The following is a 121,435-nucleotide window of genomic DNA, read 5'->3' as shown; positions in this document are numbered from 1 at the left end:
AGAGTGAGTGGATATGATCCAGATGATTTTCATTTGAATCTTCCAATCATTCCGAGGTGACACAACTCGAGGGTGTACTCGTACGCACGCAGGTACTGTTCTTGAAACCATCCTTGTACTTGCCATGTAAGATTACATCGTTTGTATCTTCATACCTGACTCTCTCCGACCACATCGGAAATGTGAAGAGCAAAATACGACCAGCTGCTTAACGCCGAAAACTGCTCAGCTCTGCGTTCACGAATGAAATGGAGACCCCAGCTCAAACCCAGGTATTGTGGTCAGTGCAATGATCCACTGTGATCCATTCAACCGCACATTAGCGTCGGCAACTGTTCGATATTAAATCGGCTTGAGTTTAGGAAGAACCTAAATTATACGGAGTACGGAGTATAGCAGCGGAGAATGGAAACCTGGGTGTGACGGGTAAAGCGGTATGAACGTAGTTACAGGAGTACTGACACTAGTCATTTCATCGGATTAATCGGATATGTCGGTTATGAAGAGGAGATAGGGGTTTGAAGGGTGATACTATTACTCGTTAGTAGCATACTGGATACCTGATATTCAAAGTTTTCTGTTTTTCCAGTTCGTATGCTCAAACATCACCTCCACAAAAACAATGAATGAGGTTTTTACTCAGCAAGCCGGCAAATATTTGATGGAGATGGAGGTAGAGATACCTAGTCGTGTGGTAGTCCTGACCAAATGCTGAGGATAATAGAGTTTACGTCTGGGCCATCGAGTGCTAACAAGACGATAAAGGCAGGGCAGGACAGGACAGGTTGTCGTGATCTGCACTTGAAGTTCTACCAAACAGAATATAAATTTAGGATCTTCCTACAAGAATTATGTTTGGTGTTGCAGTTTAGTAATATCAAGAGGATCTTGGTAGGTATACCATTCATTGATTGTTCAAACAGATTGCGATGAATAGTACCTTTCATTTGTAATTTGGAGACTTTACAGAAACATTCAGAAGGCCAAGCAAACTTCTCAGATTATCTTTGTCGTGCTTGTCTATTAATGCCTGAGGAATTGCTTAAGCGTAAGACAGAAATTGGGTATATCTAATATCCAATTCCAGAAAGAATTCAAGGAGTTGGATATTCTTCTTTGGTATTCTCTTTTATACATTATACTTGGCTGGGAACTTCGTATTGGGTACCTAGTAGTCTACCTAGGTATATGTAGTACATGAAAAAAGTTACTTGATGAAAATATCAGATTAAGAACTTCAGTCTGATGGGGGCAGAAGTTGGATTATCCAGTCTTTGGTTCGACCATGGAGTAATTCGGATCATAGATGGTCTCTAGAGAGGTGGTTTCTTTTGCAGGGTCGATTTAAGAATCAAGGAATTACCTCACAGCTTGACATTCTCAATAAAACAGCCAATGTCTTCTACTTTATCTTTGAGTCCTAGTGGTAGTCAATTGAGGCGTGTGATGGAATATGAGTCTGTTCAAAGTTGTTAATGATTGTTAGTGTCTTTTTTGCAAAGGGAGAAAGGGGTCCTTTCTCCGTCCTGAAAGGAAACATATCTGTCTACCAGATGTAACGAATCATAAAATCAAGTGAATCATATTGTAAATATCTTGTACGTTATTCCTCAACTTCAAATACCACTTAAAAGTCTTTAAAGAGCACGTGTTCGCCTTGAGAAGTTGGAGGTTGTATTCCTGCGTCATCTCCAAACCAGTGAATCTGGGGAATGATGCGCATTTTTTTTAAGGAATGTTCACTTTGAGAGCTAGAAAGGTACTGTTCAAGTGGAATTCTGACAGCAAGAGTTGATAGCCAAGATCTCAGCACCAGAAGTGATTTACTACTTCTTTGCTAGGTACCTCTTGAGGATTCCAAGCAAAACTTAACCAGGTATATATATACTTCATATACTATATAACGACATGTGCTTAGGTGAGCTATTGTTGCGGTCCAAAAGTGGTATGAATGAATTGCACCTAAGGTGTGGTTTTCAAAATGTCCAAAAGTCATGGTAGAATTCACTGTTGTCTTCACCTTCGTGCTTATTCTTCCATATCATCTCCAGCATCGAAATGCACTTCAATTCTCGGACTCACTTCGGATAAGCGATTTGTTCGGAGCAGTCCGCCAAATCCCTTCATAGGGGTAAGGTCGGATAGATTCAATTCATCAACCCTCCTTCATGTGAACAATTCCATACTTTCAACTTAAACAATTGTCAACTCCATGAGCTGATTTGGGGTTCAACTTTTAATTCTTAACTCGATCAATTCACTTATATCATGCAAAGATACCCCTCATCCTGTCAAAAGTTCTTTCAATTGAGGGGAGAAAATACCTCATTGAGAAAAGTCTTTCGATGAAACTGGGAATATGAGGCTTGCAGGACAGAAGTCCATAATTCACCACCATGTACTCGACTTTCTTCTCATGCACAAACAGTAGATAACTTCAGGCGGAGAGTAAATCATTCCATTATTTCCTTTTTGGGTAGACTAACCCCTCTATCTGACCCCATTTACTTGATTGAAGTTCTATCATCTTTCGACTTGATGAGGGGGTGAGGTGAATTTCAACAAACCACGCTAGTCTTAGCTCCATTTGAGTTCTCGAAGGACCTTCCCAGAACCTACTTAAGTCTTCGACTTCCCCCTTGATTGACTCGGTCTTTCTTTCCTTCTACACCTTCTTAATATTCTTCAATTTTTACAATTTGTTTCTTCCTTCCCTCATACTTTTCTTTTTTTACTTCGAGGTATCACTCAGATACCCTTTACTTCTTTCCTTCGTTATTATTATTACTACTACTACCCACTATACTCTACCTTCGTACCTACCAATAGACTTTCTTTGACACGTTCAAGATGATTTCTTTAAAGGTTCGTCAGCAACGGGGCAAGACCAGTCTGTCTGATAACTTGAAATCATCATCATCAGCATCGGACATTCTACGTCCTTCCAGTTCGGGATCAGAAACATTAATGTCTTCTATCTCCGACACCAAAGAAGAGGTAAGATCCAGAAATAATCCTTCCACAAATTCCTTCGAGTATCACAAATCCAAGCACACTTCTCTTTACACTTCCTTCCCCTTTCATTTTTAACAACTTTCTTCTCGGGTGTTTATCTGGAAAGTCAATGTTGAATTATTCGTAACCAATCCACACACCATTCACTCATCACTTCTTCCCTTTTTGTGTATGGCTCTTTCTTTTTGAAATGAAACAACAAGTATTGGGCTGAAACGTTCTCTCTTGTCTTGTCATCACACTTTTTTCCTTTCCAAAGATTCAAGTTATACTAACTTTTGAGTTTTGAAGAATGTTGGTTTCTTTATGAACCAAGATTACTCTCCACAGAATGAAGATGGCACTTGGTCAGAATCCAATCTACCAGTTAATCTTTTTAATACACCCTCGCCTCCTTGTACTACACTCGAAACATCTTCGCCACCACCAACAAGAAGAAGTACTCGAGCCAATAAAAATGTACAGCCAAAGTTGGACCAGTTCTTTGCAAGAACTGAAAAGCCAGTGGTCCCCACCAAGCGCAAGGCTGTGATGAATAGTGTCGAAGACCTTCTCATTGATACCACCGAAGAGTCGTTGGAACCACCTCGCAAAAAAGTAATGACTACATCCCCTCGTCAGCCTGCGCGAGTAACCCCTCCAAAATCACGCAAAGCTGCTGCCAAGGTCAAGAAGCTACCTTCCTTGGCAAACGCAACTTTGAACAAGCCGGAAGCTTGGGGCGAGCCACCAGTATGGGCTGAGAAGAGACAACAACTTTGTTCATCACTTCCTTATCATAAGGGATATGAATCTGCTGCATATCGCACTAATGGTATGATTGCTGGGTTCCTCGCCAATCAAGGAGTTGGTCCCCGCGATGTCTTCACAGAAGATATCTACATCACTTCAGTGTAAGTTACTCGAATTCCAGTGACAATTGATTCTTGCTAATTTTCCATAACAGTGGTGGTGGCAAGTCAAAGGGCGAGGATGGTGAAACGAAGCGGGTCAAGGACCAAGACTTCAGCTCAATTGCCATCTCTTTCCAACGCACCATGGAAGCTAAGCTGCCAATTGCAATGATTGCTGGTAAGTATTACTATTGCCGTGTGCCAAATTCCAAGTTGAATTTCCCACTAATATATCAATAGGTCAGCGCAATACCATCTGCCCTGTCAAGCTCAATCACCATTTCAATGTCCTTGAATTTTTCCACATCACAGATATCTGGTGTGAACTTGAGAGTGGTCTTAAGATGTGAAAGTCCGAATGGAAAAGATTGATCTCACAAAGCGGTCTTGGTGGTCTCCAATCGACTCTGTTGCCCATCTTTCTCAAGGATATGATGGTGTGAAGACGGTTGTCCAAACTTGTGGTGCTTGCAATACTTCATGCAAGACCATCTACACTCAAGGCTGGACTTGTCGAAGCCCTCAGTGCGAATCGTTTTACGTTTTTGATCATCAAGTTGATGGCGATGACCTCCAATATTGTGCGGAGTTTCTTCAAGAGCGCACCCCTTACGCTGGAGCTGCACCTCCCCCATTACGTCCTGAGCCTGTCACTGATGCAGACTTGGTCGGTGAAGATATCTTTGGTGTCGAAGAACGATGCAAACAAGGCATTGTTTGCCCAAAGTGTCATGGATGTATCCGTCGTTTGGAATGGCGACAATGGACTTGTGAAACACCGAGCTGTGATTTCACTCACACTGTAACACAGGTTCCAGTTCCCATCACCAAAGCCATCGAAGGCAACAACATCATTGTTGATCAGAGTCCAATATTGTTTGCTCATGAATCCGTTCGTGTCAACCACAAGCCCATTGGTCACTATGATGTTTACGAGCTCCAACTTCCTGGCGAGACATCAGAAGCTGGATGGATCCAAATTTTCCGCTCTAATGGTCTTATCAACAGCCAACCAGGTGGACCAAATGATTTGTTCCAAGGAATGCAGAAGGATGACTACAAGCTCCGCAGAGGTCCTGCTAGACATCCTGGTCGTGAGCTACCGCAATCTTCCTTTGCATTGTCATATTTCTAACCTTTACCAGTTCCAATGGAGATTGTCACTGCGCACTTCGCATCAAACTTTGTAAGTTCTACTTTGTACTTACGTCTTTTGCTATAGCTAATTTATCAAATTAGGGGGCACCATACAAGTTCTTGGTTGCACATGACGCCAATTCGTTTGAAGATGCTCCAATACCTATCCTCCAGGCAATGCAAAGAATGACTTGGGCTGGGAAACAAGCATTTTCCGGAAAGCACGATGCCGAGTTTACTCCTTTCAACGAAGTCTTGGCCCTTGGTTACTTTGAGAACATGCACATTGGTGTATGTACATCCTTCCTCTCTTTCTTACATCGGTATACTGACTTACAATAGTATCACGATGATGGAGAAGATACTCTTGGTGAAACCGTTGCAACCTTATCTCTCGGAGCATCCTCAACCATGTGCTTCCGTCCAAAGAACAAAAGCACAATCGGCGGTGTTCTCAAGCCCGGTAAGGGCAATCTTGGTTCCAAAGCAGCCAAGAAAGACTATGTCAAGGTCACTCTGAACCATGGCGACATCATTGTTATGCACGGATCTGGAATTCATAAATACTATGAAGTAAGTACCCTCTTTGGATCACCACACAACTCTTTATACTAATCAATCTTAATAGCATGCCGTTACACCTCATGGTCTTTTGCGTTTTGCTCTCACTTGTCGCCATGTCAAGCCTGAGTTACTCAGTCCTGAGGATCGCATCATTTGTGCGGAAAAGAGTGCTCTTCCTGCCAATTTTGCCGACTACGCTTATGATGGTGACATTGGCGTAAGTGAAAACCCAAGTCGACCAACCAACGAGGGAGACGACGATGATCTCACAAAGTTGAAGAAATTCATCGTCGCCAAGAAGTTGTCCGGTGAACTTACCAAGGCCGACTGCCAGGAATTGCGAGATATCATTCTCGACCTTTAACCACACCAAAAACTTTGCTTTTCTTTTGTTTACAACTTATCTATCTACACGCATCATTGCGATATTTGCTCAATGAGTTATGGTTTCATGAAATGACGACATTATGATACCACAAAAGGATACTATTACTGGATGGGACACTTACATATTAACATATTTATTTGCAGAGCTTTTATGAACTCATTTTATTTGAGATCTTTTTTACGAGCTTTGGCTGCGCAACAATGGGAGAATCAACGGGGTATTCGGGTACATTATCAATATATTAGGAGGATGGGTATATAATTAGCTTTTAATCAAACGTGGAAAGAATGGTACTTCATAAAAAGAGAGATACATTTTGCATTTGTGATTCCTATTGTGATGTGAATGGTTACTTTGATGATGACTTTGTTGAAACGGAGAAGGGACTTGGGGTTGATGCTCGTGATTGAGGAGTTTTTGACAAGTTATTTGTTACTTGTTACATGTGATGTTGCATACACTCTTGTCCTTCTGTTTTAATCATGTCTTGGGCTGTAATGTCGCCGGTGAGTAGATTGATATAGATATGAGAGGAAGGGAGAGGAGATTCATATTCTTGAAGAACGACTTCTCTTTTAATGAGGGGTACCGTGGTAATGTGGTAATGTGGAAATGTGGAAATATGAGGAATGAGAGGGGAGAATGGAGGTAGATATTAATTGATGGGGGAGAAGGGCGAGAGGGGCGAGAAGGTTTTTTTTTTGGTTAGGCACTTGGTTAGAGTATGGATTGAGGAATTGGGGGGTTGAGGAATTGGAGGGTTGAGGAATTGGGGGGTTGAGTCTAGAGTGATTTGTTTGGGTGTTGTTGTGATGGTTGAAGGAGGAGGGGGAGGAGGAGGAGGAGGAGGACGAAATGAAAACGAAAACCCATACGATCGCGTATCGAGAGAGAGGCTAGCAGCAAGTCATCTTTTCATTAGTATGGATACCTAGGTCAAAATCAAGAATGTAGGAAAATATCTCAAATTCTGAATCTGGAATTTTGTGTGCAACTATGTAGGTAGGTAGGTAGGTAGGTAGGTGGGTAGGTAGGTATGTACTGTGATCAGAAAGGAAATGGATATTAATATGAATATTTCGCGTGTGTGTTTATGGATTGGGAGGAGGTATTATTCTACTCTTTATGATTGCGAAGGATACCCTCGAGGACTGATCGATGGATTATTATAACTACCTACTGGTTGTGAGAACTGTTTTTAATTAAATTTTTATGGACACAAGCTACGATCTCAATAATCAGGAAGTCGTGCTTGGCATACTGGTTAGATTTGTATCGGGACTGGAAAATGAAATGAATATGGAAAACTGGGATGGACTTTGGTATACTGGAGATGGAGATCTGGGGGATAGTAGAGGTAATAGCATTCTATACCAATACTATACCTAGTAAAACTTTAGCGTGTATTGATCTATTAATACAATAGTTAAGTTAGTATGTTTGACAAAGGTATATTATTCTTGTATTATTCTTATATATAAATATCACTAATAATATTAAATAGCTAAATAATATTGAATACTTTAAGTAGTATAGCTTTCAACACTACATGCGCTAATCTTTTAGAGAAATTCAATAATTATGACGAATTCGATCTGTATATTGAATACGGGAAATGCTATTATCTATACTACTGGGGGATGGGAAAAAGTTTGGGGAAAATAATCTCTTTACGGGATTCGATACTCGTTTAGCATTTATTGGAGATTCCATCCCATTCCTGATTTCACGCTGATTGGCTTATTAGTCGTGTATGCATTGCTCTAGTTATTTGGTTGATTGCTAGATTCATGATCGACTCCCTGATTGTGATCACGCAGGAGACGATCTTTCTCGATGCATGGAGTATCCATTCGTACCTAGCTCACTCTGATGTAGGTGACCATGAGATGATGATTGAAAGAGATCTGTCGTTTTGAGAAACGGAGGTAAGGTTAAGATATTGGATAAACCCTTTTCGGGATTCTCATCTAACCGAAAATTTTGCAACAATTGGTTTGTCTATTGATGACTATTCAAGACCAGTCCCTATTCATAACAATAACAGTCACGAGGACAATACCAAGGAAACTTTAAGTGAAAAATGTCACGAAAATAAGCTTCATCGAGCCTAAGACTACTAGCTCGAGACTAGGCATACCATAGTAATGTAGTTCCCCGCAAACCCCTAACATAAGCGAACACATTCAGCACACGTAACTCCACTTCCCCCGATATCATTTCTAACTAACCTAACAAGTAGACTAATTGCGTAATTTCACTCACTAGAGAAAGTACCCCACACCCAATGGGTATAAAAGGTCTGACTCCCCCGGATTCTGAATTCTTTTCTTTTTCTTTTTCTCTTCATATTACCTCGCAGAATATTTACTGCGAGGACAGGACATGGTTTTGATTTCAAAAATTGATTATTTGCGTGGTGGCAAGTCAATTCTTGTGGATCGATACCTCACATATCATTTGTGAGGAAGAGACATGGTTTTGATTCCAAAAATTGTTGATTTTTTTGGTGGTGCTGAGTCAATTTTTGTGCATCAATCCCTCATACACAATTTGTGAGGACAAGACATGGTCTTGGTTTCAGAAAGAGAGACTCTTCGAGAATCTCAACTATATTCAATTTTTTGTTCACAACTACCTCATACACAAAATTTGTGAGGGCAAGATATATCTTGATTATTAGAGGGATTTGGCTTTTTAAGAGATACTACATCTTCAAAGGTATCTCACATACAACCTGCGACGGACAAACGTGGAACATATGGTAAGTCTTTCTTGTCCTGGATGAATTTAGACTCTGAATCAGCTAACTTTTGAATTCTCAATCCGTACGAATATCTGAGTACTTATCGAGGCAATTAGAATGGTGGACGGTGCCAACATATTTCGAGTATCATCTTGCAAAAACTCATTGGTTGGAGTTTGGGGATTGGATAGTTGCCATAAGTATAGTTTCGAGCAAACCCTTGTAAACCTTTCGAGGAGAAAATGATTAGTTACATAGGTAGTGATAAAGAAGGAATTTTACCACAAAGTTCAAATTCCACAAGTGCCTGAAAGTGTTTAGAAAAGTTGAATGCCAATGGATAATGCTGGAGTATCACTCAATAAAACCTTAAGATTCAGTGTGAATAGAGGCAAAAGAAACTTAATATTGTGAATAATGAGGGGCTTCTATGAGGAATTTCTTACAAGTGATCATCATAATTCTATAGATCCTAAGAGCGAATGATAGTACCAAGGGGTTTAAGTTTTTGTATGCCCGTAGTAAATCATGTGTTTTTCCCTTTGAGAGATCGCTTTTTATTAGTATCATGTGATGATATCTTTTGAGGGCAGTTTTCGAGCAAACGGGCTCACATGACTCTCCATTGTATTTATATGTCTATTTCTACTGGTAGAAGCTTTGAGAGTGTGCACAGCGTACACCTCGATTGAAATCTAGTAGAGACCAAGAATTAATGGGTATTACTGCTACCAATTAAAAAAACGGATATCAACGTACACAGTTCACCAGCACCGCTGCCATCATCATCATCATCTCCTTCACAGAAATTTCGAAACCTTCCTTCAACAATGTCTTTGTAGCTATACTCTCCAAGAGAGCATTGTAAGCTAGTTTTGAATACAGGGAGCAATCTAAGATACAAGATAGTACATACGACCTTTGCAAAAACACACAACACCATCAAATCATCACGACAATGTTACCAGCAGAACAATAGCAATGATGACAGAGAAGCAAAAGAATTCTTCTTCGAGTGCCAGCATAAAGCGAACATCTCAATGAAAAATAGTTTCCCACATCACCTGGAGGCAGTGTAATACCAGGGACATGGTTTTAATGACAAAAATTGAGTATATGCGTGGTGGTGCATGTAGAGAAAAGGAAAAAGAAGAGAACGACGGCGGGAAGCCCGATCTTTATAACAAAACAGTATGGTTTGTGCTAGGTCAACAGAGGGCTCTAGTGTGGGAAAAAGTGAGCAAACAGTGCAAATACTGGAGTTCTCGTTATTTAAGGAAGGAACGAGGAGGGAGTTGGCGTAGAACATTGCGGATAAGCATTGCAACCTTGAAGTGGGACGATCGGATAGCAAAAAATGGGAGAGGAGTCATATCTGAATGGTAGAAATTGGGGAAGGAAATACGTAAGATTTGTTAATGAAGAAGGAAGTAGCAATGAATGACAGTTCAAATACCCACTGAAGCATCATTGACGATCGATGTGAGGAATGGCAACCTTCAAGGGATAAACATGAATGAATAGAGACATTCCCGAGGAGAAATATTGATATTTCACCTATGAAAAGTGCAGAAATCATCTAAACACACCCGGGACTTCTTCGTCTCCATGTCTTTTCACAAGCAACGATGAATCCAAAACCGATCTGATCCCTTTAATAATTCTATTAAGAAGCTTCACCAATACTTACCCACATCAACTAAAGTATTTTCAAACCAAAAAAGAAGCCCGAGAAGATAAACGCTCGACAATCTGGCTGACCATTTTGCGAATGACTAAAAACAATCTACCTAGGTACGTAAATATCTCAATCGGTCAATCAGAGCGACATTAAGCACCACACAACAATATCAAACCAAACCTCTTGATTGAAATTTCAAGAATAGTCTACTTCCCCAGCCATGATTTCAGCAACTCTCCGGAGCTTTTAGTCCTAGACTTTCCACGAGGAAGGTGTGCTTCAAATACCACCCAACTGGTTAAGAATTCCCTTGGAAGGGGAGAACTAATAGGAATAAACGACCCATGAATACTTCTTAATCCAGAAAGATGCACAAGAACTTGGTGACAACATGATATGAACAGTGAGCAGGAGGAAGAGGAAGGAACCTCCTCATCATGGAACCCGAAAAGCCGATTAGCCGAGCTTAGTGAAAGTCTACCCAGCAAGTAGGAAGTACCTTTACTGAATATACTGAACCATTGCTGATGAACTGAGTGAGATATATGTTGCTTTACTCACAGATACCTAGGTTGGCTCCACCCAGGGCAGCTTTGAATTTCTCATAGAAAGAAAATGCCTTCCTAAACTGAAACTTCAACTTCCGATAATCCGCTCCACGCAGCAAAATTCCTGCACAATGAGATAGAGCCCAAACAATCTCTTTCCTATAGAAGTTTCATTGTGAACAAGTTGTAGTTATCCTACCGGTATATACCTGCCTGCTTGAAACAAACACGTTTGCTTCATGGGAGAGATAACACATGTTCTAGATATTCACAAAGGTATTCCCTATCTCTAGACTGATTATCACGGGAAGATACGGGTTGAGTATAGGAAGGAGGATGGAAAGAATTCCTTGATAATCCTTCAGCATGGAGTCTTTTGAACAAGAGCAGCTAGACCCGGGGTATATAGAGAATTATGGCTTCTTTCTGTTGAGAAAATATCTCAAACATATGACTAGCACGAGGAGAGTTTGAGTTTTTTTTCCTTGATAGCTTTATGGAATAAAGAACTCTAAGACATAAGTCAAGAATAACCGGAGAGTCCGGCGTTTGGTTGCGGAGAGTTCGGGAGGAAGGGCTAGAATGCTTTGGATGTGAAGGGCAGGTTGCTTTCTCTCTGACCTAGTGTAAGGCTTTGAATCTGAGATACAAGGTAAGGTTAAATCCTCGGGTGACATGTAATAGAACAAAGAATTCATTGAGTGGGGTTTTCAGAAATGGAAATGTTGAGGTTATTCCTGAAGTTTCCGACATAAAAATGTCGCCCCATCGACTCATTCCACTACCTCCCACCCAACGATATGATATTCCACTCTGAATACTGGAAGGAAAAGCTTCTAGACCCTTCTATTAATTGCTTCTAGAACATTTCCTCTTCAATCCTTTGACTGGAGGCCCTAAATGAACAATGTTAAGGAGACAATACTAAGGGGTTCGCTTAAATATTCTTTGGTTTTCATATTTCTTTGATACTTTTCGCGAGAAATTTCATGGTTGAATAGCTTCATGAATTTTCTCACGATCTTAGAATATGGTAATGACTTTGAAAAGTCTTTTGATGAAGTGGAAAATTGTAGGGCGTCGCCTATAAGTTTTGATTTCTAGTTTGATGGATTTTTGAAGGGAGAAATGACTTGTGCAGCTGAGATTGGTCAACTGATGTTCATTTCCTTGTTGGTTACTTGGATTTCAAGAACAATGTTCAGGTCCGAGGACAATATCAAGGGCGAGTAGCTTCAATTTTGACGTACGATCTTCTTTCATTCTGTAGGAGAACCTGTCTTCCACTTGGAATCGGATCTTCCGAATCTCCTTGTTTGATGAGTGATTTGATGTGAAACTGTAGATAAGAATTTCCTTCGAAAAATCTTCTAGAAGCCAGAATCGATGCTTATTCCTTGGGCTATTCTCTCTCCTTTACAAACTCCCTTTTCATACCATCTTAATGGTCCAGAACTCAGTATTCTTTGTCTCTCCTTGAACAATTCCCCAATTCCTCCTCGAGAATTCCCTATAAATACCCCTCCTCCAACCCTCATTCCTAGACTTTTCTTCTTCACCAAATTACATTCACTTATATACAATCTTTTCACCAAAAACCAAAACCCACCCCAATAAATCAATCAAAATGCAAGGACCAGGACGCGGATGCACTCTCCAAAAGGCCGGACCCGGCCGTGGATGCAATGTTCAAAAGGGACCAGGACGTGGATGTAACGTCCAGAAGACCGCCGGACCAGGCCGTGGATGCAACATCCAACGTGGCCCAGGCCGTGGTTGCAACGTTCAGAAGGCATAAATCATCTCTCCTGAGATGATTTTGGAGGAGCGATAGAGCACGCTGGATATACGACTTTCATTGTTTTCCTTCCGAGACACGAATCGCTCGATACGCTTGCGAATAACAAACACGTTTAACGATGACGAATCGGAACGAAATAGATGCGAGATATTCGAGACAAACTTTCCATATCTCTATCATTTTGCACAAATTTTAGCAATCTCCTCAATGCTGCGCACACGAACGTTCACTTAGATGGGTTTTCTAGAAAAATAGACACTTTATAAAATAGAAAAAGATTTTATCGGTAGTATTGGGCTTCCCATGGTCTTCAATACACACCACCACATTCATTACGGTCATGATACACTTTGGCCCCAACTTCCACCCTTCGATTATCGGTATTCTATACCACTCCACCTTTTTTACACTTCGACACACATAATCGACAATCGACGATGTGATTGATCACTCACATCGTTTTTTCGTACACATTGCGGTTATAGGGGCGAGGATTCTTTTTCGGACAAGCTTGATGACTTCTTTCGTTCCGCAATGGAAGAGGGAATTTCGGGAAATTTTCTGCCGCTCGATATTTTTCGTGGGACGTTGCTGTTCTCTTGGGATGGTGATGCGCCCTTTTATACTGGAGGGAATCAAACTCTTATTTTGCTTTCCCTATATTATGACTTCTTTTTTAATGGTGATATGTGATGTGATGTTATATGATGATGTATGTTCGTGTGAATATGTAATGGTTGAGTATGAAATGTTGATAATTGCATCGGCTAAACCAAGGAGGTATCATGATTTTGACTTGGACTTGTATAACGCCAAATATTACTCCAACATTTCGGCTAATAACGGTCGTCACTACATTCCACGACAGTTAATCCCTCTGAACTTCTAGAGTTCTCGCAATAATTTCAGATATTCGAGTTTCTTGCAACATTCTACTATGTCACCTTACTTGGTCGGGAGAAATTTTTCTTGCTCAAAAGTTCATGAAAAGAGCACATCATCAACGTTGTAAATAGCAGACAAGATAAAATTCTATGTTTTGATGTCTTGATTGTATTCAGGACACTTCATATTCCGACTGGAAATATGTAGCAATGCAGCGAAGAATAATGGAATTGTCCAAGGAATAAATGTGGTATGAGATGGTCTGAAACTGGATAATGAGACATCAAGGGAACTCTCCCGAGAACTTTTTTGGTCGAGACTGATATGATATCATATAATTTCAATGCACGGATTGAAAAAGAATTTGCAAGAATAATACGTGAAGGATAGTTGAAGTGAGATTCTCGCAAAATGAGTGGAAGTCACCTTTGGTGAATGCTCAGATCACACCTGTGGTGTTAGGGTGTTGTGTAAAACATCCATTGATTCATTAATTTCTTCATATTTTTCATAATTAATCGTAGAACCCATGTGCCAGATTGGTTACCCATTCAGCCTGTCATTTTCCCCTCAGAAAGCCTCCGGTTGAAATCCCTTCTCTCCTACCATTCCAAGCCAATTTAAAATCTGGAGAATGGCAACCACTTTCCTCTCAAAGTAATAACGGCCCAGTTGTTTCCCTGCTCATCAGTCTCCTTCTCGACCTTGGTACTGAAAGAAATAGCACTCATAATTCCATCTCCAAACTTCTCGTTCATAACGGCCTTGTAAGCATATCCATAGTTCTGAACAATTTCATACAATCGGTAGATGAGAGGTTCAACTGGAGGCATAGGACCGGCACGTCCACGGTCTGGGAAACCTCCGAGCTCGGCCTCGAGTTTCGATTGTGGTACGTCGAGAATTTGAGAAAGCTTCTCAATGTCGGCGGCAGAGGCTTGCGATTGGCCGTAGAAGAGTGCAGCGACCGCGACTTCGGAGCGGCCGAGTTGGTTGGCGATGGATTCGAAGGTTAAAGCTTTGGTGGCTTTGGCTTCAAAGAGGGTTTTGGAAGAGGTGGGAAGACGGTCGACAAGTGTGCTCTGCGTTGAATGTGTTAGTGGCGAAGAACTCTTGCCAATTCTCTTCATATGGTAGTTGTTGTCCTCAGAAGCGGGGTATTTTTGAGTGAAAGGTATACTTACGTCGAGCGTTGCAATCTTGGTTTGATCAGCCATTTTGGTAGATTTTGGTGATAATTATATAAATTTTTGGTATTTGATTGAAACAATTGAACAGAAAAACAACCTGAGATCAGAGTGATGTTTATATCTTAAGCTTCTTAGCTGTCCTGACTATGGTATTTGTCAATTGCGGGGGAGACGATGAAGCTTGGCCTCGGATAAATTGTCATCACAATTCCGGGACAACTCCGAATCCCGCCCAGAACCAATAATCGGACTTGAGATATCGGTAGTTCAGGTATTGGACAATTGAACAATGGGGGTTCAAGAGGGATGAGGGTATCTGTGGGGATAAGGTTCGTTGCACTATAACATACATTACTGGGGATCCAGGCCAAAGAGACAAAAACAGCTGACTGGTAACATATGGCGATGTAACCCTATAGATGTTTGGATTTGGGTTTATTTTTCCATTGCATTTGAGGATTTGGAGTTTCTTCATCTCTTCATAGCATGTTGACGACTTGTCGTCCTTGGTTTGGCCATGATATCACCAACAACAAACATCCCGAGATTGCTCCCGACCTGTGTCTTGAGTGGAGAAGTGGAGATTTCCGTTTGTCATTCCGTTGGAATGGAAACCAAGATCTTCATCTCAAAGCGTCTCTTTGTTTGCTGACGATGCAATCTCCCTTTTCACCATCTACTCAGACATGCATCATCAAGTACAATTGTCGCGACTACAAGAGCAGACTGAAAATTACTACTACAAAACGATTGTGGGGTCGAAAGTTCGACTGAGAATAACATTTTTATGGCAAATTGGCAATATTGGAAGTGGCCAATTTGGATAGCAACAGCAATTGACGAATGAAGTGAAATGCGAGGGGTCCATGTCAAGATTCTGCAATGCCAAGCGCAAACAAAAGCCAAAGCCACCTGTATGTAGCTTTACTGTCACTATCCGTTAGTAGCGGCCGTGAACATACCATATCGACAGGATGGAAGCGGTATTTTCAAACTCGTCGATGATCATGGACGAGACCATCGGCATTGAATTCTGTTATCTTTCTGAAAAGATAGAATATATTGGTTGCATAGAGTGCGAAAAGTCCCTCCATGAAGCAAAGAGTCCAGGATGAAACCATGGGTATCATACATTGATTGTAACCTTCCTGTCTTCCATGAAGAACGTTGAGAGCTTCTATAAGCTCACACCAATTAAATCCTGCCTCATTTCTGTTGAGGTTCCATTGGGATAATGTTTGTGATATCAAATGAAAAGCAAGCCGATTTTTTCGATTAGCTGATGCCTTTCCCAGGGGAACTGTAACTCTGTTGCCATGCTACACGCATCATGCAAACACGCGTACTGCAATCTAGGTGTCGTTCGGGCCTTTGAGAGATTCTTTGGCACACCAGGTAAAGTATTCTAACATACATAACCAGGAATGGCCGAGATTAAGTTTAATACTTTATCTATGTTTTCTACTAAATCTAATTCCAACCATTTCGAATTAATCAATAATTTCAAGCAATTGGAATGCATCAATCTGTATTTATGGTACAGAATCCTTATGTGGCATATAAAAGGGTCTAACAAAAGCCTGGAAGACCCTTGATCTCTAAGACTGTGCGGATTTTCTTTTAAAACAAACCGATTCAAAAAGTCACACTCTTCTAATGATTATTTTCAGGCCAGCTTCCATCTACCATCAACAAGTTCATTTTGTTTATGCAAATCAACCTTTGCAGCCAAAGGCAATATAATTTTCAATTGATTTAGAACCCTTCTCACCTCTTTAATTTCAGTATCCTCTCATCAACTTTCTTAGTCGGAAGATAGAGAATAACAAAGCGAAGAGAAAAAACGATATAGGATGCCGGAAAATCCGAGATACGCATTGCGAGATGTACCGGGAAAGAGAAATGGTCTTGTTGCAACCCAGGACATTCCTAAGGGTACTCGAATCATTGAAGAGAAGCCAATTATGACGAGGCCTAAACAAGCACCCCCGGGATTTTCCCTCCGAGGTCAATTCAATGCCCTCAATAATGAACAACAGCAAGCATTCCTATCTCTGAAAAATGTACACCCTTACAAGAATGCGGATGAGCAATACTTCGGTATCTTCAAGACAAATGGTCTTCCCATTGGAAGTGACGATGAGGGCGGACTGTTCATTGAAGCTTGTCGGATCAACCACGCTTGCGATAACAACGCCTTTAGCAACTGGAACACGAATATCCGAAAGCACACTATCCACGCGCTGAGAGATATCCACGAAGGCGAAGAGATCACAATAAGCTATCTTGGATCCCGCTCATGGCCTCGCGAAATTCGACGTCAGATTCTCCAAGAGAAATTCAAATTTTTGTGCTCATGCAATCTTTGCGCTTTACGCGCCAGGGAATCCATGCAAATTGACAGAGAGTTGATGAATATCGCTCGGATTATGACTCTGATTCCAGACACCTTTATGAGAAATCCGTTGCAGGGCGTCCGTTACATGGATCAAGCAGTTCAGCTACTCACTGGCAAAGAAATGGGTGTCAGCTTGCTGGGTGGACTTTTTGTTGAAGCTTCTAAGATGAACATAGGTCACGGTGACTTGGCAAGAGCTCGTATATTGGCTGAGAAGGCAACGCCTTACTTGATAATATCATATGGCAGTGACAGTCTACAAGTGCTCGATAACCAGCAACGAGCGAACCATCCATCTATGAACATCTACTACGGCTTGTCATCTCTAGATTGGGCGACACCCGTCCATGATGTCCCGTCAAGTCTTGATCCCAATGGATTTGAAGACTGGCTTTGGAGAAGAGAGGGACTACAGAATTCACTAATTTATTTCGAAAGTCCAAACAGTTTTTTGAGCAACTCCATTTTCCCCTCATTTCCGGAACTTCCGCATAGACAACGGACGAGCCCAGAATTCTATGAAAATGCTGGAAAGTCCAATTACCGACCACGACGCCACTGGTGTTTCTTGGGCGAGATTCTGGAGTTTGACATATCAGTTCTCGCAATTCTGGTCAAAGACGTTGATGACAGAGAAGTCCAGCTCTTACTCGAAACCAATGCACGAGGTATATTTGCTAGACTTCGAAAAGCGCACACGGTTGCAATTCTCTATGCGCAACGTGACGGCAAAATTACAGAACCTTATATCAGCCTTGACAACGTCGCATTACTTCAGGTATGGTACTCAAGTGGTTTCCACTAGAAACCCATATATAGGTCTATATTCAACAATGTGATACAGATCTTCCCAATATCGTTATCTCACTTGATTGCATTAAGAGATCTGACTCAAGAATTTTCTACGAAAAGAGAGACTGATAATGCCAGAAAATGCCATGGATGTGGCAAGAAGTCATCGTCAATGGTTAAATGCAGCTGGTGTTCCTTTTTCTGGTATTGCAATAAGGTTAGTCTAACACAAAGGGTCCGCGATTATGTATACTAGTGCGCATACTAACTATCATGTGCACAACAAACAGAGATGTCAGAAGAACGGCTGGAACACTAAGGGCCACAAAAATGATTGCAAAATCCTCAAGAAGCCTGATTTGCGAGGGATGTTTTTGATGAAGTGGGACGAGTTCAATGGCGTTTTTCAATTTCCTTTGTCGACTGCTGTGAGAAATTAAGCAGGAGATATCCATGGAGCACTTGCCATAGATGAAGGTTCATGATAGAGTGAATAAAACCCGCCATTACATTCTACTTCTTTCTCATGTTGAAGTTTGAGGCACAAGTGCTAGTTCTTCATCTATCCTCCATGCATCACAAAGCTCCTTGGTTACATGCACGAAGGATCAAACCTTCTCCCTTGTTCATTCTTTTATGTGATTCCGCAGTTTTACAAGTCACATGCACCAATAATTCACATCATTTAGAAATCTCACATTCGTTCTGATCAAACAAATTCACTGCAAACAACTTCATTATGGTTGGTTATATTGGTTCATTCTCCTACTACCATTCTCATATTCACTTTCACAAAGTCTTGAAGCCAACCTGATTTTCAGATAAAGAGGTCACGCAGATCCGAAGGCGGACAGTCTGAATAAGTGTATCACGATGACTGGTCGAATGTATGCGAAGCAGCATGTGCCAGGGAAAGGTCTAGGTCTCATTGCGACCGTAGAAATCCCCAGGGGCACACGAATTCTTTCTGAGTCTGCATTGTTATTAGGAACTGAATTATCCGGAGAGGATCTTCGACCTTGCATCTTAAAACAATGGTCTGCTCTCACTCTTGAACAGCGACAGGATTGCTTTTCTTTCGGTCATATGCACCCATACACAAATGGAATCGAACGGCTATGTGCGATTTTCAACACAAATTCTCTGCCTTTGGAAGGAACTTGTATTTTAGAAACCGGCAATTCAGGCGGATCTCAAAATCAACACAAAAGAGCCGGGCTTTTCGCTAATGCATGTCGTATCAACCATGCTTGTGATAGAAACGCCGGAGCGCACTGGATGGAGAGTAGCCAACAAATCGCCGTCACAGCTCTGAAAGACATTCCCAAAGATGATGAAATTACGATAAACTATCTTGGTCTCTTTAAATCCCGCAGAGTTCGGCGTGCGAGTCTTCAGAGAAATTTCGGGTTTGATTGTTCATGTGGTCTCTGCTCCTTGCCAGGAAATGAGAGCAAGAAAAGTGATAGGCAATTGAGTGAAATTCCCAGACTGTCGTCATTCATTTTTGGTCGTATCGCAGCGAGCAGATGTGGAAGGCTATTACGGGAACTTCGTGAATTCGATCAGCTAGTCCGTCTTTATAATGAGCAGGAAACCGGTGTTGCCGATATGGGGCGACTATATGTGGCTATCGCCGAGAGGGTTCTCGAGCATAGCGACTTGGCCAGAGGAAAGGTTTTCGCGGAGATGGCAATATCTAACTTTAAAATAGTCTATGGCAGTGACTGTATGGAAATACAAAAATGGGGGTACCTAGTTGACAACCCTACTGAATACGAACTATTCGGGCATTCAAAGGCATGGAAAACAACAGTCGACGAAATCCCCACTGGTTATTCTCCCGAAATTTTTGTAGCGTGGCTATGGAAAAGAGAGCAAGCGCGTTTTGTGGAACAGGTAGTCGACTTTAGAAGCCGCGCCATTTTTCCACCAACCATCAACTTGCCCTTTACAAGCAACAGCGACTACTACGAGACCAACGAAGCTCATTTCTTCAGGGCACGAAATCATTGGTGTTTCTTTGGAGAGATTACTCACACGACTAAGTTTGGAAAATCAACGTTGGTAGTTAAAGATGTTGATGGTAAAGAGGTCAAGCTCGCATTCAAAACCGAAGAAAGGGGGAGAGAATTACCACCAAATAAAGTCAAAGTAGGACACACAGTTGCGATCATCAACGCAAACCCCCACGAGTTTTCGATTGAAGATGAAAATTATGGTGGAAAGATTGGTATTCTTCATGATGATGAACTTTGTTTGAAGGTAATGTGCTTATCATCTCTATATCTCTTTAGCTCTTTTAGCTGTCTACCGCTAACCATATGCAATAACAAATAGATCTTCACACTTTCTTTGAAAGAGCTATTCGCGTTGAACGATCAAGTCCAAGTGTATTCAACAGAAACGAATGGTCTAAGGATGTGTCATGGATGTCAGAAGAAATCAGCCTCGCTATTCAAGTGCCAGAAATGTTCAATGTTCTGGTATTGCAGTAGGGTAAGACTTGACTTAAACTTCCTTCTCCTTCTCTTTTCATGTTATAATGATGACTTCAATGCTAATAAAGTATCTATAACGAGTAGGCTTGTCAAATAATTGGATGGAGTCAAAATGAACACCAGAATGTGTGTATAATTTTCAGAAAAGATCCTGATTTGAAAAGAATGTTTCTTCTTGATTGGGAGAAATATGATCCTCATGTTCAGTTTCCTCTGCCTGCTTAGATAGGCCGGTAGTTAATATGTATTAAGGAGGATTCAAAACAGAATAGCATCACAATGAATGAGGAAATAGCATGGGTGAAGGTTTAGTAAATCATTCGACCAGGGAAGGTATTGTTGAGCATGAAATTCTGGGAATATCTTGGAAGAATATGCTTTTCTATTACTCCTGTCGGTTCCAACACAAGTTACTCATCCACCCCTACCCGTATCTCCCATTAATTGACAGTCTTTGAATCTCTGCAGTGCTCATCTCCTCATTACGCAATCTTCTAATCCGATTCAGATCCAACTAAGCCTTCACTAGGTTCAAATATCCACTCCATCAAGTTTCCACAACATCCAATAGCCCCAATATCCATCACCCTATTCCTCCACCCAGTACTTCCATATTCACTATCATGCCAAACTCAGCCCCTAACAAAGATTCCAGGACGATCCCACTTCGTCGTACCGACCGAACTAACAGGCGACACAGGTCGAGAACCAAAATCATCTCCATCTTGTCTTCGCATCGACGGTGGTACAGCGCTCAGACCCGGATTACTGACCGATTGACCGATTCGACGTCTTCCCGTATTTGCTCCGACTTTGCTAGCTTCAAGTGTGCCGGTTCCAAGCTTACCGGCGTCGATAGTGTTGCCTCCATTGGTTTGTGCACCCGGCCTAATAACCCCTAGCGAAGATCTTCGTTCCGGAATCGTCCAGCTCAATCTCGATTCCTTCACTCTATCTTGTTCTTCTTGAGGGTTCCGCGCAGTCGACACTTCGGCGAGGGTGTTATGAGTCTTTCTTTGTGCTTGCCGGTAGCTCGCATATCCATTCATGACGCGGGTTGATACGGCGCGGTGAGATGATGAGATGCCAATGGGTCGTGATGCGTGGAGACCGTTTCCATCACTCGCGCGAGGTGCGTATGCACCTCTGGTGGATCGGCGTTGATGCTTTTCGTTTGGAGCGACGGATGGTTTGGATGGTTTGGATGGTCCACAGCCCATTTTGGAGGATATGTGAGGGTGGTTTGGGAAGATTTTGTTGGAATGGGTCTAGGAGTCAAAGTCGTCGACTTTTTATCATGGTGTTTTCGAAGAGATACGGGTAAGTGAATTTTGAAGCTAATAATGTTGAGATTTTGAGTGTGATACTTGATATTCACTTGTGGCTGAATGACGAATTATACAATGGGTAGAATTGCCAATAAAATTCCACGTAACATGAGTAGGTAATTAGAATTCTAGATGGCAGCATAATCTCTACGTCAATGAATCGAGATTAATCCTTAACTCATAAAATCCACTACTCAGTTCCTCTGTCCAAAGCACCAGTTCCACAACCTCGACCAACGATTCATGCCAGCCCATGATATATTGCACTTCCCTAGTCTTCTCTCTGATTTATGCCTCGTATCTTTATCTTCCTCAAAATTTCTATCCGTCTCACACATCTCATCCATCACAGCCATAGCGTCGACTACCAACCATTTTCCTCCTTCCGCCTCCCCATCCCCCTTCAAATATGATTCCTCTTCTTCTTCTATCTTCCTGATCATCTGGGTATTCTTAATGCGTTTGATAACCTCTCGCGCTTCTTCAATCCTCTGTTCTTCTCTAAATTTGCGAGCTTCGAGAAGCATGGGGATCAAACTATTTGTAGGCCATGCGAGATGGGACATTTCTTCCCAGATTTTAGGGTCATTGGTGATTTGTATCTTTTCTATGTCATCACCCCACTCAGCCGTGGCTATAGAGAGAAATGTAGATTGGTCTTTAGGTGTTGCTGCGTTCATTGTATTTGATATCTTTTTGTTGCGATGCATGTACTTGTTTCGAAGCGTTGAAAGGGTTGCGAGGAAACTGGGATTTTGGATACCAAATGATGCGGTTTATGTATGAAACTCAAGAGATCAAAACACTGGAGCCTCTCCTGAAAAATGCATCATCGACCGTGCAACACTTTATCTGCAGTATTTATTCACCAACTACGCAGTAGTATTACGAAATTCTGATCCAAATTTCAATACTCCGACCATTGATGACTCAATCACATCAAGTTTTTCAATCATGACCGTATGAATTTGAATATCCATAAACGTCATCTTGCAACCTGAAATCCGAACCTAGTAAATCGAGTTTGTGTTTTGTGAGCTTCAACGCATTGTATGTTAGATTCTCAATCTGTCTCTACGCTCTTTTACTACCATCCATCGCCCTGCTGCTCCTTCCACCACTTCAATCTTCTCCTAACATTCTCCCATTGAATAGTCTACAAATCCATCTCACAATCAAATATAGTTCCCTCTCCATTCCTAGAGCTATCGAAATGAAGATCATCTGCAAAACGAACCTTTCTCTTTGTGATTCTAATCGTCGCCCTGGAATGGTTAGCAGAAACTTCATTATAACAGTTCAATAACATAACCTACTTCCTAAGATCATCAAGCGATTCCTGTGAGCCAAAATCCCTAACGATTATACTAGACACATTTATTATGCGCTTCATTTTGAATTTGGAAAAGTGATATTTACCCTCCAGGCTTATTCAGAGATTCTTGAGAATCCGTACGTCCATCTTTACTTCCGTGTTTGTTCTTGAACTGCATAATGAGAAGTGAGTGAGGATTGGTCGTGCTATTCTCTGCTGTGGTTTCTGGTTCTGGAGTTGAAAGATCGAGCATCGATTTGGATCTTGGAGGCGATGAGACTTGCAATGTGTTATTGCCAGTTCCACCCAGGAGGTGTGTAGCAGTTTGGAGCTGATTTGGTGCGATGGATTTGCTGCGGGCTCTGGTAGGTTGGTCTTCGGGAGGTGTCAAAGTCGACATTTTAGTGACGTTATTCTCAATCTCAGTAATTTCTTGGTGTCTTTGAGCTAGTTTGTATATTGTAAGAGGAAAGTATTTTTTTGTGGTGAGAAGTAGTACTTAAATGGTCTTTTGGCATGGAGTTAGATTATTCATAAGTTAAATTGTTGATTATTCGCATGATACCACTTACTCATATTCTCAAGACAAGTCTAGTCATACATTGAACCGAAAATTGTGATTAATAAATATTTATAAAATGTCCTAACGAGTGGCCTCAGCCCCGGGTAGATAATGACCCCCAAATATAGAGAGTACACTTGAGCAGCTGCTCAGATACATGTGCTATCAACATCTAACTCTGTACCCATCACCGACCCAACTAATCATAACGAGAGCCGGTTTTCAATTGCTCACCTTGATTTGGAAATCCTTTCGGTACAACTCTCAAGGAAGTAATTACTTCTCCATTTCCCTCGCTAATCAACTGATCAGTAGCCCAATGAAAACCCTGACCGCATCGATATCCACCTGTGATTCTAAACCATCGACATCCTCTAGGACATGTATTACCGATTTTTCGAAGTTGTGATTTTGCCCATGCATCTTGAACGAAAAATTCCTGAGATGCAATATCCATATTCTCAATTCCTAATTGAGCCACAGCCATTTCTTGATCGTGTTGGCTTTCTAATCCTGGAAATGGAGCAAAAGGTGCTTGCTGCTATTGACATCTATCAGTTAGCGATCCTCATAAACTTTCTGATTGACTATTTTGGGATTGGCATACCTGTTGTGGTGATGGCATAGGAGATGCTACACCATATCTATTCTGTCCACCTGTCGATTGAAGCCCCCCGAGACTAGGCATAGGATTTCCGGGTTGCACAAGCGAACGGAAACCCTTTCCTCGAGCAATTCTTTTATGAGCTTTTTGCATTGCTTGATCCTGCTGTGCCTTGCGCCATTCTGGATCTTGACGTGGATCAACATACTGGGCTGCCTGACCACGAGGGTTTTGAAGCTGAGCTCTAGCTTCAGCTTCGTGGGCGTATATTGTAGGTGGACCTTGTCTGTTAGTAGGCATGATGCTAGATGGTGAATTGCCTCCGAATGCTGGATTGGTTCCGAAAGATTGTCTACGTGGTACTTGAGATGGAGGTTGTTGGCCTGGATAAACACGTGGAGAATCTTGAACTTGTCGTTGCAAATGAACTGGTGTTGTTAGAGTTTGCTGAAATCGAGGATGGTTTTGTGGTCCAGGACAAGGCAGTGGTTGCACGTGTGATTGATTTCGGTTAATGAGCTCAGTGGGCCTTCTCGTTTGAGTTTGTGATTGAGTTCGTTCAAGAAATCCGGCTGATCTCTGTGATTCAGATACAGATTGAATTGATTGCGTAGATCTGAGGGACGGCTCGCGCTGTGATTGTAATAGTGGAAAATTCGGTGCCTCTTGGCCTTGACCAATTGGTACTGCAGTAGCTCGTGATTGGGAGTTTCTAGTTTCAGTGACACGGGATAGTGTTTGACCTTTTTCGCTTCCTAAATCAAATTGTAGTCGGTTAGGATTCGAAGAATGAGCAGAACTCGGACGACTAGATGCTGTCATACTTTGATTGGAAAAATGTTGATTTACAGGAAGAGAATTATGAGGAGCTTGGCTCATACCACGACTGGCGGAAAATTGTCGTTGGTTTGCAGTGAGTTGAACATCCATTCTACCAAGACCAGCAGGAGCTTGGCTCATACTAGAACGGGTAGAAGCTTGGTCTGCAGTAAGTGGCATATTCATCCTATCGAGTCCGGTAGGGGCTAAACCTCCTTGTGGAAATCTACTTGGACCACCGTCATCATGACCTCCCTTTGCATTCTTCTTCTTACCTCCCATATTGATCTCTGAACTTACTGAAGATAGAATCAAGGTGATGGATGGTGGCTCGAGGAATTCCTGTAGGTAGCTTGTGATGAATGTAAATTGAAATAATAAAGTGATGACTTTTATAATTAATTGAAGTAGATGTTTAGCCGTGGTGATTGTTTTAAATAGATGGCGAATCTAAGAATCTACATATATACAGGTAAGTTACTACGACAACTTTGAATAACTATTGAGCTACCACTTCATAGGCAACTTTTGCAATTCGAGTTAACAGTAACCAGATTGATATAGCTGTACGAATGATGATGTACTAAGATATCACACCTATGCTCAACCTGTGGTCAGCCGAGAGATACTGCTATAAAGATAAAAATTACGGCTTCCGAAAAATACATCCATTCTTTAAACTCGCTGTGATCACCTTATTTCCACTTAGAAACAGTGACATGAATAAATCTTATCATGTCGATTTCCGGGGCCGTACCCCGCTTCCATACATATGGACAGTAGTAATTAGAATGACATTAGAAATAGCTCCAATAATTATGTAATTAGGACTACAGCCTGAAATGATTAATTGACTAATTATTATCCTAATCAACGTTCGCAATCCACCTCGTCGGTTCGCTTCGACTTACAAGATGATGGTATAAATGAGATGCATGAGAATCTCCGAGGTACTGGCCATGGAGCACTTGTTCTCTGGGTATTATGTGCGAAAAACTTTTGGGTGTATCCCTTCATGATCATAAATCTTTTCATCGTCATCTACCCCTATTGCTCCTCAATCTATACCACCTAACAAGCCACAAAATCAACGCCAGCGTTGACATTAATCTTATGCCAGCACCAATCCAAACGCCCTTCTTCATTGCGTCATAATATCCTTCTAACATGACGCCTACTGCATGTTCCTTCGTCTTGTTCTTTCCTATCAAAGGCCCTCCATTTTCAAGCATTGCAACAGCAGTTGTTTCTCCATCCATTGCTGTTTGATTACCAGTCCCATCGTGCGCACTCCCTCGTAATCGTTCCGTATTTCGTTTCTTGATATTCCGTGTAAGCAGATTTATAATGATCCGTATATCTGGTGAAGTAAAAGTGGGATATTCCCATAACTCAACCGAATCGTGAGGTGGTAATTGATCGAGAAAATCAGCCACCATACCCAAGGTTAACCCCCAAAGTAAGAGTGGTCTGTCACTCTGTGCTTTCTCCCCCCCTTTGAACCAAGTATAAGCTCTTTCAAAGATGCTTTTCTTAGGTTGCGATTCTTCCGAGAAATATTCCTTCGTTGAACTGCAATACAATGATTCACTGGGTCGTAATCGAATGGCCGAGAACCTCATTTTACCAATTATTGGCTTCAATATCGTTTTCACTACTACCCCCCCTTGCTTGGCAAATCGATCGGATACATTGACATATTCGTATGTGCGCACTGAGGGCGAAAGAAGGACTCGGAGGGGAACCCAATGTGTTGATGCTATTTCAGCAGGCTGTAGTTGGAGTGGTGGGAATGCTGGACAGATCCAGATGAAGAGGAACGGACAAAGTACCATTATTCTGTTTCGGAGACAGTATCAGCAATTTCTCTTCAATATTTCCTGCCTTATCGTAGTGAATCGAGATCCATCTGCCAAAGGTAACTCACGGCACTGATCCCCAGCTTGTAGAAACCACCCTTTCAGGCAGGTTCCCAACGTACACACATCTCTCCCCCCTTAAATCCAACCCAATTTCCTCACTCGTTTCTCTCACTGCGACATCTTTATCACTTGCATCACCAGGATCCCTCTTTCCGCCCGGTAGCGCGACATGACTCGTCCATCGATCTCCTTCTCTTGCTGCGCGTTTGATGAATAACAATTCAGGATCACCATTCTTCACCCATGATTGTTCAAAGAAATTTGCAAGTCGCTGGTCCGTTGGTGGTTCTGGATATGGAAAGATTTGAGGAGTTGTAGGAGGAAGATCATTGCGAGAAGGACGAATACGTAATACTAGAGCTACTGATGCGCGCCTTGGACAATTTGGTGGATTAGGTATGTATGGATATGAGTTTTGTGAGATGTGGAGGAGAGTGTTGTGGAGAGATGTGGTAATGGAGGGGGGGGATTCGAAGGACATTTCCCTTTTCCCCGTGTCTCAGGGACAATAAACCGCAGAGCAGGAATTAATGGGATGATGTTGTGATTTGTTGTACGAATATTAATTGACACCGCGCAGAACAATTAAAAAAAATACCGGTGAAGCTGTTCGAAGCCGCGGTTTCGCTTATCTTATCTGAATTATAGGCTGTTCAGGCTGTGACGTGGTGATTAAATGCGCCCGAGTGGGTCACGATAGGCTAGGGATAGGGGAACGGGTGCTAAAAAGCTCGTGGCAGAAAACGGCAGGTAGACAAGTGGATGAGAAAGAAGCAAATTCTGATTTAAATCCAATTCGATTGTTTATATAATATCATTTCCAAGATAGATAATCACACCTTTCCCTTCGATTCGAACTCATCTCTTTCAAATGTCTTCCTTCCGAGGTTATATGCACCATAGTCGTGGGCATGAACGTAGGGCGAACAGCTATCCACTCGCCCCACACAGGTACATATATACCAACCAGCCCCCTTAAATTCGAAAATAAGACGGGTCTGCGTTGGTTCAGCAGGCGGTGTCGGATCCTACACATGCTTTATTTTGAACAAGAACGATTCTGTGGTTGGAATGCCCAGTTTAGTGGAGAATGAACGTCTATCTTCAACCAGAAAGTTAAAATTCAAGTTGACCAAACTTGTAAAGATTTTCGGGTGCTTTGGGTAGTACGACACGCCCTGACTGCATCTGCTGCGAACTGGCTCAGAGACGGAGGACGTCATGAGCCTCCTGGGTATATAGTGGGCATCATCCCAGCTTCATACTCAAAGTTGCGGATCCGATCGTACGGAAGTGTCTTCGTATTGATCCGTTGGGAATATGTTGCTTTTAGCGACACTTTGTTCTTTAATTTGGGGAACCCAGATGCAAAGATGCATTTGCAGAACATCATACATGCATGAACTACCGGTGGGAGCGATGTGTTCATTGCCATTTTAGAACAATATCCATCGTGTCGATAGTGGAGCCAGAAGAGATGGATCAGGTTCTAGAAACCTAGCACTTGGGTGGCAAATAGTGTACCTGTCGATCGATAGTGTACGAATAGCTGAAAGGTAACTCTAAGACAGATCTTAGTTTACATCCTCTTCCGGCAGCTAAACGGACCACCTCTTCAACTTTCTGCGGAATATCAATTCCAACTACCATTTTTGTATAGAACATTGTACCGGACATCATCCGAAGGTGAGCGAGTCTCAACCAATTGTACGATCGATGATGCTCTTCATTCAGCTAGGCTTCTCTTGAAAGACACCGTCGGTGACATTTTGGTACGACGGTTTCCTGGTATAAGTATTTCTAACAGCATGCTAACCATATAATCGGATAGCAGGGCGAGTTTCCGAGTCGAATAGATGTACCAAGCCAAGTCAATAAGTTAGAAGCCATCACTTCGTTAAGCCAGTGAATCTGTCCTTCAACTGATCTCTACTTTTGGGAGGCTTCTGTCGTTGAATTCCAATCATTTGTCGTCAAGAGACTTCGTAGTCGGGATATCGACCGCGAGGATTTCTTCTCGGAGCAGGTGGTGGAGCATCGACCGTAAACTTCACAGTACGTGTAGATAGCTGTTTCGATGACTCAATGAAGCCTGGTGGCCTTTCATAATGTGGGTAATAACCAAACTTTGACTGCAATGGCTGCTTTTTGACAAGCAATTTTATATCATCCTGCGGCCTGGCTGGAGATATTTGGTATTGAAGCCCTGCTCGGGGTTTCTTATTCGGAAGACAACCAAATGCGAACTTCGGTCCACCTTTAAGTTCTGGAAGTGGTCTGATAACTTTTGACTCTGGCTGTTTCTTTAATGATCGGGAATGTTGAACAAGAAGGTAGTATCCAGCAGATTTGTCTGTTGAGACAGGAATTGGAAGGTCCAACCTCATTTGTTCCTGCGGCTTTAGCTTTGGCAATGGCTCTTGAGTCGTGACGAATGTTGCATTGGAGTTTATGAGTCTCAGTTCGTCGTTAAGAGTAGATTCTAAAGATACAGGTTGGAGAAATGGAGGTAGTATCGACCGCCCAAAGTCCGGGTTAAATCCATGAGCACTCGCCATAATTGATTCAAGAAGATTTGATTCTAATCTCTCAGCATTGCAAATTCAAGAAGCAAATTTGGGGAAAGACAGGATATATAGAGAGTATTGGGTCTCAGTATTCGAGATGCAAGTCTAACACAATGTATAGTACGGATTCGAGACGTAGAAGGAGTGAGATTTTAGATATTGTAAGGCACAGTATCAAATGAAACGGTATGGAGTGTGAAGTGTTAGGCTTTTGTACCTACTAGGTAGTCAAATCTGACCTAAAACTAATAACTGTCATGTCCCGCCAGAAAAAACGAGTCTTGATACCAACGATAACCTTGACTAGATTTATACAATAGCATTATGCAATACATTGCACCGTGCAGAATCCAAAAATCGTTATCGCATACAAGCTTTGGACTGCCGATGTCATATACAAGCTTTGTGGTTTCACATCTTGAATCTGACATTCGGATGTTCGTTGGATCTTTGGAAACTTCGAAAGTTAAGATCTCTCGTGCAACACCCGGGATTGCAGCTTGGGAAATGCTTGTAGTCGTTGAATATTCTGACCAATAGGTCGGGATACCTGTTCAATGGTCTTTCAATCGTCGTTTCAGAATTTGAGATGACATTGTTATCTTTGAAAGATGAGACGACCCGAGACCCAAGGGTTGCTGGAGATATATAGGTACCTAGGTAAAGAGATATATTAAATATATGAAGACGGATTAAATTTACGAGTTGGTTAGGGAATCCAAAACACTCTGAAGTTGTAGGATTCCATGGGAGTGGCTTAATGTGGCTGTGATTGTTGGTACTAGCGAGGCCGCGGCCATTGCATTAAGGTTGCACCACTTTTTGTGACCGCGGTCAAATTGTTTCCAACAACAAACCAAATCATCGTAGTATAGGAACCTAAGTAGGTAACAATTCGGATGAATATGTTCTCTGTACATTATTCGATATGCCTTCTGCAATTACTGTATCCGCCATAGACACAGAATCAGCGATATGTTCAGTGGAGAGCTCGGTTCAAACTGTCTTCGCAATCCCTGAACTTCTAGAACTCATCCTCCTCCAGCTACCATTTCTCGATCTTGTTCGAGCGCAAATGATTAACCCAAACTTTATGATGTTATCGAATCCTCAAACTTACTACAACAAGCTCTGTTTTTTCGTGCATCTCCAGCTACATCATTTCCACGACCCAATCCTCTCCTTCAACCTTGTCATAACGCTCAGTTCCTAGACCTACGATCGACTCAAACACTATGCAGGTATTTACACAACCCACGAGGTCGGCGGATGGCAGATTGGAGCAAGTGGCCTGCTATAGATTATCGAGATGGATTTAAGTTGAATATACAACCTGCAAATGAGGCTGTCAGAAGGAAAGAGGCTAGTTGGAGGCGTATGTTGATTGTTCAACCACCCATTGAAGAACTAGAAATGAATGGCCCACCATCGCAAAAGATTAGAGATCGATTTGGTGTAACAATGGATGAGCTGGGAAGCCCATTAGGCAAACTGAGATGTGTGGATTTTGAAATCTTTACAAGTGGGAAGTCTCGTATGATTGTTGAGAAGCAAATGAAAACGTATGGCCCAGTGACAATTTGTGTTTCCTGAGCTATTCTTAGTCTTCAATACATGCAGAGATATCAATTTGATACTCCTTGTTTATTCTGTATAGGGAAATCAGGAGCATTCCTCTCAAATGGTTGAGCGTTGATAGCTTCAGTGGTATGTAACTTCCACATTCAACGGCAGTAGATGCTTGACACAAAATAAATAACTGTTCGTACATTTTCACTCTGCCTCAATCCTTCCAGCAAAGTTTCTTTCACATGGCTACACTGGTTTTGATACTCTTTGTACAATGTTGTCGTCATTATTCCCAGAACATCTATGTTTCCCCTTTATGTCGATCACTGAAATCGTCAGGTGAAGAATTTGAATGATCATTATCTCAGATTGCAAACTCTAAAATGCTCTCGTGAAAACAGGATACACACTAGTCATTATCTTACATTTTCCCGTCGAGATTTGAGATATCATCGTTGAGCATCAGGAACTCCATTCCATACAATGCTTCAGTCCCGATCATAGCCGGTCATCACATCACCAGCTAAAGGCGACAGATGTTGATCTTTCCTAGAACTATGATGACTAGGCTCATGAGAATGTCGAGATCTATCGCCATAGGGAGATCCTGTCCGACTTCCATGCCTACTGTGTTCTGGCGTCCTCTCTCTAGAATGCGGCACACTTCCAGAGCTTAACAGACGCCTCACCCCATCTCCACCTCTTAAAAATCCAACCATATCCGCAGGTCTTTTTCCTTCCTTATCTCTCGCCTTTGGATCTGCACCTGAATTTATCAATTGTCTTACCATGTCTTCCTTCACTTTGGCATGTACTCCATCAATAAAGTCAACTCCAGCGATCGCTCGATGTAATGGACCTCTTCCCTTTTTGTCCCTGACTCTTACATTTGCACCGCTATTAATCAAGACTCTAACAGCCTCAACACAATCGTGTCGACACGCCAATAATAATGCTGTAGATCCTTTCATATCCCTGGCTTCAATATCTGCACCCTTTGCTAACAAATATTTGATTGTATGCGGATGGCCCCATCTAGAGGCAGAGAGGAGTGGTGTATTACCCCAACCGTCTCTGGCCTCCAAATATGCTTCATATTCTACCAAAAGCTTCACCATTTCCAAATCTCCAATCCTCGCCGCGATATGAAGAACAGTCTCTCCGCCTTTTGGTGCCATCGAAGTGTCAGCTCCAGCCTCCAGTAATAAATCAGTTGTTTTCACATGATGTGTTTGTACTGCCGCTATCAGAGGCGTAATATGTTGCGACCACACATTCACGTCTGTCTTCTTTACTACATCCTTATGGCGGGAACTTTCTGATCGTGGACGACGTGGAGGATCAAGGAGAATATCAAGAATCTCCATTTTTCCTGCACCACTAGCCGCGACGAGTGCTGGCGCCATATCTATCTCGTGATCTTGGGAAAGAATATTTTTGACTGCGCTTGTATTACCCTCATATGCTGCCTTTGCCAATTCGGTTGATGGAGATGTGGCTTTCTTCGAAAGGTAAGCGGTGACTTCTTTTATCGCGATCGGCGCGAAGGTCTTGATGATAGTGTCCATCTTGGTTGGGATATGATTATAGCAATTGTTCTGGTGGATTGCTCGCGTTGATATGTAAGATGCCCTGCTACACAATGTGTGACGTCCAGAAAATGCAGAGCCACAAAGCTGCTAGTAGCTTTCAATTGATTGATTCGAGACAAAACATCAGGATTTTTGAACGTGTCGCCACATCAAATCATGAATATAACCGGGTGAATCTCGTGTGTTTCTTCCATCTATCCAGGCAGAAGGAGATTTCGAAAGTCGTTCAATTAAAACCAGCTGACTATTGAGGATATGTCTTGGAGATGTATCTGGATCATACGATGTCATCATCTCGATATGCAACATTCCAGCCCAACCCCGCGAAAATGACAGAATGCATGGGTCAAAATGTATACAGAGAATATGATTCGCCAGGTGATTGTCTTTAAGACAAGTTTTGTACAACATCAGTTCAGCTGTAGCCTTGGCTCATCGTATGATGAGAAATCACATGGTCGGGATTGTGGCTTTCGGTTTGATTTGTTTGATGTATCAGATTCATGTGATGATTTCGAGATATCTGGGCATTCAAGTAAATTACATTATAGAGTTATTTTCTTTCTTGGATGTGAGAACTTTCTCAATCATCATTTCAATCTATTTTGAATGATGGACCAAAATATCTTTATTACAATCGTGTTCAAGATATATCATCTCCGATTAACACTCCATTGAGCTATTTTTTAGCCCAAAGGTTGTTACCTCGACGAACGAGGAGCCTTATAGTATATCCAGTAAGGGTCTCGTTTATATAATCATAGCAAGTCGATAGAACGGCTTCCTTGTCAAAGGCATAGGTACCTAGTACTCGACACCGCTTATAGCATGATCAGAATTGTTAACAGCAATCACCTTTACCCCACGCTATAAAATTGATCCAAGCGAAGCATATATAAATGGCAAATCACTCTTCTTACCTATAAACTATCTTCATCATTCTTCTCCGTTGCTTCCAGATGGTGGCGCCAGTGCTTGGCAAGCTCGTCGTTATATTGAAGAATACCAGGACTTCATTTACACGTTTACACTCCACGAATTGTTCAGTAACTTGATGCTATTACAGAGAGTTTCAGATATCAATCACATGATCGCAGAGGGCAATGTGTCAGCTAGCGAGGTGCTAGCGCTTCCTTAATGATTGATTGATTGATTTAATTAATGTCCTTTTCTCAGTCCAAGACTATTTAGGATAGCTAGACTTTAAGAATCTAATAACTACTAATAGATATTTATAGTAGATATATTCAATTTGAGGGAGTAAAAACGAATACTGGGGTATTATACCCGATTTCTATTCGGAATATAAATAGAGATTAAATAATCTTTATTCTTTAAAACACTTCTTTTTTTACTCTTTTTCTATCCCTAATCCAATTAAAGCATTCCAATATCCAATTTCTCTTTTTAAAATCCTAAATCCAATTTATTATCTCTCCCTTTTTATAAAAGACAAGAATTATCTCTTTCCGAGTTGTTTTTAATATAGTAAAGGATTCTTTTGCTAATGAGGTAACAGAAAAAGACATCACTCTTCTCTATCTTTATCTTTTTTTAAATTATCTTTTATATATCTTCATAAACTTAATATCCTTCAGCTCTTATTAAATATGTATAGTCAAAACTATTGAAAATAATAAGGCAGGGCTGAATCCTAAGCCCTATTGCCTACACACAAATCAATTCGGAAAAGTCGAAATTTGAAAATTAAAAGAAAAACATTATACTATATCGATATCCAAAGCATAGTATTAATTTGAAGGCAATAGCATTTTCTGTATTGTGTTGTTATAATATTCGAGTGATTAAAAGTTAAAGGGTATAAAAAAGGGTTGTAATACAAATAGAGCAACGATAAGCTCTATATCGAAAAGATTTTTCTAAAAGAAGAGATTTACTATATATTATATTTCTATAGTTGAAATAATAATCGATAATAGATATTAAATCTAATCGGGGGTTTCGTATCTTTATATCCATATCTAAAGCTGATATTCAATTTTTCATAGATATTGCTATCATAAAATCATAATATAATCCTTTGCTATATCTCTGAACCTCTTTCCTTTCAATTCTTTTAATTCTATCTACGATTCAATTTTAGCTCTGCAGACTTTCAAGAGAGAGCTGGAGGTTCGTAGGATGCACCGCGTACAGGTATTGAGTCTTCGCATCCCAGCGCTTCCTTAATAAGTACCAGCTTCCAATAATTAATCATGACCAAGAACAATTACAACTGTAACAGGCTAAAGTAATTTACACTTATAAACCAGATACCAATAGTGAGTTTAGATGAGAGGAATTTAGCGTTGAATGAGATAGATCCAACGCCCAGATTAGCGAGTAAAGTTATATTGATGACTTCAAAAACTACCTCTTCGGTGGGTCCTCTGCTCTGGTGTCGATTATGATTGTCTCAAAATATGCAACCGTCAATAATGAATAGACAATATAAACTCACCGCGCTATTCATAAACACTAACACGCGTATGTGAGTAGAAATCGGGTGGTCAAAAGTCACCATGATAGCTAGCGGGCTCGCCTATCCAACCGAACGACTAAGAATCATTAAGTTCTCACTATATTCGTTACATACTAGGTACCTAGGTACTTTACATAATAATTCACATGAATTCTGATCCGCTTCTGATATGCTGCTACTTCTCATCAATCTCGTAATTTTCTTTTCTGCAATATCTCTGGTTTTGAGTCAAAGCTCTTTGCATCTTCCGTTCGGAGGACGATTGCCGGCTTGGAATCACTGCATTTTTAGACATACTTTTTCTTGGTGAAGGGATTCACTGTCCTACATGTACACTGGCTGGTATTATTCATCGAAAGATAAATTTTTCTATAGTTCCATAGTCTCAGTAAGATAGTCGTTGGAATGCAAGCCTTCGTATTTACTCTGAGATTTCCTCGTCTCTTTAAAGACTCGGATTACAGGCTATTATAAAAACCTGTGTAAGGATTCGCCCTAAATTTAATATATAATCTTTAGAAATAATCAATATATTTGTTCTCTAAGATTATGTATTTAAAAAAAAAGTAAAGTGTTTATAATTAATGTCGATTCTATTTAACTATTGAACGTGGTTTATTAGTATATAGATTATATTAATATAAAAATCACTTTAAAAGTATACTAAAACTGAGCTTTTCTAAATAATAATAAAAACCTAGCTTTCTAAAAATTAATTTTTTTATATAAATATTCTTATTATATTCTACGATAAATTACTCTTGTGTTACTAAAATTGACTTAAATTTACTCTCGTACTAATTAGATTCTATAATAACTAGATTCTATAGCTTTTAGATTAAAATCTATATTCTAAATTAGTATTCATAGTAGAGATATAGAATCTATATATAAAGATGAGAGCAATTTATCTTATATTCTAAAAAGATAGAAATTATCACGATTTTCGGTTTTAAAAAACTTTTTTTCGTAATAACTACTTTACAAATTCGAATTTCTAAAACTAGTTAGATTTTTCTAATTCATATGTATATTTAGATATTTATATTAAATAATAAGAAAATTTTACTAATAAATAAATAAATAAATAAAGTATATAATTATATATAAATAAATCTTATATATAATAAGATAACCTATATACTAATAAATCACATTATTTTCAGAAATAAGGGTTCAGGCCAGTGGAATACATATATATTGACTATGTAGATTGAATCGTCTAAAACTAGAATCTAACTACGAAGTGGAAACGATATTCATATTTTGCTAGTGTACGTGCTATATCTTTCCAACACAGTATAGACTTGATTTAGACTTTATATCGAAAGTTGTAGCGCGTGTGCTTAGCTACAGCGTATATATTATTTCCACTTCGTAGTTATATTTGACCTTAGTAATCTATATAGTCAATATTACATGCATTCCACTGGCCCTGCTCCTTTATTGTGAATACTTTAGACTTATATTGTAGATATTACTCCTCTTGATGTGCAGATCTTTATAGAAGTTTGCTGTAAGAGTCACTATGCTCATCGAAAAGCCATGATTAGACTAAGAATGCTCCGTATTCCCACAATTACCCTTTATTCAATAATCACAACCCGAGGGCAATTGAGACTAAACTCTCCTGTGCCTTGAACATCTTTGTACAAATCAAAGGCCTCAACAGAACTGGCTGCCATACCAACTCGTTTAAATGTTTCGTCGATTTTCCTTAGTATAAGTGCAAAATATCGTGAAGTATCCTCCGGAGAGGGATAGAATAAGAAGTATTCCATGCCTCGCGCATGTAAGCAAAATAAAATTTCATCGATATCTTCGTCAAAATAGACACCCGCCTCGCTCATGCACGACTTGGTAGCTACAACTTTTCCCTCCCTCATTTTCCATGACTTGAGCACTCCTCTTATCCCCTAAGGTCACCAGTGGGTGCACGGACTCACAGGACCACTGAAGAGGAAAAGCACAATTTCACACCAAAAAGAGCTGTTTTAATAATTCAATTAAAACTCAAAATTTCAATAAATTTATTTGAAAATTAGAGATATAGATCTAAAGCATACATATTTTATACAATCTCAAAATTGTATTGAAAAGCTCAACATTAATATTTTTATAAAAGAATATATAATCCCCCACCAAAATTTCTGGTGAGAAAACGCACTATTCGCTTTTTGAGCTCAAATCTCAATTTATTTGGATCACTTTTGAGTCAATCATTTTTTCATACTTGAAAGCTATATATCTCAATTTCAAGAGAATTTGATAATAAATGAATTTTAATCAAATTATTATAATCACTTATTTTGGTATGAAATTGTGCTTTCCTGTCACGTTGTCCCGTGAGTCCGTGCACCCACTGGTGGGTGTCAATTTCGGGCGCCCTCGCTTAACAGGGTCTTATTGACCAATCAAAACATCAGGATTCTGAGAATTCTCATAATTTCAATATGTTTTTTTGAATTAATTATCGAATATTTAGAAATTTAATAAATATAAATAGTATGTTCTTTATACTTATATAAAGCCTTATATATATCTTTATTTTATCAATAAATATTGAGTTTTTGATTTAATAATATTTTTTAATTATAAATTATGAAAAAATCGTTTATAATTATTTTCTATTTTAGAGGATGAAATATAATAATATTTATAAAATCTTCCCCAATTCTTTTTCAATAAAAAAGTTTTAGAAATATACTTGGTTTATTTATTATTACTTTTCTTATAAATTTAATCTTTAAGTATAATATAAAGACCTTTATTTATAATATTATTCTTGAAGTTATTAATGTTCTTGCTGAACGCACGGGCCACATCGGGCGCCCGAAACTGGCACCTTAGGGGATAAGCAAAGAGCCCTTGACAACATCGCCGAACTCATTTGATGTGGGACTGTACGTCATTCTTACGTCGTCGACTTCAAGCGGGATCCTGGGATATGTCCGAGAACCTAAACGGGTTGTGACAGGGTCAATATTTCCAATCTGATCGGGATGCCAGAACTTAATTCGTCCGTTTACTGAAGCCCAAGACCAGGATGGTGCTCGATACAAAGTTTGACGAGAAGATGGAGCTTCAGCGTACCAGAAGATTTGTGTTCTCAAATCAGAAGCCCACAAGCCTGCCAGATAGTTATCACCTGTCTTTGGTTTAATCCATTGTACACATCCAGAGACAGCTCTCAACTCATCACTATCATGTGTGGAGTTCGGCGAGAATAGAACTCGACAGATTTTTGCCAATAGTCCATGCATGCTTCGCTTTCAGATGCGGCTCGAGTTCTCGTAATCTTTTGACTAGTAAGATAATCTGAGAGACGACCGGGAGAATCTTTGTGATGGCCGGTAAGGGGATTTAATGGTCCATTCGAGTTGATCAGTATCGAGGCACAATACCACCCAACTTGGTCCTTGTAGAATATAATCGTTCTTGGTGATAGGACACGCTCTTGAAAGGTCCATCCACGAGTATTCAAGGGTTCATTGATGCGATCATTGCCTTGCTGATTGTTCTCAAATACAATACTAGCAGTACCAAGAGAACCGTCCTCTAGGTCATATTTAATGATACAATCTGACTGCATCTCTGGATTTGTCTTTGGGCATTGAAAGATTCCTTCATAAACAGACCCAGCTGCAGCGGCTGCAATGGTCAAGGTAGCACTCCCATACACCTCGTGCATTGTTATAAATTCACGTCTCAAGTCTTCCCCATCGTCGCCTTCTTGAATGATACACAGAGAGTCGATCCAAAGGAACTCGAACCCAAGATTTCGAGTAATCTGAACCGCGTCTTGCAAGGTTTTTAGGTAGAACAGGCATTGGGAATATTACGCTCATATTCGGTAGTTTTGTCATTTCCTTGGCGAGAAGAATGTTTTTTCGCCTTCCCCAACAGTAACTGAGGGCGATATAAGCGCCTTCGTAACCAGCCGGTGGAGTGAAAAGTGCTGGCTCAAGCCCATCATGAGCACCAACTCTGATGACGCGAGTTGGTAGGCGAGACATCATAGGGGAATTAATTGTGCAATTCGGATGGCAAAGAATGCACTTGTTTAACCATGATTCAATTAATCTTGAACATTCTTCCGAAGCAAAATCCGCAATGAAAGGCCTTCTCAAGAAAGACTTAGCTGCAAGATCCTCTATTCATTTTAGTTTTCTATAATTCTATTTACTGGAACAATATAACTGAACAGCGGTTGTTAAAAGTGCCAGTGTGTGAGAGAAAGGGTTGTCCACATCTCTGTCGCAGCCGTTCAGAATTCTTATAGACTCGATATCCCCTACATTGGGAGATGCAGAAAGATTCAACGGTAAAATTCGACGGATACCATGTAGACGCACAGGCATTGATGGAGGACCGAGATCAAAATTCTTCTCAAGTAGGATACAAAGAGGGCAACCAGACTTCGCAGCGGCAAGTATTTCACTTGGTGTTCCATGCGTGAAACCGTTACTATTTCGCAACGATGCAATATCCAGTGCTTGGCATTTGTAACAAAGCTTTGTATGTGGATGTTTTGAGGATAGAATTGTTGAATCATTTGACCTTAATGATAGAGATCTAAGAGACTCTGTCAGAGAATTGATTACGAGATTTGCCTTTTGCTTCAGATCCATATCTTCGAGGATGCGGTCAAGTTTGCAGGTCAGGCAATCAATAACACCTTCAACATACTGAAGAACCTGTCGTTAAATTTAAGCCGGATTTAATTTGAATTGCTGGTAACACCACTTTGAGGCTGTATTATCTGTGGTACGAAAAGCGTTTGACGGTGGGAGTTATTGGATATACATGCACGACCAATTGCGATGCGAATGCAATGTGCCGTACAAGCGCGAATGTAAATCCTTCATATTTTCCCAAAAGAAAAGGGGAAACTGAATGGAAGTGACCCAATTTCAGAGGGCGGTTCAAACCATGATTTAAAAAACTACAATCCTTACATCAAGCGATATATTTCCAGATTTTCTACACTGCAATATGACAAAGTTCAGACACAAAAACTCGTTGAGATATGCAGTATGTATACTGCCACTCAATCAGATTCAAGTAGATATCTATAATCATAGGAAAATAGTATTGGCCATGTAACCAACATAACTTCCTCAACAATGATCCGAGAAGAGCTAAGACTTCGCCATCAGTAGGTATCAACGCACTTTCGTCTGAGACTAATAAGAACATCTTTGGGGGATGAATCTCCCAGTCTGGAACTAAGAGAACTAAAAGTGAATTGAATCTTTAATTCTATGCGCAATGAACGTTGAATATGATACAGAATTAAAGGCAGACAATATTGATACAACATGAACCCCCTCGTCGCTTAAAAAAGGACGCTCTAGATTTGCCGTAGCGAATCTATGAGTAGTTTAATTTGGATGAATTTAGTTGCGCATAAGAGAAGTTCTGAATCTACAGCAAAAAAATAGGTTAGCTTGGAACGGCTAATTGCTGTAAACTTGGATGTGGTCAACTAGCAATATACCAGTGTTTAGTTCAAAATTGTCGATTTAGGCAATTAAAACTGCTCCATGACGTCGGCTATCTTTAGACATAGTCCAAGATCCGGAAGTGAATCTGGAAGATAGTATGGTTTCGTTTTTATCGTGCAATTGCCTGGGAGCCAGTGGGTTAGGCAGTGAATACCTTATCTGCAATGGCTTCATGTATACATAGTCCCTGCCCGAAGGACAATCGTAACTAACAGACAGCCGTATCTTCTCGAATGATCAATAGCATACTCCCTAAATAAGCTATCATGGGCAATAATAAGAGCAGAGTTTGAGGATACAAAGCCAAAGCACAAGCGATTGACCAAGAAAGGACCCTCCGCACACGCCCCAACTAGCCCCAATAATCCAAAAATAAACCAGATCATTCTAACTTCCACAGAGATTCCATCAAATAGGGAGGATCTCGAATGGATAAGCAACGCGGGAGCTAAATGCTCGTAGGTTCTCGAGAGCCACGAAGAGAGACCCTTGACGACCCCCAACGAAGCTTTTACACCTCCAACGCCCTCACAGCGGTACCATTCCCCTCCCAATCGAAACGCAAAAACAATATCTGCGACAGAATTTGTACGTTACCACACTCTAAGATAGATTCGGATATAAGATTACTGACTTTTTCTCTGGTACTTTAGCCAGTATTGACCGATGAGCGAAATGAGGGGGGAGGTGAATGATGATATGAAAACTTAGCGAGAATGTTTGGGGGATGGAGTATAATATAAATGCTATCTTGCCTTTTGAGGTCTTTCTCTGTGGTAGGGATTGGTAGATTACCGTCCATTGATTTTGGGATCGTAAAGATGACAACTACTCATGTGCATTGCGAGGCTAGTAATTAGAAATATCTAACAAACCTTTGCTTCGTAACATCACGAATAGGGCAAGATAACAATAGATTACACCTCGTCTATATAAGAGTTAAGAAGTGAATAAGATTGGGCTGCAATACTATTTGCTATTACTTCTAGATGTATGTAACAAGAGCAGGAAAGAACATGCTAGACGACGGTTTCACTTGCAAAATGGGTGTGTGAGTTTAAAGTGTTAAGTTCGAATGTGTCAGGTATTCCTGAAGATATAAATCTTCACATAACACTTACACGGCTGCCGCTCATCAAACTGAGGTCATCCATCCCATTACATCCCAAGCTCTCCATCTCAACCAATAAATTATACAGTGTCATAATACCAAAATCTTACGCTCTTGATCATACATACTGCAGTCCGTTCTCACACTTTTCAAGGCCGACCCTTAACGAATTATAGTATAACACAGTCCAAACACCCTTAGCCACCTTTTCCCGTTACCGGCGTTCGCCTTCAGTGGATCTTCTTCCTTCACTTTGATACCATATTCTTTGATATAACACTGAAAAGGCTTATTTTTGGGCTTAAGGTCTTGTGGTATCTCCACCTGCTCGGCCCGCTTCTCAACTTCGATATTAGAATCTGTCTCCTCAAGCACGACAGGTCTCTCGGGTCCTTTGGTTTGATTTTGTCGGATCAAATCATCGGCTTCGTCCTCTGAATCCACTGGAAGACTGTGATTAGTTTTTCTAAGATCATTTCCTTCGTCTTCAGATTCTGAATCTGTAGCCCTGGAAGCCTCGGGCGCCACTTTTTCTGCATCTGGTTTCTCGTGGGCTTTCTGCAAAAGCAGAGCCGACTTTTGCTCCTCCAAATCTCCCCATAGCTTAAAGAGTGTTTCTTTAACATCTCTAAGAATTCCTGGATTTGTTCGTAGGCTTCAACGGTATATTAGCTTTACTTGTTCTAGGTAGACAAACAAACATCAGAGTTGAACATACTTGCAAGCATCGCCTTGAAGATTGAGTAACATCTGCGCATCATAATTTTCTACCCTAAGAATAGCTCTCTCTTTAGAAGCATTTGGGTTTGCATCTTCGACTACAAGCGAGAAGAACCATTCCCATTTCCTTTCTACGTAACCCTTGCCTTCGCGGAAACTTTGCATATCTTCCATTCGATCATCATCTTCATCACCACTATAATCAGATAACACGTCGAATTCGCTGATTTTACGACCAACTGCGAAGTCGGCAATATTGTGAGGTAAGTAATCTACAACCCGAACATTTGCTTTGTAGATATTATTCTCGAAGGGTGCGTTAATTCCTGCGAATTTGGGATCTGAAGAGATGGGCGACGTGCGTTGCAGAATACTTGACAATGGTATTATGTCTCTTGCAGTCAGAGAAGGATGTAGCATCACTGTCGAATTGTTAGATATTAGACCATTATAGCATGAAAACTTACCATTTTCGTTCAAGTTAAGCTCTATAACAGCTTTCATCTCGCTGGAAGCACTTTTAGCCTCTACCTTGGCTCGCAATTCTTTCCTTCGCGCTTTAGAATTTTTCCCGCTTGGTTGTCCCTCTGCTTTGCGCTTGGTTCCTGCCCCCGAAATTTCTTCTTGGAGTCTCTTTCTTTCCTTCTCGTGCTTTTGGGTCCAATCACGCTTTCGTCGAAGACAGTCTTTCCATCTGGGATCATTGTTCTGAGGATCTTCAGAAGTTTTCATGATCTCGACTTGAACTTTACCATCAGATGCTCCTCGATCGCCACGAAGCTTACCCTCCATAAGACCTGCATTGCCTGATTTAAATTGGACATTAGTCAAGCGGAGCCACTGGCCTTCCTTAATATTTTCCTCTCGAATAAACATGGCATGGGCGTCGAATAGTGTGAGCTGAATGGTCATTTTCCCGAACGGACCTTTCCATTCTTTTGCTTCATCTTTGGGCTTCGCTTTGATATATCCATATTCATCGCCATCGCGACCTTCCATCACGACACTCGATAGCCCCGGTAGTGTATAGTTGTAAAATTTCGAGTGAGCTGTGTAGTCGGTAAAGTAAACGGTGACCATATCGTTATTAGCTCCATAAATCTTTCTCACTTCACCTATGATGTCGTGAAACGAGCCGTCTTTGACATCTTTAAGTAGACTGAACTTATCCCTGACCTGCAAAGCTTTTTTTGCCTTTTCCTGAAATTCTTGAGTACCAGGAAACTCAACTTCGTCAAGATGTTGATTTGACCATATCACATACTTAGTCTCGATTGGTTCTGGACGTCGGCATCTTGCTGGTGGTGTTGAAATCCACGAAGCTTTGATGACGGGGAAAATAGCTTTAGGGATGTGCTCAGCATGGAGTATGTGGTATTCGGTACTAAAGTGAGATAGTAACTGTATCTCCCCATTACGCAATTGAATCTTGATTCGTCAATTGGTAGCCAAATGGTATACAAAAGGAGAGAGAAATACCTTTGCACTCCGGATAAGCACAGCATCCTTTTGCTTCTGGATTTTTGGCATCTTGTCCTCTGTTGCAAAAACACTCATCCTCAAGCCGAAGCGCTCAAATCGCGAGGAATAATCTTTTATTTGAAAACTGCATTTGAAGTCTGCATAATTGTGTCAATATTGGCTGACTTACACAGCAGAAGTGGATTCAATCATTGTCCGATGATCACCTACCTGTTCCTTTGGTTTGGATAGGAGGTTGATGATCCATCACAAATCCTATTACATTGACAAATTGTGGCTTTACAACTCCACCTGGTAGAATTTCAAAACTCTTAATCTGCTCAATAGTCTGAAAGCCCTTGGGAGTGACGACCTCAGGCTTGGCTATCTCCTCCATCTTGTCGACGTTTTGCATATTGTCCATTCTTGAATACTTCAAGAGAGTCTTGGCGACACTTCACAATAGCACTTCGCAAGTTGTGTTCCTAGCAGTGATGCCCCCTCACCCTAAAAAAGACAACAAATTTTTGTAGTTGCTCATAGATCTGGAGATATGAGCTTTTGGCGTATGTAGCAATTGAATACCAAGTAATCCTTCTCATGTAAAGTATATTTTCATAGCTTACTTGCCCTGTCCTCTTCCTGGTGAATAGATACACTGAATTGATCAAATCTGAAGTACCTAATTCCCGCTCGACAAATGAACAGTAGTGAATACTGCTATTGCCCTAAGCCTCTAGTGCACAGGAAATGTCCACGGGTATTGATGAATGGCTCATTCAAACGTATGGAGCGTCTGCTTCCTGCCGTACGTACTTGCTCTTTCCCTATAGTCTGTTTCGCATTCAAGATATACCTAGTAAAATTACTGTTCCAGTCTTTCGTGTTTTTGCCAGGTATTGCGAATATCCTCTTGCTTGTACATCCGTAAGAATAGACGCGTTAATTGAATCTCTGTGTGTAGGTAGACGCGACCAAAAGCTTAATAAGAAACTTTGTCACATGTCATGTCATGACATGTCAGAAACCGTCTAACCAATCACCGTGAGCCAATCAGAAAAAAGAATGAATCGTAAGAAGCAAGCTTCGAGTATTAGTCACCATTGATGTTTCGCTAAGATCACGTTTCAAACTAATCTTTACCGCTTTCAGCTTGGAGGCGGATTGTTCCTCTTCTATTCTTTTGGGGCCTTCTTCTCAAACCATTTAGAACCCAAAGAATCTTCTATAATTTTTCCCCATCTCTCTTCATTCACTACAACAAATAAAATCAAAATCCAAATAAGATTTTATCCTGCGGCCTAACTGTAAAGGTCGTTCCTTATTTAAGCCTCCTACTTTATTTTACAACACAACAAAACATATCACTCTCAGTCATATCGCAAGCATGGCTGAACGTTATATCCCAGAGCATCGCCGAACTCAGTTCAAGGCAAAGAACACCTTCAAGCCTGAAGAATTAAGACGTCGTCGCGAAGAACAACAAGTTGAGATTAGAAAAGTCAAGCGTGATGAGAATCTTGCAAAGAGAAGAGGTATTACAGCAGGAGATGGATCTTCACGACCTGGTGCCTCTTTGGGTGCTGAGCCTGATAGTGATGATGATCAACCTCCCACGGAAAGTCAAGTAAGTCAAGATCGCACAATCTTTTCCGTTTAACCAGCACACTATTCGCACAATACTCGACCTTTACGATTTTTACGATTGTGCCAATACTTCTTCGATATACCCCACCACTGTGAACTTCCTACATAGCTTTCAAACTATTTACTTTCCTTGGTGGGGTAGCAGCTGTGTCCTAGTGATAATGTTTTTCGCTTCTGCGATTGACCCTCTATCACAGCTTTATCGCGAGTCTCATTGCTAGGTTTTGGTTTCACAACTTAAACACATATTTGTTCCTTATCAAATACCCTGTCCATCATGGCTAATCAAAAATTCTTTTAATAGTTGAACGATGACCTTCCTTTAATGGTACAAGGCGTATTCTCAGAACAAATCGATGCACAAATTCAAGCCACAACCAAATTCAGAAAGTTGCTTTCAAAGGAAAGAAACCCTCCCATTGAAGAAGTTATTAAGACTGGTGTCGTTTCACGATTTGTCGAATTCCTTCGTTCTCCTCATACACTTGTCCAATTCGAGGCAGCATGGGCTCTTACAAATATCGCATCTGGTTCTGCTCAACAAACCCAAGTTGTCATTGAAGCTGGTGCCGTTCCAATTTTCGTGGAATTACTAGCAAGTCACGAACCAGATGTTAGAGAACAAGCTGTTTGGGCTTTGGGAAATATTGCTGGTGATAGCCCATCATGCAGAGATTATGTTTTGGGTTGCGGTGCTCTTAAGCCTCTCCTCGCCCTTTTGGGTGACAGCAGAAAATTGAGTATGCTCCGTAATGCTACCTGGACTCTTAGCAACTTCTGCCGTGGAAAGACACCACAACCTGACTGGACCACCGTAAGGACTCCTACTCTCCACCCTTTATTATGCTAAGACTTACATTTACAGCAGATCTTACCCGCTCTGCCAGTTTTGGCTAAACTTGTTTATTCTTTGGACGATGAGGTTTTGATTGATGCTTGTTGGGCAATTTCATATCTGTCCGATGGCGCCAATGATAAGATCCAAGCTGTCATCGAAGCCGGTATCCCTCGTCGTCTCGTGGAATTGTTGATGCACGCCTCTACCTCTGTTCAAACTCCTGCCCTTCGTTCTGTTGGAAACATCGTCACTGGTGATGATGTTCAAACCCAAGTTATCATCAACTGCGGTGCTCTCCCAGCCTTGTTGTCTCTCTTGAGCTCAGGAAAGGACGGTATCAGAAAGGAAGCCTGCTGGACCATCTCCAATGTCACTGCCGGTAACTCCACCCAGATTCAAGCAGTTATCGATGCCAACATTATCCCACCTCTCATCCACCTCTTGTCCAACGGTGACCTCAAGACCCGCAAGGAAGCTTGTTGGGCAATTTCCAATGCTACCTCCGGTGGTCTTCAAAAGCCAGAGCAAATCCGTTACTTGGTTAACCAAGGTTGTATCAAACCACTTTGCGATCTTTTGGCCTGCCCGGATAACAAGATTATTCAAGTCGCTCTTGATGGCCTTGAGAATATCTTGAAGGTTGGTGAGATGGATAAGGATGCTGCCGGAGAAGGGACTGAAAGCATTAACCGATACGCTTTATTCATCGAGGAATGCCATGGCATGGAGAAGATCCACGACTGCCAAACCAACGCAAACGAAGAGATCTACATGAAGGCATACAATATGATTGAGAAGTACTTCTCTGATGAGGAAGAAGGTGCTGATGATGGTCAACCACAAATTGCTGGTAATACCTTCGGTTTCGGTACCAATGGAGAACAATCTGGTAACTTCAACTTCGCCAATGGTGGGGATTCGATGGACATGTAAACTCTTCAAAGAGTCAACACATCCTCTAGCTTTTAGCTATTCTTTCTATCCAGAAAAATCCTCTAATACGACTTCTAATAACAAATTGACATTGTTGTCATGAACAACAGATCGGACCTTAAAGTTCTGGCCCCGATACTACTTTTCAATCTGCGACTGCGAACCAAAACCACGTCAAATTTTTATCCACCCTGAAGCACACTTTTTCCCCCACGATGTGACCAACGATCAGCAAAAGATTCACCATCATGTATTTCCCCTTTCTTACTGTTCTTAAACAACCCCGGCACGTCAACGGCGTTTTTGCTTACTCTTTCTATGAGGGTTTTTAACTCGTCTGTTTTTTTCTTCCCCAAATTCAAAGTTTTTGCGACATCGAGACATGGTAGCTTGAAAGCGACATGATTCTCTCCCGGAGTTAAGATGAATGATTTTTTATGCAAGTGACACATTAGTATGATACGATGTGTGATGAGAATGGTAGCTTGAAAGCTCCTACTCTGGATGAGATGATGTGATAAGTTTTGAGATGATTGATGGATCATCTGAGTGGATAGGCATATTGTGATGCCATTCAAGTAGGGGGTAAATAGAATTCGTGTCTGAGAGGAAACGACGAGAGAATGGAGGTGGTGGGGGTGGATAACATAACATCACAAACAAGATATCATATGAATAAATGGTTGATTGACTATACTTGATTGATTTTTTGTTTGTCTCATATATGTGATTTTGATTGTAATTGTAATCGTACTTGTGATGTTGAATGGTATCTCTATTGTACAACATAGTGACTAGGTACAGCTAGGTATGTTATCCCCATCAAGCTTTACAACTAGTAATTAGCCCTACTAGAAATGTGAAGGACTGCATTATCATCATGTCATCATCATATCATCATCAAATTTCAATTTATTCATTTCGTTCTCTATACCTCTACCAATACCTCTACCAATACCTAATTCTGTACCTAAACCTAAACCTAAATCTTAATCTGACCTATCCATACGCCTATGTATGTATGTATATATGCACAAACACACCTAGTACCTAGTACCTTGTACAATTCACCCATCTGCTCCGCACGCTAGCTAGCTCCCGAGGTCTCTAGAGATAGATAGATAGATAGATAGATAGATAGATTCTTGAGAGGGAACATAAACATAACACAACACACCAAAAAATAAAATAAAATAGAACGAAAAATAGAAAAAGAAATAGAAAAAAAAGAGGCTTGTTCTTCATCATTTCTTTATAGCTATTTCCGTTTCTGTTTATGTCTGTCTGTCTGTCTGTCTGTCTGTCTGTCTGTCTGTCTGTCTGTAGGTAGGTAGGTAGTACTCTGTTGTCCTGTCTGTCTCTCTGTCTTTTTGTCTGTCTGTCTCCAAGCACGTCTACATAGTCTATCCGACCACGCGCTCACTCGATGCCGTAATATGATTTTATTCAAATATATCATGCTCGTGCCGCTGTGGAGATGAAGAGAGGGGGGGAATAGAGAAGGAGGAAACGGGCAAAAAAGGTAAGAAATGGAAAGAAAAAAGGATGCCCGAATTGAAGATGGAAGACATTTCAAAGTCTTCTCATATCCGTCTTCGTCCTGAATGTCGCCCCAAATGCCCAAACAGGCTGGACCAAGCCAAAGCAAGTAAGTCAAAGCACCTTCTCTAAACCACAGCTTCTTCATCGATTCCCCCATTTTTCTTAATAACCTTATCCGCCTCCTTCTCAAAATCCTTCAACACTTTCGCTTCCGAACTTATAATTCTACTCCCATCCCCCTCTACCCCCCTATGATTATCCGCCATGCCGCTATCTCTTCTTCCTTCCGCTAAGCTCGTATTGTCAATCAGATCCCGCGCGCGATCAGAGAGTCCAACGATTTTATCCTGTTCCTCAAATCGATCGACGACCTTACTCTTGCCCAGCTGTTTCCGTTCTTCCTCGCTTGTTTTTCCGCTACCAAAGACGCGGGCCAGCTCCGCGCATGCTTCTTCGTAGCAGCGATCTGCGGCTTCGGGGAATTTGAGGGGGATTGGGTTTTTATCGAAAGCGTGGGGGACGCAGTTTATCAGGCCGCCTTTGACGGATTTGCCGATTGCGGAGGAGGAGAGACGTTCGCCAAAGGCAACGCCTTCTGCGTTTAGCATGTCGTATTCGCAGGTGTAGAGGACGATATCTTGGGGATAGGCGTCGCGGAGAAATCCATCTGTGGCGGCTGCCGGGGAAAGATAGGGATCGCGGAGATCGATGGAGTCGATGGGGTTCATGTAAGATTGATCGAAGAGACGGGTGAGCATTGGAGGGAGGTTCTTTTCTGGGGCGGGATTTGTAGCACGTTTCTCATCGCGGGTTTGACGGAAATCAGTTGGGGGGTAGAAGGAAACTATGGCGCGGAGAGTGAGGTCAGGGAGTTCTTGGGCGATTTCTAGAGCGGTGGGCTCGAGGGAGGGGATTTTGGCGATGGATGTTGTGGATTGGTTTCGGCTTTGAGGTTCGCCTTGATATGGATTGGGGCGGAGATGTGAAGTGAGTGAAGTTGATGATGCGGCCGCGGATGAATCATATTTTACTTTATCGAGATCTTGCCGACTTGTATTTGTAGAGGGCGTTCCATCTGCATGTGTAGTTGCACTTGTCAAATCTGCGAGTGTACGTTTTCCCGCATCTTGTCTTAAATCGTGCAGCATTAGGGGAACTGTGAATGCAAAGTTTCCACCAGCGCTGAACCCAGATAGTGCCATTCGATGAGGATCTAATCGTAATTCTTCTGCGTGTGCGGCTAGATATATAACGGCATCGGTACCATCTTCGACTCCTACACTAAATGGATACTCGGGCGCAAGACGGTATTCCACACTGACGAATACCGCATCGACCGTGTGAATAACCGCAGAAGCCCATCTCGCATCATCGGTTCCTGTTCCCAAAGTAAACCCCCCTCCGTGATAATTTACTACGACGGGAAATCGACGTTGATCTTCATCTGATCCTTCGATATATGATTGTGGAACATAAAAAATGAGGTTGAAATATCCCCCGCGGGGACATAGTCTTGAGGGGATTCGGATTTTAAAGTTAGGAGCCGGAGGTTTTGGATCTGCGAAATGATGAAATTTCATTCCAATGGCCATAAGGCCTCGCCATATTGTGGCTTTCATATTTAGAAGCCAATTGGAATCTGAATCTGCGTCGTAATATTCGTTTGGCATTAAAGAGTCCTTTTCCAAGGACAAAGTGGTAAGATTCGCGGTAAGATTTGAGAGAGATAAGATAGAGAAATGGAAGTCTTGGATAGTGCGAAATGGAAAGGGATATCAATGTAAATAGTCTCTGTGAGAGAGACCCAGGTAGATGTCGGAAAAGTAGACGTCGGTGGAGTTCAAGACAAGAATTGATAAGAAGTTAGAATGGCTTGGATGATGATATTTGTGGATAAAAATCAAGGGTTCAAGGATTGATGATGTTCATATACGAGTAGATGGTGAGCACTGAGCACTGGGCACTGGGCACTAGGCACTGATGAGATGAGGAGTGAGGAGTGAGGAGTGGAGAGTGAAGAGTGAAGTGTGTGGAGAGTGAAGAGTGATGAGTGAAGAGTGATGAGTGAAGAGTGATGAGTGAAGAGAAAAAGAATAGTAAATTATTGAAATGTTGCCGGCTTTATTATTCTTATTACTATATTACTGCGCCGGGTCTTCTATTTTGGTAGAAGGCGTAAAGGTGTGAGGTGTGAGGTGATATTTGTAACAAGTTGGGTATGTCACTGGGGTATGTCACTTGGATACCAGTACTTGCCTGTACTGACTGCACTTCCTACATGATCATTCTCTCATCCGCATACACGCATACACGCATGGAAGAAAATGATTTGAATTGATTTAAATTGATTCTTTTCTCTTCCTTTTGATTTCAATAATCCTCTCATCTTGTTAACCTTTGCCCGTCGACGCATCACATACCAGGGATCCAATTCGTGGGAAATCCAGAGAGAGGTAAGAAATAGGAAATTAATTCTTGGAGGGGAAAAGAGTGAGCCGTGAGTTCGGAATTGGAGTGAAAGACGTCATGGTTGTCAAATGGTCGGGGTTCTAGGTCGGGGCTGTGCCAGGTGAGAGGTTGTAGTCATCAATGCAAAGATGTCTGAGAATTGTGGTGTGATATTTTGATTGTTTGTTTTCAATCCTTTCACGTGTTTAGACGCGTGGCCAGAGAGAATCCAATAAAGACGATGAAGATAAAAGACACGTGATTCATCGACACATGTCAAAGGAAAATGTCATCAATGTCGCTCCGCTGGCCCCCCGGGAGCCACTGCCGTGGAGGCTTTCTCGCTTTGCTCGAGGACCAGATCTGAGAGAGTCGATATATATATGTTTATCTATTTATGTTACTGGAGCACGTGAACAATAAAAATAGGTATCTTGAATTGACGGAGCAAGCAAGTGAAACTTCCAAATAACCAGTTTGATAAAGCCACAATCTTGGCAGGTACGGATCTCCATATTGATGAGTGTGTCATGTCATGTAATGATTAAGTATTGATAGTCCCTGGGCAGTCTCTGTTGCAATGATTCACCAACTCTGTCGACGGTACCGGTATTTCACTCTGTGAGGTATGGTACAATATACACCCTGGAGGCGAGAAAAGGAGTCCGGAGAAAATTGTCCGCATTATTTGTACTGGGGTTGTGGCTTGTGGCTGATCTATCTGTGGCAGTGATGCAAACCTTGGAAGCCCTCTATTCGCAGGAGAAAAAACAGGCGGGATTCGACCAATTCTACAATATCTTTTATAATTTAATTACCTAGGTACTTTCCTCTAATGTTATATAAAATAAAATTTCGAAACATTATCTAAACAATAAGGACCTAATATTTCTTTTGATCTTTTTGAATTTATATAAATCATTTGCAAATGATTTATTATTCAATTAAATTAGAAGATTTTGATAGAGATTTAAATTGTCAAATTCCGTCTGTTTTTTCTCCTGGAGAAAGAAGCTGGGCCAAGGATTAGCTGAAAATTGAAGGAGATAGAAAATGGATTTTATTTAATGGACATGGTTACCATTGGACCAGCCATACCCCGAAAGGCTCTGGCACTAAGCTAATTCTGTATCATATATGCCTCTTTAGGCTAGCACCTTCCTCTGAGATGTGAAAAATACCACGTGTTTCCCTTGTATCATATTCCCACTCTTGAGCCACTCGCCGACCGACCTGACAGAGCAAAGTCCGATACGTCTACCTAGGTAGGCAAGGTAAGATCAGCCACTCCATTCTCTTCATATAATCCCCATTCTTATCTCACGAGTCACGAGTCACCACCCAACCCGGAGTCGAGTACGGCGCAGAAGATTGGTCGAGTCTAGAACTGCATCTTCCACTGATGAGGAATCTTCGTTCCATAATCGATAATTGTGCGGTAAGACATGCACCTTTTACTTGAATTCCATGACAGTGACTATTCGACCCCGAGATCCAGTTATTCTCATGTCTCTTTTTGACCATGTAACCGATGTAACGGCCACCTCCCGATGTTGATACCAATCAAAGACCAAATCAACAAGGATAATTCCAAGTAGTGTTTGGGTCTGGTAAACATTGGTGAATCCACACTTCTCTCTCCCGCCGCTACATGAATGAAGAAGGATGTAAAGAGATGCCATTAGATGTCCTTTGCGTTGTTGTGTCTCAGTTTATCATCTGGTCTCTGGTCTTTATGACTGTGACTGCTGTGTGAATCTCTTTTCGTCTCGTTGCACCAATCCATCTTTTGAGCTGTGACACTTCTATTCATTGTACAGTGACGAACTCTGACATCATAGTAATTTTTGAGTGGCCCTCCAAACCCAAACTTCACTCAGAACAGCCAACTAATTGATCAATGCACAGCCAGTCGAGGGAGAAAGGTATGAACTAAAAGATGGAAAAACATTTCTTTACTTCCCAAATCATTGAATTGCATGTGGATGAATACCAAGAAGGGCTTGAATTGAGGAATTCTTCGGCAGCTAGAGTGAATGGGGCATTAGATCGAGGTTCCCATCATAATGTTCATCATAAGCTTTGAAGCCTTGCATATTGGATGCTTAAGATTAGGAACGCCCCAGTCCCCTCCAAGTTTTTGGGCTTTTCCCTAAGGATGGATGGATCTCACCACAATAAGAGACAGAGAAATAGAAATACGAAGAAACAAAAACAAAAATAAAAACTAGATTTCTTTCATCCTCTTCCTCTCCCTCTTCCTCTCCCTCTTCCTCTTTCTCTTCCTCATCAAGAAGGGATTTCAAATCCAAGTTTGAGATTAATAACAAGAGGATCTTATCTATCTTGCAATCCTCTTCTCTTTCTCTTCCTCTTCCACTATTTACCAAAACAAACATAATCCTCCCATCTTCCCTATCACCCCGCATACCAACCTCTTTACTTTTCTTTCATCAGTCACCAATCAAAGTCCAACGAGATCCAACTTCAAGGTTGACTCAACAATCACCATCACCGAAAGAGAGACAGAGAGAGAGAGAGAGCTTATCCTCTAATCTCACTCCGTAATTCCGGCTCTTCCGTCAACAGCTAGCTTTGATCCAACACCCAATTAATAAGTGCCGACGGTCTATGGTTAAATACTTCCAAACACATCTCTCGGTATTAATCATCATACTGCAGTTGGATCCGCAACTTACTCGCGTATAACCTTTTATATCTATCTAATTAGTTTCCGTTCAAATTTCCACAGAAGACAAAACACACACATACACATATTCTCATCATGTCGGCCCTCAAGAAGCGCCTTAGTAAATTGATCCCAGATCGCATGGGCAAGAGTAATAACAATAGCAACAATTCGAGCAACGAAAATGTTCCACAGCTTGCAGATGGAATTGAAGGTTCCTCTGGATCCAATGGACCACTATCAAGTACCCCTCAAAACAATGGTGCTCAAACGCCAGAGCGATCAAACTCCCGACGAGTGAGTCGAGAGATTCTTGAGCAGAATAAGGCGAGAAGAAGCATGGATAAGGAACGTGCAAAGGCCGAGAATAAGAAGAAGCAATCTCTGGCAAGAATAGAAGATGAGAAGTTCTTGAAAGAAGGTCCGGCAGCTCTCACACAACTTTATCGACCATACAGTATGATTCAAAGTAAACATTGGAGACATGAGGAGAGAGCTCTATTCAAGAACATCAATTGGGCTGGTAAGTTGGCATTTTCTACTGCATACCTTCATCTGCTAATACTCGAATAGAAATGGATGGAAAAATCATTAGTTTCAGAGCTCGAATGCATACTTTGCGAAGAATGTCTGCCAAATTGGTATTTATCGTTTTCCGTCAACAGACTATGACAATTCAGGGAGTTTTGCAAAGCTTCAAACCTGAAGAAGAACAAAATGGTAAGTTTTATCGTGAAAATTGCCTCGAGGAATGCATCTGATCCGATTTATTTCGCAGAACATGGCACAATTTCCGAACAGATGGTTAGAACTGTCGAACATTACCCCGCCGAAACGATCGTCGTTGTTCATGCCAAAATCCGAAAATCCCTCCAAACTGTCAAGAACGCTACAGTTCATGATTACGAATTGCAAGTTTACGAAATCCACAGAGTGGTTCCGTTGACCGAAAATGTACCATTCACAGTCTACGATGCAGAAAATATCAACAGAGAAAAGGAAGTTGACATGGATGATGATTCTGGTGATGATTCGGTTGCAGCTAGTCAGCCAATGTCACCAATCTCAACAGATACACCAATAGGTCCTCCTTCTCGTGCTTCTACTGACCTTGCACGCAATGCTTTTGCAAAATTGGATGATAAGAATTTGGAGAGTAGAAGTAAGCTTCCATCTTTGGAATTGGAAGATTTATAGCTAACATCAAAAAAGCTTCTATGGATACATCTCATCACCAAAAACGATCCCTCCCACAAAGAGTGAGATTGAACAACCGAATTATCGATTTACGAACAACTCCAGCCCAGGCAATCTTCCGTATCCAATCGGGAATTTGCAACCTTTTCCGATCATATCTCGACACCCAAGGCTTCATTGAAATCCATACACCAAAATTACAAGGAGGTGCTACTGAATCTGGTGCAACCGTTTTCGAGCTCAACTATTTTGGAAGACCTGCCTTCTTGGCTCAATCCCCACAACTGGCTAAGCAAATGTGTATCGCAGCTGATTTCGAGAGAGTTTATGAAATTGGTGCAGTTTTCCGTGCAGAAGATAGTAACACACCACGTCATTTGACCGAGTATACTGGATTGGATCTCGAGATGGCTTTGGAAGAACATTATCATGAGGCTTTGACTCTTATTGATGGTATGTTCAAGAACCTCTGGAAAGGAATTTACGACCGATATCAAAAAGAAATTGATCTCATTGACCAATTTTACCCCCATACCAAGGTCGAATGGCTGGATGAGACTCCCAGAATCCCATTCTCTGTTGGTGTTAAGATGTTGGTAGATTCTGGTTGGGTTGAAGAAGATGGAAGTATACCGTCGGAAACCGAGGATCTCTCTACCCGAGCTGAGATTCGTTTGGGTGCGTTGGTTAAGGAAAAGTATCATACTGATTACTATATCCTCGACAAATTCCCTGCTTCTGTTCGACCATTTTACACCATGCCCGATCCTGAAGATGATCGATTTACTAATTCTTTCGATATTTTCATGCGTGGTCAAGAAATTTTGACTGGTGGCCAACGTATTCATGATGCTGAATTTTTGGAAAAACGTATGAAGCAAAAGGGTGTCAAGCCAGAAAGTATGTCTGAATACCTTGAAGGTTTCAGATGGGGAGCACCACCTCACGCAGGTTGTGGTATTGGTCTTGAGCGTCTTACATACCTTTTCCTCAGTCTTGGCAATATTCGACTTGCATCTCTATTTCCAAGAGATCCCAAATCACTTCCAGCTGTACCTCCTACTCTAGTCCTTCGTCACGAGGATGCATCCACACTCCACCCAATATGGGAACAAGAAGGAAAGGAATTCACACCCGAATTACTCCCACCTTTGGAGAAGTTAATTGCCAATTATGGTGATGCAGCCAATACCTCTTGGTTAGACAAGCGCTATCACGTATGGAGACATTCGACTACTGGTGCAGCACAAGGTTATGTCATCCATAACTCGTATGCCATTATTGTTGGAGAGCCTCTTTGCGACAAATCTCAAATGCCAGCCATCGTTTCTGCCTTTCTCAATTACTTGAATACCGAACATAAGAATCTCAAGCCAATTTGGATGATTATCGGTTCTCGTACAGAAGAATATCTTGGTGAAAAGTTCGGTTGGCGTACTTTGTCTCCAGCAGCCGAAGAACGTGCTGATCCTCGAAATAACCCCGCAGCTAAGGATAATGACTTGGCACGCAAAGTTCGACATGCTGAAAAGGAGGGTATTAAACTTCAAACTCTTCCATTCAATGAACCAGTTCCAGAGGACTTCAAAGAAAAGGTCAACGCACGAGTCCAAGATTGGCACAAGAACAGGAAGGGTACCCAAGTTCATCTTACAGAAATCAGACCTTGGCTTGACGAGGCTCATCGTAAATACTTTTACGCTCAAGGCCCTGATGGAACTATTCACGCTATTAATGTTCTTCATCAACTCAGTCCTGAAACGGATACCAAGGTTAAATTCTCCCTCGAATTCCCAGGTGCTCCATCTGGTACTGTAGAATCTCTCCTACTTTACTCAATGAAACAATTGAGTGCAGCAGAACCAGATGTCAAACGTATTACTTTTGGTACTGGTGCTCAACCACATATTGAAGGTGGAAGAAACTTGGGCAAACACAGAATTAAGGCGTTGAAGAAGGCTTATGAGACAATCGTTAAGCAGGCAAGATTATTGGGCAAGAGTGAGTTCAGAGAGAAGATGGGTACATGGAATGAAGGAATTTATGTTGCATATCCTAAGGGTGGTTTGGGTGCTGGTGGTATTAGAGCTTTGATGGGTTTCCTTGAGGAAGATGGTTAGATTTCTCACCATGGAAATTCTATTTGTGAATGCGAAGGTGTGAGAGGGGGAGATTGTGTGCCTGGGATGAACCTATAATTCTTAAGCAGAAGAAAGTAATTTCGTGAAGTGCATTGGATGACTGGGTTGGGAGATGGATGGACGGCATGGATGGATGGGGAAGATTGCTTTATTTGTTACTCACTAGGGTTATTTTCTTTGCTACCTTTCATTGATTGTTTGCCATCGATTGAGTCGATAGTAATTAAGTCGAAGGAAATTGTAAATAGAATATAACGGATACACTAATAATAGATGGATCAACATGTATTACCAAGTCCAACAACATTAGCTAATCCTTCACTCCATTCACCTATTTGAATCTCAACCCCAAATCAATACTAATACCTACCTACCTACCTACCTCCCTACCCACTCCTCTCCATTGTTATATATATACCCAAACAACCTTGGAACCTTCCACAAAACGAACACCAAAAACTCAGCACGTCGGGTATCTATCTATCTATGGAAAATCTTATAGCCTATGCCTATATCTATGCCTATACTTATATCTATGCCTATTAAATACAAAAATAAATAAGAAATAAAAGATAAAAGAACACGCCCACATTGCTCTCTCGGTAATTGGGAATTGGATGAGATGAGATGGGTAATTGGTATGAGATGGGTATTGGATTTCGGTAATCGGTAATTGGATAAGATGGGTATTGGATGAGATGATATGGGGGTATGGGTATAGGGGAGAAGTGGGTATGGGGTGAGATGAGAAGGGGGTATTGGTGGGGTATTGGTATAGAGGAGAAGTGGGTATGGGGTGAGATGAGATGGGTATTGGATTTCGGTAATCGGTAATTGGATGAGATGGGTATGGGTATGGGGGAGAAGGGTGTGGGGGAGGAGGTGGTGGTGGTGGTCGCTTATTAGGTGACTGGGTAGGTATTTTTGGTAGTTTTGGTAGTTTTGGTATACCCGCGCCCGCGCCAAGGGTTCTAGGTGTGGAGTGTGGTTGTGTGGGTGGTGTGTGTGAGGGGGTGTGATGTGTAAGCATGATGCAGATAGGTATGCGTGTTTGTGTGTTTGCGGCGAATGGGATGGTTGGATGGTTGGATGGTTGGATGGATTTGGATTTGGATTTGGATTTGGATTTGGATTTGGATTTGGATTTGGATTTGGATTTGGATTTGGATTTGGATTTGGATTTGGATTTGGATTTCGATTTGAATGGATGGATTTGAATGATTGATTTTTGGGGGGATCGCGGTGTTGGTGTGGTCTGGAATGTAGGCATGGTTTGGGGGAATTGGGGTGTTTGTGATATGGACTCGGGTGTGTAAGTGATCATTTGATATGTTAACCTTATAATTTCTTTATATTTTTTTTGTTTTTCACGGGCATGTATTTGTAAGGAAGGGTGTTTTGAGGATGAGTAATGAATAATTGGATGGATGGGTGGATGGGTAGATAGTTGGATCTAATCGAGGTATGTAATCTTACGAGTAGTATTACGATAGATTTATGTTATTCCATAGGTATTGAACCCGGTCCTGATACAGATAGAGATGCGACGCGAGATACTAAGGTAGGTGAGGGTTAGGTAATGGGCGCTGGGTTTGTCAGATCAGATCAGATCGGATTGGATTGGATTGAGAATTTTTTAAATGCGGGGAGGGGAAAAAAGATTGATTTGATGGGAAAGGAGTTGTGGAAGGTATGTGGAAAGTGGTAATAAAGAGGGGGAATGAGGAGATGAGATTTGTTTTCGGTGTCTGAGATTGTTTTTCTTGTTGAAATTGGAATACATTACCTAGGTACTTACTTATTTGTTTGTGTGTTTATATATACATATATACTACATCGATACTTAACGATAGTAAATATATAACTAGTTCCTGACTACTGCTCATCTCAGATTCAAAAAACTCATTGAAATAATTGCATCATCAACCATCATGCCATCCACCCCCCTCTCTCACCCTCTCCCCCAAACCATCAAAGCCCTCCTCCAACCCGACATCCACAGCCCCAAACTAATCCTCGCCACAATTCCCACACCCATCGCCACCCCAGAAACCACCGAGCATCTCATCCACGTGCACTCCACCTCTCCCTGCGCAGGCGAACTAACCTGGACCGCCAACCTCTCCGCCTACACTTCTCTCCTGCCTACACTCTCCCTCTCCTCCATAACCTCCAAGTTACAAATCCCCTGCTACGACCTCTCAGGAACCGTTGTTACCGCACCTCCTAACTCCCCTTTCCCCCCCGGCACAGAAATCTACACCCGCACATCCTTTTCCCGCCCCGGAAACGCACGCGCCTACACCATCGCACTAACATCCGAACTCGCGCGCAAACCGCACAATCTCTCCTGGGAAGAAGCAGCCAGTATAACCACTTTAGCGCCTTTACGGCATGGCAGGCATTGTATGTACATGGGGGTATGCGCTGCGTGTATTGCGCTCGATGCGAAGATTGAGAATGAGGGGAGACGGTGTTGATTAATGCGGCGGCTGGGGGGGTGGGAACGCTGCTAGTGCAGTTTGCGAAGGCGGGGGGATAGGCGAGGTGATTGGGGTTTGTTCCAAGGGGAATGTGGAGATGTGGGGGGGTTTTGGGGCGGATCTGGTGTTGGGATTATGGGAGGGGAGGGGGTGGGGGCGGTGGGGGAAGAGGACGGGGAGGAAATGGATTTGGTGGTGGATTTGTTAGGGGGGGAGAGTTTAGCCCAGGCGTGGAAGGTGGTGAAGAAGGGGGGGGAGGGTGGGTGAGTATTAAGGAGGATCCGAATGAGTGGAAGCCGATGGAAGGGGTGCGGAGGATGTAGAAGGGAAGTTTTTTGTAATGGAGCCGGAAGGGTGGGCAGTTGGAGGAAACTGCGAAGTTGCTTGAGAAGGTCAGGTGAAGGCTACGATAGATAGTGTGTGGCCGTTGTGTGATTTTGAAAAGGCTTTTGCTATTGTCGAGGGAGGTCATGCAAGAGGGAAAGTTATAATTAATGTTAGCGAGTGAGAAAAGGGGGAAAAGAATGATGGGAACTCTCCAGGCTCTGAATTTCGGAAAAAAAAATTGATTTCTACAAACTTGGAAATCACATAGGGAATCTAGTAGTTAATGTCAAATATCTATATACTTTAACATATAATCGAACATCGAATCAATCATGTAAATCAATTCAAAAAGTAAAATAGACCGTACAGCGAATACTAACGCTAATAAGCGCTCAATCAATTATAAATCATACTTTACTTTCGCACCCCCTCTTCTCATCCTATCCTGAATCACTTTAATACTTCTAATAATCACTACCTCATAGCTATATTTAACTGTTTGAGAAATATCACCGTCGTCATTCAATCTAAGATTTAAAATTTAAAAGATTATATTAGTAAGTCGGTTACCCTAACTTTCGGGCCACCAGGGTTTTGGGCCACCCTTTCACACTAAAAATCACTTTTAGGCCTATTAATATCTCTATCAATATATAATATAATTTGATAAAAATTTATATACATATAATTTAGATCGATTTAAGCTTATTCTGAAATTTTTAGATTTTTAGGATTCTTCTGTATTGAGATCTAGAGCTTTAAAATATCGATTTTTTAATTTGTATGGGAATCACATACAAATTTGAAAATTTTATAAAATCTTTAATAACTTTCTAATAAAAATTGCTTAAAATAAACTATAAAATTTTATTATAAATTTATAGTATATCTTATTTAGAAGATTCAGAAAAAAATAGAAAATTTCTTATAAATAAATATTTAAAGGGGTACCCTCAAAATGACAGGGATTATTTATATTATTCTAAACTCACTGTATACTATATCTCTATATCTGTTAATTTTTTTGAATTTTTTTTGAATTTCTATATAGATTTGAATTCAAAACTTTCAAAAAGATATACAGTTTTCTTTTAATAGTTGTTGTTAAAAAGTTATTAAAGATTTTATAAAAATTTCAAATTTGTATGTGATTCCCATACAAATTAAAAATCGATATTTTGAAGCTTTAGATCTCAATATAGAAAAATCCTAAAAATCTAAAAATTTTAGAATAAGCTTAAAACGATCTGAATTATATATATATAAATTTTCAATGAATTCTATTCATAAACAAGAAAGTTAGAAATTCCATTTTTGGTGTAAAAAAGTGATCGAAAAGTGGCCCAAAACAGGGGTGGCCCGAAAGTAGGGTAACCGACTTATAACGTGGTTTAACAGTGGCTCGGCCATATCAGTGGGTCGGCCACTTTAAAATACATATAAAATCAGCCTTTTTCAATATTCATATTTAAATTATCAATCATTATTTTTGAAAAAGAAAAGAATATTAAATAATAATAAAAAATCAGTTATTCAAAGTAATAATTGTTTTTTCAAATAATTCTTTTCGATTTCAAAAAAAATCAAAATTGTCATGATTTTCGTTACAAAAAAGCTTTTTTTATAATAACTATTTAAAAAATCCTAATTTATTAAAACTAATTAGATTTTTATAATCTATATATAATCAAATATTTAATATTAGATTTTTAGAAAATTATATCAATAAATAAAGAAAGTGCACGGTTGTGCACAGACGTATTTTGTATGTAAAAATGGTGGCCGACTTACTGATATGGCCGAGCCACTGTTAAACTACGTTATTATCGTCGTCGATTAATAATATAAGTTTACGAGTAATTAGTTTCTAGTTATTTCGAAAGTCGTTATTTTAGACAGCTAATATTATATATTTATAAAAAAAAATAATAAGTTGAAATAAAACTAGATATTAGCCTAAAAGAACGATTAACGTGGTTTATCACCGAGTGGGCCATATCACCTAGTGAGCCACTTTCACCTCAATTCACACCTTCAAACCTATATTATTCAACAACAATTAAATCAATTAATTAAAACTATTAAGAATCTAATAATCTAGGATCTATTACATTATTTTGACAGATTCTTATATTATAACCTATCTTTCTGCATTTATTATAACATTAAATAGAAAGTATTTTTCTATTAAAATTCCTTTCTTTTTGATGCTCGTTATATTGAATCTGAATATTAACCTTTTATTGAGATAATATATTAAAAGCCTTTTATCTAGTAAGTATTTCTTCTTGATATAATTGGATTTTTTTGTATATCGATATTTACTTAATACCTCATTTGCTTTCAAAATATACAAATCTTTATACTCAAAAGTATATTCTCATAAGCTAATCTTTTTATACCTTTAGCTAAAGTTAATACAATTTGAATATAATATAGAAGAGTTTGATTGATATTGAGTTATTCGAGATTTCATTAAAATTGATTGAGAAAAAACTTTAATTGAATTATAAAGGGTTTGAGAAATCTATTGATCTAAATCGAAAAAGGAGGGAGTAGGTATACAAATTCGAATATTCAATTTCGAAAGTATAATATCAGAATTAAAGAATATTAAACTTGCTCCTTTAAATTCTGATTTATATTTTGAAAGGTAATTGATTCTTTATATACAGTTTTAAAAGCTATAAAGAATTCAATCTTCAAATATGATTGATATATATCTTAATAAACTTATCAATTTGATCACCATATAAATGTTTCAGATTCTAAAACAGTTATATCAAGTAGTTGAGTTAAATAACTTGAATGTAATAATAGATTCAAGTATATAATATCATTCTCTTTACAATATACCTAAAAAGCTCTTATTTCATAGCTTTTATATCTATTTAGTATCATATTCGATATCTGCTCTTTTTTTGATTCTTAATATACTTATTGAAATGTTTTAATTATTTTAAATCTGTTTTATTGTTTATTTATTTATTAGATATAGGTTTAATAGCCCAATCTATAGGAAGATCGATTTTGGTATATTAATTAGAGAGATGAACTTGTTCCTAAATCATTAGAAATAGGGGAATAGTTTTTATCCTCTTCATTTCCACATATTATTACTATAATCCATTCTCGATTGCCTGACTGTATTGATTTACTTCTGTTACATCTTTCGGTACTAGTAATAATCATTACTATTATTGTTTTTATATAAAAAATAATATAATAATATATCTTTTTATATATATATATAGTTCTATATTCATATAGTATACTAAGAGCGAATCACAAGATCACATGATCAAATCACATGATCGTCGCTTAAGAGAGCTCTTAGCCTAGAACGGCCTGAAAATCAATTCTTTATTAGCTCTTTATTAGTTCTTTCAATCCATTCGTAGTAAGATCGACATAGTACTAGCGAAATCGAATAAGGAATAAGAAAGAAAAGCTTTATTTGATGGAATGGCCGGATTAGGAAGAGATCTACGAGAAATAAACGAAAGTGGAAAGCTAGATTAGTAGGAAAAAGCATAAAATAAGGCCTTTTCCCCTCGAATATAGAAAAAGAAAATAAGAATATAATATACTGTTTCATGAAAATCACGTGTTTCATAGCTATTTAGTTATTAATACAAGCCAGCTTCCCATAATAAACTAATATTAGTTTATTCCCTCTTATATACTATACTCATATATTAGCTTATGATCTATAATAGGTTATGAGCCTGATATCTTATAACTATGACTAAATACAAACCTATACACATCGATATTCGATTCGAAAAAGTAAGAAAAGAGTTGTAAAAACCGAAAAACAATCGAAAAAGCGCTTGAAATCCGAGTATTTATCGAATTGCATCTAAAATTTATTGAGTTGATACGTATTCACTTAGTCCAAACGCCATATACGTCACATAAGTATATCCATACGCTAGTACGAGTTCATATCAATCCCGAATCCCTCTTCAAGCTTTTAGTCTATTTATATATACGTTATACCATACCCTTGTTGTACTACTAGGTAGTATAAATAAGAAAGAGTACTATATAGCATTAGGTATACTAATATTAATATTATACCTCACTGTTATAGATATACTAGTATATATATATATACTATACTTTATTGTCCTTGATATATTAATATCAATACAATACCTCATTGAAGGTATAATATAGATTACTGCCATACACATACCATATCAATACTACACGTTACTAGGTATAGTGAAATTGAATATAATATTTTACCAGAGGTATATACCCTTATTATCGATTTATATCTATATACCCTTATCGAATATATATACTCTGTTGTCACATATAGCTATCGATCTATATATACATCTACAAACCCTAATATACTTTGCATATAGCTATCGATCTATATATATATCCACGAACCCTAAATACACTTTGCATATAGCTATCGATCTATATATATATCTACAAACTCTATATACATTTAAATATACTGTCGATCTATTATATATATATATGGAAATAATTCAAAACTACCCTGATTGGATAGTAAAAGGATATAATAAGATGCTAGATAATAGGGAATACAATATAATACAATACGAAAAAAAAAGAAAAAGAGTTTTAAATGAATTATATTATTTTATTATATACTCTATAAGAGTTTCATATTATCCAATAGCTTTAAAAAACGAAAGCCAGAATCATTTAGATATACTAGGCATATCTGATTTCATTTATAGCTTAATTGTATATTATAATTACGATTTAGAGACTATTAGTGAGAACCCTAATCTTACTAGCGAAGAAGCCTGGAAATTCAATATATTTTTGGAGTGTACATATTGAAAAGAGGCTAAATTCGAATCTGAATCTAATTCAAATCGAAGATCAAAATATCGAATTAATATTCAGCTTAGTGAGAAGAGAGGTTAGTCAAATACAATCGCTTCGAATTCCTATATTCGAAGAAATATCAAGGATTATAATATAAATTCCTATTCTTCTATAAACCATTAGCTTTTTAGCCTTCCCATATATTTATTTATTTATTTATTTATAGTGATTAGCGTCTATTATCTGACCTCCCAAGGGGTATTCTAGACGTACTAAGAAGCGGGCCTATGGGCCGCTAGCGTTCCAGCCGCTCATAGTAGTGTAATGTTAGCTAATCAGGGGCTTGTTGCCTCTAGTATTCCCCTGCTCAGTATTGCTTATGGCAATCCTGCGGCTATTCTGTCTAAGGGTTTGTAGTCCTATTTCAGAGAACCTTGTTTCATATGCTATCCAAATATTGGCAGATGATCAGATCAATCGCTATCGATCGGGAGAGCGCTTGGAGCGCTTATAACTGTTCGGTGCGGATCTTAGGTTGATTGGGGTGGAGAGCTCATCCTCGGGGTATTGGAGCAGGTTGGAATTCGCATAGTTTCGTGTAGTTTGAGTATATCCTAATATAGAATCTGGATTTAGCGAAAAGGTCAGTAAAGCTATATTGTGTTCGCAGGATGCGGTTGACATATGCTATCGCATCCCATTCGGATCGAAGTCGATTTGGTATAAGCAGCCAGTTACTGTGTATCCGATTATTGATTGAATATTAAAAGAAATATAATATGCTTTTCTTAATCCTGTATATACAGATGTTTATACTATTTTTGTAATTGAATTTAATATGATAGGCTACAAAGTCACTGTATCCGGTTTGCATTACTATAAGTCTGTATAATATCTTGCAAAAAAGCTTAAGGCTTTTCGGTTTCGAGATATTATATACCGGTTTTTATGTATTATATATTTCAAAGATTAGACCCCTTTTTTCCTTCCATCATCTACTTTCGAAGTGCCGATATTTGGCACATAGAACAGAGTGGGAGCTGCTGATTGTGGAGAGGCAGGATAAGCTAGAGTCAAGCGGCCCAGCCGTGCCCTGATCAGCGAGGCGATTGGCTGCCTCGTTGCCCTCAATCTCAGTATGCCCAGGGGACCACAGCCTTCCCATATAAGCCTATATCCCTGAAACTAATCTAATTGAACTGAAAGCTAGGTCCCTAAAAGCTATACGCGCACATATACATCATCTATAGCGAATCGTATAACAATACATCTTATACAAAATGCCCTAGCTTGAATAGACTTATATATAAAGGTTTATATAAATTTATATTAAGAGATAATAGCTAAAAACTAATATCTTGTATTAATAAACATAAAACATAAAAATCCCATAAAAGATTCTGATTTTATAATATTTATCACACTATATATATATAATATAATATTTATATAAATAAAATAAAATGAATATGAATTAAGGAATCAAATATATTGGTTCTAAACTGAATGGTCGATCTAATTATATAAAATAATATACTAAATCTAAGCTTTTTTTAGAGGCTAATAGTTTTATGCTCTATATAGATAATTTAGAAAAAGGCTTCGAAAAAAAATATTATTGTAATATAGATTATATTTAATGGTCTAAACGATTTATTGATTTGTTTAAATCAAGAAAAACCAACAGAACTCTCAAAGACTTAAATAATAATAATAATAATATTGATTTAGATAAGCTAATATCTGAATTAATATTCGAGGAATCTAGAATGAAAGGTTTTATAGAGTTAATAGAATAATAAAACTACAAAATATTATTCCAAATTGTACATTTTACAATAAAAAAAGGCATTTAAAGGAAAAGTGTTTTAAAAAACACCCAGAACTTTATAATAAAAACTATAAAAGATTTAATAACTTATTTAAAAATAGTAATAAATCAAATAAAAAACTATACAAAGTGATTAAAAAGTTAAATAAGCTTAAAAAGTCTAATAGAACCAATAATAAAAATAAAAATAATAAAAATTCTAATCAAAAACAAATAAAAATAATAAAAATAGCTTTGATATTGAAGAAATAAACTAGGCCTTTCCAAAAGACTTCAATATAACATCTAGTCCTGAATTGGAAAACAATATTATAATTGTATCCATACTAGCCAATCATACTAGCCGATCTAAACATAATATTATAATAGATTCAGGAGCTATAGAGTACTATTATCTAAATAAAGATTGGTTTATAAATTATAAAATATATAAAATCCCAAAACAAGTTAATGTAGTTAATGGAGAATCTATATTAGTATTAGGGCATGGGAATATTCCTATTATTATAAATAATAAAAAGATATTCATTTGAATGGTAAAGTATATACCAAATCTAAAATTAACATTAATAAGCACTAAACAAGCTGCTAAAAAGGGATGGGTAAGCAAAATACTATTTTCTGGAAATATATATAAGTTTTTGAATAAATCCCTTAATATAAAAGCGAATACTAAATGAATTGATAATACATTCTATTTAGAATACAATATAAATTTTGATTTATTAAATCAAAATAAGAATACTATTTATAATAATAAGAATAAAGATTCTAAAATAAATCAAATAAATACATCTAAAAAGAAATCTAAATCTAAAAAGAATTTAATAATACGAATCCAAAGAATTTAGACCTATAGCATAAACATTTAAATTATATAAATAAGGATTATATTATAAAAACATTAAATTTAAAAGATTCTAAATAGATTTAAATTATTGTAAAGTCTGTATATATACAAAATAACTCAAAATATTAGTAAATCCCTTCGAATTTGAAATTAAACAAATTCAATAAAATTAGTATTGATATTTAGTATTGATAGCACCTCAGTAATCTGGGGAATGCGAGGAAACGCCGCTGCCTCCTCTCAATGGACATACCACAAGTGCCATCAAGCGATGCAACACTACGATATTGTAATCAAGTGGTCCCCTAGGCATACTAAGATTGAGAGCAACAAGACAGCCAATCGCCTCGCTGATTAGGGCACGGCTGGGCCGCTTGATTTTGGTTTATTCTGTTTTCTTATAATCAGCAGCTTCTGCTTTATTCTATATGCCAAATATCAATACTCCAAAGTAGATGGTGAAAAGAAAAAAGAAATCTGATTTCTGAAATATATAATATATAGAAACCGGTATATAATATTTCAAAGCTGAAAAGCCTTAAACTCTTTTGCAAGGTATTATATAGACTTATAGCGATACAGACCGGATATAGTGACTTTGCAGCCTATTATATTAGATTCAATTACAAAAATAGCATAAATATCTATATATATAGAATTAAGAAAAGCCTACTGCATTTCTTTTAATATTCAATCAATAATTGGATGTACAGCAATTGGCTACTTATACCAAATCGATTTCGATCTGAATAGAACACAATAGCATATATTAATCATATCCTGTAAACACAATATAGCTTTATTGACCTTCTTGCTAAATCCAGATTCTATATTAGAATATATTCAAACTATACAAAACTATACGAATTCCAATCTACTTTAATATTTTGAGAATAAGCTCTTCACTCTAATCAATCTAAAATCTGTATCGAATAGTTATAAGTATTCTAAATACTTTTCTGATTAACAGCAATCGATCTGATTATCTGCTAATATTCGGATAGTATATAAAACAAGGTTTTCTGAAATAGGATTACAAACCCTTAGACAGAATAGCTGCAGGATTGCTATGAGCGGTACTGAGTAGGGGAATACTAGAGATAATAAGCCCCTGATTAGCTAACATTACACTACTATAAGCGGCTGAAACACTAGCGGCCTGTAGGCCCGCTCCTTAGTATGTCTAGAATACCTCTTAGGAGGTCAGATAATAGATGTTAATTATTATAAATAAATAAAATAAATAAATAGTATTGATATTTATAGACTATTTAAAACATTAGGATTAAGAGAAGAAAAATATTTTATTATTTTCATTAATTGGGCTATGTGAGGTATATGGGGTATATTTATAAAATTTAAATCAAATATTTTTAATATATTAAAAGAAGTATTTTATTATATAAGTCCTTATTATTACTCCCAAAATAAAATAGCCGAAAAATTAAATAGATATTTAGTAGAAAAAATATTAATATTTATAAAAAATAAAAATCTATTAATACTTTTATAACCTAATATACTAAAGAATATAGTTTATATTAAAAAACAGATATTATAATAGAATTATAAATAGCTCACTCTTTAAGTTATTATATAATAAAAAATCTAATATAAACTATATTAGAATTCTAGGATTTTTTGGATATATATTAAAATATAAAGAAAAAAGAGATAATAAACTTGATTATAAATCAGAAAAAGGAATTCTAATAGGATTTGAATTATTAAAGAATTTATTATTCTATATATTAAATCAAAATAAAATAATGAGTTCTAGTGATTTTATTATTAAAGAAGATATAATTTATTATAATAATAATATCAAAAATAATCTTACTATAAAAGACTTATTAGAAGGGATTAATATTGAAAGTCCTAAAACTGATAATCAAGAAGAAAAGGTAGATAAACATAATAATATATATAAAGATTTGAATAAAAATATTGATTCTGATAATTCTAATATTAATAAAAACAAACTAATAATTGAAATTCCATTTAATTCTAATTTGCCTATCTCTATTAGATAGTCTAAGTGTATGCGAGGGGTAGAATCGCAATTAGATATATATAATCTCGTTTATTTGTAATATATAGAATTAGGAAATCAAAATTATAAATTTAAATTAAATAATATTGGTGACGATTAATATAAAGAAAATATTTTATAATATTTCAATATAAAAACTAAAGGAAAAGTAATAATAAAAGATCTTATAATAAAAATTTAATAATTTTTGAAATATATTCATAAGCTATAAATTCTAATCAAAAGGAATATTGGGAAAAAGCTATGAATTATAAAATAAAGATTTTAAAAAAGAATAATACCTGAAATATTATTAAAAAGAATAATAATATAAAAGAGTTAAATGTTCTAAAAACTAAATGGATCTATAAAATTAAATATTTATCTGATGATAATATTGAATTTAAAGCTAGATATGTAGCTAAAGGATTTAAATAATTATATAGATTAAATTATTTAAATACTTTTACTAGCATAATAAAACAAATAGCCTGAAAATTGATATTTGTACTAGTTATAAATAAAGGGTGATATATATATAAAATAGATATAATATTAGCTTTTGTATAGGGAGATATTAATAAAAATATATATATAATAGTCCCTAAAATATATTATAATAATAATATAATATTAAAGTTTAATAAGGCTTTATATAGATTAAAACAGTTCGTTAGAATATAGTTATACTATATTAAAAAGTATATTAAATAAATTAAATTTTATAAATATAAAATCAGATGAATATATATTTATAAATAAATATTCAAGATTAATACTAAATATATTCGTCGATGATATTACTATTATAAACTCTAGCAAGGTTTTAATAAAAGATTTTATTAAAAATCTTAAAAACTATTTAGATCTAAAAGATTTAGATTTAATAAAAAACTATTTAGATATTTAAATAAAATTAAATAAAGATTCTATTGAATTATATTAAGAAGAATATATAAATAAATATCTAAAAAACCTAAAACTAAAGAATTATACCCCTGTAGCTACACCTATAATCACTAAAAATAATATTAAAATAAATCCAAATAAAGTGGATTTAGATAAAATAAAATAAGCTCAAAAAGTAATAGGGAAATTACTCTATTTAGTTTTAGGAATAAGATGGGATATTGCTTATTTTATATTAAAATTAGTGAGATATATATTTAATTCTAATAAAAATTATATAATAGTTATAAAAAGAATATTTAGGTATTTAAAAGGAATAAAAATCTTAAAAATAATATATAAAAAGGATTATAAAAATTATATAAAAGGATATTATAATACGAATTATACTAGAGATAAAAGCTCTACTAAATCTACTAGTAAATATATATTTTTATTCGCTAATAAACCAATCAATTGGAAGACTAAATTGCAATCTGTCGTAACACAAAATACAGCAGAATCCGAGCTAATTTCCATAAATCTAGCCGCTAGAGAAGCTATATATTTAAAGCGTATTTTGCAGGAATTAAATCAATATAAACAAGAGAAATTCCCATTATATACAGATAATATATCAGCTAAAACTATATCTGAAAATCCTATATATTACGATAAAAGTAAACATATTGATACTAAATACTATTATATAAGAGATCTTATAAACAAAGGGTATTTAGATCTAATTTGGATTTCTATCGAAAACCAATTAACTAATAGTTTAACTAAACCATTAAAAAGAATCAAATTATCAAGATTTATTAATATAATTCAAAATTATAATAAGTATTGAAAATATTGTAAGTTGTATAAATATATTAATACTCTTTTCTATAAATAGGTTTTTAATGAGATTAATATATATATATAATATTGATACTCTTTTCCTATAAAAAGGTTTTTAATGAGATTAATATATATATATATAATATTAATACTCTTTTCCTATAAGTAGGTTTTTAATGAGATTAATATATATATATAATATTGGTACTCTTTTTCTATAAAAAGGTTTTAATGAGGGTTAATATATATATATATAGATATATTCTAAAAGATAGTATATATTAAAGGGGACTATTGTTTTTATATAAAAAATAATATAATAATATATCTTTTTATATATATCTATAGTTCTATATTCATATAGTATACTAAGAGCGAATCACAAGATCACATAATCAAATCATATGATCATCGCTTAAAAGAGCTCTTAGCCTAGAACAGCCTGAAAATCAATTCTTTATTAGCTCTTTATTAGTTCTTTCAATTTATTCATAGTAAGATCAATATAATATTAGCGAAATCGAATAAGGAATAAGAAAGAAAAGCTTTATTTAATGGAATAACCAGATTAGAAAGAGATCTATGAGAAATAAATGAAAGTGGAAAGTTAGATTAATAAGAAAAAGCATTAAAATAAGGCCTTTTCCCCTCGAATATAAAAAAGAAAATAAGAATATAATATATTATTCATGAAAATCATGTGTTTTATAGCTATTTAATTGTTAATATGAGCTAGCTTTCTATAATAGATTAATATTAATCTATTTCCTTTTATATACTATATATTTATATATTAGCTTATGACCTACAATAGGTTATAAGCCCGGTATTTTATAACTATGATTAAATACGAACTTATACATATCAATATTCGATTCGAAAAAGTAAGGAAAGGATTGTAAAGACTAAAAAATAATCGAAAAAGTGTTTGAAATTTGAGTATTCATCGAATCGTGTCTAAAATTCATTGAGTTGATATGTATTTATTCAGTCCAAATGCTACATATGTTATATAAGCGTATCCATATGCTAGTACGAGTTTATATCGATTCGAATCCCTTTTTGAACTCTTAGTCCTATTTATATAGACGTATATTATACCCTTATCATATTATTAGGTAGTTAAATAAGGAAAGTATTATATAGTATTAGGTATACTAGTATTGATATTATATCTTATTGTTATAGATATATTAGTAATATATATATATACTATACTTTATTGTTGTTGGCATACTAGTATCAATACGATATCTTATGAAGGCATAATATAGATTATTGCTATATATATACTATATCAATATTATACGTCACCGGTATAGTGGAGTTGAATATAATATCTTACTGGAGGTATATACTCTTATTATCGATTATATCTATATATCTTTATCAAATATATATACCCTATTGTTGTATAAAGCTATCAATCTATATATATGTTTGTGAATCCTATACATTTGATATAGCTAAAATCGATATATATATCTACAAACCCTAAATACACTTGTATAGAGCGATCAATCTATAATATATATCTGTGAATCTTATATACATTTAACGATACTGTTAATCTATTATATATATATTATGAAAAATAATCTAAAACTATCCTGAATTGGATAGTAAAAGGGTATAATAAGATGCTAACTAATAGGGAATACGATATAGTATAATATGAAGAAAAAATGAAAAGAGTTTTAATGAATTAAATTATTTTATTATATATTTATTAAGGAGTTTATATCATCAAATAGCTTAATTAAAAGTGGAAAGCCAGACTCATTTAGATATGTTAGGTTATATCTGATTCCACTTGTATAGCTTAATTATATATTCTAATTACGCTTAAAGGCTCTTAATAGAGAACCCTAATCTTCTTAGCGAAGAAGTCTGGAATTCAATATATCTTCAAAGCATATATATTGAAAAAGGACTAAATTCGAATTTGAATCTAATTCAAATTGAAAACCAAAATATTGAATTAATATTCAGTTTAGCGAGAAGAGAGGCTAGTCGAATATGATTACTTCGAATTCTTGTATTTGAAGAAATATCAAGGATTACAATATAAATTTCTATTCCCTATAAACCATTAGCTCTTTTAACCTTCCCATATAAGCCTATATCCCTGAGATTAAACCTAATTAAACTAAAGTTAGATCCCTAAAAGCTATACGCGTATATATATGTTATCCATAACAAATCGTATAGCAATATATCTTATACAAAAATGCCCTAACTTAAATAGACTTATATATAAAGATTTATATAAATTTATATTAAAAGATAACAGCTAAAAACTAATATCTCGTACTAATAAATGTGAAATATAAAAATCCCATAAAAATTCTGATTCTATAATATTTACCATATTATATATATATAATATAATATTTATATAAATAAAATAAAATGAATATAAATCAAGAAATCAAATATATTAATCCTAAACTAAATGATCAATCTAATTATATAAAATAATATACTAAATCTAAGCTCTTTTTAGAAACTAATAGTTTTATGCCCTATATAAACAATTCAAAAAAAAGCCCCAAAAAAAAATACTATTATAATATAGATTGTATTTAATAATCTAAACAATTCATTTAATTCATTTAAATCAAGAAAAAACCGAAGAACTCTCAAAAGACTTAAATAATAATAATAATAATATTGATTTAGATAAACTAATATCTGAATTAATATTCAAGAAATTTAGAATAAAAGATTCTATAAAATCTAATAAAATAATAAAATCATAAAATATTATTCCAAATTGTATATTTTGTAATAAAAAGAGGCATTTAGAGAAAAAGTATTTTAAAAAAACACCCAGAATTCTATAATAAAGATTATAAAAAATCTAATAACTTATCTAAAAACAAGGGATACGATGACTCTCACCTGTACGTGATATATCCTACAAACCTTCGATCGTGCGATCGGAGAGCTAAATAGAGTTAGCTGGAGCTGGGTGGTGATTGTACATTAATCGGAGGTTATACTGGGAACGAAGGTATACACAGCTGATCACCAAAGGGTGATCGCGAAGATGCTTGGAATAGAGGACTACTAGTAAAATGGAAATGAAAACTATTCGATAGTGAAAGGAAGATAAAAATGAGATTGATACAAAATCATACCTTTACAAATCTGTGTGAGAAGTAGAGCTAGAGCATATCATGATAGAGCATTTGCAAAGCGAAATTAGTTTTTGAAATAGTGGATAATAAAGTTTCTATAATATAGCTGAATCTGACTGAAGTCTATATTAGAAGTAGAGCCGATATTCTTAACTTAACAAACGAAAATCAATAGAACACCTCTGGAGCACTAATGTATAGAGTTTTCACAACCCAACAATACATACAATCTACAGATATACCAAATCGAATATTTACAAATAATAAGGGAAGTAATAGAAAGTATACAAAAGCTAGAACAATATCTACTAAAACTAGCAGGAGCATATATAGAATAGGAGGAGGAACGTTTTTAACACCTTACCTCCAAGTACACAGAAGCAGTATGGTAACGAAGAAGCTCCAATATAGGAAGAACACTTTTAGCAAGTTATACTCAACAACACTCAATCAGTATTACAGCAACAAAAGATTTTAGGCAGAGGCCAATCCTATAATATATATATACAATATACTTCTAATACTTTACTTTCGATTATAAACTATACATTAAAGGAATGGATTTTATAAATAGAGTTTTGGTTAGTGGGTTGGAAACATTATAGAAGGGCTGCCTAGCTAAAGATCTGAAATAGTAAGCCTACAAGATATAATCAACCTTATTATACAGGAGAGATTTGGTAAGGTAATACAAAACAGTTATTAGCTACAAGACATAGTATATAATAATAGCAATAGCGATATTATCTATATGGCTTAAGAGGATAAATACATGTATCAATCTATAATCGGATATTATAGGGTAAAGAACATAATGGAAATATTAGATAAACTTAAGAAGCAAACAGAAATAGAGGCATAAAGAAATAGTTTTGGTTTTGATTGGAATTTCTAAAGGTAATTATACAATAGGTAGTTTAATATAGTTAGAAGATTTTACAGAAGTCTAATACTAGTAGCTTTATTATAAGTGAGCCGGGAAAGCGTTTGTAGGTATAGCGAATCTACTTTGTGTTATAATATATTCTAGAAAGTAGTTATAATATAATTCATTTCTGCCGATAAGTGAGAGAAGTCAGGACCGCTGGCCGAAGGGAGACTCAGGAAACATGTAAGGGAAAGGCACCTGCTCCAACGCCAGTCAAACAGCCCTAAGTGATCATCCCCAGACCCCCTGTACCAGGGGTTCGCATTACTGCCTACAAGAACGAATAACAACTAATAGACTGATCACCTAAACAGGCCCGATCAGGGAAGGGCCCCTCCAACAGTCCGATTCACACCTCGGGCTGTAACCCTCCACGCCATACTAACAAAAGGATAAACTATAATATAATAGTTATAACTAAAAAAGCTTTTTCACCTCCCAATTCTGAAATAAATAAAAGAAATGAGTCAAATACTAATAAAACTGTTATTACCCCTGTATAAATTGTATAACTAGTACAAACTCAATAAGGGGAAGGGGGCTTACAATCGTATAAGCGAATATGGGGCGTGGATATTCTAATCATATTACCTTTTTATAAATTACTAAAAAGACTGATATAGATATCATCTGTATTCAAAAACCCTGATTATATAATAACTCGACAACCCAAAATCATGCTATATATAATTGATATTAACCAATCGATATCTGAAGAATAGCTAATAACCCTAAGTATAAACCACAAATAATTATTTACATACAAAAAGAAAACAACTTAAAGATCAGATAAATAAAGCAGACTAAAAACAAAAACCTACTTTGAATTAATATTAACAGGTACTCGATTTTCAATACTTACCACACCTTATTCGATCCGTTAATAATAAAATATATACTTAGATTAAAGATTGCTCCAGGAATTGGTACAGTCATCGAAAGTGATTTCAATGCTAAGTATGATTTGTAAGAACCTAGAATAACAATTGCTAATCAAGATGATATGTTTGTATAATAAGCTACTGAACAGGAAATAGAATATATCGGGATTTCTGATATCCCTATACATACAAAGGGATATGTTCTGGATTTGACCTTTTTCAACCTGATTACCACTATAACAATAATCAATAACAATCTATACAACGATTTCAATCATACCACTCAAATCACTACTATTTTGGATAAAGAAATCTCTAAATACAAGCAAGTGTATATCTGGATATACAATTCAAATTTACCCTGCCTGGCAGGTATAATGGCCAATTGCTTAGCAAATCTCCAGAACCCGGATCTTCAATCTACCTACAATATCAACAAACTGATCGCCAGACTCATAAGTATACTGAACGCCTCTATAGTAGTTGTAGGGCAAAAAGGCTACAAATCCTATCAATCATTTCTATGGTAGATCAACAAATATAAAAAGATACACCGAATATATATACAAGCTAGGAGAACTGGAACTGCTAACAGAATAGCAATTGTTCAGCAGGATCTATAAAGAGTTGTGCGAGCATCGAAACGAGCCTATTGGACTAAACGCTTGAACGATATACAGAACGATCAGGAATTATACAAAGTCATGAACTAGCACAAGCTGATTCCAGAAACAGGCTTCAAGGCCCCTTCTCTGGTAATCGAAGACTAAAAGATTACTAATACCAGAAAAAAAGCCGAAGCACTCTTTACAATGGTACTCAACCGCTTCAAAGCATCAAACAATTTACAGTACAACCCTCTACAGAAACAGAGCTGTTAGACAATTTTATTATAAAAAAGAATAATTATTGTGAAGAAAATAGAAAAACATATAATAGAAATCAGAAGCACATCACCCGGAATCGATTGGGCAACCATTTGCCTTTTCAAAATATACTGGCCTAGTATAAAGAATATAATATATGAGATTTTCGCAATCTACCTCAAGTTTAACTACTATTCTAACAAATAGAAACTCGCTAAAGTAGTTATGTTATCTAAGGTTAATAAGAAGAATAGAATGTCCTTGAGATTATGAAGGCTGATTATATTGATATTGTGTATTGGAAAAGGACTAGAAAGATATATCACTAATCAAATTGCATGAATAACCATAAGATATAATATTATTAGCCCTCAATATTACAGAGTATTATTAAAAAGAGTTAGTATTGATCTTATAATTGTCTTTATTTATGATACTGAGTATACTTTAGTAGCTAGCAAAATGATTACATTAATAATAATGGATGTACAAGACATTTATAATATATTTCTTAAAAAATAGCTTCTACAATATATAAAGAAACAGGGTTAGTCTATAGTGTTCTTGTGATTTGTTAATTCATTTCTGATTAGGAGATATATATGTGTAAGGCTTGAGGGGATTATAATATAGGATTTCCTGGTTGTATGCGATACCCTCTAGGGATCGCTACTTTCCTTTATCCTGTATATCCTTTATCTTGTTGAGCTTTTCAATTAAGATAGAGCATAGTGTTTTGGATATGCTAATGATATAGCTATATATTATACATCTAAGGACCTATCTATGAATACATGTATGCTTTGTTGAATTGTTCGATGTATCCTACAATAGGGAAATCAGAATAAGGTCTTTTTCGCTTTGGAAAAGTTTGAGCTATTTTATATATCGAGGAAGTATGAAATTGCAAATCCAATTATAAGAATAAATCGGAACCTAGTTATTACGCCGACCCCTTTAGAGTTCATTAATGGAGTATAATCAACTTTATACTAGCTTAATGTTTTTTTGATCGGCGTCTAATATTCCTATAGTATATTAAAATATATACTACAAAAGCTATATGTATTGCATCCTATATCCGATCAATAGCTTATACAGTTTACAGACTATCTACAGTCTATTTACAAAAAGTGATCATTACCTGTATATTTTCTGTCACCCTTTTCAACTCCAAAATATAATTCAATGGGCTATACAAACAATGCTCAAATACAGACCATATTCCAATTGATATTGAGATCAAGAAATATATTAATCTAGTCAGCAAGACAATTTATAATACAATACAAGGAGCTTTACCCATTTACAAGATAATTCCAATAACCGTATTCCTTGTAGAAACTAGTTTTCTAACTGGAATTATTGCACTAAAGCAAGCTAGATTGAGATTTGTATTTCGGCTTCAAATAATGGATATATAATATCTACTTATAAACCAATTAAAGCTATACATCAAGAAGAAAGGACAAGGTATAGATACTCTGAAAGATTTCAATATAAAACTGTAAAGAATGGGATAGACAATCCCTACCATTAAGTGCCCCAGACTTTTACAGCCTTATTTCTCTCCTGAGTATTATATCAATCCAACGAATAATATGAATAAAGAGGATGCTACAAAAGTATTCAAAGAATAATGAGATTTAATCCCTTAAGAAGATTATTCTGTATTTTCAAACAGATCTAAACAATATAACAAACACGGTTACTGCATAGAGTACAGCTTTGCAATCTATTATAGCAAGTAACAGATTGATAGCAGCTACAACTGTATATACAAACAATTGTATGTTTTTGATATTGAGGCAATCGGCGTATAGCAGGGATTAGAACACCTCCTAAGCATTATTAATCACCCCTACCAGAAACAAATATGGTTATATATTAATAGTATCTCAGTAATCTAGGAAATGTAAGGAAGCATTGCTACCTCCTCTCAATAGATATATCACAAATACTATCAAGCGATACAATACTACAATATTGTAATCAAGTGGTCCCCTGGGCATATTGAGATTAAGGGTAATAAAGCAATCGATTGCCTTGCTAATCAGGGTACGGCTGGGCCGCTTAATCCTGGCTCATCCTGTTTCCCCATAGTCAGTAGTTCCTGTTCTATTCTATGTGCTAAATGTTGGTGTTTCAAGAGTAGATAATAGAAGGAAAAAAGGGGTCTGATTTCCGAAACATATAATATATGGAAACTAGTATATAATACCTCGGAACCGGAAAGTCTCAAGCTTTCTTACGGGGTACTATACAGACTCATAGCGATACGAACTGGACATGATAACTTTGTAGCCTATCATATCAAATTCAATTACGAAAATAGTACAAATACTTGTATATATAAGATTGAGAAAAGCATATTATATTTCTTTCAATATTCAATCAATAATCAGATGCGCAATGACTGGCCACTTGCACCAAATCGATTTCGATCCGAATAGAATACGATAACATATATTAATCACATCCTGCAAATACAATATAGCTTTACTAACCTTCTTATTAGATCCAGATTCTATATTAAAATATATTCAAACTATATAAAACTATACGAATTTCAATCTATTCTAATATCTTGAGGATAAGCTTTCCACTTTAATTAATCTAAGACCCATATTGAACAGCTATAAATACTCCAAATGCTCTTCCGATCGATAGCAATTGACCTAATCATTTGCTGATACTTGAATAGCATACGAAATAAGGCCCTCTGAAACAGGACTATAAACCCTTAGACAGAACAGCTGCAGGATCGCTATAAGCGATACTAAACAAGGAAATACTAAAGGCAACAAGCTCCTGATTAGCTAACATTACACTACTATAAGCGGCTGAAACGCTAGCGGCCCATAGGCCCATTCCTTAGTATGTCTAGAATACCCCTTGGGAGGTCAGATAATAGACGCTAATCACTATAAATAAATAAATAAATAACGTGTTTTATCAGCATGTGGCCCATATCAGCATGTGGCCCACTTTCACCTCAATTCACACCTTCAAACCTATATTATTCAACCATTATTGAATCAATTGATTAAAACTATTAAGAATCTAATAATCTAGGATCTATTACATTGTTTTGACAAGTTCTTGAATTGTGACCTGGTTTTCCACACTTACTACAGCACCTATTAGAAAATGCTTCCCCATTAGGATTTCCCTTATTTTGACGCTCGTCGCGTTGAATCTGAATATCAACCTCTTGCTGAGATAATATATCAAGAGCCTCTTGTCCAGTAAGTACTCCTCCTTGGCGTAATTGGGTTTTTTTCGCGCGTCGACGCTTGCTTAATGCCTCATTTGCCTTTCGAAGTGTACGAATCTCAGCATTCAAAAGTGTATTTTCATGAGCTAATCTCTCTGTACCCTTAGCTAGAGCTAATACAGTTTCGAATATAGGTGTAGGGGAGCTTGATTGATGACGAGTTATTCGAGATTTAACTAGTGTTGATTGAGAAAGAGCTTCAGTTGGATTGTGAGGGGTTTGAGAGATCCATTGGTTTAGATCGAAAAAGGGGGGAGTAGGTGTACGAATTCGAATATCTAGTTTCGAAAGCACAGCTTCAGGATTAAAGGGTATTAAACCTGCTCCTCGAAACCCTGATTTCACATTCTGAATTGTGATTGATTCTTCGTATGCAGCTTTAAAAGCTATAAAGAATTCAACCTTCGAAATATGATTGATATGTGCCTTGATAAATCCATTAATTTGACCACCATATGAACGTTTCAGATTGCCAAAACAACCCACATCAAGTGGTTGAGTTAAATGACTTGAATGCGGTGGTAATCCTAAACATACAATATCATTCTCTTTACAATATGCCTGAAAAGGATCTGATACGTGGCTTTCATGCCCATCTAGCACCAACATTCGATATTTGCCCTTTCTTCGATTCTTAGTATGCTTATCGAAGTGTTTCAACCATTCTAAACCTGTCTCATTGTTTGTCCATCCATTAGATGTAGGTTTAATAGCCCAATCCGCAGGAAAACCGGTTTCGGTATACCAATTGGAAAGATGGACCTGTCCCTGAACCACTAGAAATGGGGGTATAGTTTCACCCTCCCCATTACCACATATGATCGCTGTAGCCCATTCTCTATTGCCTGGTTGTATTGCCTTGCTTCTGCCATTTCGTTCAGCACTAGTTACTACCATTCCGGGGCATATTATACCCATCATAAAGCCCGTTTCGTCGAAGTTGTAGAAATCGCAATCGAGAATACCATATTTCGCTCGCATATTCGAAAACTAATCGAAACCACTTCTCAACGAGCTCAGGATCTTCGCAGAGAGCCCTTTGAAAGTCATAAACACGACTAAAACGCGTCTTTAATTCGATTCGACGCTTTACGAATCGATGCGCCCAGAGCTTCCCAACACACTTTTCACCCCTCGATTCAAGAATATGATTCGCCATATCTTCCACATTTCTTAATTTAGGTGGAAATCCTCTCTCGTCCATATCAATTATATATTCAGAAATGATATTCTCTTCTAGTTCTGAAAGATTGTAAGATTTATGTCGATATTCAGTACGAGGGGATAAACCGTCAATTCTATGCCGTAGTGTTGTACGCGGGACATTGTACATATTAGCGATCTTTCGAATGCTTAGTTTTTTGTCTTTTTGAATAGCTTCGATGGCAAGGAGTATACAAGCTTCTTGATTCTTCGAATTCATCGTGGATTGTTGATAAAACGCGTGTTGAAAGAGAAAGGTGTGAATTGAGGTGAAAGTGGGCCACATGCTGATATGGGCCACATGCTGATAAAACACGTTATCTAAAAACAATAATAAATCAAATAAAAAATTGTATAAAGTAACTAAAGAGTTAAATAAGCTTAAAAAGTCTAATAAAACCAATAATAAAAATAAAAATAATAAAATTCCAATCAAAAACAAAATAAAATAATAAAAATAGCTCTAATATTGAAGAAATAAACTAGGTCTTTCTAAAAGACTTCAATATAGCGTTTAGTCCTGAATTGGAAAACAATATTATAATTATATCCATACTAGTCAATTATATTAGCCGATCTAAATATAATATTATAATAGATTTAGAAACTACAAAGCACTACTACCCAAATAAAGATTGGTTTATAAATTATAAAATATATAAAGTTCCAAAACAAGCTAATGTAGTTAATAGAGAATTTATATTAATATTAGAACATGGGGATATTCCTATTATTATAAATAATAAAAAGATATTCATTCAAATGGTAAAGTATATACCAAATCTAAAATTAACATTAATAAGCACTAAACAAGCTGCTAAAAAAGGATGGGCAAGTGAAATACTATTCCCTGGAAATATATATAAGTTTTCGAATAAATCCCTTAATATAAAAGCGAATACTAAATGGATTAATAATGCATTCTATTTAGAATACGATATAAATTTTGATTTATTAAATCAAAATAAGAATACTATTTATAATAATAAGAATAAAGATTCTAAAATAGATTAAATAAATAAATCTAAAAAGGAATCTAAATCTAAAAAAGAATCTAATAATACAAATCCAAAGGATTTAGACCTATGGCACAAATGTTTAAATTATATAAATAAAGATTATATTATAAAAACACTAATTTAAAAGATTCTAAAATAGATTTAAGTTATTGTAAAGCCTGTATATATAGCAAAATGATTCAAAATATTAGTAAATCCCTTTCGAATTTGAAATTAAACAAATTCGATAAAATTAATATTAATATTTGTAGACCATTTAAAATACTAGAATTAAGAAAAGAAAAATATTTTATTACTTCATTGATTGGGCTACGCGAGGTATATGGGTATATTTAATAAAATTTAAATCAGATACTTTTAATATACTAAAAAAAGTATTTTATTATATAAGTCCTTACTATCACTCTCAAAATGGAATAACCGAAAAATTAAATAGATATTTAGTAAAAAGAATATTAATATTTATAAAAGATAAAAATCTACCAATACTTCTATAGTTTAATATACTAAAAAATATAGTTTATATTAAAAACAGACATTATAATAGAATTATAAATAGCTCATTCTTTAAGTTACTATATAATAAAAAACCTAATATAAACCATATTAAAGTTTTAGAATCTCTTGGATATGTATTAAAATATAAAGAAAAAAGAGATAATAAATTTAATTATAAATCAGAAAAAGGAATTCTAATAGAATTTGAATTATCAAAGAATTTATTATTCTATATATTAAATCGAAATAAGATAATGAGTTTTAGTGATTTTATTATTAAAGAAGATATAATTTATTATAATAATAATATCAAAAATAATCTTATTATAAAAGACTTATTAAAAGGGATTAATATTGAAAGCCTTGAAATTAATAATCAAGAAGAAGAGGTAGATAAATATAATAATATATATAAAGATTTGAATAAAAATATTAATTCTGATAATTCTAATATTAATAAAAGCAAACTAATAATTGAAATTCCATTTAATTCTAATTTGCCTACCTCTGTTAGACAGTCCAAGTATATGCAAAGAATAGAATTGCAATTAGATATATATAATCTTGCTTATTTATAATATATGAATTAGGGAATTAAGATTATAAATTTAAATTAAATAATATTGGTAACGATTAATATAAAGAAAATATTTTATAATATTTCAGTATAAAAACTAAAGAAAAAGTAATAATAAAAAGATCTTATAATAAAAATTTAATAATTCTTGAAACATATTTACAAGCTATAAATTCTGATTAAAAGGAATACTGGGAAAAAGCTATGAATTATGAAATAAAGATTTTAGAAAAGAATAATACCTGGAATATTATTAAAAAGAATAATAATATAAAAAGCTAAACATCCTAAAAACTAAATAGATCTATAAAATTAAATATTTATCTAATGATAATATTGAATTTAAAGCTAGATACGTAGCTAAAGAATTTGAACAATTATATAGATTAGATTATTTAAATACTTTTGCTAGCATAATAAAGCAAATAGCCTAGAAATTGATATTTACACTAGCTATAAATAAAGAATGGTATATATATAAAATAGATATGATATTAGCTTTTGTACAGGGAGATATTGATAAAAATATATATATAACAGCCCTTGAAATATATTATAATAATAATATAATACTAAAGCTTAATAAGACTCTATATAAATTAAAACAATCCGCTAGAATATGGTATACTATATTAAAAAGTATATTAAATAAATTAAATTTTATAAATATAAAATCAGATGAATGTATATTTATAAATAAGTATTCGGGATTAATACTGAATATATTCATTGATGATATTACTATTGTAGGTTTTAGCGAGGTCTTAATAAAAGATTTTATTAAAAATCTTAAAAACTATTTAGATCTAAAAGATTTAGGTTTAATAAAAGACTATTTAGATATTCAAATAAAATTAAATAAAGATTCTATTGAATTATACCAAGAAGAATATATAAATAAATATCTAAAAGATTTAAAACTAAAGGATTGTATTCCTGTAGCTATATCTATAATCACTAAAAATAATATTAAAATAAATCCAAATAAAGTGGATTTAGATAAAATAAAATAAGCTTAAAAAGTAATAGGGAAATTATTCTATTTAGCTTTAGGAATGAGATGGGATATTGCTTATTCTATATTAAAATTAGTAAGATACATATCTAATCCTAGTAAAAATTATATAATAGTTATAAAAAGAATATTTAGATATTAAAAGGAATAAAAATCTTAAAAATAATATATAAAAAGGATTATAAAAATTATATAAAAGATATTGCAATACGGATTATACTGGAGATAAAAGCTTTGCTAAATCTACTAGTGGATATATATTTTTATTTACTAATAAACTAATTAGTTAAAGGACTAAATTGCAATCTGTTGTAGTACAAAATACGGCAAAATCCAAACTAATTTTCATAAATCTAGCTGCTAGAGAAGTTATATATTTAAAACATATTTTGTAGAAATTAAATCAATATAAATAAGAGAAATTCCCATTATATACAGATAATATATCAGTTAAAGCTATATCTAAAAATCCTATATATCACGATAAAAGTAAACATATTGATACTAAATACTATTATATAAGAGATCTTATAAACAAAGGGTATTTAGATCTAATTTGGATTTCTATCGAAAACCAATTAGCTGATAATTTAACTAAACCATTAGAAAGAATCAAATTATCAAGATTTATTGATATAATTCAAAATTATAATAATTATTGAAAATATTATAATTTTTATAAATATATTAATACTCTTTTCCTATAAGTAGGTTTTTAATGAGACTAATATATATATAATATTGGTACTCTTTTCCTACAAAAAGGTTTTTAACGAGGTTAATATATATATATATAATATTAATACTCTTTTCCTATAAGTAGGTTTTTAATGAGACTAATATATATATATCGTCAATATATTATGATCAATTGATAACAATAAGGATTTCCGGGACAAAAAAAAAAAAAAAAACTTATATCAACATATCAGCGAGCTTAGATCACACTAAGCCACACCTTCCGACTATATAAGCTCTAGTATCAAATATAGTTACAATCATCACTAACAGTATAAGCACCATAGCAACTATCCCTACGAGGGTGTTGATTGTGATTGATTTCCGATTCACTTACAATCGATTACTACTCTTATTCTTACTATTCAATTACAACAGTATAAACGTCTATAGCACAGAAGCTGTAAAAGCCATTGTATTAAGCTCACAGGCAATAAGAAAATCCTTTATTGCAATACAATTCAATGCTCTCAACAAGCAAATACAACTCAAACACAAGATCTACAAAGCATTCAAAACAATACTTTATCAATTCGAAGTTGATAGTATATTAGAGAAAACAGTCTTTAATAAAGAAATATACAATATAATAATAAATAATATCAAAGCTAAATTATTACAAAATATAATATAACTTATAACTGAAAACAGAACCAGTAATAATTCAAATTGTATCTATACAGATATTATAAAAACCCTGAAAAACTTAAGTACATCTATAAACACAAATGTATATATGTAAGGGCAGGCTAACAAGTGGAGATTAATCAAACCCCAGAAAATCAGAATGGATACCTGTCTATTAGTAGCAGGAATTGCTGTATTGACAATAAACCGCCCGAACACCTATATATTAAAAAAAGCGATTAATAAAGTTATCCCTAATCTGAAAATAATTAATATAACGGCTATTATTCTCACAACTACTAATTAAACAGTATACACTACCAGCAGCATTATATACAATAAACTTCTTAAAGCCGAGAATACGAAAAAGATCAAAAAGATTCTGAATTGTAATAACCTAGAACAACCTATAATCTGATATCGCTATATACTAGAAGAGATCCCAATTTCCCTTGATAATCTAAATGGAGATAGAATACTTATTATTAAGGAAATAATAGCTAAAAAAGTGTTAATACAAACAAATACTTTTCTAATCGACTATCAAACTATTATCTGAATAGCCGATTTCTATAAATAGACCTGAATTATCAGCCTATCGAAAGAAATCTCTTCCTTCAGGTTTTTTGATAATTCTAAACAAGCTTGGTATATTAAGCCCAAGTAGTGTATCACTTACTATAATCCAAAGTGCTAGAGTTTTTATAATCCAACAATATACAAAAGTATCCTAAGATATAACAATTGCGGTGTTCTATAAACGAATTACAATAGTTTATTTGAGTCTAAATATAAGATCAAAACTGAATATATAAATTATACAGAACTATTCCAGGCCGGGTATAATAGTTATCCTGCAATACTATATCGAGTTAATAGGAAAGTCATGTGTTTTACGAAATCCGAAATCTACAAGATTAAGAAATACAACCGAAAAACTCATCTAATTGCTAAGATATTAATTAATAAAACATCTGCTTCGATTGTGACAGTCTCTCGAAGTATTGTAGTAGAAATCCCCCCTTTAATTCACAGGGAATATATTACTATATATAAAAATCTAAGCAGTTCCCAATATACTTTTCAGAACACTTCCCTGGCTAGCAGCTTATTTGAGAACCCCTGTTGTCTTAAAAGAAAATGCCCAAATGAGAGTAGTCTAAATGAGAAAACGCTTTTCAATACCATGCTATTACAGTATACCGGTATGGATATCGATATCGATTTGAATAAATAGCTATTCCTTTTAGTACTGTGGTACTAGTTGTTAGATAGCTGTAGCCCGATTCATATAGATTGGTTGGGCAAATATACAAAAAAAAACAGGAGTGTATATTGCAATACTGCAAATAGTATATAAACAAGATTTAAAGGTCCTATGCATATAAAAACCCTCTATATACCCTAAAACTTGAATCCAGAATTATTCGGGGTATAACCTCTTTATACCAACAAATAACTAGAATAACCTGAACGGCCTCAAAAGAAAAAGGGAAAGACTAAGAATAATAATATACATGCATAAAAGCAAATAATTATATGCTTAATAAAGATGTGTTTAATTATATTGGGATTTTTTCTGGATAAAAGTGAATGGCATGTAGATTATTAATATATATCAACAGCCAGGTATTAGAAAGATAATGGATCTAGTAGTCTCTATGGTATTTCCCAATCGCATAATAGTAGGCGGCGATTTCAATACCAAGCATAATCTATTCGAGCCTGGTATAGCTTTGGCTAGCCAAAAAGTTCTCCTTGCAGAATGATTTATTTCGAATGAGATGGACTTTATTGGGACCCTAGAAGTCCCTACCTACAAAGCAGATCATACAATTGATCTGATCTTTTCTAATATTTCTTTTGCTAATACTATTATTAATATTAATCTGAAAAACAGCTCCGATTATAAAACATAAGTAATTATAATCCCAAACCCCATTTTATTCATTGCCAAGCCCTTTAGTTGTATAATTAATGAAAAAGGTTTTTTAGTTTTTCAGAAAATCATAAAAAACGGAGTTCCCCACTTTCCAAGCTTAGCAAATATATCTACCAGATAGATCAATAAATTAATAGGAATGCTGGATTCTTTGTTTGAATTAGCAATTCGCTTAGTAGAAAAAGAGAAAGGTGTTTCCAAATACTCTATCCCCTAATAAATAAACGAATACAGAACAGTATATCAAAACTATAAAACAGCCAAAGCTGAGGGTACCAACCAAGCGAAATAATAGCAATGAAGATTAATGATTATAATCAGAAAAGCGAAATGCTAATACTAATATAGAATTATTAACAGGGTAAGTTATAACAAAGATCTATACAAAATAATCGGCTAATATAAGCTTGCTATTAATCTCAAAACATTACTTTTAATTATTAATAGTATAGTAATCGAAGATATTGTGGAAAAAGTCTGGGTTTTATAAAAAGAGGTCCTCAAATGTTTTAATAGTAGTAACAATCTCATGACGGATCTATTTCAATTAGGCCATATACCTAACAAACTTTTATAAAATACGGAAGTATTCCTTAAAAAAATAAAAAAGAGTATCATAAAAGTTTCAAGTATCTCATTGGGGCCCGACCAGATTACTATTCGCTTTCTGAAGGTTTGCTGGAATTCCATTGGACTAGTAATTATTAGGATCTTCAATAGATACCTGTAACTTAGCTACTTCCTAAACAGATGGAGACAGATAGAAATAGTAATAATCCCTAAGACCAAAAAGAAAGACAAATCATCAATACAATCCTAACAATCGATAGCCCTATTCTCATACATCTCAAAGGATCTGGAACACATAATCGCTCAATACATTTCATAAACCATAATGATAGTAGATATACTCAGCCCCTAATATAGTGAAGCGCTTCCCAAGTGAATAACAATGAACCTAGTTATTTTGTTTATACACAATATCGAAAAAACCTTTGCCCACAAACAAGAAGTCATAATAGTTACACTGAATATATAAAACATATTCGACGCACTCCTACCAAACAGACTACTGAAATGTATATGCTAGTAAGGGTGACCCTACTCCCTTTTACAATTAGTTCAAGTCTTTCTAAGCGACCACTTAATAAGAGTTTGGCTGGAAAACGTAATTATAGAATACAGTCGTATCAAGTACAGCATCCCGCAGGGCTCCCTATTCTCACCTATACTATACATTCTATACCTTACTAAGCTTTTGAATCAAAATATTAAGCTACGTTTTGAATATACTAACAATATCTACATCTATCATACATCCAAAAATATTTATAAAAACATTGATTTTTTTAAATACAATTTCTACCAGATTTTCTAATAAGATAAACAAAACCGTATAGTGTTTACACCAGAAAAACTAGAGATAATATATCTTTCCTAAAGGAGAGAGATGTATACCCCACATCTAAAAATGAATAATAAGATAATAATCCATTTAATCAGTAAAATAGATAATGAAACTATTCAATCAGCCCTACACTAACTGAGAATCTGGTTTGATCGGAAGCTTACCTTCAAAAGACATATAACAGAATAAAAAGCGAAAGTTTGCAAAATCGCAAGGCACATTAAAAAGCTCGTATAGACACACCATAGCCCACCAGCTGCAGCACTGTATAAAGGGATAATCACCTGCGTCCTCCCTTTTGCCCTCTATGGATCCGAAGTATAGTATACAAGCCAAACAAAGCTAAACCAAACAGGGGGAGCTGCTTGTAGTATAATGATAAGCACAAAGCTAAATAGTCATATCACCAAGATCGATCGAGTGATTGTTCTAGTAGTAAGAGGAGTTCTACCCACTTGGCATACAACTCTGACCATTACGATCCTGAGAGATTTTAAATTACCATCCGGTGAGCTAGTATTTGAACAGGTATGAATAAGATTTGCATTCCGATTCCATAAGATAAATGAAAATCATTTATTAATGATTTGTTTAGTACGGGCATCTTAACATAAGATGAATAATATTAATCTTTACAGATTAACCAAATTAATTCTGAAAGTATTAAGATTAATACTCTCCCCACTATACTTCTTTACAGGAAGCCGTAATGATTCTATAAAAAGTGTGAAGAAAAAGCAGTTGCATTTGAATTCATATAATGGTGGAATTGTCTGTCTGATAGCTATATTACAGTCTTCTCAGATAATACTAAATAATATTATTGAGGACAAAAGATAATTAGCTATGGCTATATAATTTATCGGGGATAATTTCCAGTGGTATTTGGCTATAAAACGATTAATTTGTTTTTGCATATTTTCAATACCAAGATAATGGGTGTTTTAAAAGGTTTGGAATACATTATCCGACTAGAGCTGGCTAAGCAGATTATTATATGCATTGATAGTACCTTAATTATCTAATATATTAGGAGTAATGTCTCCGACTCATCTTAATGGGTGTTTTTATGCTATCATGAAATTATAAAAAACAAATAAGTGGTAATCCGATAATCGCCTAGATATACTGGAATCCTTAAAAACAAGAAGATCAATCAGCTTGCCGATTTGGGTACTTACAGTGGTTATATTGAAAACGATAATTTATTGTTTTCTATTATTAATGGGATAAGCTCAATAGTTAGAATCCTTAGATAAGGGATAAAACAAAGATAGTGAAAGTAAAATGAGATTACCCTCACCGGCCGATATTGTCGCTGGCACTTTAGCTATCAAGTCAAGGAATCTAAGGAACTTACTTTTTCCTGCTTTATTCTTCAATAATTGGTAACATTCAAAACTGGATATGGGGATTTTGCATTCTATTATTAATATTTTTAGTATAACAATGCTATTTTAGAATGCTTTTGTAGATATAATAAAGAGCCTAAGCATTTAATACTCTGCCAACATTTTTATATCCAATTCGATAATTGGCTGAATAAATCCGGTTTAATTTTACAAGATATAAAGAGTACAATCGATTATTTCTTTCTTTTTCTAAAGATCCCAATAAACTTCGTAATTTTTCTAACGATTATTAATTATTTCGAGTAATTACGCTCAGTCTTTTTGGAGATTCTCTAATCTTCTATTTTTATATTGTCAATTGGGGCTGCACCCCCCTCTGGAGCTGCTTTCCTCCTTCCACCACTATATATAAACTGTATCAAACAAAAACTGATAATATAGGGCTTTTTAGCCAGTTGTAAACCTGAGTTATTCAGTATGAAATAGATTGAATAGTATCGATATTGTAAGCGGGAGATAAGCAGCAGGAGTACATACAACACTCCTAGCTGTTTCTTCTTCGGTTTGTATTATAGCCGTAGAAGAATGGAATGTATAGTTATGTCGGTACCCCCGCTAGTATAGTCCATTTCTAGTACCCTCTGGGAGGTTGTGGTGAGCCCCTGTGGCTTGCCCCCTGGATGTAAATTAAAATAAATAAATAAATAAATAAATAAATAATATATATATATAATATTGGTACTCTTTTCCTATAAAAAGGTTTTTAACGAGGTTAATATATTATCACGGGGGCAGGCGGGCGGGATAGGGTTCTAGTAACTTTACCCTAATCTGGCAAAGTTATACTGATTCGGGTAATAGGTTCAGATTGAGGATTAAGACGTAGCTCAAAGAGCTACAATACAGGATCTTCTGAGTTGAAGATATACGGAATTTTCACAGCGAGCTAGCCCGATCGGGCCCTAGCTCGCTTGCGCTCCGGTGTGAGCGCTCCTTTCGGTCCTCTCCGATAGGACTAGCATATCACGTGAGCTCACACCGTGACATTACCCCCCTCCTAAGGGTCGAGCTCCGTCGAGGCGGCACGTCACGGTTTACAATCTACAGGCAGGCGGGGCCCGGTCAAGCGGGACCGGGTTTGTCAGGGTATCTACGGTGGAAGTTGCGGATCAGTTCTTGTGCGTCTTCCAGGTAGCTCGCAGGTTCTTCGGTCGGCGTATCGTAGCCGACCCAACGGACAGTGTATTTCAGGCGAGGTCCTCCACGACCTCTTCTTTCCCAGCGGGAGTTCAGGATTTCGGCAACCTCAAAACGCTCGAGGCCGTCTACTTCTACAGGGGGTGGTGGCGGATTACGCTGCCCAGGAACAGGATCATCGTGTGCAGGATATAGCAGGTTGACATGGAAAACAGGATGAATCTTCATCGAGGCCGGGAGCTCCAGTTTATAGGCATAGGGGCCTACCGGATTCAAGATTTTGAAGGGCCCGAGGTTCTTCCAATCGAGCTTCTTTTGTGGGCGCAGGGTCTTGATATTTCTGGCGTTCAGCCAGACCAGGTCGCCGGGCAGGTATCTACGGGCAGGGGAACGGTGGGCGTCGGCATTCTTCGAATATCGAGCTTGACTAGCGGTCAGTTCGGTCTGTAAGTGCGAGGAGATGGTTTCCATTTTAGCAACGAATTCTTCGGCGTCTCGCACGGCAGGACGGTTACTCTGGGACGGTGCGGGCTCGAAGCCCAGGCGGGGGTGGAACCCGTAGTTCGAGAAGAACGGGGTCATCCGGGTGCTTTCGGACCAGGCGTTGTTGATGGAGAATTCGGCAAGTGGGAGCCACTCTGCCCAATCATCCTGTAGATATGCTACGTACGATCGGAGGTACTGCTCTAGCATCGCATTAGCCCTCTCGGTTTGTCCATCAGTTTCGGGGTGGTAAGCGGTCGAGAGCTTGGCGGCTACGCCCAAGCGCTTGCAGATATGTTTCCAGAATTCAGAGACAAATTGAGCTCCACGATCAGATATAATGGACAAGGGTAAGCCGTGGAGCTTCCAGATATTTTTCCGGAACAGGCGGGCGACCTCTTCGGAGTTGCAGGTACCATAGCAGGGCAAGAAATGTTTCATTTTTGTCAATCGGTCGACTACTACCATGATAGCATCGAAACCGGTACTTTCGGGCAGGTGTGTAATGAAATCTATCGAGATATCTTGCCAAGCTCTCTGCGGGATCGGGAGCGGGCGGAGAACTCCCTCCTGGCCTCTACGATTCGGGGCAGCGCGGTGGCAACTATGGCAGTTACGGACCCACTGCGTAACATAATCGTAGTATCCAGGCCAGTAGTAGTTTCGGGACAGTAATTCGAAGGTTCGGGTACGGTGCGGGTGACCGGCGGCGGGCGATTCGTGGTACAGGCGGAGCAGATAGGTTTTCAGGGGGTCGTGGTCGGGAACGTATAGTTTCCCTCGGTAATACAGCAGGTTGTTGTTTTCGGTACACTCGGCAAGAGTGATTTTCGGGTGTTTCGGGGATCCCTCTCGTAGGGATTTCAGGACAGATTCGGGTACAGGGTCGGCTTGGTAGCCTTCGTGGAACAGGGTAAGCAGGTCGGCAGGAAGGTTTAGAAGGGTTTCTGAGTCTTCTAGTCGTATCGCGGGGTCGGGTACAGATATAGCAAGTGGAATTGCAGGCTCTATAACTTTGCCATTTTCTGGCAAAGTTACGGTGTCGTCGGAATCTAAATGGTCGGTGGTGTCGGTAGGATCGGGGTTTCTCTGGCTGCGGGTGGTTACAGCGAAGCGTACTTTCTTGGCAATCTTGGGTTCGGTTAGAGTAACAGCGGCGGGAAACAGGTCGGGATCCAGGTTCTCTCGTTTCAGGATAGTACGGCTTTGGTGCAGGAGGCGTTCATCCCCCTCCTTAGGGAGATCTTCTGACCTCCTGGTCAGCGCGTCGGGTTTGGCACCTAGCTTCCCGGGGCGATAGGTGATTCGGAAATTAAATCGAGACAGAAATTCGGACCAGCGGGCTTGACGACGGTTCAGTAGCTTTGTAGTGGTGAAATACTCCAGATTTCGGTGGTCGGTGATGACTTGAATTGGGGAGGCGGCGCCTTCCAGCTCCGGGCGCCACTCTTCGAAACAGCGAATGATAGCTAACAGTTCTTTGTCGTAAATCTCGTAGTTACATTCAGCTGCCGAATGTTTTTTAGAGAAAAACGCAACAGGTCTCAGTACTCCCTCATCGTCGTATTGGGAGAGTACTCCAGCAGATACATAGTCGGAGGCATCAGTTTCTAAGATGACTTCCTTTTCCCAATCGAAGGAAGCCAGGACAGGGGCTTCGATGAACGCTCGCTTCAATCGGTCGAACGCTTTTTGACAGGCAGGGCTCCACAGGAACGGGACATTCTTTCTGGTCAGGTCTACCATCGGGCTGATAATCTTCGAGAAATCTCTAATAAATCGTCGATAGAAGTTCGCAAACCCGATGAACGCTTGGACGTCAGTTACAGTAGCAGGCGGTTTCCAATCCATGATGGTTCTGATTTTCTCTGGGTCCATTCGGATACCATCCCTTCCTACAATAAGGCCTAGGAACTTGGTTTCGGATTTCAGGAATTCGCACTTTTCGAATTTAGCGAACAAACCGGCTTCCCGCAGTGCTTGCAGGACCTTCTGGACATGACGGACGTGTTCCTCTCGGGTTCGGCTGTATATCAGAATGTCATCCAGGTAAGCGGTGCAAAATACGTCCAAGTATCCTCGCAGGGAATCGTTGATAAACCTCTGAAAGGTTGCGGGTGCTCCTGTCAGCCCGAACGGCATAACCAGGGATTCAAACAGTCCAAATCGGGTACGGAACGCGGTCAGATACTCCTGCCCTTCTTTCACTCTTATATTGTTGAAGGCAGAGATGATATCAATCTTACTGAAATACTTCATTCCCTTCAGGTTGTTTAGAGATTCCTTTGTTAACGGCAAAGGGTATCGGTCCTTGACCGAAAGGTTTGTTCAGAGCGCGGTAATCTACACAAAACCGGAGGCCTCCATCGGCCTTCTTGACAAACAGAACAGGGGAAGCGGCAGGGGAAGAGCTCGGCCGGATGAACCCTTTTCTAAGATTCTCTTCCAGCCATTCTTTCAGGGCTTCTAATTCGGGGCGGGACATGGAGTACAAGGCGCCGAAAGGAGGAACAGCTCCTTCTTTGAGACGGATCTCATGGTCGTACGGTCGATGAGGGGGTAGCTTCTCTGCGTTCTTTGGGGAGAAGACATCTTTCCAATTTCGGAACTCGGGTAATAGGTCTTTGGGGTCGAATACCTTCTTCTTCTTATTTAGAATATCATCGATTTGTTCGATCGATATCTGGAACATTTCATATTTCCGGCGGGCGTAAGCCGAACAGGCTCTCAGGGAGATCGCGGCTATATCCTTATTCTTTAACCCTTCGGGGCGGGCAGGCAGGTGTACAGGTCGGGCTTTTGGAGGAACATCTGGCAGAGCTTTTATGCGGGACGGGCGGGACGGAGTGTTACAAAATTCGTAGCAAAACGAGCTATCGAACTGGAACGAGTTTGTCGCGAAGTCGACACGGGGGTTGTGTTTCTTAAGCCAAGCTATCCCCAGCACAATAGGATAGTGGGCTAGCTCGGTTACATACAAAACGATCTTCTTCTCGATATGATCGTTGATTCTGAGTCCTACTCGGATGTAGGAGGTAACTCGATTGTCGGGCAGGGTGTTTCCATCGAATCCTATGACTTCGAACGCCGTAGACAGTTGGTGTACTGGTATTTTCTGGGAAGACACCCAGCTTCGATCTGCGAAGGCAATTCCTTCGCATCCGCTATCGACCATAGCGTATGTCGGGAGGGTGTCTTTTCCAAGAGCAGGGTGACGGGTAGAATCATCAGATCCGCACGATTGTTTAGTTCATCTTCCAAGGAAGGCCATGAGTAGCAGCAGTAGATAAGCGGAGGGTACGCGGAGGATCGTCCTGATCGCGGTTTAGGTCAGGCGTATCCCGTTTCCCGAATTGACTGAGCTGGTCGGCGAGCGGGGAGGAGAGCGAGGTGGGGAACGGATAGGGACTCGGCCCCTCGGAGGACTGTTCGGTACAGGGCTGGTTCTCGTAGGGCTGGTTGTAGTAGTGGTAACTCGGAGTTGAACAGGACGGGTATCGGGGTGCGGGCAGTCTCGTATCAGGTGGCTGGCAGAGCCGCAGCGATAGCATTCGCCGCGTTCCCGCCGCGAACCAGGTTCCTAGCGGTGTATTCCTTTTTTCCTAAGCTCAGGTCCATTGGGTCTCCAGGAGTAGACTTCGGGCTAGCGAGTCGTAGAGGCGGAGCAGCGATTATTCTCCGGGGTGAAGTTTCGGAAGCGACAGGACGAATACGGTGGACTTGTTGTTGGTGTTGACGGAATCGGTTATCGAGTTGTTGTAGGTGGTTAGCGTATTGACGAAATTCACGGGTCGGAGCGGGGTTATGCAACAGCATGTCTTGTAGTTCGCGAGAGATTCCTTGAAATAGGAGCGGGGTTAGAGCATCATCAGGCATCTCTCCTTCTAGGGCGAGTCTCTGGAATTCCGCGAAGAAGGTGCTAAAATCGAGGTGTCTTTGCTTCAGTACATATAGTTTATTCTGTGCGTTTTGTGTTCGATCAGGATCCCCAAAGGCGTTTTCGAGATATTCGAGGAGTGCGGTATAGTCGGTGAACTGAGGAATTCCACGGGAGATCTTAGGTAGTATAAGCTCGTATGCCTTTCCAGTAAGTCTTCCAGCAGTGTAAGTCAAGCGGGCAGAAGTCGTCGGGAATCTATCATTATTCGCATTCAATTTTCCATGTATCTGTTGAACGAATCTACGCAGGTCGGAGCGGGTGCCATCAAACTCTTTCGGATCGGGGATGCGCTCACTCAATCGAGTGGTCGGAGCAGGTACAGTGGGTTCAGGGACAGAGTCAGCGGGAGTTTCGGGAGATACGGTTTCCAAACGAGCAGGTATAGTAGGCGTGGATTCGGCAAGGCGATCGAGTAGACGGGCGTTTTGAGTAGCAACCTGCTCGTGCAGAGCGGCTTGAATACGTTCGCGGACTAGGGATTCGGAAATTTCGCGTTCGAGCGATCTGTTGGTCTCCTCCAGCTCGGCATAATACGCAGATGCCGACTGGAGGTATTGGTACCAAACCTGGGGGTCCTCCGATACAGAAGCGCCAAATTCTGAGGAGTCCCCAGGCCGGCCAGGCGGGTGCGGAGCAGTCATCGCGAAAGCGATATTTTAATGGGTAGGAGCTACGTAGTATCACGGGGGCAGGCGGGCGGGATAGGGTTCTAGTAACTTTACCCTAATCTGGCAAAGTTATACTGATTCGGGTAATAGGTTCAGATTGAGGATTAAGACGTAGCTCAAAGAGCTACAATACAGGATCTTCTGAGTTGAAGATATACGGAATTTTCACAGCGAGCTAGCCCGATCGGGCCCTAGCTCGCTTGCGCTCCGGTGTGAGCGCTCCTTTCGGTCCTCTCCGATAGGACTAGCATATCACGTGAGCTCACACCGTGACATATATATATATATAGATATATTCTAAAAAGATAGTATATATTAAAGGGGACTATTGTTTTTATATAAAAAATAATATAATAATATATCTTTTTATATATATATATAGTTCTATATTCATATAGTATACTAAGAGCGAATCACAAGATCACATGATCAAATCACATGATCGTCGCTTAAGAGAGCTCTTAGCCTAGAACGGCCTGAAAATCAATTCTTTATTAGCTCTTTATTAGTTCTTTCAATCCATCGTAGTAAGATCGACATAGTACTAGCGAAATCGAATAAGGAATAAGAAAGAAAAGCTTTATTTGATGGAATGGCCGGATTAGGAAGAGATCTACGAGAAATAACGAAAGTGGAAAGCTAGATTAGTAGGAAAAAGCATAAAATAAGGCCTTTTCCCCTCGAATATAGAAAAGAAAATAAGAATATAATATACTGTTTCATGAAAATCACGTGTTTCATAGCTATTTAGTTGTTAATACGAGCCAGCTTCCCATAATAGACTAATATTAGTCTATTCCCTCTTATATACTATATACTCATATACTAGCTCATGACCTACGATAACTATAAATATAATTCCCATTATAAAACCTATTTCATCGAAATTATAGAAATCACTATTCAAAATGCTATATTTCGCTTACATATTTGTAATTACTCGAAATCAATCTTTAATAAGTTTAGAATCTTCGTAAAGAGCTTTTTGGAAATCATAAACATAATTAAAATATATTTTTAATTTAATTCGATGTTGTATAAATCAATATGCCCAGAGTTTTCCAATATATTTCGAACCCCTCGATTCAAGAATATAATTCGCTATATCTTCTATATTCTTAATATTGGATAGAAATCCTTTTAAATCTATATCAAGTATATATTCAATAATCATATCCTCTTCCAATTTTATAATTTTATAGTAATTCGCTTGAATCTCTATACATAGAGTTAAATTGTTCATTCTATGGCTAATCGTTGTGCGAGGTATATTATATAGTTTAGCAATTTTTCGAATACTTAATTTTTTATCTTTTTGAAAAGCTTCGATGACTAAAGTAAACATGCTTCTTTATTTGTAGATTTCATAATAAATAATTGATAAAACGCATATTGAATATAAAGAGTGCGAATTGAGGTGAAAGTGGCCCACTCAGTGATATGGCCCACTCGGTGATAAACCACGTTATATATTAATAGTAATAAATAAAGATATAACGTAGTTTATCAGCATGTGGGCCATATCATCATATGGGCCACCCCTTTTTGCATACAAAATTCGTCTGTGCGTAACCGTGCACTTTCTTTATTTAATAATATAATTTTATAAAGTTTGAAATTTTGAAAATTTAATTATATAAATATTATAAAATTTGAAACATTTATTGGAAAATGAAATTATTATAATAGTTATTATAGAGATAATATTTTTGTAACGAAAATCGTGACAATTTCTATTTTCTTTATAACGTGGTTTAACAGTGGGTCGGCCATATCAGTAGATTGATTATTTTTATTTCGAATTGTTATTCCAAAGCTATATTATTCAACAACAATTAAATTAATCGATTGAAATTATAAAAATTCTAATAATCTAAAATCTATTACATTATTCTGATAAATCCTTACATTATATTCTATCTTTCCATACTGTCACGGCGCCAACTACATGATCTGTAGTTGCCTTCGTGCCTCAGACACAGCATACTAGTATGCCCTACTTTCTATAAGTAGGACTTCATTTTTCCATAGCTTTTCTATCCTTATGATATAATATAAGTCTTTATTTGTATTTTGATAATTTATATTATTTTCAAATAAGCTATTACAATTTTATTTCTTATTTTATTTCCAAAGCCCCCACCAATGCCTTATCCCGATTACACTGATCATATCCACCATTGATCCATTATATACCCTACCATTGATATTTTGAACCTCAAAAAGTACTAAAGATGGGTGAACAAGTACCTGTACCAGAAGCGCCTGTATTTGGCTTACTTTCACAGTTCTTTTTCTTAAATTATATTCTTAATTTTACTAAAGCCAATATCTCTCCCTTTACAGATCTATTCAATAATCCAAACACTATACATTTCATTATCACTCAAGCCATATTTGAATCGATCAAATTAATTACAGATTTATTACAAGCCCAAACTGCCACTATTCAGGCCCAAGCTATTAATACTTAATCAAAGATTATTGAATTAAAAGATATAATTGAGATATTAAAGATTACTGTTTGTAATAATTCACAAGCTTTATTTTGTTGTAAATATCTCGTTGCCCTCGAAAAGTTTAATAGTAATAAATAAGATATTACAAAGCACCAAGATCAATACACAACTTTTCGTAATATAATTAATCACTACTTGACTACAGATTACAAAAATGAATCAGAATTTCAGAAAATCACATTTCTTGCTAGCCTATTTTCTAACCCTGCTTATACGAATAATCAGATATACTTTGATATAATTACAGATAACGCATATAATTCCGATCTTTAGCCCTCTGGATAGTGTATTGTAGTAAATATCTAATATGAATTAAACAAATAATATCAGATTCTAGATCTCTTATGCAAAGCTTTTATAGATTACAATAAATGTAAAATGAAGAAAACCCCATTTAGTAACTTTATTACTAAATTCAAGCAGTTCGCTATCAAATATAAAAAAACTATCAAATAACAAGTTGCTGATCTTAAACTTAAAGTCTTATAAAAACTAATCGATATTTCAATTAACTGTTCTAATAAACCTTTTATTATCGATATCGACACATAGATAGTCTGATGGCAAGGTATTTATGATGACTTAGAGGAGAAAATTCATCTTGATAATTAATATAAGAATTAAAACATCAACTTCAGCAATCAGAAAAAATCTAATAAAAAGAAACCTGCTATTACTATTATAATATCTATATCTAATCCCTTTAGAGATTCTATATAATTAGATACTGCTCGCTAAAGCTAGTAATCCTTATTACATTATAATAAAAAACAATATCTAGATCTTAGTCTTTATCTTTATTACAAAAAGCCTAATTATATTAAATTCAATTACAAAGAAAAGCAATATAACAATGCAAAATATAACACTAACTCAGAAATCATACAATACCCCAATCGTCCCTCTGCCACAAATTAACACACTCCAAATATTCATCGTTTTCCTATTACCAATTATTATCACAACCCCGGACTCTATCGCAATACTTATAGCCCTATTTACCAAAATACATTCTTGCTTGCTAATCGTTTCCCAATTGCCACAGCACTATTTCAATATATCTCTCCAGTCCCTACTGATAATAGAAATCTGGACAGATTCATTAAAGACTCTATACATTCGAATAATAATAGAAATTCAATTCCTCAATTAAGCATATTAAAAGACTAATCTCGATTTATAATCACAAATCGAGGTTTTTTATAGAAAGTTTATCTTTATAAATTAAGAGATTGATTATATCTAGGGATTCTTTATATCTTAAAACAATGAATAGCAAATCTCTTAAAATCTCAATGGAAATTTTTCTTATATTTAATATAATTATTCCATTTATTGGCTTAATAGATAATAAAGCCGCGGAATATGGGTTTATAGATAGAACCCTTATATCCAAGTTTAATATCCCTATATATCCTTTTTCTATTACCCGCAACCTGTTACTTGCAGATAGAAGGACTTTTGATATTCTATTTCAATATATATTGTTAAATCTATGGATTAATAATCATAAAGAAATTGGCTTATTCTATATTATCAATCTTTCCGATACGGATTCTATAATCCTCAGTCTTTTATAGCTTCAACACCATAATCCTATCATTAATTGGATAACAATAACTCTTAAGTTCATATTCATGTATTACTCCAGATATTGCTGCCCAGTTAATTCTACTGCAATTATTGTTTCCAATTGTAATAATATACTGATCCTAGCAGATATAGTATTTAATCTAATATTATGTATATCTATTAGAAAGTTTATTTTGAAGTTTACTTTAAAGAAATCTATCTCAACTTTATATTATGCCTTTGCCAAAAAAGTCATCAACGAAAGTCTTCAGATTTTTTTTTTCTTATTTCAAGACTAATTGATACTTTTGGAATATAATCCTTTGATTTTAGTTGTGAAAAGGAATATTAATAGAAACCTCTATAATATAGATTCTATTGATCTAATACTATTTGATTCAAATTGCTGCTATACTTATCAAATCAATGAAAAACAGAGATTTATATCAAGATGATATTAAATCAGCTAATTTTGAAATCGGCCTTAGTATGGATTATTGCAGGCTTTAGAATATACAAAAAACCGCCACAAAACCAAAACGTTTTATCTCTATTGAACCCCCTATCGCTATAGAAGCCCTTTAAGGAATCAACTGATATCTTATGAAATATTTGATAGAAAATGAATGATATAAAGTTCCTTATAGTTAATAGCTTTATTTAATTCTATAAAGATCAGAAAGCTTATATTATAAAAGTAACCTGGAATAAATTAGATAGAACTTATGAGTTATATTGTATAATAACAAACAATCCTATTCAACTATATCATAGTATCATAAAAAGTGATATCAAAAAGTTTATGGAAAAGACCAACCAATTTATACTATCTATAATAAAGATTCAAAACAAGCTACCACTCTGGCTTTGCAATCTGTTTACTAGATTTTTATTCTTTTTCGCCAACAAACTTCCATTACAACACTCTTGGGATTACAAGATTGAGATTATACTAAGCAAAGAGTCTCTATACAACAAAGGTTATCTAATATTTTTAGCCGAATTTTAAGTTATTTACAAATAGCTTAATAATAATCTAAATAAAGAATTTATTCATAAATCCCATTTCTAATCGATTACCTTACTCCTTCTAGTAATATTTATAACAAAACGAGCTCATAACAACCATATCTACGGATATCCCGAAATCATATTATACAATACATACCAGCACGATCGCTGTAACACTTCGAGCTGCTTGGTTCAAGAATACTATTGCAGCAAAATCAGAGAGGGCTGGTGAGCTAGCTGTTATTTACAGGGACAGCAGGCTCCCCAATCGATCTCGATAATTGCTTTTCAATTATCACTTTGAAGAGAATGCGGATTAGTAATAAAAACGCTGGTCCCCTTTCAAGCTTGCTCGAAAGCAGCTAGAATATTATTGAAACAGCTGTGAAGATAGCTATTCAGAAAAAGATCGATATACAATGGAAGTATATTGTAGATAAGGCTTTAGTACTTATCAGCTTTGAAACGATTCTTATATAATTTGCAGTGCAATTTGCGGAATAGGATTTGAGCTGACTAACAGAAGAACTAGTACACAGAGTATTAACAGCTATTATAGATGGTACAAAAGGGACCTTTAACTTAAAGCTAGTAATAAAAAGCATAAAGCCAATTACACAAATGTATGCGGGGATACTTCAAACCCCTAAAATCGCAATTACTATTCCCTCTAGCTTAATAGTGAAAGTAGGGGTTGTAAATGGGTCCAAATGGATAATTAATAAAACATTGAGATTAGAATATATAGATAAAAAACTCTTTTTTTAACTTGATAAACAAATCAAGATAGAGTTGTCTTCATAGGGGATCAGATAGGTGTTAATAAAAGCAGTCCCAGAGATTACTATTTTAAAAACTAGAGTTATTATGGTAATAACAATTACTCGAATTGGATGGGTAATCACAGCTTCTTTAAAAACCTGTATAATCCTTTTTACAAATAAGTAATAAGCTATAGTAGCTATTAAAGCTATAGATTTTATAATTAGTAAGTTATAATATATATATATAATACTAAGGGTCCCAATAATCATTATTAATCTTTTGGGAATATTTATAGAGATTGGGAAAAAACAAATAAGGGAAGAAATCTGATATTAAATAGAATTATATTCAATATAGATAACAAGATCCAAGCTCAAAGCAGATAAGTAGAATTGGATTACCTGGATATTATCCTTCTAGGAGCAGTTACCTTATTGTAATCTATTCAACAAGATCCGAATATTCCTAGTAAGTAGAAGACAAGCTTTGGGAAGACATAATCCAGAGTATCAGCAATACTATAAAAGCTGGAAATACAAAAGAGAAGTGGTATGCAAAAAGTGTGTATACCCGCTATCTACTTATAAGCCAACCAGGGATTGTAATTATCTAATATAATACACAGGATGCCGCGGGCCCTTCCCAGTGGATTATAATAATTGTCCTATTAAGTCTTAGTAGATAAACAGCAAGATAGTATACCTAGATTAAAAATAAATCTAGATCATTCAATAAGCAGGGGAAATCAGTATTATTATTATTTTAACACTAATAGTAATAGTTCAAATACTAATGATAATATAAGGAAGGAAAAGGAAATCTAGGATGGATATAGTCTCCCAACATAAAGATAATAGCAATTCGGAAAGCGATACTGGAAAAGAGCAAGCAAATAATATCTCGGGAAGTTTAATGAATGAAGAGTGGGATATGTAAGATCAATATATTACTCATAATAGGGTAACAAAGATTAATAAGAATTTCAACCTTAAAGCTTTAAGTAATCAGGCTATAACTAGGGGATATAATACAACAATAGAAAATCTATATAAATAAATCAAAACTGCTATTTATTACCTGAATAAACATATGGAAAAGCCTCGCACTGCATATAGCAGTATTGCAATAAGTATTTGAGGAAAAGATTGATATAATATGTATATAAGAGCTCTGGGTATCCAATATACACATTCAAACACATAACGAATACCAATGCCTATCCCTAGTAATCTCCTGGAAAAGAAGCGGGATGTGTGAGGAAGGGCAGGGACGCTTACAAGTAATAATATATATCAGAACTGAGATTAGATTATAAGTACTACAATTAGCAGAAGAGGAGTATAAAGATTATATATAGCTTTCTATAAACAAAATTAAACTATTAAATCTATACAGAAAATCGAATACCTCAAGAGTCCTAAAGATAATCCTTAATCTAATATCAATTGGGGATATAATTATTAGGGGAGATTTTAATGCTTACTACACACTATTCGAGCCAGATATAAATACAGTGTATAATAGCAATCGGCTTGCGAAATAGTCCAGTAACAAAGATCTCAAGTTTATAAACATCTCGGAGCAAGCAATATACAGAGTAGGATATATAATCGATTTAGTCTTTTCTAATATTCCAGAAATATATATAGAAGTCAGGACTGATATATATTGCGGATTTAATTATAATACCCTCCTTATTATTATATAAAGAACAAGCTCAGCATCGAGATCCCAATACGCATATCGCATTAGAAAGAAAGACCTACCTCTATTTCAAAGAATAATATCAGTTAATATAATAGGAATCAAATAGGAGATATAAATAATAATTATAAATATAGCCTTAAATCAAGCTATTGAAAATATATAGAAGATATTACAATAGGTAATCAAAACGATAGGAAAACCAAATCAGAAAATAGGAAAATCGGCTTTTTGGTGGATACCCGATTACACGATTGCTTAAAATGTATACCTCCGGAGTTATATAACCAATAGTGATTATTCTACAGAATACAGAGTATTCCTATTGTACATATAACAGGCCAAAAAAGAGTATTAGAGGAAATTCCTTAATGAAATGAAATCAGATCGAAATCTGTATAAAATAATCGGATAATATGATTTGAGCTCTATATATTGCTTTTCACCAATTATAATAGGCGAATGTATTGCTATATTGGATAAAGAAAAGGCCAAACTGCTATGCTTGGAGATTTTATAGTGCTTTAAAGCTACCGATAATCTCCCGGACTCCGGATATAATCAAAATAGGGAAAAACTATTCTAGGGGGAGCCTATTTTTATAAAGGAAGTGGAATATAATACTATAGGGATTTCGAGTATATCCCTGGGGATAGATTGGATTATAGTGAGACTACTAAAGGCTATCTGAACGGAAATAGATCTAGTTTTATATATCATTTTCAATAAATGTTTATAGCTCAATCACTTTCCTATAATATGGAAACAAGTAAAGATAGTTATGCTATCAAAAGTGGGGAAAACAGATTGAACATTCCCACGATCATAACAGTCTATCACCCTCCTTTTTTATATTAGGAAGAGCCTTAAAAGAATTATAGTAAGATATTTAGTATGGATAGCTCTAACACAAGAAATACTTAGTCCACAATATTGTAATATCTTTTCAAAACAATTGGCTATGGACTTAATAACATCATTTGTTTACAATACAGAAGTAGCACTCAACAAAAGCTACAAGATCACAATAATTACATTGGATATATAAGGAATATTCGATATTCTACTTAAAAACAGACTCCTAAAACAAATGAGGAAATAGGGATTCCTACAGAACCTGATCGCTCTGATCAACTTCTTTTTAATCCAAAGGCAACTCAGGGTTAGATTTAACAAAGCAATAATTGGCTATAGTATAATGGAATGCGGTACTTTACAAGGCTTACTCTTTTTGCCAGTCCTATATATATTTTATTTTGTAGAGCTATTCCAGTAAGATCCTAAACTCTGATTCGGGTATACAAACAATATCTGTTTATACCGATCATCGGCAAGCGTTCAACAAAACATTGTAATGCTAATAAGAGATATAAAAAGCATATTCTGCTGGGGAACTAGGAACAAAATAATCTTTGCATCCGAAAAGATGGAGATGATCCATATAATATGGTATAAGCATTCTATTAATCTGATATGCGAAATAAATCATAATTATATCATCTCACTGATTATATCAGGATTGGCTTTATAATGGCTAGACGTGTGGTTTGATTGCAAACTTATATTCAAACAGTATATCAAAACATAAGTAGCTAAAGACTGGAAATTGGCTTATCATATTCAAGGACTAGTTTGGATCACAAATGGACTTCCAGTAGTATTCTTATAGAAAGCAATGATCACTTGTTTATACCCAACTCTATTTTATAGGGTAAAGGTATAGTATACAGAACAAACAAAAACCATTGGACAACATCGAGATGGGATATTAGTAATAGTAAGTGTTCGATTAGGAGGAGCGATTTTAGCTATCAATAAGGTTCTACGAATAGCAATTAGAGGAGTCCTCCCAGTCTAGCGAACGACCCCGAATATAGTGATAATGAGGGACAGCACTCTCCTATCAGTAGAAATAATATTAGAATAAATAAAATGGAGAGTAGCCTTTTATACCCAAATTATTGATCCAAAATATCTGCTTTATTATTAAGGGATAAAAGTTATCTACTCCTCTAGCAGTAGAAAAGGCTAATTACAGCCAGTCAGAACAAAGGTTCAGGTGATCAGTCAGTGCCTTTCCCAAATCAAGGAGACGATTTTAGTAGGGCCCTATTATATATTAGAGTATTGAATAGATCTTATTAGAGGCTTTATGAAAAAGATAATGGTAGAGCAGTTTCAGGAATGATGGAATAAGTGTATATACAATCAGATTATCATATTCTCTGATGGATTGAAACAGATTGATAAGAATGGTAGGCGAGTAGGATATGGATATATTATATATAGAGGATAGATAGTAATATGTAAAGGAAACAGTAGATTGTATTATAATTCTTATATATTCGATACAAAAGTGATTGGGGTATATCGAAACCTTTAAGTAGCAATCAGAAATATTATTGGTATAAAACAAATGGAAATCTATATGTATATCAATAGCATATCAGTAATATAGGGAATAAGAGGCACAGCCTTTATTACATTGTAATAGGCTTTCCTCAAATACCACAAATTGATATAAACATACTCGATCCAGATCAAATGATCACCAGGTCATACAAGGATTGAAGAGAATAAGTGTACAAATGCATTTGCTAACAAAGAAATAAGAAAATCAGCCTCAAAATATACAAATCGATTTACAGCAAACAGTATCCGCTCTATAATAAAAACTGCTATAAAATTGATAGTATAAATATAATGGATCAAATAGATATTAATGCTCTCTAAATAATATCAGAAATAGGATTTAAAGAGTATAAACAAATGCTCTAAGAAATTAGAACTTTTACAAATAATTCTTTATTATATATTAGCAATCTATTTAGTATATAATAACTTTGAAAGCTATCATTAACGATTTAAACATGAGAAAGCAACAATTTATTGTTTATATAGAGTATTCAAATCCCCTGAGTATATTGTGTATTACCGCAAAGTCCTTACAATCTATGAAACCTGGTCTTCAGATATTAATGTGAGCGAAACTTGGTACTGGTCACGTGACCTCTTTCTGTAGCTAGTATTTATAGGTCTTCTTTGTGTAGTTTAGAGAAAGCAGTTAATTCCCATCCATCTTCTCATACGTTTTGTAACGCGCTATGTAGAGTCTTCTCCTCCTTTCCTCTGCCAAAGGCGTTATATCTTAATGACTTATCTATAATATTTATGAAGGATTACTTTACAATCCTATTACTTTTTATTCTTTTATATTGGTGATCTATGTAGGGAGAAGAATATTAAAAGGTTAGGAAGTGTATATGAACCTGAACTCTTGAATTGCTTCAAAAAGCAGAAAGTCACTGGTTTGGAAAAGTCGATAGGAAATGGGGGAACGAGAAGTTACCCAGTATTGTAGAAGAGTTGGATGATATTAGTCCGATGATAGATGGAAAAGGGGAAAAGCAACCCCCCCCCCCCAAAACCGATCTGTGGCCTTGTACAAGTCTGAAACAGGATAGTGTTGTTTTTGAATGGATTATACCTTATTATTGCGAAAGGGCTACAAGAACAATTCGTGGGAATCTTTTCGACGGTACTTGCGGGAATCTGGATAAACAATTTGATTTGAAGAGGAAAGTTCTCTTTCACAAAATAGATCTAAAAAGGGTTGGGCAAAATTCACTCCCTGTACTCAGGCATAGAAAATTTTGAGTTCTCTAAGAAACCTTTTAGCTCTCCAATATCGCTCATACCTAAGTGAAACCTGATTATTCCAAGAAACTCAAAATAGTTTACAGTGAGATCGGAGGAGAATTGTTGTTTAATCTAAATAAAAGACTACTTATAGGAAAGATCTATTCAGCTCAAGATCAGAATATCCAGAAGTATTTTCAAAAGAAACCTGTGGTTGAGGCTCCCTATAATAAGATGCTAAACTATATTTTTTTAATTTTTTTCCTCTTATAAAGTTTAAGGAAATAAGAGTTACAGAGAATGTAACTTTACCGAATTTTAGTAAAGTTATTAGAAAAAGGGATGAGAGAATCTATACTTATATTGTATTCAGAAATACTGTTTATTCAATTACTCAATCACTCCTCATATTATATTAATATAGTTCTGTACAGAATAACAATCAATCAACAATATGTCTACTCCCGATTTTGGAACTAAGTTTTGGAATAATAATCTATCTATTACAGAATCTGAATCCTCAAACTTATTATTCGGTATTGATACTATTAATATTAATAACTAAGAAAAGGACTCTCCAGAACCAAATACAACTCCAGCTAATCAAAAAACAAGTGATAACAAAAAACCTAACAAAAATTTCGACCCAAATAAATGGAAAGGAATCTTAGTGCCGAATAGCTTGTGACCTACTTGAACTACTTTTCCAAAGCTCTCATACCTTCAGTTCCTCCTCCTAAAATAACTGGAATGCTATAGTTCAAAGGTTTCAATGCTATTGAATAATGTAAGGAAATAGAACATCTTCTTCGGAATTATCGAATACAAGCCGAAGACTTCCGAATACACATATTTCTTCAAATAGAATGTTTATTTCGAAAGGAGATTAAAACTATAAAGGAATAGCAGATAAAAGAATGAAATTGGAAGAAGTGTTTCAAACCTGCCTTTCTTAAAAAGTATCTTAACAATAATCTTATTCAAAAGATATACTCCCACGACTATTTACAAAAACTTACCAAAAGTACAAAAAAAAGGGAAACACAAAAATTGAGGATCTCGATCACTACATTCGACAATTTAATCAAATTGTATAACAACTTATTAAAAACAAAAAGGGATACGATGACTCTCACCTGTACGTGGTGTATCCTACGAACCTTCGATCGTACGATCGGAGAGCTAAGTAGAGTCAGCTGGAGCCGGGTGATGGTTGTACACTAATTGGAGGCCGTATTAGGAGCGAAGGTACGCGCAGCTGATCACTAAAGGGTAATCGCGAAGATGCTCGGAACAAAGAACTATCAGCAAAATGGAGATGAAAACCATTCAATGGTGGAAGAAAGATAAAAGCGGGATTGATATAGAACCATACCTTTACAAATCTGTATGGGGAGTAGAGCCAAAGCATATTGCGGTAGAACATTTGCAAAACAGAATTAGCCCTTGAAATAGTGGATAATGAAGCTTTTATAATATAGTTGAGTCTGACTAAAGCCTATATTGGGAGTAGAGCCGATATCCTTAACTTGATGAACGAAAATCAACAGAACATTTTTAGGGTGCTAGTGTGCAGAGTTTTCACAATCCAACAATACGTACGATCTGTGGGTATACCGAATTGGATATTTACAAATGATAAGGAGAATAGTAGGAAATATACAAAGGCTAGAATAGTGTCTACTGGGGCCGGCAGGAGCATATATGGAGTAGGAGGAGGGATGTTTTTAACACCTTATTTCCGAGTACACAGAAGCGGCATGGCGGCGGAGAAGCTTCGGTATAGGAAGGACGCTTTTAGTAAGTTACATTCGACAATGCTCGATCGATATTACGGTGGTGGAGAATCTCAGGTAGAGGCCAATCCTACAATATATATATGCAATATGCTCCTAGTGCTCTACTTTCGATTACAAACTATATATTAGGGGAGTGGATTTTACAAGTAGAGCTTTGGTTAGTGGGTTGGAAACACTATAGAAGGGCTGTCTGGCTAGGGGTCTAAAATAGCAAGTCTGCGAGACATAGTCGGTCTTGTTATATAGGAGAGATTTGGTAAGGTAATGCGAAACGGTTATTAGCTGTGAGATGTAGCATATAATGACAGCGATAGCAATACTGTCTATATGGCTTGAGAGGACGGATGCATATGTCGGTCTATAATCGGATACTATAGGGCAGAGGGTATAATAGAGATATTAGATAGGCTTAAGGAGCAAACAGGAATGGAAGCATGAAGGAATGGTTTTGATTCTGGCCGGAACTTCCGAAGGTAATTATACAATAGGTAGTTTAATGTAGTCAGAAGATTCTACAGAAGTCTAGTACTAGTGGCTTTATCATAAGTGAGCCGGGAAAGTGTCTGTAGGTGTAGTGAACCTACTTTGTGTTATAATATATTCTAGAAAGTAGTTATAATATAATTCATTTCTGCTGAGCATAAGGGCGCACTTGTACATCAGCAATGCACTAGAGCAGCTCAATACGCTAATTGTCATAGGCTCTTCCACACTGGCCATTCCAATTGCCTAGCTGCTCCTAGGGTCTACACTAAACACGGATCGCTCTGACCGCAAAGGAATTGGCCGCAATTAGAGCTGTTGGCAGAAAGACTATAAGATACTGCACAGAGCAGATGCAAACGAAACGAATCACATTCCTAAACCACTTCTACCTCTCAAAATAACAATCGCAGAAACCCCGATTACTCCGGGAGCAAGGATCATAGCATATAAGAATGAACACCTCAGCAAACGCCCGTGTAGGCTTAGTACAAATCTGCCGATCACACTAACCATACTATGCACATGCCCAGCTTGTAGCCAAAGCCAACAGAATCTCAATATAAAAGCCTTAACAAAAAAGCCTTTATTCCAATAGATCTGGAGATAAACAATGTAGAGACCTCTATAACAATAGACATTATATCTAGATTCTCTCTATAAATAGTATAATTGACAAGTATATTCAAAGGAATAAAGGTTTTACTATCGCTTAGGCAAATGTAGGCCGGGGATACGCGAATTATATTATACTATTACAGCTAGCAGCTAAAGCTCAGCTGGATGTGATCTGTTTACAGGAGCCAAGACTATACTGGAATTCAACTATGCAAAATCACAATGTATACGATCGGTATCAGCCGATCGATAACTGGAACCTCCAGGGAGACTTGAAGGAGAACGAACAAGGCCCTCGGGTTATGATATATATATGAAAAGGTACGTATTTGAAAGTAGAGCAAATAGGTCGACTCGAAAACAGAGACCTACTCTGAATACGAGTCAATGGATACTCGATCTTGAATGTCTACAGAGCTCCATGCACTTTAAATATTATTAATTATATCACACACTTAATCCCAAATGAGCATACGATTATAGAAGGGGACTTTAATACAAAGCACGAACTGTGGGAACCGGGGGTGATCACAGTCAATCAAGGGGCGCAGCTTGCAATATGAGCAAACAAACAGGGCATGGAGTTTATAGGTACCCCAGGCATACCCACCTACATAAGAGGGCATATACTAGATCTAACCTTCTTTAATGTACCATTTGTTTACACAAAGGTACTGGAAGAACTCCATTATGAATCTGATTATACTACTCAGATTACCAATCTAGCGAACTGCAGAACAATAGAGTGGGATCAGTACCACTACCGGATAAAGAAAGCGGATCTGCTGAGATTAGATGGACTAATGGCTAATCAGCTAGCTCATCTCAGTAATGTAGATATCCAGACCACAACCGAGATCGAGATTTACGTTAGTAAGCTGGCGAAAGCACTAGACAAGTCGATCTGAGTGGTTGGCAAGATCGATCGAAAGGCAGGGAAAGCCTCGTTATGGTGGATGGATGAGTGTAGAGAAGCTTATCGAACACATATAGAAGCACAGAAAGGAACGGACTTGAAAAGAAAGACTTATACTATACACTTTTTACAAAAAATAATGCGACAAGCCAAGAGATCCTATTGGGCTATACGTCTAGATAAGATCAAGGATAATAAAGAACTCTATCGAATTATGGGATGGTATAAGTTGACCCCTGAAAGTAATGCGAAATCCCCCTCCCTAATAATCGGTAAGCGGGAGATCTGTGATACAAGAGAGAAAGCGAACACTCTATTTACAGCGGTTCTGGATTGATTCAAGGCAGACGATGATCTTCCAAATGATCCACTACGCAATCAAACACACAAGGGGACCCTCCCCTGGAAAAGAACAATCTCGGCTGAAGAGATAGAAAAGCACGTTATAAAAGCCTTGTGTACTACACCAGGAGTGGATTGAGCTACTATACACCTCCTTAAGGTATACTAGCCAAGCGTCAAGTCACTAATCCGGGAGATATTTGTATTATACCTAGCTCTAAACTATTATTTAGAAGGATGGAAGTTAGCAGAGGTAATAATGATTTCTAAGATAAACAAGAAAAACAAAACATTACCGCGATCGTAGCAACCAATAGCCCTGATCTCCTGCATCAGAAAGGGTCTCAAACAGTATATAGCCAGCCAAATATCTTGAACAGCTTTGAAATATAAAGTAATCAACCCACAACACTACAAAGTGCTCCCCAAAAGATCAGGGACAGATCTAGCAGTTGTCTTTACTCACGATACGAAGCTTGCATTAGCAATTGGTAATATAGTTTCGATTATTATTATAAATATACAGAAAGCTTTTGATACTCTCTTAAAGCGTTAACTCTTGAGCCGAATAATCAAATAAGGATAGCCAACTTCACTGCTCAAGCTGATAGACTCATTCCTTACAAACAGAAAAGTCAGAATAAGACTCGAAGGCATTACAACTAAGGAATATCTAGTAGCATACAGTACCCCTCAAGAGTCCTCACTATCACCTATACTCTATATGCTTTATCTTGCTAAACTCCTTAATCGAAATACAAAATTCCGTTTCGGCTATACAGATGATATTGCGATCTACCACTCTTTCAAATATCTCTCTATGAATACTAGAATCCTACAATAACAAGTACAGCAGATCATTAGATAGGGTAAGGAGAACAGAATCCTATTCGCCTTTGAGAAGTTCGAACTACTTTATATTACCAGACAACATGATACCATTAATCCACTATTGGTAGTAAATCCAGATCTGATAATCACTTCAGTACCGATTGCAACAAATGGAAGCACTCAGTCTACTCTGAGATGGCTGGGCATCTTCTTCGATCGCCAGCTTTCATTCTTACAACATATCAAAACATGCACAGCGAAAGTTATGAAAGTAGCCTTGTATATCAGATCGATCGCTTGTACTATACATGAGCCGCCAGCTTCCTTTCTAAGAAAAGCAGTGATTACCTGTGTTCTCCCAATAACACTATTTGGCACGGAAGTATAATACACTGGTAAACATAAGCCTAACCTAGGCTAAAACAATCCAAGTATAAATGCAGGCATAAAAGATCATCTCCATTGCATCAATAAAATAATCAATACTACTACAAAAGAAGCAATCCCAGTATACAAGACTACACCAATCGCAGCTCTTATCAAAGAAGCAGGCCTGCCATCGGGGATAGTCGCGCTAGAACATGCCAAGCTGCGATTCGCACTCCGGTTAAAAACGATCGACAATCAACACTTGCTAGTAAATCGTTTAAAGCCAGTAATACAAAAACACGGACGAGGAGCAGGCACAGCAAGAGGGCCTCTTACAAGAATCCAGCGGCTCAGCCATCTCATCCCAGAGACGCAACGCTCGAAGCTACTCCGCCCGCACTTCTCGAATGGCTGCAGAACGGATTTAATGGAAGGATTAATTAAAAAAAAAGCAGTTCAAGTCTTCAAAAAGTAATAACAATAACTTTTACCCAAAGACTACACGATTTTCTTTAACGGATTAGAATAAATTATTGATTGTAAATATTGTATTAGCTATGGATATGCAATATATTGTAATGGTACTCAAATAGCCTTCGGATTTAAGCAGATCCGAAGCGATTCATATGTATTCGATACAGAAGCGATAGGAGTATGGCACAAATTGGAGTATTTAATCATTATACTTGAAGACCCCTTGAATAGCTGGATCTGGATATGTATTGATAGTACATTGGTTATCTGGGGTATACACAGAAATGTACTGCTTACAATATAATGGGCCTTCCACAAATATTACAAAGCAATGAAACAATTCGATGTTAGGATAAAGTGGTCATCTGGATATATAAAGATCAAAGGCAATAAGGAAGCAGATTGCTTAGCAAACACAGGCGCAATTAAGCCTATAAACCAAGCAATCGACAAGCTACCAACAATCAGTAGGATCCGAATAATTGTTTATCAGAAACGTTTACACGCAGAATCTACCTGGTAGGAAGAGATGAACTTCTCTCTCTCCACTAGCTACAAGGAGTGGTCTCCTAGATACAATACAAAGGAGCTAAAGGAACTAACTCTACCAAGAATAGTTTTATATCGATTAATAGCTATGAAAACAGGCCATGGCGATTATGCCGTTTACCATTAGCGATTTGATCATCAAAACAACAAGCTGGACTACTTATACAGCAGCACTAAAAAACCATATTACTTTTTTAAATGCATTATAAACAATCTAAAGCATTCAGACTAACCCCTTGTCCCTGTAGAAATGCAATTTAACAAGTAGGTGATTACATATATCAAGAAATTCTTACACACACCTAACAAGCTTACTCAGCTGATTACCAACTCAGAGTTCTACACTCAAATCTATCCTAATTATTAAAGGATTTTTAGAAAACAATAATCTTTTTAACAAAGCTTATTGCTTATCCTTTATAAATTTATTATTTAACTAATCACTCGAATACACTACACCCTAAAAACCACAAATCCAATATATAACATAAGAGCCTTGCTACTTGGTTAAACAAATAGTAATCTACTTTTGCTTCTTCTCCTTTATTATAGGAATCGAAGCCTATAATAAACCTATCCACCCGGAAACCAAGTTTTGCCTCAATAATAATTCGGATCAAACGTTCCCTTTTAAAAACAGAAGCGGATTGTACTTGTAGAGGAGCGAATAACCCCTGGCATTGAAATTAAATTACTAAATTCGATTGCAACGATCACACCGCTCAAATAGTTCCTTATCTTAGCATATCTAAATACCCTTAGGGAGGTCCAAAACAGATGTTAATTAATATAAATAAATAAATAAAATATTAAAAACAAAGCCTCAACAAAAAGCGAAATTACCAAACTCTTTCTCAAAAATATATAGCCCAAAGTCTCTCGAAAATATATTATTACAATCAAATATGATATAAAGCGATCTAATATAATAAATTAGAATAAAATATATAACTAAATGATACAGTATATAGAATCTGAGTTTCAATATATCCTCCTCAATATTAGCGATAACAAGGATTCTGACTTTGATGAATTACTAGAATCTATTACTCCAATCAAGAAGATATAAGAAAAAAAGAAAATTCCAATAATTCAAAAGGTAAATAAAATAAAGAAAATGACTGAGGCTTTAAAAAATCTTATATTCTTTTGAAAGAACAAGCTATAATAGGATTTAGGACTAGAGAAAAGATTGAGATAAGAAGGATTCTTTTTGATTCTAATATTATAAAAGTATTTCAGATTACAATTTATAAGTCAATTCAGGTTTCCCCCCCTGCTATTATCAATACAATTACCAACAATATTATTACCAATCTCGAAATATTAAAAGCTGTATATTCAGTTTACAAGAAGATATGCTATAATTATAATAATGAATGGTCTGGAGATAAGGAATACAATCTTAAAAAAGATTATTCAATCTTCCAAGAATATATTAAAAAAGGATTTGTATATTACAACAAGATAAATCAATTGAACTAGGAACCTAAAAACAAGTCAGATAATCCTGTTCCAGTTATACATAACAGTAGAAGCAGCCCGAATCTAGTCAAGAAAATCAGGATACAAGCTCTTCAGAATAACTGGATGAAGCCTGAGGAAAACAAGGAGATTATACAATTTGTGAATATAAAGGGTAAACCAATCAATACCCTGATGGATAATAAGACATATACAGTCCAAGAGTATATCAATGCCACAGAAGATATACAAAGAAGGCGAGGCAGATTATTACACAACAATTCAGATAGGATAATGAAAGTATACCCAAATACCTTTTCAAAACCTTCTATTTCATTTATAAATAAAATCCTTAAGTTTAGTTATTAACAACCTATCGTTAATGTATCATCACAGGGTACTATACAAGAAAGTCCTAGGGATACTCAACCTTACAATGCAGAAGACCCTATCATGAAAATTATGATTAAAAAAATATTAAATAAGATCAAGAAACTAAGGCGGAGAATAATTTCCTATGTGATGAATAATGATTATGGTACAATGAAAACCATCAATCGAGAAATACTTTCAATCGAGATTCCAGTTACTATAGGTTTTATTATCAAGGAATGCCTCAATATATGAAAGAGATGGATTATAAAGATAGATAATCCAACAAAACCTTCAGCACTTAATAGTTTTACAATAAAAATAATCAATAAACTTCCTACTCCTTTCAAACTGGTAAAACACATTAGAGCTCTAGAGACAATTCATTCGAAAGCCATCTACAACACAGTAAATATACCCTCTCAGGATAACAGAGAAAACCTTCCTCATATTAGAGTATCTCTTAATAATCATAAATCTATCAAAGCAATCCCAGATTCCGGATCGATAATCAACTTAATTGATGCTGGTTTAACAATAAAGCTGAACCTCCCGATAAGCTCAGTAACAAATTACGGTTATCGATATTAGCTTTACAGAAACAAGCATCAAAGGACGTTACAAGGATATGCGAATATCTCTCAATAACATATCAAATATTGTTAGTCTATTTATAATGGAAATACACACAATGATTTGCTTTTGAAAATATTATAAATTATTACAAATAAAATTACCTTTGCATACAAAAATAGAAGCTAATACATTATGATTGTAAACAATAATAGAAAAAACCAAGTGAGTGTATAATATACTAAACAAAAGACTTTCATTCCTTTTTGCTTTACAGGAAATTAGAGTCTGATACTCTCAAAGGGTAGTGTGTTAGAACAGATATGAGTTCCTTATCAAAATATAACTTTGCTAAAATCTGGTAAAGTTTATATTAGGTTATATGTCAATACCCTGTATAAGAATAAGGCAACTAAGATGCTTCTTTTAAGTTAACCTGGGAATCTGATAGATGAAGGATCGGGAGGAAGAAGTGATTAGCTAGAAAAGTATAGAGAACAAAATCCTTACCTACATTCGTTAAGGAAATAGAAAGATTATCTTATTCCTCGATTCAATAAAGAATCGGAAGATTATTGATTAACTTCAGAAAAACAAAAAGAGATCGACTTTAGGAAAATACTTTCTGCCTAGGAACAAGAATTACTATTTGTATATTTACTAAACCGAAAAGAAGCTTTTGCTTTTGATTAGATTTATGTAGGACACATATAGAAAGAAATAACCCTCCATAGAAAATCCGGATTGTCCCTTATAAAGCATGGCAGATGTCTGATTTTCCAATTCCAAAAGCTTTGATTGAAACTATTTCGAAAATGCTTTGTGAGAGAATGAACTAAGGAGTTCTCAAATACACAAATGGCCCTTACAGAAATCTGTAATTCTTGATTAAAAAAAGACTTTTAGTATTTATCAATTGATAAATACAATAATAGAATTCAATAAACACTCGATCAGAAATACTAACTTACCTCCGGACGCTAATACCTTCACGGAAAATTTTTGTAGAATATCGAATTACATCTTTAATCGATTTTTTCTTAGGTTATAACCAAATTCTATTGGCTATAAAAAGTTGCGATATAACTGTATTTCAAATACTTTTTGGATTGCTGTACTATACCACGCTACCTCAAAGTGCTACAAACTCTATCACCCAATTCTGCAGAATCATCATAAAAATTTTGGACAATCTAGTACCCGGAACAGCGATGCTGTTCCTGAACAATATAGGGATAAAGGGATCTAAGATTAACTTTGACAATAAGGAAGTAGTTTCTGGAATACGAAAATTTATTCTCGAATATATTCAAGGGATCAACAAAACTCTAAAGTGTATAGAAAGGGCAGGATATTCGATTGGTGCAAAATCAAAATGGTATTATAATAATATGGAAATCGTTGGATATGTAGTTGGTTTTGAAGAGCGAACTCCACAACAATCGAAGATCGCCTGGATTATAGATTAGCCTGAACCCAAGAATACTATCGAAATATAAATGTTTTTAGGAGTATATATATACTACCATATATAGATCGAGAAATTCGCTCAGAAAGCTAAACCGTTATATCGCTTATTGAAGAAAGATTAGGAGTTTGTCTGAACAAGAGAATAAGCGAGAGCTATAAAATTGCTGAAAGCTGAGTTGACCAAACCCCCCGCCCTAATACTATTAAACTATGGAAACGCTTTGATCGTCGGGATGATTATCTTAGGTATAAATGCTAGTCTCAATAATTGGGGTACAACTTTAGATCAAAAACTCAATAATAAGTGTATAATAACTAGATTTGAAAGTGATTTGTAAAATGATACAGAAAAGAATTATGATATTACAAAAAGAGAGTATAAAAGGGTGTTTAAGGCTCTTCGAAAGTGTAGATACAATTTATACGGAGTTCATTTTATTCTTGAAACCGATGCTAAAGTTCTTGTTGCTCAATTAAACAGAACTGCAACAAACCTTCCAAGAGTGCTAGTGATAAGATAGATCGTGTGAATTAGACTCTTTAACTTTGAAGTTCGATACGTAAAAGGAACAACCCATATTACAATGGATGAATTTTCTTATAGACTGAATACTCTATCCAAACTTTAATAAAAAAAGCTCAAGATAACAATATTAATAAATGAATTGTTAATAAGCTAAATAATATTCAAGATATCCTCATTCCTCATAACTTTATTAAAACCAGTAAAGTTATATATTAAAGTTGATTTACAATAAGGATAGTCAAGAAATAGCCAAATACCTAACAACACTACAAAAGCCTGAAGGTATAACAAAAGAGGTCTTCAGAAACTTCAAGAAGAGAGCTCTCAGTTTCTGTGTTCGCGATAATTACCTCTTCAAGATCGGCACAAAAACAGTTATCTCCAAGGAAAGTGATTGACAACCAGAAAGAATAAAATAAGCTTATCAGAAACCTACATAAGGCATATAAGCATAAAGGTGTGGAAAGCACTTTTGACAAGGTATCCCGTTTGTACTACTAGACAGAGATATACAAAAACTATCAAGAAATTTATCAATTCCTATCCAAACTATTAATTTCGATAATTAAACCTTCAAGAAAAGCCCTTATATTCTACATAAATAAGTATATATTAGCAAAAATGTGGTTTAGATATTATATATACCTTCTGACAATAATTACAAATATCTTATGCTTCTGAAAAATGATTTATTAGGATAAGTGAAAGGAAAGGCATTTTGGAATACAACCTCACAAACTATGGCTGTTTTTATTTAGAATATTGTTTATCGATATTCCGTTTTAGTAAGGTTTCGATTAATGGAGGACTGGAGAACAAAACGTATATAGTGTATTTCCTGAAAAAATATGGTATATAACAAATGCAAATTTCTGTGTACAACTCTAAAGCAAATGGCCAAATTGAGAGAGAGCATCAACCCATTGCTGATGGATTATCCAAAATAATAAATGGAAAAGGAGGTTGGCTTAGATATCTCAATACAATATATTTGCCAATAGGGTTACAATATACCAACCAACTAATCTCACCCCCATTCTATGTGATCTATAACCGCCATCCGTATTGTTTATCGAAACAAGGTTTTGTATCTGGAGAATTCTTGATTGGGAATCTATAACGATTCGAATGGAATTGTTAGTATTGCACCTTCGATAGCTGGAAACATAGAATATTGATATGGAAGAAGCTACACTTCGGAAAAAGTATTATTATTTGGATGGGAAAGTATACTTTGACAAAAATAATAATGTGACAAACAAAAATATTATGGCAGGGGATATTGTATTTCAATATGATCCACAATCAAAAATTGATATATCGCAAAAAAGGAAGCTTGTATATCGGTAGCTTGGGCTATATCGAATAGTGATTACCAACCCGAACAAAAGTGTTTATACCCTAAAAGAGATGGATAACACCCCAATTGACGAAATCTATGTAGATTCCCGCCTTAAGAAATTTGTCAAAAGAAAAGGGGAATATCTGTTTATTTCCAAAAAAAGAAATGAGAAGGAGAACAATCAATTGGAATACAAGGACTTATTGGAAGTCTGTTGGAACTATATTGATCGGATCGAATAGGTTAACACTTTAATAATACAGAAATAATAATGGATTATATACAAATAAACAAAACTCCTAAAGCCTCAACAACTATCTCAGGAGGTTTTAATCACATATTTGTGGAAATTCCGGTTATTAGTTTATCAACAGAGTAGTGTTTTTTCCTTGTACAACGGGAAGGGTAGATGCTTATCAAAAATTTAAATAGGAAGGGTATTTGTCCTTGTCCTTATTTGAAAATTTCAAAATCTTTTTCTTTTTCCAAAACTTATCTTCGAGTATACCTTCTCTCTTATTCTATAAAAAATAAGGAGAATTAAAAAAGCTAGATAAAGATGCTCTTTATAAAAAAATAAATACCTTTTCTTTTTCCTTAAATTGATTATCTATATTTACTTTATTCTTTTATATTATATTAATCCTTTTTTCTTTACAATTTCTTCTCTCCTTAATTATAACCCTCTATCTCACCTAAAAGAAAATGCTTGTTGTTTATTTTA

The 121,435-nt window shown here is 36.7% G+C and overlaps 18 protein-coding genes across 18 annotated transcripts; 7 read left to right on the top strand and 11 right to left on the bottom strand.

Annotated features, from left to right (window-relative positions):
* Nucleotides 1-2,850: 2,850 nt before the first annotated feature.
* On the top strand, nucleotides 2,851-5,973 carry EAF02_009183 (uncharacterized protein; the record flags this gene model as incomplete). Its single annotated transcript, XM_038905231.1, has 9 exons — nucleotides 2,851-2,997; nucleotides 3,307-3,908; nucleotides 3,962-4,086; nucleotides 4,149-4,195; nucleotides 4,291-5,002; nucleotides 5,054-5,094; nucleotides 5,148-5,336; nucleotides 5,388-5,618; nucleotides 5,674-5,973. The coding sequence occupies 9 exons, from the start codon at nucleotides 2,851-2,853 to the stop codon at nucleotides 5,971-5,973; spliced, it is 2,394 nt and encodes a 797-aa protein (XP_038755128.1).
* An 8,305-nt stretch (nucleotides 5,974-14,278) lies between these two features.
* EAF02_009182 (uncharacterized protein) lies at nucleotides 14,279-14,875 on the bottom strand (the record flags this gene model as incomplete). The annotated part of the gene is made up of 2 exons (XM_038905230.1): nucleotides 14,279-14,740; nucleotides 14,843-14,875. The coding sequence occupies 2 exons, from the start codon at nucleotides 14,873-14,875 to the stop codon at nucleotides 14,279-14,281; spliced, it is 495 nt and encodes a 164-aa protein (XP_038755127.1).
* Nucleotides 14,876-16,701: 1,826 nt separating this feature from the next.
* On the top strand, nucleotides 16,702-18,051 carry EAF02_009181 (uncharacterized protein; the record flags this gene model as incomplete). Its single annotated transcript, XM_038905229.1, has 1 exon — nucleotides 16,702-18,051. The coding sequence occupies one exon, from the start codon at nucleotides 16,702-16,704 to the stop codon at nucleotides 18,049-18,051; it is 1,350 nt and encodes a 449-aa protein (XP_038755126.1).
* An 860-nt stretch (nucleotides 18,052-18,911) lies between these two features.
* On the top strand, nucleotides 18,912-20,378 carry EAF02_009180 (uncharacterized protein; the record flags this gene model as incomplete). Its single annotated transcript, XM_038905228.1, has 1 exon — nucleotides 18,912-20,378. The coding sequence occupies one exon, from the start codon at nucleotides 18,912-18,914 to the stop codon at nucleotides 20,376-20,378; it is 1,467 nt and encodes a 488-aa protein (XP_038755125.1).
* Nucleotides 20,379-21,171: 793 nt separating this feature from the next.
* EAF02_009179 (uncharacterized protein) lies at nucleotides 21,172-21,759 on the bottom strand (the record flags this gene model as incomplete). The annotated part of the gene is made up of 1 exon (XM_038905227.1): nucleotides 21,172-21,759. One exon carries the CDS (start codon nucleotides 21,757-21,759, stop codon nucleotides 21,172-21,174), a length of 588 nt encoding a protein of 195 aa, XP_038755124.1.
* Nucleotides 21,760-22,061: 302 nt separating this feature from the next.
* Nucleotides 22,062-22,547, bottom strand: EAF02_009178 (uncharacterized protein; the record flags this gene model as incomplete). Its single annotated transcript, XM_038905226.1, has 1 exon — nucleotides 22,062-22,547. One exon carries the CDS (start codon nucleotides 22,545-22,547, stop codon nucleotides 22,062-22,064), a length of 486 nt encoding a protein of 161 aa, XP_038755123.1.
* A 735-nt stretch (nucleotides 22,548-23,282) lies between these two features.
* On the bottom strand, nucleotides 23,283-23,582 carry EAF02_009177 (uncharacterized protein; the record flags this gene model as incomplete). Its single annotated transcript, XM_038905225.1, has 1 exon — nucleotides 23,283-23,582. One exon carries the CDS (start codon nucleotides 23,580-23,582, stop codon nucleotides 23,283-23,285), a length of 300 nt encoding a protein of 99 aa, XP_038755122.1.
* Nucleotides 23,583-23,943: 361 nt separating this feature from the next.
* On the bottom strand, nucleotides 23,944-25,449 carry EAF02_009176 (uncharacterized protein; the record flags this gene model as incomplete). The annotated part of the gene is made up of 2 exons (XM_038905224.1): nucleotides 23,944-24,285; nucleotides 24,352-25,449. The coding sequence occupies 2 exons, from the start codon at nucleotides 25,447-25,449 to the stop codon at nucleotides 23,944-23,946; spliced, it is 1,440 nt and encodes a 479-aa protein (XP_038755121.1).
* A 755-nt stretch (nucleotides 25,450-26,204) lies between these two features.
* Nucleotides 26,205-27,570, bottom strand: EAF02_009175 (uncharacterized protein; the record flags this gene model as incomplete). The annotated part of the gene is made up of 2 exons (XM_038905223.1): nucleotides 26,205-27,006; nucleotides 27,095-27,570. The coding sequence occupies 2 exons, from the start codon at nucleotides 27,568-27,570 to the stop codon at nucleotides 26,205-26,207; spliced, it is 1,278 nt and encodes a 425-aa protein (XP_038755120.1).
* A 1,492-nt stretch (nucleotides 27,571-29,062) lies between these two features.
* Nucleotides 29,063-29,647, bottom strand: EAF02_009174 (uncharacterized protein; the record flags this gene model as incomplete). The annotated part of the gene is made up of 1 exon (XM_038905222.1): nucleotides 29,063-29,647. One exon carries the CDS (start codon nucleotides 29,645-29,647, stop codon nucleotides 29,063-29,065), a length of 585 nt encoding a protein of 194 aa, XP_038755119.1.
* Nucleotides 29,648-30,584: 937 nt separating this feature from the next.
* EAF02_009173 (uncharacterized protein) lies at nucleotides 30,585-30,869 on the top strand (the record flags this gene model as incomplete). Its single annotated transcript, XM_038905221.1, has 1 exon — nucleotides 30,585-30,869. The coding sequence occupies one exon, from the start codon at nucleotides 30,585-30,587 to the stop codon at nucleotides 30,867-30,869; it is 285 nt and encodes a 94-aa protein (XP_038755118.1).
* Nucleotides 30,870-31,713: 844 nt separating this feature from the next.
* EAF02_009172 (uncharacterized protein) lies at nucleotides 31,714-32,793 on the bottom strand (the record flags this gene model as incomplete). Its single annotated transcript, XM_038905220.1, has 1 exon — nucleotides 31,714-32,793. One exon carries the CDS (start codon nucleotides 32,791-32,793, stop codon nucleotides 31,714-31,716), a length of 1,080 nt encoding a protein of 359 aa, XP_038755117.1.
* A 6,207-nt stretch (nucleotides 32,794-39,000) lies between these two features.
* On the bottom strand, nucleotides 39,001-39,930 carry EAF02_009171 (uncharacterized protein; the record flags this gene model as incomplete). The annotated part of the gene is made up of 2 exons (XM_038905219.1): nucleotides 39,001-39,452; nucleotides 39,486-39,930. The coding sequence occupies 2 exons, from the start codon at nucleotides 39,928-39,930 to the stop codon at nucleotides 39,001-39,003; spliced, it is 897 nt and encodes a 298-aa protein (XP_038755116.1).
* A 1,818-nt stretch (nucleotides 39,931-41,748) lies between these two features.
* EAF02_009170 (uncharacterized protein) lies at nucleotides 41,749-45,021 on the bottom strand. The gene is made up of 5 exons (XM_038905218.1): nucleotides 44,330-45,021; nucleotides 44,117-44,256; nucleotides 43,105-44,065; nucleotides 42,636-43,059; nucleotides 41,749-42,572 (listed from the first exon to the last, which is right to left on the bottom strand). The coding sequence occupies exons 1-5, from the start codon at nucleotides 44,520-44,522 to the stop codon at nucleotides 42,080-42,082; spliced, it is 2,211 nt and encodes a 736-aa protein (XP_038755115.1). The 5' UTR covers nucleotides 44,523-45,021; the 3' UTR covers nucleotides 41,749-42,079.
* Nucleotides 45,022-45,485: 464 nt separating this feature from the next.
* Nucleotides 45,486-47,516, top strand: EAF02_009169 (uncharacterized protein; the record flags this gene model as incomplete). The annotated part of the gene is made up of 3 exons (XM_038905217.1): nucleotides 45,486-45,725; nucleotides 46,050-46,559; nucleotides 46,614-47,516. 3 exons carry the CDS (start codon nucleotides 45,486-45,488, stop codon nucleotides 47,514-47,516), a joined length of 1,653 nt encoding a protein of 550 aa, XP_038755114.1.
* A 1,667-nt stretch (nucleotides 47,517-49,183) lies between these two features.
* EAF02_009168 (uncharacterized protein) lies at nucleotides 49,184-50,728 on the bottom strand (the record flags this gene model as incomplete). Its single annotated transcript, XM_038905216.1, has 1 exon — nucleotides 49,184-50,728. The coding sequence occupies one exon, from the start codon at nucleotides 50,726-50,728 to the stop codon at nucleotides 49,184-49,186; it is 1,545 nt and encodes a 514-aa protein (XP_038755113.1).
* Nucleotides 50,729-54,291: 3,563 nt separating this feature from the next.
* EAF02_009167 (uncharacterized protein) lies at nucleotides 54,292-57,512 on the top strand (the record flags this gene model as incomplete). Its single annotated transcript, XM_038905215.1, has 4 exons — nucleotides 54,292-54,718; nucleotides 54,769-54,915; nucleotides 54,974-55,357; nucleotides 55,408-57,512. The coding sequence occupies 4 exons, from the start codon at nucleotides 54,292-54,294 to the stop codon at nucleotides 57,510-57,512; spliced, it is 3,063 nt and encodes a 1,020-aa protein (XP_038755112.1).
* Nucleotides 57,513-59,464: 1,952 nt separating this feature from the next.
* EAF02_009166 (uncharacterized protein) lies at nucleotides 59,465-60,013 on the top strand (the record flags this gene model as incomplete). Its single annotated transcript, XM_038905214.1, has 1 exon — nucleotides 59,465-60,013. One exon carries the CDS (start codon nucleotides 59,465-59,467, stop codon nucleotides 60,011-60,013), a length of 549 nt encoding a protein of 182 aa, XP_038755111.1.
* Nucleotides 60,014-121,435: the final 61,422 nt, after the last annotated feature.

Source organism: Botrytis sinoallii, assembly GCF_014898435.1.
Source record: "Botrytis sinoallii strain Bc 23 chromosome Unknown BSIN_018, whole genome shotgun sequence".
Taxonomy (NCBI): Eukaryota; Fungi; Ascomycota; class Leotiomycetes; order Helotiales; family Sclerotiniaceae; genus Botrytis; species Botrytis sinoallii.
This window is presented reverse-complemented; position numbering and strand designations above follow the sequence as displayed.

Excerpts from the sequence above, each read along its gene's own strand:
- EAF02_009170 (XM_038905218.1), bottom strand. The coding sequence starts at position 44,522 with ATGGACAATATGCAAAACGTCGACAAGATGGAGGAGATAGCCAAGCCT. Across the intron at positions 43,060-43,104 it reads GCTTAACTTGAACGAAAATG|TGATGCTACATCCTTCTCTG; the intron begins GTAAGTTTTCAT and ends ACAATTCGACAG. Across the intron at positions 42,573-42,635 it reads CTTCAAGGCGATGCTTGCAA|CCTACGAACAAATCCAGGAA; the intron begins GTATGTTCAACT and ends ATACCGTTGAAG.